Source organism: Amia ocellicauda, chromosome 5, assembly GCF_036373705.1.
Source record: "Amia ocellicauda isolate fAmiCal2 chromosome 5, fAmiCal2.hap1, whole genome shotgun sequence".
Lineage (NCBI taxonomy): Eukaryota > Metazoa > Chordata > Actinopteri > Amiiformes > Amiidae > Amia > Amia ocellicauda.
Genome location: NC_089854.1, coordinates 31998212 through 32124697, shown reverse-complemented (window position 1 = coordinate 32124697; position 126486 = coordinate 31998212). Strand labels below are relative to the sequence as shown.

Sequence of the window (126486 nt, the reverse complement as noted above, 5' to 3'; positions counted from 1 at the left end):
TCTGTAATGCTTTGAAAATGTTGTCAGAGAGAAAGAAAGAATGAAATGGAGAAATAAACTAATATTAGATAACCAGCCCTTGTTGATGAATGGCATCACTCAGCATCGGCTACCAGTAAGTGCGACAAAATAGGGAGGGTGCTGTGGGCTGTGTTGTAATTGTACACAATGTTCTTGTGAAGATAAGGGGGAAACCACAGGCACTTGTGCATACAATGCGCTGCCGGAACAACGACGCAGAGGGGCGAGATATAGAACTGCGGTCACACCCTGTGACCCTTTTCAAGACAGCAGTATTCATGTGATACTAGTTTTGGGTTTAACACACCACATCAAGTCATTAACATTGAGTAGACTCTTTGTAATTTGTTTTGTAATATAGATATTGTGATCCATTTGAGACTTTGTATTATTATTATTATTATAAATGGGTAAGGGTTATTGTTGTTGTGTCATTCTGCGGAGTTCACAGAGAAACCTGATCAAGTTTTCAATCAGAAAACAGTCAGGCTACACAATTGAAATGGATTCAGAGAATAATGAAGTCACCGACACATCAGAGTATACAATAATATTACTAACATTACTAATAGCTCATAATTATGACTTAGTATCTCACAATTACATGTCAGCAGGCTTATTTCATACTCACACTTAGTAGGGTACCTCATGTACATATTTTGTAATTATTAGTTATTATCACAATTGAGGAGCTCATGATCAGAATTCATGATTTCATAAATATTACTTAATTTCCCATAAGACAGTACCTGTAGGCTACTTTTACGTATGTGTTTATTCCAAAATAGCAACATTAACTAACTATTTGCTTATGCCCCAAACTAAATTTAATTGGTAACACTTTATATTACGGTGTCATTAATAAATTATTGGTAAAAAGTTCATGAAGATAGGATCCATTAATTATTCAATTTATAAATGATCAATAAATCTTTATAATTACATTATATATATATATATATATATATATATATATATATATATATATATATATATAGTACTGTGCAGAAGTTTTAGTCAGGTGTGAAAAAAAATAGATTAATAGATAGTTAATAGATTATCAAATAAATAAATGCAAAGTGAGTGAACAGAAGAAAAATCTAAACCAAATCCATATTTGGTGTGACCACCTTTTGCCTTCAAAACAGCATCAATTCTTCTAGGTACACTTGCACACAGTTTCTGAAGGAACTCGGCAGGTAGGTTGGCCCAAACATCTTGGAGAACTAACCACAGTTCTTCTGTGGATTCAGGCAGCCTCAGTTGCTTCTCTCTCTTCATGTAATCCCAGACAGACTCGATGATGTTGAGATCAGGGCTCTGTGGGGACCATACCATCACTTCCAGGACTCCTAGTTCTTCTTTACGCTGAAGATGGTTCTTAATGACTTTCACTGTATGTTCGGGGTTGTTGTTATGCTGCAGAATAAATTTGGGGCCAATCAGATGCCTCCCTGATGGTATTGCATGATGCATAAGCATCTGCCTGTAAATCTCAGCATTGAGGAGACCATTAATTCTGACCAAATCCCCAACTCCATTTGCAGAAATGCAGCCCCAAACTTGCAAGGAACCTCCACCATGCTTCACTGCTGCTTGCAAACACTCATTCATGTACCGCTCTCCAGCCCTTCGGCGAACAAACTGCCTTCTGCTACAGACAAATATTTCACATTTTGACTCATCAGTCCAGAGCACCTGCTGCCATTTTTCTGCACCCCAGTTCCTGTGTTTTTGTGAATAGTTGAGTCGCTTGGCCTTGTTGCCACGTCAGAGGTATGGCTTTTTCCGCAAGTCTTCCATGAAGGCCACCTCTGACCAGACTTCTCCAGACAGTAGATGGGTATATCAGGGTCCCACTGTTTTCTGCCAATTCTGAGCTGATGGCACTGCTGGACGTCTTCCGATTGTGTTTCATCTGCTGCAGTAAGATTCCATGGCCAACCACTGCATCTACGGTCCTCAACGTTTCCCGTTTCTTTGTGCTTCTTCAAAGAGCTTGGACAGCACATCTGGAAACCCCTGTCTGCCTTGAAATGTCTGCCTGGGAGAGACCTTGCTGATGCAGTATAACTAGCTTGTGTCTTGTTGCTGTGCTCAGTCTTGCCATGGTGTATGACTTTTGACAGTAAACTGTCTTCAGCAATCTCACCTTGTTAGCTGAGTTTGGCTGTTCCTCACCCAGTTTTATTCCTCCTACACAGCTGTTTCTGTTTCAGTTAATTAATGTGTTTCAACCTACATATTGAATTGATGATCATTAGCACCTGTTTGCTATAATTGTTTAATCATACACCTGATCACACCAAATATGGATTTGATTTAGATTTTTCTTCTGTTCACTCACTTTGCATTTAGTTAATTGATAAATATAATCTATTACTGTGCAAAAGTTATATATGTATATACACCATAACATTTGTCCAGCACATCCCACAGATGCTCGATTGGATTGAGATCTGGGGAATTCAACACCTTGAACTTGTGATTCATCAGACCAGGCCACCTTCTTCCATTGCTCCGTGGTCCAGTTCTGATGCTCACGTGCCCATTGTAGGTGCTTTCGGCAGTGGACAGGGGTCAGCATGGGCACCCTGACTGGTCTGCGGCTACGCAGCCCCATACGCAACAAACTGCGATGCACCGTGTGTTCTGACACCTTTCTATCAGAACCAGCATTCACTTTTTCAGCAATTTGAACTACAGTAAATCGTCTGTTGGATCGGACCACACGGGCCAGCCTTCGCTCCCCACGTGCATCAGTGAGCCTTGGCCGCTCATGACCCTGTCGCCGGTTCACCGCTTTTCCTTCCTTGGAGCACTTTTGATGGGTACTGACCACTGCAGACCGGGAACACCCCACAAGAGCTGCAGTTTTGGAGGTGCTCTGACGCAGTCATCTAGCCATCACAATCTGGCCCTTGTCAAAGTCGCTCAGATCCTTACGCTTGCCCATTTTTCCTGCTTCTAACACATCAACTTTGAGGACAAAATGTTCACTTGCTGCCTAATATATCCCACCCACTGACAGGTGCCATGATAATGAGATTATCAGTTTTATTCACTTCACCTGTCAGTGGTCATAATGTTATGGCTGATCGGTATATATGGGAGCTTCCAAAACACTATTTTGTTTCAAATCTTTATAAATGAGAAATAGTTTCTTATCTGCTTAAAGTCATTCTGGCAGCACCGATACAAGCTGCTGTTGAGAAGGCAAGACCCCTGTTCTTGTATTGCAACAGTATCCACTGCACCAGAAGAGGATTTCTGTCAGTTATGAAGATGACTGTGTCATAACAAACTCTGGAACAGATACATGAATAATGTGAATGTCTGCAACCTGTTTCATAACCTTTATGCAAAAACAAGAAAGAGGAGCTGCTAGACAATCCCTTTCAAATTGTTAATAGATGATTAAAACACATTTGAGACAGACAGGGTGTGGAAAGCTGAAATAAAAGCTGAGGATTAATTATATTGCCAATAATAATGAGTTTTGGAGGGGAACTGTCTCCTCTGTGAGTGAGTGTTTCTCAGCAAATGAAAAAGTTTGAGTTAGAATTAATGTCGTTATAAACACAACATTTGACTGACTTCTTTTAAGCATTACAGTATCCATATCAATTCAAGCTCCGTACACCATTTTGAGGAAAGTGCTAATTTTCTGCAGCTGGTGTTTACAGCTGATGTTAAATGGTTCAGTCATCTTAACTAAAGCCAAACAAAAGCTTTGCCTAAACACAAATGTAATTTAGTATGATGTGGACGTTTCAGAGAAATATAGGACAGGGAAACCTTAATTTATCTTAACTCTCAGTGAGGAACTGAAAACACAATCTGCAAAAAAACATAGTAAATGACTCTTCAGCTCAGTTGTACTTCATTAGTTCTTTATGTTAAAAATCACAGTCATTTACAACTATAGGCCACAAGCAAAGATGGGCTGTAGAGAAATATAGACATGTGCTTCAGAATTATAGTCACATGAGGTTCACATTGGGCAAGACTCCTGTGCTTCACAGTCAGGTCAACAGAGGTCCCACAGGGATTTTGTCTTCAGCTCCTACTCCCTGACCCCCTCAATATTTGTGGTTGTGTTTTTTATTTTATTTAAGCCACCACTTTCCCCTGCCTCCCCACTGATGTATATATAATACCATTTAGCCAAAGGGTGTTGTGGAGTTTGTTAGACACATTTTAATATGGGCTATGAACAACCCTGTCAGATGAAAGCATGTTGTTCCTGCAGAAAGCCCATGGAATTGTGGGGGCTGGCTGTCTTGTTACATTGCAGAACTGCAAAACCTAGAAGGCTTTAAAAGGTCGACTGAACAGGATTGCTTGAAAAGCCAAAACATTCAATTTCCTTCTTCGAATCTCCTTTTTTGCACTTGTTGGCTTTATTGAAATCTCCACAGCAGACTTGTAGAAGTGTCCCTGAAGACTTGCCCAGTTCACTCTCTGAACTCTTGGTCACCTGACTATTAATTCAATGGGATCCATTTATGGTGATTTCAAGGTTGTGGGCAGTGGCTCTCTGGGTTCAAGGTTGTTTCTCCATTAGTCCACAATGGGGATCTGTGTCTCAGTTCCTGGAGGCTTATGTCTCAGCCTCAGCTCTCAGTGGGTCTATTTTTAAAAAGAGGGGTGAAGGTCCCTTTCAAATAATTGTTTTTCTGTCTTTCCTCCCGAGCTAACAACCTCTCCACCCTTGCCCTTATATGGAGGAACGGCCTACCCAAGGCGGTCAGGACCACACAAACTCTGACCACTGACCCCAGACTGTGAACCCACCTCAGCACTCTTGCTTTTATACTCATTGAACTGGCGTGCTCCCTCCCGCTCCTGATTACTGCTGTTTCTTTAGCACTTTTAAGCATCTAACTGTAACTGCTTCTGTGATATTGATGCCCCCCAGAGATGAAACCGTACTGGAAGTTGGCCTCTTATGTACTCAGATGTTTGTATTTTGCGCTAATTGTATCTACTGTATTCTGCAATGTGTTAAAGAATGTTTCTTGTGACAATTGTAAGTCACCCTGTGTTAAAAATAATAGCTTAGCTTTGGGCTTTTCTGATTTCAGTAATAATCTATGCTAATTGGCACAGTTACTCAGCATATTAACTCTGCTTAAGTTTAAAATGGTTCACATGAAATACACCAATATTTCCCATTGGAAACAGCCCAGATCGAATGAGAAGTATGTTGAATAGGTAATGATGTCTCAGTTCAGCTACTGTTAAAAATGGCTGTTTCCCCTGACAACCACCAGCCCGCTCAATTGGAAATTGCTGTTCCTCATTACCAATCTAATCCTGTAATTAGCCACCGGGATGGGACTGAGGAATGGGCATTGTGTTGTGTGTAGTTTTGCTTGCCATTTCCTTAGCTGTCCTCTTCTAAACATCTGAACCCCCTTTTTTTCTGCCTGTAAACCACTGCCTGTAAAGAACACAAACAAAAACAAGTATCTCCTTGGAAACTGCTAAAGAAAAACCCTCTTCAGATCAAATGTCCAAACGCTCCAGCTACTGGGACAACAGTCTGATTAAGCAGGTAGGACATTTTTTGAATACATGTATATATACTGTGCTTTAGAACAACTTTTTCCTCAGTCACTCCAAGGCCTCCTTGCTGCTGCTGGTCCTTGCCAGTGCAGTTCTGCTGAAGGGGAGAGTGTAGTTTTTGTGTGCACCGTTTATATATATATACACTCACCTAAAGGATTATTAGGAACACCTGTTCAATTTCTCATTAATGCAACCAATCACATGGCAGTTGCTTCAATGCATTTAGGGGTGTGGTCCTGGTCAAGACAATCTCCTGAACGTCAAACTGAATGTCTGAATGGGAAAGAAAGGTGATTTAAGCAATTTTGAGCGTGGCATGGTTGTTGGTGCCAGACGGGCCGGTCTGAGTATTTCACAATCTGCTCAGTTACTGGGATTTTCACGCACAACCATTTCTAGGGTTTACAAAGAATGGTGTGAAAAGGGAAAAACATCCAGTATGCGGCAGTCCTGTGGGCGAAAATGCCTTGTTGATGCTAGAGGTCAGAGGAGAATGGGCCGACTGATTCAAGCTGATAGAAGAGCAACTTTGACTGAAATAACCACTCGTTACAACCGAGGTATGCAGCAAAGCATTTGTGAAGCCACAACACGTACAACCTTGAGGCGGATGGGCTACAACAGCAGAAGACCCCACCGGGTACCACTCATCTCCACTACAAATAGGAAAAAGAGGCTACAATTTTTTTGTTTTCTTGGCACACTTTAGGCCCCTTAGTGCCAATTGGGCATCGTTTAAATGCCACGGCCTACCTGAGCATTGTTTCTGACCATGTCCATCCCTTTATGACCACCATGTACCCATCCTCTGATGGCTACTTCCAGCAGGATAATGCACCATGTCACAAAGGTCGAATCATTTCAAATTGGTTTCTTGAACATGACAATGAGTTCACTGTACTAAACTGGCCCCCACAGTCACCAGATCTCAACCCAATAGAGCATCTTTGGGATGTGGTGGAACGGGAGCTTCGTGCCCTGGATGTGCATCCCACAAATCTCCATCAACTGCAAGATGCTATCCTATCAATATGGGCCAACATTTCTAAAGAATGCTTTCAGCACCTTGTTGAATCAATGCCACGTAGAATTAAGGCAGTTCTGAAGGCGAAAGGGGGTCAAACACAGTATTAGTATGGTGTTCCTAATAATCCTTTAGGTGAGTGTATATTTTATTTTACAGTTATTAATTTTGCCCTCCCCCCTAAAATAAATAAATATATATATACAGTGAGGGAAAAAAGTATTTGATCCCCTGCTGATTTTGTACATTTGCCCACTGACAAAGAAATGATCAGTCTATAATTTTAATGGTAGGTGTATTTTGACAGTGAGAGACAGAATAACAACAACAAAATCCAGAAAAACGCATTTCAAAAAAGTTATCAATTGATTTGCATGTTAATGAGGGAAATAAGTATTTGATCCCCTATCAATCAGCAAGATTTCTGGCTCCCAGGTGTCTTTTATACAGGTAACGAGCTGAGATTAGGAGCACTCTCTTAAAGGGAGTGCTCCTAATCTCAGCTCGTTACCTGTATAAAAGACACCTGTCCACAGAAGCAATCAATCAATCAGATTCCAAACTCTCCACCATGGCCAAGACCAAAGAGCTGTCCAAGGATGTCAGGGACAAGATTGTAGACCTACACAAGGCTGGAATGGGCTACAAGACCATCGCCAAGCAGCTTGGTGAGAAGGTGACAACAGTTGGCGCGATTATTCGCAAATGGAAGAAACACAAAATAACTGTCAGTCTCCCTCGGTCTGGGGCTCCATGCAAGATCTCACCTCGTGGAGTTTCACTGATCATGAGAACGGTGAGGAATCAGCCCAGAACTACACGGGAGGATCTTGTTAATGATCTCAAGGCAGCTGGGACCATAGTCACCAAGAAAACAATTGGTAACACACTACGCCATGAAGGACTGAAATCCTGCAGCGCCTGCAAGGTCCCCCTGCTCAAGAAAGCACATGTACAGGCCCGTCTGAAGTTTGCCAATGAACATCTGAATGATTCAGAGGAGAACTGGGTGAAAGTGTTGTGGTCAGATGAGACCAAAATCGAGCTCTTTGGCATCAACTCAACTCGCCGTGTTTGAAGGAGGAGGAATGACTCCAAGAACACCATCCCCACCGTCAAACATGGAGGTGGAAACATTGTGCTTTGGGGGTGTTTTTCTGCTAAGGGGACAGGACAACTGCACCGCATCAAAGGGACGATGGACGGGGCCATGTACCGTCAAATCTTGGGTGAGAACCTCCTTTCCTCAGCCAGGGCATTGAAAATGGGTCGTGGATGGGGATTCCAGCATGACAATGACCCAAAACACACAGCCAAGGCAACAAAGGAGTGGCTCAAGAAGAAGCGCATTAAGGTCCTGGAGTGGCCTAGCCAGTCTCCAGACCTTCATCCCATACAAAATCTATGGAGGGAGCTGAAGGTTCGAGTTGCCAAACATCAGCCTCGAAACCTTAATGACTTGCAGAGGATCTGCAAAGAGGAGTGGGACAAAATCCCTCCTGAGATGTGTGCAAACCTGGTGGCCAACTACAAGAAACGTCTGACCTCTGTGATTGCCAACAAGGGTTTTGCCACCAAGTACTAAGTCGAAGGGGTCAAATACTTATTTCCCTCATTAACATGCAAATCAATTTATAACTTAATTGAAATGCGTTTTTCTGGATTTTTTTGTTGTTATTCTGTCTCTCACTGTTAAAATACACCGACCATTAAAATTATAGACTGATCATTTCTTTGTCAGTGGGCAAATGTACAAAAACAGCAGGGGATCAAATACTTTTTTCCCTCACTGTATATATATATTTATTTATTTTAGGGGGGGGGCAAAATTAATAACTGTAAAATAATATATATGTATGTATTAGGGCTGTCAAAATTAACGCGTTAATAACGCATTAATGCAAATTCATTTTAATGGCACTCATTTTATTAACGTGCATTTTGACCCATGGCCTACCCCGTAGTTGGAGAAATGGAGATGCAGCCATAGCGAGCCATAAGGCAGGAAAGGATGCAGCAGCAAACAGAAATGGAGAAAGAAAAAGGTCTTCTGAACGGAAAATTCATATACAAAATGATGTCTGAAGTTGTCTGCATTTATTGTCGATGTGAATTAAGTTATCACCGCAGCACGTCGAGTTTAAAATATCACTTTGAAACATGTCTAGTCTTCATGCTCTATGTTGAGTATGGTTTCACTAATAATAACATAGATTTGCATAAAGCATCCATATTTGTCCATGCCCATGTTGATTAGAGTATTAAAAACTTAGTATTAAAGTATTAATTTAAGGTACATTTAGGCAGATAAAAATGTGCGATTAAATTGCGATTAATCATGAGTTAACTCATGACAATCATGCGATTAATCACAATTAAATATTTTAATTGATTGACAGCCCTAGTATGTATATGATGCTATGGAATGCCATGTAAACCTACAGTGTAATATTATCTATTTATGGATTGTGCTCATATGACTGAAGAAATGTTTCTATTGTAAATTGTTCTGGGCTGGATGCTTGTAGGGTAATTCAAGTTTCTCCCTATATCCAGGACACACCGAGACAAGACAGGATTTGAAAGTGGGCTAGACTCAAAGACATCAATGGAACGAAACTGTGAACTTCTGATTCAGCAGAACTGATAATTGACTAAATGTAGTGAAAGTTTAGGTTAGATGTGACAAAACTGAGGATTAAGGGTGATCTTCAGAGCTAGCTGGACTGCAGTAGAAGTAGAAGCAAAGTACAGAAACTTACACACTCTCCTTCCATCCAGTCATTTTAGCTTATATCACTATATGGTGCCAGTTAGACCACAAAAAAAAATGCTAATCATTATTTCTTCTTTAGATTATGGATGCTGCACAATGATTTTATAAATTTGATGATGCTGATACCAAATAGCTTGATAATTAGCAAAGGATTTGCTTCATCCACCAGCTCCCAGCTTGTGTACATGTGTAATACTATCTCTAATACTACAATGCTAAAAATAATAATGTAAATGAAAACAATATTTAATTTGTGTTTTATTACATTTAATGGAAAGCCACAGTGCCTGGCAGTGAAACAGCAGCAATTCAAAGTTAGTGGCAAATGCTACATTGCATTTCTACATTCACTTCTGTTAGCTCAGGGGCAAGTACAAATCTGCAGCAACTCATAGTCTCTCATGAGCACGAATGGCTTCTTTTACACAACCATTGATAATCTGTGCAACGTGATTGCCGCTAGCTGAGCGTTCTCAATGGTATTCTTAAGAACTGTGGCATAGGGCAAGAAACCCATGGATAATACATATTACCGTGACCTAGATAAATGCTTGGATCCTTAAGAAAGCTTGTGGTGAGTCGAATATTGCCTTGAAGACAGTGTCATTCTGAAGTCTAACTCATGGCTGCTCATCCTGTGCAGTGCTGAAATGTGTGACAGATCATTTTGTACTTTTCTGAAACAGCAGCTGGGCTGTAGGTTCCTCTTTCTGAGAAACTGAGAGCGAGAGGGTGTATTTGAAGAGGTTTTTATTTCCTGCTAAGGGCTTTTCCCAGACAAGTTTTTTTTTCTTTCTTTTAAACCTTCAGCACTTTATTTTCTTTCACTTTGTTTTGCGTAAACTCAGCAGTGGCAGGCGGTGAACCATTATAACACCGACAGTAGTTTCCACAAAGCTGTGAATGAATGCCTCCTCATCTCCACCTGCACACTACTACCTCCCTTTCATTTTTCTCTGTGCAAATGTGGATGGCCCCCATTGACCCCCTGCCATGCAACTAGACTACTGAGAAAGATATTAGGATCTTCCTGTGTTTTTCTGTCCCTCATATCTCTGTGTTTGTTCCCACAATGATGCGTCTCCAGAACAAGATGGCACTCTTATGACAATGAGAGCCAGGATGCTCACTTCTCTGTATAGTATTGCAAGAAACTGATCTCACTGTACATAACTGGGATGACTGCATACCTCAGATCTTAAGATGAATGGATACTAATTTAAGTAAGCAATGGCTGTGGATTCAAAATGTAAATAATGTCTTTAAAGACAGAGGGAGAGGTCCGAAATATACACATCAAGTGGCAGCCCTGATCAGAATCATACAATAATCCTTTCCCATTTAGAATGACACTCACACCCACAGCTGTTTAAGTAGGTAGTTGTGGCAGAGAACAGAACATTATTTCCGATTACTTAGGGGATGGGCTATATTTCCTCCTCTTCTCTCACCTCTGAAATGTGCTCAAACCAGTGTCCTATATCAGAGTGTGTGGCTGCAGCTACATCAGTAGCTCCAACCCTCGGTCAACCCTTTTCCCCACCCTTTTCATTCCAACCGATCTCTTAACCGGACAGATTTCAGCCATCAATTGTTGTCAGCTCTTGAACAGGTGGACATTGTTCAGATAAGTAGCTGGCAACTGGGGCTGGAATGAAAACCAGCAAGCTCCAGTAGTCCACCACAACTAAGGGTTGGCAAACACAGGGCGAATCATTTGACCATTACTTTTTTCTTCCTGTGGTTCTCCAAAGCCAACCACAGACAGCTCCCAAGATGTTAGCTTGCATTGGTACACAGGGCTGTGTTGCCACTTTCCAAAACTGTAATGGGATGAAAAAGTTGCCTTAAAGACACAGCCTGAATGCCATCTTTACATAGTGACCAGGGGATTGTGGTATGTCATTGGCTGAGCCAGCTCCATTCATTGCACACCAGTGCCTCTCTGTAGACTTCTCAGTGGGGGTGGGGGGGAGGGCTTCGGGTTCATGTAGTTCAAGCTCGGTAACTCGGCACAGAGTGACTCCTAGAAAGCCCTTGATTTAAACACCTGAATGCTGTTCAACACGAAGAGCACTGAGCCCCTTTAAAAATAGAGACAAAGAATCACTAACTTCTGAATATTTCAGAAGTTACAGAGGTGAGGGTCTTATTGCCATTAATTTCATATGAGGACTATTAGCCATTGATGGTAACACTATACCAGTAGACCATAATGAGTGCTATGCTGCTGTCCACCTCGGTCTGCCCACTGATGAAAAATGCTCAACAGTGCTTAGAGAGACTCGTGAAGAGCAGAACTGAGTGAGCCGATAAACGGACTCTTTCCACTCAGCCACTCAGTCCACACATACATTGATGAGCCATAACATTATGACCACCTGCCTAATATTGTGTAGGTCCCCCTTTTGCCGCTAAAACAGCCCTGACCCGTCGAGACTCCACTAGACCTCTGAAGGTGTGCTGTGGTATCTGGCACCAAGACGTTAGCAGCAGATCCTTTAAGTCCTGTAAGTTGCGAGGTGGGGCCTCCATGGATCGGACTTGTTTGTCCAGCACATCCCACAGATGCTCGATTGGATTGAGATCTGGGGAATTTGGAGGCCAAATCAACACCTTGAACTCGTGATTCATCAGACCAGGCTACCTTCTTCCATTGCTCCGTGGTCCAGTTCTGATGCTCACGTGCCCATTGTAGGTGCTTTCGGCAGTGAACAGGAGTCAGCATGGGCACCCTGACTGGTCTGCGGCTACGCAGCCCCATACGCAACAAACTGCGATGCACTGTGTGTTCTGACACCTTTCTATCAGAACCAGCATTCACTTTTTCAGCAATTTGAGCTTCAGTAGCTCGTCTGTTGGATCGGACCACAGGGGCCAGCTAGTTTCTGATATCGTAGTCATTCAAAGGCACGAGGGAGCAAACCCCCGACCCACTCTCATAATCATAGCTCAACACATTGCTTGGTGTGTTTTCATGAAATATCACTTAGTTGATCTTTAAGCAGAAAATGTAAAAGGGGAGGAGACAAAAAAAAAACACAGGACACAAGATGGTAGCAAATAATACTTTTTTTAAATATATAAATACAAATTTCAACAGGGGAAATAAACGTTCTGCTGTTTTTTCGGTTTGCGGTTGTATAAAAAAAAAAGTTTGGCCTCATGATTATTAAATTTTTCCCCCTACTCATTGTTGTTGTTATTACTATTTTCCTCTGGTTTAGAAACCGTAATAAACTCTACGAACAGTCATCGAATGTCTGGCTAGAGCAGAGGGAGAGAACATCAGTACTGCAATAGGCCGCCCAGGTGTCAATGGCAACAAGTGCTCCAAAATGTTCACACAGCACAGATTTATGATGCTTGATTTAAAGCTGCTGCCTTTCCAATTCACCTCCAATGAAGCCTGTCAGTAGGTAACTACTACACAACACACACAAAAAATAGAGTTTCAATGAGGAAAAAGCTGTTCCTTGCAGACCATGTGTACTGAATCACTCCTATTAGTGGCATGGCCAGACTGTGGGGTGAGTTTCAAGAACGGATTCATTCAATAGGAATGACTGTTAAAATCATAGGAAGTGCTATTGTTTTCTTTTCATTTATCACCTCCAGATTATGGTCGGTACAGGGTCATTTGCACTCAAAACCACTGTCATCCGTCTCTGTAAGCCTAGAACTGTAGTACATGCCAAGGAACAGTTTAGAAAAGCTGTGGATCCCAGCTGGGTACTGGCAATATTTTGCATAGCTGAATGCTTGATGTTCTGCAGTCCTTAAGAGTTGAGAACCACAGCTGGCATTTCTGAACTGATACTCAAAACTATTCACCTGGCCAGTATTGAAAAAAAACAAATCATGGAACTCTCTCGTTTTCCACTACCTCCTTACAACAAACAGGAAAAACTAAAAGGTTGGGCCTTGAGTGACAGTTTTAAATAAAGCACTGTTTATGTATTGGTTCACATTGTCTTGTCTCTGTTTTTTTGCCAGTTCCCATCTGGAATTTTAAAAAGCAGTCGTGCACAGTTGCATTAAAAAACCCCACTGTGGCTTATTATTCATCCAGCGTATGACTTTGAACACAAGCTGTACGAACCAAAATGCCTGCTCTCCCTGCCGTTTCAGCTCACCGGCAGACATGCAAAATGCCATTATTTATAAAACATACCATTACCTAGAAAATCAAGGATAGGTTTTTCCCTTTCCCCCAACCCCTTTCTTTTTCCACACTGAAATGGACCCCCTCAACAAAAAACTGTCCAAATGGTCTCCATGATTAAACTGAGTGATACATTATTGCTGAGACTCTGGAAACCGACACTTGGTTATAACATCAGTGTGATGGCAGGGAATGCAGCACCATCTGAAAAATCCAAGGATGGGGCCAGTTGATCTTTAAGTACGTCATATGCTTTAACATGAGTAACATGGAGGAGGGGGTGGGGGGGGTGGGACTTGACAGGAAAGCCCCAGGGTGCTGGCAGAGCATGGAGTTGAAACAATTTGCAAATCAAACCCTTCAGTAATGAAAAAGATCCAAATAAAAAATGAGCACATACCCCACAAGCTTGTGGAAAATCACAAACCAATCCAGAAAAAAGTAAAGGGTTGTTTTTCTCACCGAATTGCATAAAAATGATATTGTGAAAAGATGCAAATCCTTGTCACTTCTGCAAAATGTTCCAGCAGAGAAGGGAGAAGTGTCCCCAGTAGGATGGGTGGGTGGCCACGATTTCCTGTCGGCAATGTGCTTGGCAGGTCCTGCACTTTAAAGTCCACTTAAATCCTCATGTTCCACAGCGAGCTCCTGGACCAAATCATAACTGGTCCAGGGGATGTCGAACTGCCACAAATACAGAGAGAAAGTCTACACACACATACACACTCGCACACAATAATTAAAAAAAGACAACAACATATCCTCCCCATTACACTGGACTGCAGTCACCAACTTTCAACAAATGTCAGGTAAACCATTTTGTAACTTGAGCAAACTCAACCCAATATACATTTGACAACACATATCCTTAGAAAAGACAAACATGCCTTGAAGGCTGAACTGGAAATCAAAAACATTTTCATTTTGGACATTTTTTTTTTTTGTTTTACATTATGGAAGATACCACAGATCAGCAAACATTTTGACACACCAGGGTCTTTGAGATCACCATTGGGAACTTAAAACCTACCCCTACTGGTACTCATTGTTTCATCTTAAGACTGATGACATTAACTTAATTAGCTGAAAACTAACTGTAAGACTAGGAGAGATGCTGAAGTCTAGAAATGTTTAGGTCACTGAGATAGAGGAGGGTTTCTGCTGCACCTGAGTTCAGAGTCCCAAAAGACTGTTTAAAAAGTGTACCTGGCTTAGTGTCTTTCAATACAACAGCAGTTGAGATTGGTAGAATGCCACCATCTTCAGTGCAAATCCATTTTACAGCCAATCCAAGAGGTAGATGCAGTCTAAGTTTTTGTGCTGATACAAGGTCATTATACATCAAGGTTTGATTTCAAACAAAAATATATAGACATTCAGATGAAGCTCCTGTGAGGAACCCCCCCACCCCACCCCACCCCACCCCACCCAAACAAACAAAAAAACTTAAGATGAAATCAACCCCCTCGGTCAAAATATTTGCAAATCAGGTTTTTATGAATGGCAGTCCCAAAACAGCTTGTGTGATTCAATGAATGCCGCCACCCAATCCCAATCCAGCCGTCGAATCTAAAGTGGATTTGTTTGTTCAAACTCAACAGGCTTGCTAAAGATCTCACAGGCTGCAGCAATTATTCACAATTCATACGATTCTTCCCCCTCCCCCAACCCATAATCCACCAAATTCCTATTCTACAGCCTGTTGCAATGAGTAACAGAAAAGAAAACAAAAAATACAGGAAGAAAAAAAAAAGTATAGTTTCTGTATAGATTGCAATGCTGGTGGGTGAGAAATAACCGATGCATCATTAGAGTGATCCTCAGAGAAAATCTGAAACGTGACTTTATCTGGTCTTTGTTAACATGTGAGAGTTTGGTTTCCTTCCATTCTGGGCACTTGAATCACAACGGTCTACACAGAGCAACAGAGTTCCCCAGATGCTTCAGCTGTCGGTCATAAGCATAACATAGATCTCTACCAGGGAGTCTACATTGTATTTGTGTTATGTTGTTTTTTGCATTTATTGCTTCTGGTGGAGAAAAAGAAAAAAAACAAGACTTCCTTACCAATTTCTATATGCAGATCCTTAGCAGGTCAGATGGCTTGAAATATTACTCCCCCTTGACTCATTGAAACGAGCCTCATTCCCAAGGTAGAGGAAAGTACATTTGACCTACTTTTAGCAATCCCAATTTGCACTGCTTGTCGTCAACACAGTGTGATGGGCCATTCTCGGTTTTCCTGGCAATTGTAGAGGTTTTAGGCCAATCAACAGGCCTTTTTTTTTTTTTTTTTTTTTTTTTAAGACGTGACAGTTTGTGTATGGGATTAAGGGGTGGAGAGTGGGGAGACAAATCACAATATAGTATTTTGTGTGTGTTTGTTTTCTGTTTTTTTGCAACTGCTGGTTTTTAGTTGATTTCCTCTGTAGATTAGATGTCTCTCAATGTCCTGTCAGTGATTTGAAGGAATTCTTACAGCTGACGTGCACAGAACCAGAGGATTAAAAAAACAAACTTACAAATGGAAAAAGAAAACAATCCCATCCCAAGCACTAAGAGTAGTGCGTACATATTCCCCCCACCCCACCCCACCCCACTCCACTCCTTCCTTTAGAGAAGCCATGAAAATGTTACAGCGCTTGCTTACTTGTTTCTAACCAGAAATCGGGTTAGTCCTCAGAACATTCTGTGCCAGCTCTTGCAGACGATATTTTCCAAGTTTTTTTGTGTTTTTTTTTTTTGTTTTTTTTCCTTTTAGTGGTTGTCTCCCCTGGCTGGGACCATTGCAGTACACTGATATGGACGCATGTAGGAAAGATCAAGAAAAGAAAAGAAGTCTTGACCGTTCATTGTTATTTAGGGGAAAAAAAAAAAGGAGAAAATTACCGATTCCCCTAACTCCCTCCCACCCTCTCATTCCCCTCCCGCCCAATTCATGCAGCTTCCTCACACAACCCCCCCCACTCCCCCTCCCAATGTAACTGAGTCTCATCTTTGCCCATGGAGAGCAGGCACCACTGGTTTTTGTTGAGCGTTGCTGGCCTGGGAGACCGGTGGCCACATAGGTGTCTGGTGGTGATGGTGGTGGTGCAGGTGGTGGCTGGTGGGAGAAGAAGGGGGCAGCCAGACAGGCTGGTGGCTGGGGGGCGAAGAGGCCCAGAAGGAGCCGAAGTTGGCGGGGGGGGAGCAGGCCATGGAGCCGGGCACGGGGCTGCTGTTGTTGTGCATGTTGTCGGAGGCGCGCAGCTTGGAGAACATGGTGATGGCGTCTGGGAAGTTGGGAGGTGTGGCTGGTGTGTTGCGTGGGGTGCACATCTGACAGAGATACATGGAGAGGAAAAACCAAAACAGGGGAGTTAATCAGGTGACCCACATCTCTGGTATTTATTACTCTCCTAACAATGACTAAATCAAACAGTATATATATTCCAGCTGGGCCCAGCCCCAGTGCTGGAGAACCACAGTTCAGAAGGGTTATTGTAAACCTCTTGTAGGAATATACAATAAGTTTCTGGCAGTGGTTCCATTCTCCTTCACTTAATGTTTTTGCTACAGACATTTATGCTATACCTCTTCTCTCTTTCTATATAATACACATAATTTTATGTATTTCGTTACACTCCTATGGAACGTTAGGCAAAAAAAACAATGAAGGGGCTGTCGTTTTGAACATGGATGTTCGGATGCAAGAACACTGTGGCAGAAATGAAGAGGTAGATCTTGTAACTTTAAGAGCAGTAGATGAGGAGATCATCATGCTGGAGTCAGAGGTGGACTACGGTAGAGAGAAATTCCCCCGATGTAAAGGAATGTCGAAAATAAATCTGGAGAAACTATACATGGCCTTTGTTCTGTTAGATCTGGAATATTTTCCTAAAGTGTACAGTTCTGGCCTAGACATCAGAATACAGATGGACGCAGGACAGAAAGTTCAGTATAGGGCAAACCACACTCACTCAAAGGGGATGAGGGCGCAGAAAACAAGGACCGAGCAATTAATATCTTCTCGGCTTTAGGAAACCACATCCAAGAGCTAACCCATTCGTATTGTTCTATTCTGAAAGGGATTCATTAAGGCTCGGAATGCAGTATAATCTCGGAACGCGCAAAGGGGACAGAAATGGAAACTGGTTCAAATGGTATTTTTGTTTTACTTTTTTTTTGCCTTGACCTATTTTTAGTTTTCTTTTGCTTTCTTTACACACCATTAATAATCTATGCAATGCATTACCCAAATTGAGGCATTGTTGAATTGAAACTTTGAAAGTTAAGCTTAGTGCAAAGTTCTCCAATCCACCAATCCAGCAGGTTTTAAAGGTCACTCTAAAGGGGTTTACATTAACCTATTAATATCAGATTAAATACCTTTGCCTACTTATTAAGATCCCAGAATGACTGAATAAAATGTGATTGTTTTCCCTAAACATTTCACTTTGGGGGAGATTCTATTTATGACTTTAAAATGTAAATACAGTGCCTTGTAAAAGTAATCATCCCCCTTTGGCGTTTTTCCTATTTTGCTGCAAAACCTGTAATTTAAATGAATTTTTATTTGGATTTCATGTAATGGACATACACAAAATAGTCCAAATTGGTGAAGTGAAATGAAAACTATAACTTGTTTTAAACAATTCTAAAAAATAAAAAACTGAAAAGTGGTGCGTGCATATGTATTCACCCCCTTTGCTATGAAACCCCTAAATAAGATCTGGTGCAACCAATTACCTTCAGAAGTCACATAATTAGTTAAATAAAGTCCACCTGTGTGCAATCTAAGTGTCACATGATCTCAGTATATATACATCTGTTCTGAAAGGCCCTAGAGTCTGCAACACCACTAAGCAAGGGGCACCACAAAGACCAAGGAGCTCTCCAAACAGGTCAGGGACAAAGTTGTGGAGAAGTAAAGATCAGGGTTGGGTTATAAAAAAAATAATATCCGAAACTCTGAACATCCCACGGAGCACCATTAAATCCATGATTAAAAAACTGAAAGAATATGGCACCACAACAAGCCTGCCAAGAGAGGGCCGCCAAAACTCATGGACCAGGCAAGGAGGGCATTAATCAGAGAAGCAACAAAGAGACTAAAGATAACCCTGAAGGAGCTGCAAAGCTCCACAGCAGAGATTGGAGTAGCTGTCCATAGGACCACTTTAAGCCGTACACTCCACAGAGCTGGGCTTTATGGAAGAGTGGCCAGAAAAAAGCCATTGCTTAAAGAAAAAAAAAGCAAACACGTTTGCTGTTCGCCAAAAGGCATGTGGGAGACTCCCCAAACATATGTGTAAGATATTATTTGTTAGAATATATTTTTCTATGGGAAATTCTATACCATCTGGTTTGGTAGAGGAAACAGACCTCCTCCCTTTTATCTTGTAGCCCCTGGTAGCCCTGGTAACCCTATCTTTATGACCAGAGACCAAAAGGGACCTGTCCTCTGATTGGCTCCTAGCCAAATTCGAAATGACCCCCACTTCTAGATTACTTTAGCATAAGACACCCAAGTCATGGTGGTGGCAATATGCTATTGGTTGGAAGGAAACCTTATAAAAGGGAAAACAAAGAGAATTTGAGTTCTCTTAACATTTTCATCCTGCAACGAGACACAAGACAGAGCTGGAGAGGAGAGACAGAGAGAGACACACCGCTTCCTGCCTGACCAGACTGGCCTATAAGCTGTACTGTGAGGAGAAAGAAGAAAATGGGTATTATCTGTTTCTTACTGTAATCCAGCAGAAGCTTAATATCACTTATTTTCAGTAATATAATTGAATGATATTAGTTTCCTATTTTTGTCAAAATAAATGATTATTGCACATCTGTGACTTGACCGCATCTTCCCTCTAAAAAGAATCTTAAAAGAGAAACCAATTGACCTATGAGTTTTCAGTTCAACTATTTATTTAGATTGACTGAAACACCAAGCATTCCAGATTCTCTTACATATGGAAGAAGGTACTCTGGTCAGATGAGACTAAAATTGAGCTTTTTGGCCATCAAGGAAAATGCTATGTCTGGCGCAAACCCAACACTTCTCATCACCCCGAGAACACCATCCCACAGTGAAGCATGGTGGTGGCAGCATCATGCTGTGGGGTTGTTTTTCATTGGCAGGGACTGGGAAACTGGTCAGAATTGAAGGAATGATGGATGGCACTAAATACAGGGAGATTCTTGAGGGAAACCTGTTTCAGTCTTCCAGAGATTTGAGACTGGGACAGAGGTTCACCTTCCAGTAGGACAATGACCCTAAGCAACACTCCAGTGGTTTAAGGGGAAACATTTAAATGTCTTGGAATGGCCTAGTCAAAGCCCAGACCTCAATCCAATTGAGAATCTGTGGTATGACCTAAAGATTGCTGTACACCAGCGGAACCCATCCAACTTGAAGGAGCTGGAGCAGTTTTGCCTTGAAGAATGGGCAAAAATCCCAGTGGCTAGATGTGCCAAGCTTATAGAGACATACCCCAAGACACTTGCAGCTGTAATTGCTGCAAAAGGTGGCTCTACAAAGTATTGACTTGGGGGGGGGGGGGGGCTGAATAGTTATGCACGCTCAAGTTTTCTGTTTTTAGTTCTTATTTCTTGGTAGGCATGTTGTGTAAATCAAATTATACAAACCCCCACAAAATCATTATTAATTCCAGGTTTTAAGGCAACAAAATAGGAAAAATGCCAAGGGGGTGAATACTTTCGCATGGCACTATATGTGCTTGTCATTTCAGTTCGCCACAGAACATGACCTTCTGTCCACTAGTACTGACGGAACCATTCCAATTACACAGAACTATAGAAAAATACATAGATTTGCAATAATGATCGTTATTATGAATATTATGATTTTTGAAAAGTTGATGGAAATGTAACCTGGACCAGGACTTTGAGACCACTGCTTTGGGTATACAGGTCCACAACAATGTCTGTGGAGTGGAACGGGCCTGTTGTTGACATAGAATTCTCTCCTACGTGCTTCTGTCAACACAGAAGTGTGCTCAGGCCATAAACACTGAGCGCACACGGGTAGCAGCTGCGGGGCAAAGAGGGGATTGTATTTCAAGTGGTATCCGGGTGCTTATCTGAGGTACGCGCTATAAATAACGGGGCAGTCAGTGCAAGGCATATGTAGTGTATTTGACAGGGCTTCTTGAGTCTCCAACACATTACAGAAGGGGCTGTGGAGGCCTGCAGTGTGAGATTGGGCCTGGACGCAGTGGTATCCCTCAACACAACGCTGGCAACGTCTGATCTAATATACCCACTGCAAAAAAGGGAAGAATAGCCAGCAATATCCTGCCTAGAAAACGATCACAGCTACCAGTTTATTGTAGAGTCTGCCATTCCTAATCAAATTTCAGGGCTATTAGTTCTCCAAGAGAAAATGTACCCTTTTTTGAACTGAGGGTGGAAACAGGGACTTTTGTATGTAATGTTGCCCAGATAAATACTTTTTACCCCCCCCCCACCAATCATCTGTATTAAAAAACATGATACAAATGTGAAACTGGCAGACATCACATCACCTCCCCCAATACCATTTTTTTTCATTATTTTTATATATAAAAAAGAAACATAAAAAAGACAAAACCCAATGTAGTATGATTTGCCTATTTGATGGAGCAATTTATTTATTTATTTTTTCCAACAGTGAGTATCAAAACAGATGATTTCCTTACCCTCTTAAAAAATTATATTTACATTAAAAACTAAAAGTTTAAAAGCACCAGTCAACTTTTGTAGCACAATTTAGTAAACATTTTCCAACTCCACGTGAATGTTTCACTGAAGAAGAAAATCAAACCAAAAAACAAATAAACTTTTGTCTGCTGTTAGATATGCACACCGATTCTTAAAGCCTACATCTGTTGGAACAAGTTGTCGAGCGTCATTTAATATCTCCTGCAAACAAAACAAAACAAAAGTGTGGTTTTGGACCCCCGCATCAATAGTTAAAAGCTAATGTTCATTCTGTGAATATGCTAGGCTACACTTCCAGAATGAGTGGGTAGATTTCAAAGATATCCAGGCCAGCTTCACTGCAGAGGCATCTTAGCCAACACTACCGTATTTGTCACCGTAGGGTTTTTATGTGTAACCAAGCTGTGATTAATAAGAAGTAGAAGAATGAGTGTGACTCAGATTTGCCCTCCTCTCACATTGGGAATCTCCCCCTTGCCCAGTCTCTCTGCTACCACACTCCCCATTTGTATTGTGTTGAGAGGGGATGGATGGCAAGTGAACCTCATCAGTACTTCACTAAACTTACTTTAGCCAGCGCTGGCAGAAAGAGATCGGTAAGAGAGCAATGAACACTCCCCCACCCGTCCTTCAAATCAAACTTCAAAAATGGTGCAATTTCTGGATCGAAAACGGGTCCATCTCTTGTGGCGCTACAGTGCAGTGTGGCATTTTGGTGTTTAGGTGTGTGCACATGCAATTCAAAGCATCCCTTTCTTACACTGCCTTATTCCACAAAATGGACAGATGTTTATGTACACATTGAGCTGCAAAAGGAAATTATCAGTTTCATGCTTTAGAACAGAATCTATCTGCAAAGGCGTTATACATATACTGAAAGATGATGCACAGATGTTGCAAAGATGCAACACTTTTCCCTGCACACACACACACAAAACCTATATAAGTATGTAACTATATATCTATATTTATATACACAATATATACTTATCTATCAATCTATATACACAAACACACACTCATATTCCAGAAACCAAACACTTTAAAGGAATAGTGTTCCACATTTAAGAATTGAGTTCAAAGGTCATCCATGCTTTCCACACAGACACATGTACTAAAAGGCTGAGAAAAACACAAATCTATTGGTACACTTAGCTAAGGCAAAGGGCATTAAATCTATTGCTATCGTTATGCTTTTGTTTTTCAAGGATGTATTGGCTGAAAAACAAATAGAAACCGAATTAGACCATCAAACTTGGACCTGCGGCTCATAGTATAGTGATAACTGTTTGACAAACACTGCTTGTGGCTACTTCTGTGTCTGTGTTCCTTTCGTTATAACAAACTGTCAAGATAATCCCAGTCGGCAGCCTGAATATCAACCAACCCCCACCCATGCATCACTCTGCTCACTTGCTCCCCCTACTGAAGCTGGGTAGAATTACAAGAGAGGAGGAACTGAGAAGCACAACAGTATTTGTGGTGGTGATATTGAAGGGAGGGGGTTATGAAGGAGGAAGTGTGGCTATTTCACAACAAAGCCGAGTAGTACGTGTCTCCCATTCATTTACAAATTTATCCTGAACTGAACTCTCACACCCTTCCCCGCTCCCACCTAAATTTTAACAGTTATAAAAGTTCTCACACGTGAGTGTTATTCTTTAGGTTTTCAGATCTGGGTTAACTATTGTGGGAGATGGCTTAAGTCATGCAAAAACAGAATGTTACATAACGCAACCAAGGGCTATTCTGAATGAGCAGCATTTATTTATTTACTTTTTTAAATCATTCATTGTGTGTGTGCACATAGGGAAATGTCGGTTGCAGTTAGAGGCTGTTATAAGAAGGAAGTATAAAAATAAATAAAAAACAGCATAAAAAACAAAAAGCCAGATCCCTTGTGGAATTTACTGTGCACATCTGGTAACTGCTGGATTTACAGTGTGTCCACGGAAACTATAACACGGCAACTGCGGTTGTATTCTAAGGTTATAGCCAATTGTCTAGGGTTGAAGATAAAGAAAGAAAAAAACAAGGCCTCATTTTTACCTACCATCATGAAGGCAGATGTTTAAGATAATAAGTTAATTGTAGCTCTTGACAAAGGAGGTCACAAAAAACAGGTGTCTTGTTGAGATTTCAGCATCCAACCAAGACACGTGTAATATATATATACTGTATATACACTCACCTAAAGTATTATTAGGAACACCATACTAATACTGTGTTTGACCCCCTTTCGCCTTCAGAACTGCCTTAATTCTACGTGGCATTGATTGGTGCTGAAAGCATTCTTTAGAAATGTTGGCCCATATTGATAGGATAGCATCTTGCAGTTGATGGAGATTTGTGGGATGCACATCCAGGGCACGAAGCTCCCGTTCCACCACATCCCAAAGATGCTCTATTGGGTTGAGATCTGGTGACTGTGGGGGCCAGTTTAGTACAGTGAACTCATTGTCATGTTCAAGAAACCAATTTGAAATGATTCGACCTTTGTGACATGGTGCATTATCCTGCTGGAAGTAGCCATCAGAGGATGGGTACATGGTGGTCATAAAGGGATGGACATGGTCAGAAACAATGCTCAGGTAGGCCGTGGCATTTAAACGATGCCCAATTGGCACTAAGGGGCCTAAAGTGTACCAAGAAAACATCCCCCACACCATTACACCACCACCACCAGCCTGCACAGTGGTAACAAGGCATGATGGATCCATGTTCTCATTCTGTTTACGCCAAATTCTGACTCCATCTGAATGTCTCAACAGAAATTGAGACTCATCAGACCAGGCAACATTTTTCCAGTCTTCAACTGTCTAATTTTGGTGAGCTTGTGCAAATTGTAGCCTCTTTTTCCTATTTGTAGTGGAGATGAGTGGTACCCGGTGGGGTCTTCTGCTGTTGTAGCCCATCCGCCTCAAGGTTGTACGTGTTGTGGCTTCACAAATGCTTTGCTGCATAGCTCGGTTGTAACGAGTGGTTATTTCAGTCAAAGTTGCTCTTCTATCAGCTTGAATCAGTCGGCCCATTCTCCTCTGACCTCTAGCATCAACAAGGCATTTTCGCCCACAGGACTGCCGCATACTGGATGTTTTTCCCTTTTCACACCATTCTTTGTAAACCCTAGAAATGGTTGTGGGTGAAAATCCCAGTAACTGAGCAGATTGTGAAATACTCAGACCGGCCCGTCTGGCACCAACAACCAAGCCACGCTCAAAATTGCTTAAATCACCTTTCTTTCCCATTCAGACATTCAGTTTGGAGTTCAGGAGATTGTCTTGACCAGGACCACACCCCTAAATGCATTGAAGCAACTGCCATGTGATTGGTTGGTTAGATAATTGCATTAATGAGAAATTGAACAGGTGTTCCTAATAATCCTTTAGGTGAGTGTATATATATACTGTATATATATATATATATATATATATATATATACTGTATATATATATATATATATATATATATATACACACACACACACACACAAATATAGGATGTTGTCAATATCTGATAAGTAGGCCGGTGCACAGGGACTGTTTAATTGAGAAGGAAATGAACACTGTGGATGCAAAGTAGTTGTTACATATTTTTACGAGGTAAGATTAATTTAATGGAGAGGAGAGAGGGAGGGAGATGGAGAAAAAAATAAATGCCTCTGAGCTGGAGATTGCTTCTGTCATGGGGGCGATCTGTTGTAGAGATCGTTTTCTTGTCTAGAGTGCTGCCATTCCTATATAGATGTAATGTATTGTCATACATCAAAGTCAAATAGAGCCTTTCCGCACTCTGAAGATGAATCACTAGCCTTGCCTTTACTCGCACCTGCCCTCCTCCCAACACCGCTTGCCTGAGTCAACCAGTTCCAACACTGCAGCATCCAGTTACCTCCGCAAGAAATGGCCTAGGTTTAAATGTCCCTCCCCCTCCCCTACAGCACCATGTAAAACCACACTGTTTAATTCCCCCCTCACCCCTCTATACAGACAGACAGACACACACACACACACACACAAACACTTTCCCCTGCTGCCATAGAAATGCAGTGTCTATCACAAGACTGTGTTGTGTGGTAGAGAAAGCTGGCAACAGATGCATTCTTCCACTACCCATCCCCCCCTCACACTGCCTCCAGCCAGATGATGTAATGGCTGCACCCAAAACAATAACAAACCAGGCTCTCTCTCTTCCCCACAGTTATAAACACACACTCACTTCTGCGCATTCACACACTCCCCCCTCCGCCCCTACATGCCTGCCTCTGTACACACCACAACATAGCCCTGCACTTAGGTATTCCAATGATCCACACAGCGGGGAGCAGCAAAAACATACGACTGCAAGAGGAACCCAAAACAAAGCCTTGATTTTTCTTGTTTAACCGGTGCTTTAGGGGGGGTCTCAGCCAAAGTCAAAACAAAGGAACAAAAGCATATTCCTGCCACTGCCATTTCACACACAGGCGCGGACAAACAAAGGCACGCACACACTCGCTCACTCCCCTGCACACTTGCAGGCAAACACACACACATACACTCACCTAAAGGATTATTAGGAACACCATACTAATACTGTGTTTGACCCCCTTTCGCCTTCAGAACTGCCTTAATTCTACGTGGCATTGATTCAACAAGGTGCTGAAAGCATTCTTTAGAAATGTTGGCCCATATTGATAGGATAGCATCTTGCAGTTGATGGAGATTTGTGGGATGCACATCCAGGGCACGAAGCTCCCGTTCCACCACATCCCAAAGATGCTCTATTGGGTTGAGATCTGGTGACTGTGGGGGCCAGTTTAGTACAGTGAACTCATTGTCATGTTCAAGAAACCAATTTGAAACGATTCGACCTTTGTGACATGGTGCATTATCCGGCTGGAAGTAGCCATCAGAGGATGGGTACATGGTGGTCATAAAGGGATGGACATGGTCAGAAACAATGCTCAGGTAGGCCGTGGCATTTAAACGATGCCCAATTGGCACTAAGGGGCCTAAAGTGTGCCAAGAAAACATCCCCCACACCATTACACCACCACCACCAGCCTGCACAGTGGTAACAAGGCATGATGGATCCATGTTCTCATTCTGTTTACGCCAAATTCTGACTCTACCATCTGAATGTCTCAACAGAAATCGAGACTCATCAGACCAGGCAACATTTGTCCAGTCTTCAACTGTCCAATTTTGGTGAGCTTGTGCAAATTGTAGCCTCTTTTTCCTATTTGTAGTGGAGATGAGTGGTACCCGGTGGGGTCTTCTGCTGTTGTAGCCCATCCGCCTCAAGGTTGTACGTGTTGTGGCTTCACAAATGCTTTGCTGCATACCTCGGTTGTAACGAGTGGTTGTTTCAGTCAAAGTTGCTCTTCTATCAGCTTGAATCAGTCGGCCCATTCTCCTCTGACCTCTAGCATCAACAAGGCATTTTCGCCCACAGGACTGCCGCATACTGGATGTTTTTCCCTTTTCACACCATTCTTTGTAAACCCTAGAAATGGTTGTGCGTGAAAATCCCAGTAACTGAGCAGATTGTGAAATACTCAGACCGGCCCGTCTGGCACCAACAACCATGCCACGCTCAGAATTGCTTAAATCACCTTTCTTTCCCATTCAGACATTCAGTTTGGAGTTCAGGAGATTTTCTTGACCAGGACCACACCCCTAAATGCATTGAAGCAACTGCCATGTGATTGGTTGGTTAGATAATTGCATTAATAAGAAATTGAACAGGTGTTCCTAATAATCCTTTAGGTGAGTGTAGATTCTGTGATTGATGCAGTTTAAAAGACAAAGTTAAACTATATGTAGGCTTCTGTATCTAGACAGATGATTCACTGATTCAGCCTTGAGAAAACTACAGCTCTGGAAAAAATTAAGAGACCACTGCAAATTAAATCAGCATCTCTACATGTATGGCAGCCATTCCATTCCATTCATATTTTTATTTGGAATTTGGGAGAAATGTTGTCCGTAGTTTATAGAATAAAACAAAAATGTTCATTTTACCCAAACACATACCTATAAATAGTAAAACCAGAGAAACTGATAATTTTGCAGTGGTCTCTTAATTTTTTCCAGAGCTATAAATCACACAAAATCTCATTTAGTGATTGCAATCAAGGTTTGGAACATTGTGTTTGGATTCTGTTAGATTGTAGTTAGATTGTAGTCTGCACTGCAAGGTGATTAACTACACTTTGAACTAACTGGTGACATTAACATTCATTTCAGCATAACAGCATAGTCTTTTCAAGATGACCTGGATCCACTGCATTCTGAAACTCAGTAATAAAATGAACTTACCATCTGATGGTGATGGCTTGGAACATTCGCTTCTTGGAAGAAGGAGCTTAGTGCCGTCTAAATAAAAGGAAAACAAAAAGATATGCATTAGAAAAGAGCATTGAACTCCTGTGTCCCTCTAAAACACCTTCAATAGTGAGAGAATTCTCACATGGTGCCTCTGTAAAAGCTCCTGAAGAGTAAAGCTTGGATCACTCTCAGTCAGACTTTAAGTAGAAAAATCACAGTACTCTAAAATGAAAGCCCGTTTCTGTCAAGACGGTAATAGTCCTGTCCCTGACCACATCTTACTTTGCTTCTTTTAAAACTGGAGCCCATGTGCTTTTCTCAATACACAGTTTCATCTCTGTAACGCAGAGACTGGGGGGAGATCAAGAGGTCAGACTGATCAAAACAAACACAATCCTATCTCAGATCATGTCATTTGCCAATTGGCCATCGCCAGCCGGGCTAGGAAGGGCAGAATCTTTCTATGGTCTCGCCACTAACGAGCATCCCCTGCTGGCTACCTGGGCGCCTGCAGTTTTGCAGTTCCACCGGGAGGGACGTGCCTCTCCTGCAATCAGCACTGAACCTAGTGTGGGCTGTATAGCCTGCAGTGTGTAAAATGACGGGTGGCTCGAGGGTGGCTGGGATTGGATGAGCCCAGTCCTACTTCCTCACCCTCCCCAAGTGTAGTGGCAGGGGGCTAGTGTATTACATTAGCACAACTGGTGATTCTAACACTTAGGTGGAGAAAACAAAAAATGTGATTCCACATTTTATAACAAAAACAAAGAAGAATTAGCTCATGTTTTACTTATGACTACTACACGCTAAAAAAATAAGATGACTACGTTATAAGCACAACATGTTGCTGGCTTTTCACAGACAGAAACAAATGGCAAGTATTCACTGTACAGGATTCACTTTACAGGGCTGGGTGTTTCTGAGCTTTAAATAACAAAACCCTGAAGAAAAGGAACTGGAGTGTGCTAGCAATTCCTCAATTGTTTGGCAACAATGACAGCAGCACCAACAGTAGCAAGACACTGACAAATTCTCCCACACAACATGACACACGCACTGCAGTCCCATTCCCTCTGGAGATCTGCAAGGTTTACACGCATTGTCCTTATCAATGAGAAACACAGTCATGAATGCAAATCGGCTGTTAGCAGGCAAGTCATATATATATTATATATTATATATACACACAATACATTCATTTCCTGTACCACCCACACTTGCACTCCCAGGGAGAGAGAAATTATTATTATTTACCTCTGCCCTGTAGGCCTATCATACACTTGCTTGAAATTACAGAGCTTTCTCAGTGCATAAATCAGGGGCAAAGAGAGCATACTCGCCTCTACAGTACAATAAAGTACAGCCTGCAGACTTCCTCTCTACCACAACACAGTTTTGTTTGCATTGGCAACAGCACTACACCACCAGAGTTATCCTTGTCTTTACTTGTATTTGGATTAACAAGCTTTTGAGGCTCGGATTGGCTTTTGTTTTGTTGCCGACAGGACAGAACACTGAACACTCCAAATTGTTTCCCTTCTTGTATGGGGAAACAAAAGGCAACCAACCAAAATATAATAAAAAAATAAAAACAATATCTGGAGAAGACAAATTGATGTGAGCAGGATATGTAGCTAAGCCAAGGGTAAACAATGGACCCTTATTATTACTATTATTGTTTTTAAACTCTGGGACACAACAACACACACTTGAGTATACACTAAGGACAAGTGCAGTGGCATTGTGTGTCTGTTTGCCCTCTGGAGAAATGATGCAACTAGCAGGCAACAGAGGCTCTTTGTGATGCAAATCAATGGGCAGGGACCTCCTTGGAAAAAGCCTAAAAAGTCTGAAAAATCCAAAAGGTTCTTCCCCCGCCCCTGCCCATACATTTCCAGATCTTTTTCAGTTCCTCTATGCAGAACTGAATTTCAGGAAGAAACGCTTTGATGAGATCACACAAACACAAAATAATGAAATTCAATCAAAATCAAATGGAATCTAAATAGCATCAAGCACATGATCTTAAATTATAGGATAGGGCTCAGTTTGAAAATCACGTGTGGAAGCTATTTTAGTTTTGCATCTAATGATCACTTCCAGCTGTTTAAATGGGAGTCTTCTTTCCATGGGCAAATGTTATACTTGTCACGTATGCCAGTTGGCCAAATTATCAGTTTCAACAATCAATTAGTTGGATATAAGGATATTATGATTCACAAGGTAGGGCAACACTAGCTATTATTAACACAGTATGTATTAACATTATTTGCCCCCAATACTTAGGTCATTATAGGATTTATAGACATAATTCGTGGTGACGGTCAAATTTTCAACTTTCCCTTAGAACAGCAAAAGCAAAACCACTGTAATAGGGCGGTGCAGTGGCAGTGTCATTTCATTTATAGACCTCTCAGAAAGCTGATACAGTGTTAGAGGTGGTGAAGACCACCCCCCTGCCCTGTAGCCTCTTCAATCAATCACAGTTATTATTTGAGTCTTTCAGAATAGCAATGAAACCTGGAGACTCCATTTTCCATTCGTCAAAACTTAATAACTATGTAAATAGATGGCAATATTATAAGTGACACTGCAAAAGATATAAAACCAGGGTGAGAAACTGGACTGAATAACTGATAGAAAATATATTTTATGTTTTCTATCAGTCTACTTCTTAGACATTAAGAGTAGGAATTCAAAGAATCAATATGATTCAAGGTAAAGTGTAAAGATAGCCTGGACTCGGCAAGGAGTATTGCGTTTGCCTGGTTTGAATAAATAATAAGACCGATTGAAAAGTGGACATTTTAGTGGGAATAAATAAAAATACAAATGGAAAAAATGACACTACAGCCTTCTAGGAACTGACTTTGGAGGCTCCTGATATAAATGACAGGATGTAGCTTAATCCAAGGCTGGAGCTGTGGAAAAACCCTGGAAAAAAAAAAAAACGTTCAGCTCTTTTGATGCTGGCAGACAAACTGTACAGCAAAGAAATAAAGATAAACACAGATATTATTACCCCCCTAAACCACCAACTGGTTTCTGAGAAACTTAAATGTTTCTCAATCAACTGCCCCTGCCTGAGGTTTCTATAAAGAAGACATGCACACAGAGTCACACATCCTGGCCTACACAGAAAACACAGCTGGATTCTGGTTTGACCTCTGCACTCACAGCACCAAGAATGGATCCCTTAAATAATTGATTGCCACAAGCTGCACACCACACAGACCCTGGTGTTCCTCCAGAACAGCCTAGCCCCCCCGAGTCCCGGAACATTTACCTCTTATTTATTCAGCAATGGTTTAACATGGAGAACTTGCCCGAGATTAACTAATGAAGGAACTCAGCCAGTCAGTAGAACAACGGATACTCAATGACATTAAAAGTTATGTCTACCTTGGACTACAATTCAGTGAAGATGGATATATTATGGAAGAAATCAAAAGAAGAGTGGAAGTATGGAAGAAATCTACCCATTTTCCTAAAGAGAAAAGTATTCGATCAATGCATACTGCCAGTGCTCACTTATGGCTGTGAAACCTGTTATCTAAATGCAAAAATGACACAGAAAGTGTGAACAACACAAAGAAGCATGAAAAGATGTATGTTTGGAATGACAAGAAGAGAGAAAAATAAATGAATGGATCAGAGTACAAACAAAGAATATGACATATTTGAAAGAGTGAAAATTAAAACGAAAAAATAAATGCCATCTCTTTTCCCCATAAAGATGTATATACAGGTTTCATAAACAGATGATTCCAGAAAACACAATGAGTGCTAACAATATGAAACCTAAAAGTGATTGCGAAAGAATAACAAAGGTTTCATGCGTGTGGTTTGCCACACTGAAAAATATAGTCCATGTTTCTGCTGTACCTGCTATTTGTTTGTAGTGGGGAAATTATTCATAGCCTCCTTTTCAACAGTACAACTTTTTCTATACAGTCCTGTTAACTCTCACCTCCCTCTCCTGGAAATATAATGTGTATTAACTTGCTTCCTTGCTGAATAATAATAATAATAACAACAATAATATTAAAGCGTTATGGCTTTTTCACCCCCTGTGGAAGATGCATGTTAATAAATAAATACATTAATAAATAACTACAAACAAATACAAGGAAATACCATAGGTACCACTCAACTGATACCTTAAAAACCTGATCCCATATTATTAAATGTAGACACTGGTGTCCTATCATACAGTATCTCTGTAAAGATCCCAAAACAGTAATTTACATAAACATACATTTAAATGTATATGCACACACAAATAAAACTAAGCCCCCTACTTTGAATTCTAGGTAGAACAGCTGGAAGATAATTATTCTTAATCAGGTTGGTAGGCGATGTTCTTACTTGCCTGGTTCTAAATATAGAGTCTAACATTCTTCTAGACAAGGCTTCTGCTCTGATGTTGACTGCTTACCAAGGCTCTCCCCTTCACTGACCTTGTATATAGACAGGAGATATCCTCACAGGGGAAAGACCACAATCCATGGCTAATTTAGGTCTTCTTTCAACATGGGCACACAGGTAAAAAGCCATGACCACACTTTGCGTAACAATTTAAGATTACATGGAACTCAAGAGACGAAATAGGCACTGGCACTAGATAAATGGTGTGAAATTGGGTGCTTCTTATCTTTTGGCTCTGTGGATAATGCAGATTGTCATGCAACAACTACAGGGTTAAATTAATAAATTGTTTCACAATGTATTTAGTTCTCTTGGTGGGGGGATTCAAGGAAACAGATTCAAGAGAGCACCACCTCTTGTTTTTTCAAAATAAAATAAAAAATAAAAAATAAAACCATGCATTTTCTTTACCCCATTCAGGAACTTCAATCAGAAGAACCTACACTCAACTACATTACAATCTGAACATGTTGGATAACGCCATAGTTATTTACTGCCAGTGGTTCATGGGTGGTAAAATAACGCAGACAAATGCTATTTATGATAACTGTATTCAGAAACCGTCTAGTAAAATTGGCGACCAAAAGTAACAGTTACATTTAACATACAATTAGCTTCTTAATGGCGGAATGGTCACCTTATTTCAAGGTAAGTTTGACCTATCAAAATTAAATACAGTATTACAGCAGTACTGCCATCCATCCATCCAACTGAAAATTCTTAATAAATACCTAATTGTTCATAACTGGTTATGGTTTATATTATTACATGAGATATATGAGCCAAATGCGGCAGGCCAGGTTCAAGGATTTCTTTCTTTACCACTTTGGATTTTAAGCCTCAAATGCTTGCAGACCTTGATTATTAGAAAGGGGATATATGCCATGAATCCAATAATTTAAGCCTCTTATATAGTGACAGCCCTTATGTAGGTGCTGGAATTTGACAATGGCTTGTCGATTTGTTGAAGTTTCTGCGACCGTGTTGAGATTTGTCCTCTACACACCAAAAAGGCCATACCAGTGACTACAGTGTGAAAGCACACGTCCTCAAAAAACAAAAACGTGGTGTTAAAGGCTGTCATTGAACAAGTCCAGAAATCATTAGACTTGGCAGCCGTTCTCCATGTCTGTGCACAATCACAGACACTAGGCTTGCCCTGCTTCGTCTAGTACAGCAAGGCTGCAATTAAATCTGTACAGACTCATCGTTCGCCCTACAGAAAAAAAGACAAAATAGATACGGTTATGGGGCTTCAATACTGCCTCATGCCATTTTGTTAATAAAAATAGTTTCTCACTAAACGAACGCCGGCGCATACAAAAGCAGCACACGTTAAATAATCTGACTGCTTGTAAAATATCACAAAAAACAAACAAAAACAAAGCAAACACGTGACTCTTCTTCCTTCTGTGTACGGGCCGAAACTGAATTACACATTCGAATCGTGATTTACACACTATCGACAAAACACGCCTTACACCACTGCCACATAATGGCATAATGATCCCATCATTCACGTTTGGAATAACAGAAATCAATGCCACGAAATTAATTATACGTTTGTCTTTCATTTAATTTGCAAAGCCAACGCCAACGACGCTGTCGGTGGCGCTGCAGATGAAACGGGCATTATCCACGGATTTTCTCACGGGGTTAAGGGTGAACAATATCTAACATTAATCTGCCTTGCCTGGAGTTCTTGGTCATTCTAGAACTCGATCCAATTATGGTATGTCCAAACAAATGCGTCTATATTGTATTATACCCAATACACACACACACATATATATATATATTTGTTTTACTTTAACTATACCATGCTGTATTACTTAATTGCACATATTTCTATTCGCCGTACTGCAGTGCGGCCGACGTTTGAGGAAACTGGATACTATTTTGACCAATATAACATTACAATCCATTGTTATGATTGTATCCATTATCATTATTACTGTTAATATTGATAATAATAATAATAATAATAATAATAATAATAATAAGATTGTCTTATCGCTATATTCGTCTTACAAAATAGTATCCCGTTTCCTCAAAAAGCACACGCATTAATAATAATGTATGCAATTCATTAGAATGACATATTTTATTAACCGGAGCTGGTGAATAACCCACGTTAGGGGGAATGGACACAGAGATGCTCGGTTCCGTGTTCTTCGAGCAGAGAGGAGACAATGTCACGCTTGGGTCGCCGATCTCGATGTAAACAAGGAAGCGATAGATCACGATGTTGCAATACGCCAGGCTGCTGCATATCGAAACAAACAGCAACCTCTCCACCCAAACCTGGGCTCTGCTCTGCTTCAGCTCTCCAACTCTGAAAAGCGCACAAGAACCAAGAAACCCCGTGTTTTGTTTTGGTTGGCACTGCCGAAAGAACAGTCATTATAGGGACACATTTCAAAGAGAATCTACATCTCTGCTTCTCCGTGCAGAGGAAGTCATTATATTTTTAAATATCACAAACACGTTGAGTAAAAGTGCCGAGATAAGGCGTGGGGTGTAGATGAAAAAAACGACATATTTAAAAGAAAAGCAGCCTCAACCCAAGACAACTTCAAGACCCCCCCTTCCCCCTCCCGTCTCTTCCGGGCTCGTCGATACTGTGGCATGCCACGATTGATAATGCTACTTGGGGTAGGTGTGAAAACCGGCTGCCTACTTCCATTTCCCTCATGAATCACCTGGTTTTTGTTTTCGGATCGATCCCCTCGATTGTGTCCCGGACCCCCCTCCCACCAAACACACACACACACACCTCAAATTGCCAGTGAGCCGCTTGAAGGAGCTGTTTTGCCTGGTCCGCCGCGCAACCAGCCGTCAAAACAAACTGGTTAATCATCACTTGGTGCCTCAGCTCGTCCATATTCATCGACATCACAACTGTATTTCGAGGAGCAAAACAAAGCCGCGATAATCCTGCCCGAATGCAGCGAAAACAGTCGCGTAAACAGAGCCGTTTGGAGCTGACCCTCCCTGCCACTCCGTCCTGTCTCGCAGCAGCAACACAAATATTTTTCAGCGTCACCACCAACAACACGGCCGGTCCGGCTTCCTGATTGGTGGACGCGGAGAAGGAGCCCGCACGCTGGACGACCCGGTTGGCTACCGAGTGCGATGAGAATCTGTCGGAGTGATGTCACTGGCAGGCGCACACCGACGGGGATTGGCCGCAGAGCTTGCGAGAGGTTCGATCTCATTGGTCGGTGCGAGAGGCAGGTACTCTATCGTGCAGGCTATTGGTCGCGGTCGTATTCATTTGTATTGGCAGATATGTTTTGTTTTGTAAACTCATTGTTGGAATTGGATAATCCACATTTAACAACAGGCGATCGCACTTTTTATTGGCTCCGAAATGGGCTGTCAACGACAATAGCTAGTCTAGTGACCAGATTTTGTTCGTGCTTTGTATTGTATTGTCCACCTGGTGGCGGGTTTAGAGCATTGATTTTTAGTGTATATTATTATTATTATTATTATTATTATTATTATTATTATTATTATTATTATTATTGTTAAAATTCAGTCAGATTTAAAAGTATCCGGTATTTAAAAAGATCTTAATCTTGAATGTCTAGTTCAGGGGAATGTGGCTCAACACCATATTTATTTGCTTTTCTGGACAGTAAGCATATCTGAACTGGCGACAGTAGTAGGCTATATAGGTTGTGTCAAGCGTACATGAGATAGAAAGATCCGTTAAGTCTAAACATGTGTTGTTACAATAACCTACTTCACACATATCAGCGGTGACTGTCTTCAGTTATTGTCATGTCTTCATAAATGCATAAGCAGAAGATAAGTGTACTTCACAGTCATGGTGCTGTTTAAACAGACATCTCTAGCCTCACAATGACCCATAGCTTCATGACAGACTGCAGCACATTGAAGCCAGCTGTCATGTCAGTAACATGGCCCTACCATTTGCGTTTTAGCAGTGAAAGACTACATCGTTTGTTTGGCATGTCACTAAAATATGTGGCTAGGCAAGGTTACGAAAAAAAATCTTTAGATGAAAGCCCACAGGATATGAGTGAGGACAGGCAGAAATAAACAGAGGAGGTAATATTTGTCTCCAATTAAATATCACTGTTCGCTTGCACACAACGCCTTGTTTACTCTTCCCATAGGTGTTCCTGGACTGAGACTAATGCACACAAATACCACATGCTAATACATTGAATAAAGGGACAAGCTAGTGTATTTAAAGCGTATTTAATTGCTGATGTATTGTTTACAATTGACTAAAATACCTTAGTTCTTGCTTTGGTAGGATTTGGGCTGAATTGATATTTTACACATTTACTTTCGTTTATAGCCACCGGGCGGTCCTAACTGGAAACATGATTGAACACCGTGATTCTGGGACGGAGCCAAGAGCAGAGATTACATGAATGCGTTTGCTTGTTACAAATTTAAATGCCAAGAATGGCCATTCCCATTAAATATATATATATATATATTTTTTTTTTTAGAATGTCAGTAATGTTTAATCGAATGTAATCATGCATTTAACTGCATATTAGTGTAATTATGTGTTTGTAGCAATAGAAATATGTATTGCATTAGGACGTTTTAAGTAACAACCTGCCATAATTCTTATTTAATGAGGTGTATTATTATAATTGAATTACCGACATTATATATTTAGCCTATTATTATTATGGTGATTATGATGATGATGATGATGATGATGATGATGATTTATTGTTTGGTTTGGCATTCATACAACTTTTCAAATGTATATGAAAGTAGGCTATATCCTAACTATGATAATTATATCATAATGTTACATTCATTCTCATTCTTTCGGAGACGTAGACCTTATTGGGAGCGTAACACATTCCAGTTGGAAAAGTCTGAAAATAGCAAATAGACAAAACAGCAAATAAACAAACGTGTCCCTATTTTAGCACTGCCTGTATGGCCCTGCCGCAGTGTCCACGTTTCCTCTGTAAACACTAAAAATATGGACAGATACAGACATCATACACAGCAGAAACTGTGATGTATACAAATATATACATATAATTAACTTTGCATCATACAGTGTGTGCATATAGCATACACACACACGTTGACAACTAAAACATGGAGCGCCAGCAGTTTCCCCAGCGCCATTCCCGGATGAATGCGATCCTGCAGTGCAGCAAAACAGTGCAAACGCGGAGCTGGATTATACTGCGCAAACCCGGAGCCAGTCTCCCTTCGGCCGTGTGATGGCTGACGTCACAGGTAGCCATTAGAGCTGTCCTTTGACAGAGTAAGGCTGGGAACAGAGCACCGAGCGATCCTGGCACAGTAATCCCAGCTGCGGAGGGGAGAGGGACTGCGGGATGGTGGAGGCTCTGCTCGCTGTTACAACCTAGCGGTTTGGTTTCCCCCAACAAAGGCCTCCTTCACACCGCACTGGGATATAAAAAAGCGCTTAAAGGACACAGTTGTGTGCGCGGCAGTAAGCCATTGCAGGTACAGTTTTTCAGCGCCCGTATTGCGACCCAATTCAGCGAGATAAAACCGACAGCGGCCCGGCGGGGCTCGGGGTAAATATTAACCAGAAACACCGCACAGCAGCCCCAGCGGAGAAACACACAGACAAACGGACCGGCGATAAGAGGATGCCTGAGGGGATGTTTCAGACAACGGAGCAATAGTACGTGGGGGTTACATTCGTGACTGTGTGGACATTTGGCCTGGAAATGGGAGCTTTAACGAGTCGGCAAAATGCAGGAGTGGAAGAAGTCGACATCCCTTCTAATTCTGTCTACAGATACCCACCGAAATCGGGTAAGTCCTGGACGATGAGCTCAAAGCCGAGGGAGCTCAGGGATACTTTGTAACAGCGCTTGCTTTCACAATGAAGGCTTTAGCTAGTATTTGAATTCTAGTCGTTTAAATCAAATCATCACCCCCTTTTATATGTGTGTTGGGGGGGAGGGGCTCGGGGTCGGATTTATGGACTAGTCACGGTCAGTGAGAAAATTATACATTTGCCGCTTGAACAGGTCAGTTTCCTTTTAACGTTGTAATTGTACTTTTAAAGCGTATGTATTATAAGGATCCTAACACTTATCTCCCCGTGTTACCGCTTACTGAAATACTGCATCAGAGCATCACCTTATCGACACAGATTGATCTCCTGTTTATTACAATCATTACGGTATGGCCTCGATACAGTGCTGAGTCTCGTCAGCCCGGTAAAAATAAGAGGAATTGTGCGGTTGTGTAACAATTTTATTCTTAGTGTTATTAAACATCATCATAATTAAGATAAAGGGAAGAAAAATGCAGTTTAAACCTAATGTCTTGCTTTTGCATTAGCCCATTAGTGCCCGACCAATCCAGTGCTGAGAGAAATGTAACCTCTAGACTCGCAACAATGTAACGCCGTGGATTGTATTTTCGGAACAACTTCGCTCTTGCTGGCTCGCTGCACGTCATTCCTTATGTCAAAGGCAGAAAACGGCATCCTTCTTGAGCAAGCACAGATGCCATTCACGATTCACCGGCATAGAGTTTAATTATGCCATTCATTATAAGGTGAAAGAAAAGATAGGTCAGTCATTCTGAACTAAGCACTGTTTAGTACGGTTACTACATGGTACCACACAGTTCTTGAATGAAAGTCTAGTCCAGATTTAACTTGACATACATATATTATCCGTTCCTTCTGGGTGGTAGGATTGATGCGACGAGCACAAAAATCCAAATCCTTACAAAGACATTCCCATATGCTTCCTGTAGCCCAGTTTTTAAATCCGGATTCAACATGCATTCTTTCTGTTGTAATTTGCCTATTCAGTGGTGCTTTTAGAAGCACCTGGTACCTACAACCGTCTATATTTCCGTGGTAAAATGAACTGACTCAACGTATACCCTACCTTGTTTGTTCAGGGTTAATGATGCACGTTTTAAAACCAGACCTAACCCGATTGTCGATTTAAGTTGTTTTTGAAATCCGCAATGTTTTCAGAGCAGATGACAAGTTGCATTCGTTCCGAACAGCACTGTCACTCTTCATTGGACTAAATGTCATTTTCCGGCACGAAGGTGGGTCGTGACTAATGCCATTTAGAAGCACTTATGTTCTTGTGAGACTTCCAGATTAATTCACTAGAGGAAGATTGTTATGCAGTACATTTCAGATGCATTTCAAAGAGCCAATATAGATTCAATACTTAATATAGTTCATATATTCTCTCTAACCTAAGTCCAAATTGGGTGCATATCACATTTCTGCAGAGATTTAGTAGATATCGGGAACAGAAGGCTTTTTAAAATGTATTTTGTATTCTTATCTATTGCCATGCTATTTATATTCCATAGCTTTTGGGCACCCAGTCTCTGAGAAAACTCTGCTTTCCTTGAAGACTAAATCAGTCACACGACTTGAGCATGTTAGCCCATACAATTTCTTCGTGTACTTATTTCAGCTTTTATTGCAGAGGAGATCCTTATGTTCTGTGGCTGAATTAATATATACATAAACCTGAACCATCCACCTTGTAAAATGTATAGGTGTGTAGGCTTTGACTTTATCAAAGACTTTTCCCTTAGATATATGTTAAACCCTGTCTGAGCATTTGTTTTCTCGTATTTTCAAGTGTGGTTTCATCTCTGATATTCTCCAGTACAATAAATATGAATCCTCCATTTTCAGTGCCTCTCATGTTTGTATAGTTGCTCTATAAATACTTTCAACTCTTAAGTGCAGAACATGCTTGTGTGCTTCTACTTGAGTGGTAAGCAGCAAGACACAACCTGAGCATAAGTGAAACTACTTGATTTATACAAAAGCATTCCAACCACATTTCCAGACAAAACTGGGAGGCTTACAGGCACAGCTAAGATGAACGTTGGAAGAACAAGCAGGCTGAAAAGCTATAGGTGTCTCTTGTAAACTGACAGTGACCTATACTGCAGTAACAGGTAGAAATGCTTCATAATGTGACCCAGGGTTATAAAGCTCAAGTGTATTTGTGATTCACTGTATGTAACGGGTCATTTATTGAATAAACATCACCCCTGGTTTATTCTTAGTTCTTCAACAAAACACAATACATGTGGAATCTTGTGATTTGCTGTCATGATCCAAAGTTTTATAACCTATGTATGTGCTAGAAATATTAATTGATTTCGTTTTTAATGGATTTAATAGTCTATTTTGAAAACAAGATAGCTGAATTTATATGAACATTGTTCCCTGTCTACTTTGTTTTGGCTGAATTTGATAAAGTTTTTTCTTTAACCGCATAGGAATAGGAATTCCTATAAAAATAGCTTGGTTGTTAGTGAATCCAGGGAATGGGGTTACCCTTTTATATATGCATACATACATTGAGATTTAAACAAATATGTGCTGAGTAGAATAACTAGCAGTTGGCTAAATTTATACAGCCCCCCCACTTCATATCCAATGTACTGATTTAGAATTCAAACTTCTGTGGGAACTTCAGATAAGATAGCACTCTCTATCTAGCCTGTCTGAAACCATTGAGCAAGAAATCTGATACTTTCCACACTTGGATGCAAGCAGAGTGTATGACAGCCACACAGAAGATATCTGGGTATTTCATTCAGCCTCAGCAATAGGAATGTCATGAATGAACAACCCCCAGAAACAGAGTGGGAGGAAAGGGCGACTTTTCCGCTGTAGAGAGAAGAACTGTGACCAAAAGGCCTCGCAAGATTGCAGATACTGACTTGCTCAGGATTGCTTGGGCGTTTTTATTTTTTATTTTTATTTTTTTTGATCTCTAATCCATTAACGAATGACTGAGACTGATGGGCCAGATGGCAGTCATTGAAAAGCTGTCTCATTTCATGTGCTTCTCAAGGAAGCTTCGTTAACTTGTGAAGTCTCATAGGTAGGGAAGGCCCTCCTTTAGTGAACCAGACTGGCCTTGTGCTAAAAACCTCAGGGAAGGGAAAGCTAGTGGTGAAGCATTGTTTTGCTTTGCTGCCATAAGGAAGTGGAATTTGTTTATGCCAACAGTGTTTGTTCATGACTAATGCCTTGGTACCACTATGGATGTATACATACCCATGAAATAATGTTGACAGTCTATTATCATGTTTCGTTCTCATCAGTGAAATAGGTATTTTGATCATCCTTTTGTTTGCCCCCTTAGAAAACAGATTTCCCTTCATTGAACAATTTACTTGCATTACTGATTTTAATTATTTAGAAATTGGTGATTTACTAAACAAACTGCATGGTGACTGTACCAGGGCCAGGGAAAGTGACGACTGTTTGCTATAGAAGATCTTGGTGCCCTGCAGACCGTGCATTATTCATTTTACAGCAATTTATTCCGGAAAGGTGTGTAAAAATGGGATTTAATTTAATAAGCCCTTGCGTTAATTTTTCTTTCCCTGTTCTAAGCAGATGCTCCAAGGTATCCCACAGTGAAGTCAGGGACATGGGTTTGTAAGGGTCAGTCCTGGCAGTCACTTGCTATTGGAAAAGACTAGAAAACCTGCCTGTGATACTAGTAATAATATTACAATGACTTAATTTCAGCTGTCTTTAATATCAATCGTTGGGTGACGGGGGTGTGTGTGCTGCCCTGCAATGGACTCATGACCTACCCCGGGTGTACCCTGCCTTGCACTCTGTGTCCAATGAGTTAGGCTACAGCTCACCTCGCTCCTGTACCAGATGAAGTGCTTATTGAAAAATAATGGGTGGGTGATGATGTCAGTTGAAATGTAGCAAGTTCCTATTGAAAGGCATGACCTGTGAAAGGGCTGGATGAATTTGAGTTGGGGGGGGAAGCTATTGACTGTGGGTGGGAGCCACTAAGGTTGATTCCTCTGCCTCTGAACTGAACTCTCATGAACTACCTAAGCCTGCGGTGGTACTGTAGCCCCCATTAGTGTGATTACAGACTGAGCCGACCTGCACAGTGACAGACCTCCTCCAGCGCTGCAGCACTGAGTTATTCGGGTCAAGGGAAGACAACAGCTTGGGGCAGACAGGCATTTATTATGTATGTCGGCGTTACCTGTGTAGAGAATACTGAATGTTTTGGAAATGGATGATCAAGCCCATATGGAAAACTTGCACATTTATAATGTATTGTTTAGCTTCTGTTGTATTCTAAACATATTACAAAAAGGCTGTATGAAAACGTATACATACGAGTTTTCTGTACAGGAGATCTAAGGCCCAGTTGCATAAAACCCCATTAGCAGTGAATAGCTTTCAATATAATATAAAATGCCTCTGAATTCTGAAATGATTGAATCTGATAACATCATAAGAGTACCTCATGATGCATGTCCTTTGAGCCCTCTAGCTCTGAGGCAACAACGGTTTAGATTACAATATCTTTGTTCAGATTTCCTTCAACTTCAATAATAATAATGTAATTGTTGTGGCTGAAGTAATTTCGGAACTTCTGTGCACTACTTATTTCTAGTTCTTTATAGCATAAATGATTATTCATACATTTATTTAAAGCTGTTCTCTAGAACTTCAATAACTCTATAGCCTATATCATATTGAGCCACCCTCCTTAACCTGTACTAATAGTTGCATTACTTATAGATAAAGTGTAAGGCACATTAATTTTTATAACAGGAAAGATAAGACATCGGGCATAAAGTCATTCTTAAAGCTGGATTTATATAACCCACTAACTTAATTTATATTTTCAAAGGTAGAGAAGGAGAGACCATTTTAAGATTGGAGCTTTGATTGGCCTATCAAGTCAAACACCCAGCCTATATATATATATATATATATATATATATATATATATATATAAATCCTCTTGTGTTGTCATTGGGGTAGGGCCTCTTTAGTTTTCTTATTTATCTTCCTATTTTCACCTTGGCAGTGAGGCATTAACTCCAGTCAAGCCACTTCAAGTTTTTATATTGCCCCTGTCTTAAACAAAGGGATTGCCATTTCCAAACTACTTTTTAAAAGTATTTGTCTTGTTTTGATCAGTGGAACACATGGGAATCTCCAGATACATTTTTATTTACCAGTTCTAACAACATTCGCAAAATAAAAAGGAAATCAATCGGAAATCCCAAAAACTTTTTTAAAGGTCTACTAAGTAATATTTTATGAACAAACAATACTGTATTTGCGCTAGCCACTCAAAACAGATTTCCTTATGAATAATTCCTGTATGTGTCATTTGATTGCTTGATCATAATCTGAAGCTCAACTGTTAATGATTAAGAATTATAAAGATCCCAAAGTCTGAAGTCGTCTCATTTGGTTACTTCTGGTTGTCCACGTGAGGAGGTGGTGTGACATCACTCTCTTGTGGTAGTTTCCACCCCTCCCCCTGAAACTCCTGTCTGTCTGTCTGTCTGTCTCTGTGTGCACAGTAGAATTGGGTTTAAAATGTGATGGTGCCTTCTGAAATGGGACTGCTCAAAGCACCTGCTTCAGATATCAGCCACATTCTCATTCTTAGTCATGAGAATCTGAGCTCTTGAATGGGACGCAGCAGTCCAGCTGCAGATCAGGCCATGCAACCCTTTGTTCTTTAAATACTAATAAGAATTTAAAGGGGTTAGTGATAATTAATACCACTCCCTCTGTCTTTAAGGTGTGTGTTGACTACCATAAATATTTGGACAGTGGCACAATTGTCATCATTTTGGCTCTGTATGCCACCACAATGGATTTGAAATGAAAAAAATCAAGATCTGCTAGAAGTGTAGACTTTCATCATTAATTTGAGGGTTACATCCAAATTGGGTGAGTGGTGTAGGAATTACACCCATTTTTATATGTGTTCCCCCCAATTTTAGGGGCTCAAAAGTAATTGGACAAACTAACATAATCATTAATTAATTAAATTGTAAGTTTCAATACTTGGTTGCAAATCCTTTGCAGTCAATGACTGCCTGAAGTCTGGAGCCCATAGACATCACCAGATGCTGGGTTTCTTCCCTGGTGATGCTCTGCCAGGCCTGTACTGCAGCTGTCTTTAGTTCCTGCTTGTTCTTGGGGTGTTTTGCCTTCAGTTTTGCATTAGAAATCAAAACAAACCAATCAGAGAGATAGCAAAAACATTAGGTGTGGTCAAATCAACTGTTTGGTACATTCTGAAAAAGAAAGAATACACTGGTGAGCTCAGGAACACCAAAAGGCCCGGAAGACCACGGAAAACAACTGTGTTGGATGACAGAATAATTATTTCCCTGGTGAAGAAAACCCCCTTCACAACAGTTGGCCAGATCAAGAACACCCTCCAGTAGGTAGGCGTATCTGTATCAAAGTCAACAATCAAGAGAAGACCACCAGAGTAAATACAGAGGGGTTACCACAAGATGTAAACCATTGGTAAGCCCTAAAAACAGGAAGACCAGATTAGAGTTTGCCAAAAAACATCTAAAGAACCCTGTATATTTCTAGAACAACATCCTATGGACAGATGAGATAAAGATCAACTTTGTACCAGAATGATGGGAAGAGAAGAGTATGGAAGAGTCTCCACTCCCCTTCCTCCAGAGCCGCTCCTTCTCATCCCTGGCCCCTGAGTGGTGGAACGACCTTCCCACTGAAGTCAAAACCGCAGAGTCCTTGACCTCCGTCCAGCACATACTCAAAACACATCTTTTCAGACAGTACTTGTAATTTAGTCCTTTAATCTCCTGTAAGATAGCACTTTACAACGTTTTATAATATTTCTTGCCTTGTGTAACTAGTACTTGTATTATTTTGATTTCCTCTATGCTCCCGCTCCCTTTGCCTTTGACTGTGACCTAACATCTTGTCTGCACTCTGCTTTTACAATCCAGGATGTAAGACCTCATATTGTAGGTTGGGTAAATCCAACCTGAAACCCTCAACAGGTTTTGCAGGCTGGATTTCAGCTGCCCTTGCTAACCCGACTACTGTCTCTTTCACAGGCAGCTACTTTGCCAGCCACTTCATCATGGGAGGAGAGAAGTTTGATTCTACTCACCCAGAGGGCTATCTGTTTGGAGAGAACACAGACCTTAACTTCCTGGGCAACAGACCTGTGGCGGTATGTTCTGACCCGTGAAAATGCAGCACACCATTAAACAATATCAATTGTCATCAAATACATTTTTTAGATGACTGTTATTTCTTGCATATGCTGTTGACTGTTTATATATATTATGGTAATTGTTCATACACTGAAAAAAAATAATTAAGAATTACTTAAAATATTTACGTTTGAATAAAACTAGAAAAGCTAGTAAAATTAATAATGATTCTAAATAAGTAATGTTTAATTAATTTATTTTGGTTTGCACAGCTAAATTAGTTAGTTTTGATACCCAGAATCCACTACGTTCATGAACGTTGAATCCATGAAGATTTGTTGAAAAGTAAATGACAAACTCTTGCAGCTGTTCTTCAGTTGCTGCCTAATTAATGCTTACTTAATTATTTAACTAAAACAAACTAATAAAAGTCAAACTTTTAAGAAATGAACACTTTAATGTGTTGTAGAAGTTGAGTAAAAATGTATAATTTAAATTCAGTTATTATAGACGTAATTATAATGTGGCGGTCATAGAAAGCCAGAGCTGCCCAGGGTCATTAATATGCAGGTGCTCCTGCAGGGGATGCTGGGAGATAGACTTAAGGACTTAAAATTGGTCAGTCCAGTTTATTGACCGTTATAAGTTTATTCCTTTGTATCACTGTTGTGTGGTTTACCTGTCTGTCTCCCATTGTGTTATATCTACGCTTGTGTTTGTGTTCCACTGTGACTGTAAGTGTTTGTGCTGAGAATAGCCCCTCTGTTTTATACTGAGTTTGGCAGTTCTATGTGCTGCCTGTTCTAAAAGGTAGTGTAAGTGCATGTGAGAAATAAAAAAATCACACATTCAGTCTATCTTGGTGTATGTGTGTGCCTCCTAACTATAACCTAGAAGGGTTATGGTCAAGCAAACCAATGAAAATAGTAATTAAGTTTGTATATGTTGGAAAAAAAAAATCTAGTTGAAAATACTTAATAAAAATTCGTCAAGTTGTCACACGTATATTTTTTAAGTATTTGAAGCTTGCAGTTATTTTAAGTTGTCAGTACTGAATTTTGTATACATTTTTTAAATTGAAGGTACTTAAATTAATTAAGGTATACAAACTATACAAATAGGGTGAAGCGTAAATGCAGGGGGGTATAAAAAACAAATTACCACTTAAACTAAATTGTCACATCAGAGAATGCTTCACATCATTAGAAATCAGAGAGTCTCAGCTTTCATGGGATACCAAACACTTGGCAAACAACAGTGAAGAGGACACATGAGATTAAAAAGACACACATGGATTTGGTGTTTGTCAGTTTAAGGGGCTAAATTTTGTTAAACAAAAGTATTCCATGATTTTTTTTTTAAATCTCCAAATGTTTATTTATTCTATGATTTAATTTCAGAGTACATTGAGACATTAAACTGAGTACATTTCAATTAGAACTGGAAAAATGTAGGTGTTCTAAAGCTTTTGACCGGTAGTGTATTTTCCTTTCATGCTTTGGACTGGAGATGCATTCAGTAGCTTCTTATTACAAGCAATTATTCAGAAATTTCAAGTTAAGCTCTGAAAGACTTGCATTGGTCTAAGTAATGTGCTCATGTGGTCCAATAATTAAAACAACAACAATAACAAAAATATATGTTGTTGAGTACTGAAAGTAGTAGACCATCTTGTTGACTCAGAGTTGGAGTGGAGCAACAGTAGCTAGGAGTTACAGCAGGTTCTCATATCCTGACTTTGTCTCCCATCATTTACAAGATGAGTAAGCTTGACTTATTGTGAGCAATCCTAAGGTAATGAGACTTCCAGACCTAGAGAATTGTAGAGGAGTGTTTTGTTTTTTGTTCTCAGTTCCTGAATTTAATTTGTACCAGTAATTTGCAGTCTTTCCCAGTAACAGGAAGTTGCACAACGTTTTTTTTTTTTTTTTTTAAGCCATTTGTAATTTAAGTTATAAAGTATGATTTGTATAACTATTGGTAATTTATATATATGACTAGCATTCTGAAACACAGCAGTGTTAACTTACCAGGAAATGTAAATTTAAACATTTGCAGCACAGAGTGGTTTAAAAAAAGTGAGGAGTACAACCTAATGCATTATATCGAACAAAAAAAACACACATTACCCAAATACAGCAGCTGTGATAAATTGGATGAAGAATTACAAAAGGACACGTATAGAAAAAGCGTATGGTTAAACTAAGAATTTAAATATCCAATAATTATCATAAATCAAACAATCAGAGAGTATGACCCCAAAGAAAATTTAAAAAATAAAAATAAAATAAAAAAAGAATTGAAAAAAAACGATTTAACTAATAAAATACAAAATAAGTTTGAAAAACATTCACAAAACAATTAAAGACAAATTAAAGAATTAAAGAAAGGGTCCGTCCTAATATCACTACAATGTTCACTAATTCTTTTTATTTTGTTTTAATTGCCTCCTCGTCTTACCTACATAGGCAAAACCACATAGACATTTAAATAAATCACGTTCTACTAATTACACCCTACACGACTAGAATAGAACACATCGGATGCTTAGTTGGATGCGATAAAAGCTGCACCATTAGACAGACATATCTCCCATTTTAAAGCAATCAGCCTATAGCCGATATAATAATTTTTTTCCATACCATCCCAATACCGATTGGTGGCCGATCGATCGATGCATCCCTAGTCAAAAGGTAATGGAGGAAGAACTGCACTGCCATTCCAGTGTTAGCAGGGACAAAACTTGAAAGGAGAAATTCCCTGCGAAATTTGATGCTTTCTGCTGCTCTCAAGCCAGAAAACATCATTGGTGGCTTTGAGAGCACTGGAATATTCCCTGTATTCCGCATGGACAGACAAGTGTCCACAAATCATGCTCCTTTTTCTGAAGCACCTGTACAGACTTTCACAGACCCAACAGCCCCGGTCCGAATCCCAACAACTAGCACACTAGCAGAGCAAACCGTCTCTACAAATGCAACAATTTCATGTGATGGAAATTAGTCTCAGATAATATAAAAATACAATTTTAAATTGGTTAGGTTGGTTATTTAAGGTCTGAATTTAATAATCTATAAAATAAAACAAGTGCTTAATCAATACAATTTGAAGTATTTACTGTTAAAACTCTTGTGGGCTTCTTTGGGACACGTGGGCTTAAAGGGTACATATGTACCTTATAAGTCCACTCCGGACATATTTATTCTAATTTCGTCAATTTATGACAAAATCTACCACAAGTGTTTAGATGAGAGATTCATCTTTGATTTAATACCCACTTCATTGGGAAGAAATTCACATATTTATAAGAAAACATGTAAAACTTGTGGGCTTAATTGGGTCACTTCCCCTAATTGTTTTAAAATTTAAAATAATATACAGTTAGGTCCATAAATACTTGGACAGTGAGACAGTTGTCATCATTTTGGCTCTTTACGGCACCACACATTTTTATGTGTTCCCCCCAATTTTAGGGGCTCAAAAGTAATTGGACAAACTAACATAATCATTAATGAATTAAATTGTGAGTTTCAATACTTGGTTGCAAATCCTTTGCAGTCAATGACTGCCTGAAGTCTGGAACCCATAGACATCACCAGATGCTGGGTTTCTTCCCTGGTGATGCTCTGCCAGGCCTGCACTGCAGCTGTCTTTAGTTCCTGCTTGTTCTTGGGGCGTTTTGCCTTCAGTTTTGGATTAGAAATCAAAACAAACCAATCAGAGAAATAGCAAAAACATTAGGTGTGGCCAAATCAATTGTTTGGTACATTCTGAAAAAGAAAGAACACACTGGTGAACTCAGGAACACCAAAAGGCCCGGAAGACCACGGAAAACAACTGTGTTGGATGACAGAATAATTATTTCCCTGGTGAAGAAAATCGATGGGTTGCAAATGCAACCTCGGTTACCTGAAAAAGGAAGCACTAACCAAGGGGGAGGGGTTTCTGCGCACTTTCATAGTAAACATTTTTCAGGGCCACGCGAGCCGTCCAGGAGCGAGGACCATAGTCGCGCTGTACTGGAAACTGTCTGTAATCAGCATATATAAAGCAGGGCTACATACAGTGAGGGGAAAAAAGTATTTGATCCCCTGCTGATTTTGTACGTTTGCCCACTGACATAGAAATGATCAGTCTATAATTTTAATGGTAGGTGTATTTTAACAGTGAGAGACAGAATAACAACAAAAAAATCCAGAAAAACGCATTTCAAAAAAGTTATCAGTTGATTTACATGTTAATGAGGGAAATAAGTATTTGATCCCCTATCAATCAGCAAGATTTCTGGCTCCCAGGTGTCTTTTATACAGGTAACGAGCTGAGATTAGGAGCACTCTCTTAAAGGGAGTGCTCCTAATCTCAGCTCGTTACCTGTATAAAAGACACCTGTCCACAGAAGCAATCAATCAATCAGATTCCAAACTCTCCACCATGGCCAAGACCAAAGAGCTGTCCAAGGATGTCAGGGACAAGATTGTAGACCTACACAAGGATGGAATGGGCTACAAGACCATCGCCAAGCAGCTTGGTGAGAAGGTGACAACAGTTGGTGCGATTATTCACAAATGGAAGAAACACAAAATAACTGTCAGTCTCCCTCGGTCTGGGGCTCCATGCAAGATCTCACCTCGTGTAGTTTCAATGATCATGAGAACGGTGAGGAATCGGCCCAGAACTACACGGGAGGATCTTGTTAATGATCTCAAGGCAGCTGGGACCATAGTCACCAAGAAAACAATTGGTAACACACTATGCAGTGAAGGACTGAAATCCTGCAGCGCCTGCAAGGTCCCCCTGCTCAAGAAAGCACATGTACAGGCCCGTCTGAAGTTTGCCAACATCTGAGTGATTCAGAGGAGAACTGGGTGAAAGTGTTGTGGTCAGATGAGTCCAAAATCGAGCTCTTTGGCATCAACTCAACTCGCCGTGTTTGGAGGAGGAGGAATGACCCCAAGAACACCATCCCCACCATCAAACATGGAGGTGGAAACATTATGCTTTGGGGGTGTTTTTCAGGACAGGACAGGACAGGACAGGACAACTGCACCGAATCAAAGGGACGATGGACGGGGCCATGTACCGTCACATCTTGGGTGAGAACCTCCTTCCCTCACCCAGGGCATTGAAAATGGGTCGTGGATGGGTATTCTAGCATGACAATGACCCAAAACACACAGCCAAGGCAACAAAGGAGTGGCTCAAAAAGAAGCACATTAAGGTCCTGGAGTGGCCTAGCCAGTCTCCAGACCTTAATCCCATAGAAAATCTGTGGAGGGAGCTGAAGGTTCCATTTGCCAAACGTCAGCCTCGAAACCTTAATGACTTGGAGAGGATCTGCAAAGAGGAGTGGGACAAAATCCCTCCTGAGATGTGTGCAAACCTGGTGGCCAACTACAAGAAACGTCTGACCTCTGTGATTGCCAACAAGGGTTTTGCCACCAAGAACTTAAGTCAAAGGGGTCAAATACTTATTTCCCTCATTAACATGCAAATCAATTCATAACTTTTTTGAAATGCGTTTTTCTGGATTTTTTTGCTGTTATTCTGTCTCTCACTGTTAAAATACACCTACCATTAAAATTATAGACTGATCATTTCTTTGTCAGTGGGCAAACGTACAAAATCAGCAGGGGATCAAATACTTTTTTCCCTCACTGTAGGTCAGCTCTTACACCCTCCACTTACCATAGCAAGGCCGGCGGCTCTACTAGCACAGCTAGGCGAGCTGAGCCACATACAGGGCCAGCGGGCGCCTCCGTGGCGCAACATTGTCTGTTGGGCCAAGACAGGTTGCGTGCCTCCGCTGACAGCGGGGGTAAGGAGACAAGCGTGGCTATGGTGGAGTTAACCCACAAGAAGTCCACCAAGCCCGCTTCTGCCATGCCCTGGGTCCTGGCATAAGCTTCCCCTGTCCTTGGTAGGGCGGGAGCTGTTGAGAGGTGGTTCCATTTGGACCTGAGCTCTTCCAGGAGGTCAGGCAATAATGGGAGGGCCCATGCTGGCCACCGCGAGCGCTCACCCCTTTCTAACATGGAGAATGGCTGGGCAGGATCAGAGGGCCATGGGAGCTGGAGAGACTGCACTGCCCTATGGATCACTGCCAAGAAATCCCGGTCCTGTTCCGCAGGAGCTGGAGGGATGTCAATACTTGATGGAGGAGGAGGGGTGGTTGAGACAGGTGGCAGGTGCGGTGGCAGCAGGTGCGGGGAGCATGGCTGACTGAGCGGCAGCATGTCTGGATGAGGACGGGCTCAGGAGGAGGCGGAGATCCAGGACCTCAGAACCCCTACCGTCACTTGCCAGAGCGGGTGACCGGTTGGGGGGCGGGACCCCAGTTGCACCGTACCGGAACTGGAAGTCGCGGCCACATCGCGCCCGTTGTTGGTGCCCACACACAAGGGGCAGAGGACCTCCCCTCTCCAGGCGGGCAAGATGCGTTGGCCGCAAGTGGTACAGTGGCGGGGGTGAGAGGAGCTCATTGCCGAGTGCATACACGCATGAGCCTGAGATTGTGCCCCGGGACACGCAACAACTGAAACGCCGCTGCGACAAGTGGAACGCCTAGCGTGACTGGCCGCTGTAAGTGCATCTCCACTGGGCAATGTTAGCGGACACTGGTGCACTGCAACACACAACCGCACACAAACTTGCTTGTTGCTGGACAGAACACTGTGTATACACACACCAGAGTGTAGGATACAAGCGCCGCATAGGCCCATAGGCTTAACCACACCGTGTGTGCCAGGGACACCAGGTGACTCGGGGTCCGGGGTCTGGTGTCCGAGGGGGCAGAGTGTAGTAGACCACCAGCCGCAGCGGGATCTAAAACTGAGGCCCACACACATGGACAAGGAGGCATAGCAGAGCTCTTTCTCAGCGAGCTGAGAGAGCGAGATCTCCTACAGCCGCAGCCATGGGTAGTAGTGCGGGCGCAAGACAGTGGAAGAGCCCCCTCACACGGGCGAGATCTCTTACGACACACTGAGGCTTTAGGCCGGGCAGCCGGGCCTCAGATTTTACTGAGCCGCTGCTAGCGCTCCTGCTGTGAAGGGAGAAGCCCTATGGACAAAAATCCAGCACAGCACACAGTCGGAATATATAAGGCACTATATAGACACGGCTATTTATTTTTAAATGTCCTATTTGTGTTCCGAAACTGAACCCGAAAGTGCAGCTGGAGCTCGGAGCGCGGTGGAACAGAAATCGTATTAGCTATCAGTAATAACTTAAAGAACACGCATATAGAGACACACAGTAATAATATGGTGGTGAATGACACAGCCATGATGCCAACCAACCGCTATTAAGACTCTTAATGCACAATAATGCACAAGACACCAAGAGCTCACGTTAACGGGATGAAATGGCAAAATAAGACGAACCTGCGCTGATGTCACATTTTATGGAACATGAAGTGGGAAGGCACCTGTTCAGAGTGACATGCGCAGGTGCCAATTTCTTGTGTATTGCACTCAAAGCATGAAATCCCAAAATGCTGCTTCCCTCCCTGAAAGGGCAGAGAGAGTTAACATTAGACAAATCCAATTTATCGATATTTGAAAATGCCCATTTGGCACACCCAGCACATTTTACTGCACTTTGAAGTGCTCTTTCTTACATCTGCCTTCCAGTAATTGTATTATGCTGTCTCGGATGTTCCAGTTCTGTCTACCTGGAACAAGCTTTGATCCACGTGATTGGGTCAAAAGGGAGTTAGAAAAAGAGCTTTGGATGTGAAAAGAATGGAGAAATAATTTAATTGCTGAAGGAGGGGGTGGGGGGGATGAAGGTAGATAGTATTCTATTTAAAGCAATGTAGCACCAAACATTATGGACTGAAGTGGATTTTGGAATTATTTTCTGTTGCAAATAATTTGTATACAAATTATTTTAATCTACAGTTATCGCTGTAATTTGCCCCTCTCCTTCCATCCCTGGAATTCTTCCTTATTTTAACAATACACATAATGTGGTTGGAGTATCATTCCCACCCACACTTCTCATTAAAAGTTATTGAACGATTTGCCAAACAACCCGGGAATTTCAATATAGTGTCTCTCCTAATGGATGCTTTATGTTTCTCCACAAGCTTCACTGGCTTATCTGAAACTTGGGTAGTTAGGAACCTTTGACATGGATATATCCCTCGCTCAAGGAATTATAGATACTAGGTTAGCCTCTTCTGTAATAACCCCCACTCATTTTAATTGTCTCTTTGGAGACTTCAGGTCTTGTTCAACAAGGCTTTTACATTTCTTACTCCTTTGCCCTTTGCAATACATTTAAATTTTCCACTTGATTATGAAAAGCTTAGCCTGGGTACAGACTGTGTTCTCTTTTTCTGACCTTGATATGATGTGCCCCTACATACAAACCACAGGTGATGCTGGAATGGAGTGTGCTAGGGAGTGCTGTGAGCACATGTCTTTCAGTGTGAGGAGATGACTGGGGTATTTCTGTGTTTGTGTTGGTCAGAGGCCCTTATCAGCTTAGTAGCTCTGTAAGCAGGCTGGCTCTGTAATACTGTGGATTTCAACATCCGCTTATCAATACAACACATCTCGGCCCTGCAAGCTGTCAGACAGGCTGTGGGCAGGACACAGATGTCAGGGCAGCCTCTCTTTGACGTCATGTTGCCCAGGCCTGTCTCTCTTGCCTGTGTGGTTTCCCAGATTTACAGGCACATGATAATCCCTGAGGTAGCAAGAAGGAGGGCACTGTGGCTATTTCAGAGGTGGGGTGACACCATCCAGCTCTTCACCACATAGTAACACAGTATGTTCACATCTTCTATCAGTCCTTTATTAGCAGGAGTCTCCCTTATTGTAGTGTACTTTTTGGGATAACTGCCTGACCAGCTTGTCTTTCATCTTCTACAGATTTATTATTATACGTTTTATATATATATTTATCTATCTACCTTATATCTTTGTGATAAGAGAATGACCATTCAGGTAATTGCACCTAAAATTTTCCCTGATCCTGAACACTTGTAGTGGACAGGTATGTATGCTGGCTATAGGCTGCTTTACTCTCTATTGGGAGATAAATTGCTACTTAACCCTCAAGACAAAACAGGAGACACTTCTTCACACAGAGAGTTGTCACAATCTCGAAAAGACTCCCCAGCGATGTGGTTGAAGCTGAAAATTTGGGAACATTTAAAAATAGACAAGATAGGATCCTTGGATCATTTCGATACTAATGGACACCAAACAAGCACAATGGGTCAAATGGCCTCCTCTCATTTCTTATGTTCTTAACCTGTTCTGGTCAGCTTGATGAGCTTTGGGTGAAATACGCACCAGCCATGTTTGACATTTCAATTTCACAGATCTATACCTGTATATATCTAATACCTCCATAACTAAATTGTATTCAATGGCAGATGACGAGGTTAATTTCTACAATGTTTTAAACATTAAATTAAATATATGCCTTACAGACTAACTATGTATTTAAAATATATCCCATTTATACAATAGGGCCTATTTCGGTATATGAAACATAAGGATCACACATTTCTACTATATATTTGTTCTGCATGGGTGAGACATGCCTGCTTATATAGAGGAAAACACATTCTTCTTCTTCTTCTGATAATTGTAACGATGATAATCCTACATTTGGCTGTGTAATTATTTGTACTAGACATACTTGTTAAAATCCCTTTCTTGTGTTTTTATATATTTATTTTAATGATGGAGCTATTAAATAGTACCAGTAACACTGACACTGTGCTTTTCAATGAACAGCACCACACAGTAGCTCTAAAAACATCTGGCCCCAGGCTGAGCGCAATCAACAAACCGCAAACTTATTTGCCAGCCCACATCCTCTGCATTAGAACTATCAACACAATTAATGTGTTGAGGCCTACAGCTAAAGAAGAGGTGTTTTGACAATCAAGAAAATGCCCCCCCCCCCAAAAAAAAAAAAAAAAAACTAAACATATGTTACAGGACAACTTTCAATTATTTTACAAACATTCAGAAAAGCTCAAGAAGATGAAAATAATCTTTTATAAAGAAATGGAAAATTATTTGTTGTAGAGCAATGCTAATTTATATAATAACATGGTTAGATATATGTATTAATATTTCCCATTATCCCCTTATCCCTGGTACAGAAGACAGTCCTACATTCAGTCTTTTGCCTGTGCTGTTGACAATGTTGACCTATTTCAGCTGTAATTAAACCCTGTGAAAGTTATTGACTGCATATGAGTTTGTTGTGGGTGCTTGTTTATAAGTGCATCTGGAAAAGGTTTCCCGTAAGAATGTGGTGATTTTAAACTTTGAACTGCCCCCATTTGAGGCATAGGGTGGTAGAAGTTCCTAAATGTCTCTGAAGTGTATACTAAAATGAGTGTGGGGTTTCATGAGCTAAATGGTACAGTTGTTGATTGCCCACTTCAGTACAGGAAGGAATGGTTCATTATGTAGGAAACCTGAATCCAAAAATTAAGCGCAACCTTAATTACATAGAGAACAGGGGCCAGATACATAAAACTCCTTAAGTGTTGAATAATGTATTACATCTAGCAGCTTTCAACTTAACTAAGCATGTTTAACACGTTAACATGTTGTTGTAGTTTGTTGCAATGCCTTTAAACTCAAGAAATTTATGACGGCTTTATTGAAGTTCTATGCAACGGACCACACGACTTCAGCTTGAAATCCAAGATATTTCTTGAGATTTTTACATTATGTAGGCATCCTAATAATGTCTCATTTAGCCGATACTTTTATTCAAAACAGATGGCAGGATGCTGAAGAAGGACTAGGCTGTAAAAAGCTCTGCTGCAGTTACGTACCTTAAGATTTTAGTTAACATGCAAGTCAGGCAGAACAAAGGCCTTCATCTTAAGGCAACCTGGTAACAAATCCTTGATCATAACCGCTGGACCACCTAACAGACTGACTAACCTGAAATGTTTTGGAGAAAAGTTTAGAAATTAATAATAACTATGCCGAACATTGAAATTAAACAACATGTTAAGTGCCATACCAAAAGCAAGCAGAGCCCTCGTACAGATTCCTGATGCCTACAACAGAAATGACAAGACAGATACACTGTTACAGATAAATTACTTCCAGAACGGCAACAGTATCACAGAACCGACAGATCCTGTGAAAGTGTGGTGATCTGAGGTTTGATTTTGTTAGATTTCCATAGCTGCTGCAAAACTCCTCTGTAGGTACTCAAAACTTCCCCAGGGTGCTTGATAGGAGTATTTTTAGCCTGGCTTTTTGGTGGTTTGCATGTGGAATCGCTGAACTGTACTGAGGAAAGCGCACAGCTGTCATACTCTGGCTGTGTGCATGTTTCTGTCTTTTATGTACATCAATTAACTCAGTCAGAATAGAGTAGAGATGAATTTTTCTGGAACACTTTGTCACATTACTACAAAAAGGGAAGAAGTTGTTTAAACCCAAGCCTGGCACTTGCTTAAAAAATATTGAATCTGCAGGAGTCTTAACCCCTCAGTGACAGGGCTACTTGTTTTCAGCATGTGGGAAACAAATTGCACTTTTGATAAGGGCTCGGATGCACTGGAGAGCTGACAGGTTTAAATGAACAACTTAAGATTTATGCTTTCGTTTCCAAGCCTCACTGGGATAATGCATGCCTGTCAAATGTATTTGCATGAAAGGATCAAAACAATTTCCCATTATGCCAACTTCAAAAGGCAATATCCCAGCCTGTAAAAGAATGATCGAGCTCTCCGCTTATTGATGACTTGCTTCAAACCCCCCTAACAAGATCGTGCAGTGCAATCACATGGGATTTATTTATTTATTTATTTTTAGAGGACTTGGTGCTTTGTGGCCTGCATATGAAAGCAATTGCGATAATGTAGCAGGAAGTACAAAAGTGAGTAATACATTTTACACACATGCTCGTAAATTCGACGCAGCACTTTCCAAAACCAAAAAAAGTCTAAACTGAGCAATCTGGTAATTTTTGTTGATTTTGTTACCTCTATAGTTCCCCTATGCTGCCCCCCCGCCTCAGGAGCCAGTGAAGACCTTACGGAGCCTGATTAACATTCGCAAGGACACCCTTAGACTAGTCCGGTAAGTTTCCCCATTGGTGGCATAATAAGGAATGGCAGCCTAAAGATATTGAATCATGTTTTTGCTTAAGGCATGTCATTAATTTTTTATGCCACTTTGCTCTATTGTTTGTACAAACTGCATGTCACGCCACTTAACATTATGTTCAATATGCCCACTTAGGCTTTCACTATCATTGTTATTTCAAAACATTACAAAGGGCAGTAGTACAAAATATAATAATCATATATCCATGTACAATGAGCTAACAAGTGCAGACAATAATACAGTTAAGTCCTAAGTATGTGCTACAGGGAGGGGTCATGGGAGAAGTTGCAGTAAAAGGATATAAGCATTACCCTAGGCTTTGATCTGGTTTGATACAGTGTAGGATATTATCAACTGACATAATAAATGGTTTTGAGGACATTCCTAGACCTCCTGAGGTAAAGACTCTTGGAATATTGGCAAGTGACATAGAAAAATGGGTCATCCTCAACTGTCATGGAGGATTTAAGAAGTGTGTATGTGTGTGTGCACAGGTGTGGTGAGGAGGTGAAGACGCCCAGGGAGGAAGTGGGTGGAAAGAGCAGGGCCTGCTACAATGTGGAGTTCACCTTTGACGCTGACACCCAGGTTGCTATCACGATCTACTACCAGGCCACGGAGGAGTTCCACAATGGAGTTCCCATGTAAGTTGTCCCAGTCCCAGCTTTCTGTGGGCTCTGCTACAAAACATGCTTTATTTTTCCCTCAAAACTATGATTAAGAAAGGTACCCACCTGTCTAGTGACACCTTTTGAAATGTTAGCTGTCAACAGTGTATCCGTATAGCAGGACAAATGTGCAACTTTGATCTTTTATATCTGTGTCATTTTAATTTTTTATTAATTTCAAGATGCACGTGGGGTTCAGTAAGCATTAACGGCATATATTTCTTGGCCGTAGGAATACATACTGTACATTTTACACATCAGTATTTTATTATTATTATTTATATTCTTCTTATTAGGGATTTTTCTTTTAAATTATATCACCATCATCATCATCAACAAAATAAACAGCAAGATAGCAACGTCAAATAAAATCAATCAATATTGTATCAATCAATTTCAATTTAGTATATCTCTCTGCTGGGTAGCCACAGAAGGGGCATCTTTTACATAGGCTGGAAAAGCATTCCACAGTTTCAGGGCCCTATAAATAAATGCTCTGCCATTTGTGGTTTTCTTTTGTATTTTTGGGATCACCAGATAACTGGCTTCCTGGGATCGCAATGGCCAACCTGAAGTGTATTTGATAAGATGATGTTTTAAATAGAATGGTGCCAGTCCCTTGAGTCCTTGAAATGCTAATGGCTAGGAGGACTTTGAAATCTATCCTGTAGGACACTGGAACCCAGTGAATAGAAGCTAATACCAGAGTGATATTTTGATGTTTCTTTGTTTTGGTTAAGATCCTTGCAGCAGCATTTTGAATTAATTGAAGTGCAGAACTAGAACATAAGAAGAAGGACATAAGAAAGTTTACAAATGAGAGGAGACCATTCGACCCATCATGCTTGTTTGGTGTCCATTAATAACTAAGTGATCCAATGATACTGTCCTGTCTATTTTTGACTGTACCCAAATTGTCGCTTCAACCACATCACTGGGGAGTTTGTTCCAGATTGTGACGACTCTCTGTGTGAAGAAGTGTCTCCTGTTTTCCATCTTGAATGCCTTGAAGCCCAATTTCAATTTGTGTCCCCGGGTGCGTGCGTGCCTGCTAAAAAGCTCCTCTGGTTTGATGTGATCGATGCCTTTCATGATTTTGAGCACTTGAATCAAGTCCCCACGTAGTCTCCTCTGTTCCAGGGTGAAAAGGTTCAGTTCCTCAGTCTCTCAGTAGGACATTCCCTTCAGACCTGGAAGAAGTCTGGTTGCTCTCCTCTGAACTGCCTCTAGAGCAGCGATATCTTTCTTGAAGTGTGGAGCCCAGAACTGTCCACAGTATCCAGATGAGCTCTAACTAGTGCATTGTACAGTCTGAACATTACTGCCCTTGTTTTAAATTCTACACTTTTGACAATATACCCTAACGTCCTGTTTGCCTTTTTTATTGCTTCCCCACTTTGTTTGGATGGAGAAAGTGAGGAGTCCACATAGACTCCTAGGTCTTTCTCATGCATTACTTCATCTAGTTCTACTACTATTACTCCCATAGTGTAATTATAGTGGACATTTTTGTTAATTGCATGTAATACTTTGCACTTGTCCACATTGAATTTCATCTGCCAGGTGTCGGCCCACAACTGAATATTATCCAAGTCCCTTTGAATAACCTGTGCTGCCAAGATTGTATCTGCTGAGCCACCTATTTTAGTATCATCTGCAAATTTGACAAGTTTGCTAACTATCCCTGAGTTCAGATCATTCATATAGATTAGAAAAAGCAAAGGCCCTAGTACTGATCCCTGTGGAACTCCACTAACAACCTCACTCCAGTTAGAAGCGACTCCTCTAATCGACACCCTCTGTATCCTATACATCAACCAGTTCATTCAGTTCTACTTACATTACCCTGAATGCCTACAGCTTCCAATTTGAGGATCAGTCTTTGGTGTGGAACCTTATCAAAAGCTTTTTGAATATAGATCTATTTGTGCTACTTGAGAGAAAGGCATTACAGTAATACCAATCTAGATGTAACAAACACCTGTATCAATTTCTCAGTGTCATGTAATGAAAGAAATTGCCTTAATTTTGCAATGTTTCTATCTTGGAGGTTCCACGTCATCTCCTTAAGGGTAAAGTTAAAGTGGTCATTATTCAGTCCAAGATGAACATTTAGATTTTTGTCCCCTAGAATCAAGACTAATTAGAGTTTAGCATGAGGACATTTTTTGCTATCCAGGGTTTAAACTTAGACAGACAACAGAGTAGTGTTTGTATAGCTCTGGTATTGTTTGTGTTTCTGACATATATAATTGTGTCGTTGGCGTAGCTGTGAAAATTAACAGTTTGGGAGTGTGTGAATGTCTTTGTGTGTGTGTGAGAGAGAGATAGAGATGCATCTCCTCACCCTTGTGTCCAATTTCATTTAAATTTCTAAAACCACTCTCATCCTGTTTAGAGCATGACTTTTTCCTCTGTCCTCTGGTGGAAAGTGTGTTTTCTGGGTCAGTGTAGAGGCCTCCAGAAGCAGTACTGACAGGGCTCTTGGTGTTTCTGCAGGTACATCCCCCAGGACAACTCCCTGCAGTCTGAGACGGTGCATTTCAAGAGAGGCGTCTGCCAGCAGTTCTGCCTGCCCTCCCATTCCATCAACCTGTCTGAGTGGAATGATGAAGAGGTACCCAGGGATAGAGGGATTGGAGGGGAAAGGGGGACCCAGGAAAAAAACAGCTGCTGGATTTGCTGTTCATGTATTTCATGTTGTCTATACACAGTCACCATTGTAGAGCCAATCATTGACATTAGCAGTCATAAGGGTTGGCATTACAAAGGAACTTGGTAGAGAGAGAGAGAGAATCGTATATCTATGAGAGATTGCAGGTTTAGAGAGTGAGATACAGACATTGTCAGTCCCATAGACTTTGCAATAGCACAGAATGCTTCTTAGGTAGGATCTTAATCCCTGCTTTCAGAGCTTGGGTATTGTGCAATACTTTAAAACAGATTATATTTCAATTTCCTCTTTAAGGGGTTATTATCTCCTTTTTATTTTAATCATGCACATGTTAGATGCTCTTGCAAATACATTTCAAGGAAATTAAGTGAAAGCTCTGTGTGTAGGCTACACATTGCTGTAAGCCTTAATTAGTCTATTCACACAAATCAAGAATTCAGTTAGGAGCTTAGGTGGAATGAAATGCAGACTCAATAGCTAAGTCGGTAAATTATGTGTCAGGACCAATCAGTATATCCTACAATCTTTTAACTATGGAGCGCTCTGTGGTTTTATGAAGCTCTTAATGATTTTTCTCTGTCTCCTTGCAGTTGCTGTTCGATATGGATAGGGACACCTACCCCATGGTTGTGCAGGCCGTAGTGGACGAGGGAGAGGGTAGGATGGCACCTCTTGCTCACTGTTTCATATTGATCCATGAGTAAAATAAGGCAGGCAGAAACAATGATGGGTGTTGGATCTGTGAAAAGAATCCACCTTTTTCACTAAAACTATTGTTTAATCCTCAAATAGTGCTAAGATGGTATTCTCTTTCTTATTAGAAGTTTGTTTGTGTGTGATTTGATTTCTGTCATGTTATACCCCTATCAAATATCATGCTAACTGACTGGCCGTGACTTCAGTAAGTGTGTACAGAGCTTTGGCCAAACTTTTCTCTCTGAAAACATCAAACGAGCACAAAAAATACGATGAGGGACACTTAACAATAGTTCCTGGGATTCCTCCAAAAAAATAAAGAAAAAAACAATTGCAACATTTATATATTAACTCTTTCATAATGTTAACCAAAATTTGCCATTACAGAATAGCCAGTACTAGGTAATTCAATTAGAAATCTTTTTAAAATAGAAGTAATTAGTAGAAAAAGCTTTCCGTTGTTCAGTTTCAAAAGCCCCTGTAGTAAATCTGGTGAAAGAATGGCACCGTTCTTCATAAATGCAGAACACTATCAATCTGGACAACAGCCCATTAATTTTGAGTCAGAATATACACTCACCTAAAGGATTATTAGGAACACCATACTAATACTGTGTTTGACCCCCTTTCGCCTTCAGAACTGCCTTAATTCTACGTGGCATTGATTCAACAAGGTGCTGAAAGCATTCTTTAGAAATGTTGGCCCATATTGATAGGATAGCATCTTGCAGTTGATGGAGATTTGTGGGATGCACATCCAGGGCACGAAGCTCCCATTCCACCACATCCCAAAGATGCTCTATTGGGTTGAGATCTGGTGACTGTGGGGGCCAGTTTAGTACAGTGAACTCATTGTCATGTTCAAGAAACCAATTTGAAATGATTCGACCTTTGTGACATGGTGCATTATCCTGCTGGAAGTAGCCATCAGAAGATGGGTACATGGTGGTCATAAGGGGATGGACATGGTCAGAAACAATGCTCAGGTAGGCCGTGGCATTTAAACGATGCCCAATTGGCACTATGGGGCCTAAAGTGTGCCAAGAAAACATCCCCCACACCATTACACCACCACCACCAGCCTGCACAGTGGTAACAAGGCATGATGGATCCATGTTCTCATTCTGTTTACGCCAAATTCTGACTCTACCATCTGAATGTCTCAACAGAAATCGAGACTCATCAGACCAGGCAACATTTGTCCAGTCTTCAACTGTCCAATTTTGGTGAGCTTGTGCAAATTGTAGCCTCTTTTTCCTATTTGTAGTGGAGATGAGTGGTACCCGGTGGGGTCTTCTGCTGTTGTAGCCCATCCGCCTCAAGGTTGTACGTGTTGTGGCTTCACAAATGCTTTGCTGCATACCTCGGTTGTAACGAGTGGTTATTTCAGTCAAAGTTGCTCTTCTATCAGCTTGAATCAGTCGGCCCATTCTCCTCTGACCTCTAGCATCAACAAGGCATTTTCGCCCACAGGACTGCCGCATACTGGATGTTTTTCCCTTTTCACACCATTCTTTGTAAACCCTAGAAATGGTTGTGCGTGAAAATCCCAGTAACTGAGCAGATTGTGAAATACTCAGACCGGCCCGTCTGGCACCAACAACCATGCCACGCTCAAAATTGCTTAAATCACCTTTCTTTCCCATTCAGACATTCAGTTTGGAGTTCAGGAGATTGTCTTGACCAGGACCACACCCCTAAATGCATTGAAGCAACTGCCATGTGATTGGTTGGTTAGATAATTGCATTAATGAGAAATTGAACAGGTGTTCCTAATAATCCTTTAGGTGAGTGTAGAACATGTACAAATCATATAAGAAGCAAACCATCGCTCAGTGCTTTGTAAAACGTTATTTAAAAAAAAACATAATTTTACTAGTTACCCATGTAGGTTATAATGGATTAAATATAGCCATGGGAACTGGTTCTTTTAATTTCAAATACATATTAATACATGCAATTTGCAGCTGCTGATCTAGTGTTACCATTACATATTCTTGATAAGGGAAGCCATGCTGGTTGATTTTTGTCACAGTTTTTTGTTTACTTTTTTTCCCGGTTCTTAGAACATTTAGGTCATTCCCATGTGCTTCTGGCCACCTTTGAGAAGGTAAGTGGAAGAGCCTTTGAGCATTGGTTGGTGATGGTGGGAGATCTATAGATTATTATTTTTTGATTTCTTGGCAGACGCCCTTATCCAGGGCGACTTACAACATAAGTGAAATGCAAAGTGCAAGAATATTTCTTGTACTGTCATACAGAGGAAGCAATCATGTAGAAAAGACATCTCCACTCCAGGACAGTTGGGCAGAGAATCGTAAAATAAATCAATGTCTGTATGAATTGACTCCATTAGAAAAAAGAGGGTATGCATTCCTCTAGAGTGTTTCCCCAGGAAGCTAAAGGCAAAGCAACATGGGGTGGGACTGTTGAATTAGCTTGGCGTCTGGAAGATGTCTGGAGCATTCTGGAACGTCCTTGAGAGTAGCAGACACTGCCATGGTGTTAAACTAGTGGTGCCTATATGTGTAGCTAAGCTAAGGTGTAGCAAAACCTGGCATGCTTAAGACTAAAACATCAGCTCATGTCATTGCAGCATATGGATGGAAGTTACTGTGTGAAGCCACTGAAACAAAAGCAAGTGGTGAGTATCTTACTTTCAGTTTATAACTACTGGCAGCCATCCCTTTGCACCTAACAGAATAGATCTGAAAGGATTGCTTTTCCTCTACCCATGTTCAGGCCACTCTGTCCATCCTGCTTGTTTGGTGTCATGTAGTTAATAGATACCAGAAATTAATCGGATGATAATGACGAGTGTGAGGCTTGGTTCTGACATCTGTGTCTGTCTTGCATAGGTGGATGGAGTCAGTTACCTCCTCCAGGAGATCTACGGCATCGAGAACAAGTACAACACACAGGAGTCTAAGGTACTGGACAGTGAGACTGGTAAATATCAGGGTTTAGGTAGGGTCAGAGGTCAGGGACTAAAAAGCAGGAAGTTATGTCTCAGGTGGATGCCTTTGGGCTTGATATGCTTCAATCTATATACATTCAACACAAGAATCTAGCCACCAGGGCCTGGACTCCCCAGTGCCTGTGTTGCACTGTGCTGAAAGTGACACTACATACAGGTTTGCAATATATTCAATACATAATTAATAGCAATCACTTGCTTCACAGTGGAAGGGAGAACACAGGGGGAAATAAGAGGCAGTGTGGTTGAGAGATTAGACTGAGAGGGTTTGTTATTTGAGCTAAAGGCCTACTAGGCATTTTACCTTATTAGCTGTGAAGGGGGGCAGCTCAGCAGCACATTGCCTCTGTCTGGACCCAGCACTAGGACTACACAAGTTACAAAGAGAGAGCCACTGTAGAAAAAATAGTCTGCCCAATTTAGACAAAACTTCTCCTAGAGAAGACATGAATGTATACACTTCAGCCACTCAGAGCTCAATTGATGCAGCCCTTGAGCATAATACATTCTTAATTATTATTGTAGTGTAGTGTCCTGTCAGTCAGTCAATATTAATGTTTTGTAGTGTCCTCTCAGTCAGTGTCGGTGTGGCAATTTGTAAGAGTAGCCTCTATGTTTCTTAGTGCTGTCCTTGCCCTGTTTTAGGTAGCAGATGATGAAATCAGCGACAACAGCGCAGAGTGCGTGGTTTGCCTGTCAGATGTCCGAGACACCCTCATTCTGCCCTGCCGCCACCTCTGCCTCTGCAATGCCTGTGCAGACACCCTGCGTTACCAGGCCAACTGCTGCCCCATCTGCAGACTGCGTAAGACTACGGCCACATACCTTCGCCAACGCCTCCTGTTTCATCACTAATAGCAGTGAAAGGGTCGGGTCACCAGGCTCTGAAAACAGCACGGTGCTCAGGGGCCTTTCCAAAGCACTAGCCATGCTGAGAGCTCTCATTCGCAACAATGAAATGGTTTTAATCGTCCGTGCCAAAGTCTCACTTCACTCAGTTTGATTAAATACAAAGCACAGTTTAACTGAAATTCCTCCTTTTGTGAGGACTGATGAGAAAATTCTTGGTCTGCTTAGCTTTAGAACCACACACAATTCTCCAGCTGAAGTACTTATCTATTAGTTCTTCCAGAAGCATTTTTTTGTTCTAAATTATTTCTAAGTGGTTTCTCACAGATAATGTGCACTTCCTTTCCTGGTTTTGTTGAGATCAGAAGAAAATGTATGAAGGAATTCGAGGGACTGCAAAGATTCGCACTGATGCACTGAAATGCCAGACATTTGCAGGGATCGCAGTTAAAACCCTGATACAGGTCAAGGCCATATATAAATATAAACCCAACCTGTGGGGTTTTAATAATTAATGTTAGTTTGGTTAACACTGAGTTTAAAATCACTGTCCTTAAGAAAATGTAATGGGGGAAATTGGGAATTTTCAGACATTGTTTGAATTCAGTGATCCAAACAAATGCTACATTTACTTTTTGTTTTTCCTTCAATTACATTTTTTTTTTTACATTGCAAATAAAATCACAATATAAGAAGGCTACCCAGTGATGGTTAAAGGGTATATACACATTTTATTGTTTTCCACAGGAACTGTATCTGTTGTTAATTTGGAGATAAAAAACAAAACCAAACATTTGAGCATTGAAGCAAGACAGTTTAAAAGTCATCCTGTTAACTGATTCCAAAAGGCTTGGGAAAAGTCTATTTTGACTTATAATAAATCATATGGAGGCAAGCATTTAGCATTTTGTCACCCATGGCAACGGCAGTAATCAGAAACACCTGATTATAGTGTATGTTTTGAATGTCAGATCCAGATGAATAGAAAGTGTTGCAGAGAGTATCTGTTTAATAACAGGTTACCCCCTCTCTCCAGCCTTCAGAGCCTTGCTGCAGATTCGTGCGATGAGGAAGAAGATGAGCCCTCTTTCTCCCACAGGATTTAACCCCGTCATCACCTCCCAAACCTCTGATTCTGAAGAGCACTCGGTAAGACTGCAGGCGGTGACGCTGAAGACTAGAGGAATATCAAAAACATTAAAACATGAAAAGAATTATAAAAAATGAGCTGCCTCCCGATAGTGTCTAAAAAGGTGGTCACACCTTGCAATAGACAATTTGCTTATGGAAAAGAGAATTTCCAAACATAAATAGGCCGGTGAATAAAGGTTGTAGCTGGAACATCATCATCAAAGGGCAGCTTTATTATAACCTTCCCTGTGCCTGCTGAAGAACTCTTAAGTCATTAGTCAGGCACAGTTATCTCAGGGTAGGCTAATGTTATTATATGGGTAGGATAGAGATTTTTATAATTTTTCTTTATTTTTTCTTCACCAATAAGGGGAGCACTGGGATGGTTTATGTTTATGCCAAAACGTATTGGAAGGCACACTTTTCTTATTCTCTGACAACTTGATTTAGATGAAAAGTTTTCATAGTAATATACATCAATTAATGCTGTTTGTTTTTGTTTGGAGTCTTCAGTGTTCTCCAACAACAGGTTCTATAGACCCATATTTGTGTATTATTAATAATAATATTAATAATAATAATAATATTTCCATGCCTATTCTGATTAATTAAAAAGGTGGAACAGATTCATACATATATTTATCTACACATATACACACAAAATGGCAGGAATAGATATTACATTCTAGGAAAAAAAAAAGCATGAATATTAGGGACATTAAGTATATTTGACTGTGCAGCGCTCTTGGATAAGTCTTTTGTGAAAGCTGCTATGTCAAATAATTGACTGGTTGGTTGCCATTTTAATTTGGGTGCCGCTGTGTGGTTCGTGCCAGTGCGTGTGAGTGCTGACTCCATGTGCGTTTTGTTTCAGGCCTCGGAGCACATCCCTCCTGGGTACGAGGCCGTATCCCTGCTGGAGGCCCTCAATGGCCCCCTGAGCACATCGCCATCTGCACCCCCATTGCACAGCCTGACTGGGGGGCACGTCTCCGGCCCCCTGCCCTCCTACACCAGTGAGGGCCACGGCTTGCCCGCACGCAGCCTCTCCCCCCTGGATCGCTCCATCGACTCTGGCCAGGGGCTCAAACTGAAAAAAAGTGGCTCCAAGTGAGTACCCTGAACTCCCCGCCTGCTAAAAATACACCCTGCTGGAACTAGTCAGGAAGGCAGGAAGTCCAGCTTTGGTTCTGGAGAGTGCCCCAATCCAGCGGGCTGTTCAGGCCACTCTTAAATCATAATTTTCTAACCTTTCATTCTCATCACTTCAGCAGGCTTTTCTGTAAATTCAGTGATTTTATACATAATTTGTGGCAAATGCTTGAAATCCCTTTAGCCAGATTAGAGTTTCCCTTCATTGAACTAGTCATCTACTTAATTGATTAACACCTAACATGTATTCCCAGTTTTTCCAAATTAGGGCCTAAGGACCACCTATTAAACTGGACTGTGGCTAAGACCAATGCTTTAAGAGATTGTGAAGCATCAAATTAATAGAACAAAACAAAAAAAACAGCGGATTATTTGCATAATTTCAATACTTCTGGTTGTTTATGCCACTGAAAGCCCTCCTTATGGATAATATTGCTAAATGGGTTCCAATGATAATCAATAACTAGTCTTTACCAATCTGTCCTCTTTCTATCAAAGTGTCTCTAAAATGAGCTACAGTTCAACCTCAGTGTTAGTTATTTAACATTGCTGTTCTGAAACCCCCCTCCAGGTCTTTGTCCCAGAACTCCTCTGTTCTGCCCGAGGAGGACGACGAGAAGTCCTGCGGTGAATCAGATATCCGCTTGTGCCAGAGGAAGGTCCTGGATGACCAACCAGAGGTAAGACCTTCTGAACAAGATGCAAACGACCTTGTGAGCTTCAGAACAGACCAAACATTCTGTATCATCTTCATGTTCCATCAACGCTCAGATTGGAAATCACTGGTCACACCTTCCACTCATCACCTGCACTCCCTTGAAAAGACATGGTGCTGAATTTGGAGCGAATGCCTTTATTTTTCACAGGCGATTGACATTTAAAGCTGAAGCTTTAGAAGACAAAAACTAAAATGGTACAAATTTGTCCCCTTTCTGTTTGTGCTTTTGATCGTAAATCTCAAGTCATCTCTTTTGACCACCTGGAGAACCATTAATATGCTCTGGGAAAAGTCATGTAGAGCAGAACACCATGATGAATCCAGTCAGGTTGAGCACTCTGTTTCATTCTGTCCATCTGATAGAATGGAGTGACTCCTGAGAGCGAGAACTTGACCCTGTCTTCTTCCGGAGCCATCGACCAGTCCTCCTGCACCGGCACCCCTCTGTCCTCCACCATCACCTCTCCTGAAGGTAGGCATTGTGTGCATTTGTGTTTGTATTGTGTGTGTGCTGTCATGTGCGTGTGTGCAAAACTGCAAATACGTCATTGTGCACACCAAATGGGCCTGTACGTAATACACCCCATGTACTGCACCATTTTTAGTTTGAGAAACTGGCTGTGTTAGACCAGAGAGAGATCCACTATACCCTACTTTGCCAAACTGGTGGCTATTTTTGGATAACAGTAGTCTCCCAAAATAAATTATATATATATATATATATATATATATATATATATATATATATATATATATATATATATATATATATATATATATATATATATATATATATTATATACTACAGTAGGATATTCACAAAGTTATTGGATACATAAGTGTATTAGTGTGGAGAAACATATGGTAGGGGGGCACACAGTCCAATATAACATTAATGGTAATGCCAATTGTAACATATGTCCTCTTGATGCACATGAAGCCTAATTCATGGTTCAGAGCTACACTGATCATCTGTCAGTACTCTCTGATAGAGTGCTCATATACACAATAAGGATCTAGACTTCTTCAATTAGTCTGTGTAGTCTTAAATGAGGGCAGCTTCCAGTATGGAAGGAAAAAAAATTACGGAGCAGACAGGCTTCAATAGAAATGAAAAACACACAGCTGCGGGATCTGAGAATTCTCTATACAGGTGGCTGAGGCCTCAACACATCTCACCGGCAGTGCTAACCGGTAGTGAGGAGAAGCCTGGACTATTATTATGGTCTGTAATTGCTCCAGTCCCCATCTCCATCATGTTTAAAATGCATCCCCAGCTGCTATATCTGTTCCTCTAGGGTTCTGATGTTGATCACTTACATTTCCTAGTTACAGTTACCGACCAGGAATAGGTTGAAGGTTTGTACATGTGAGCTCAGAGGAAGTTTATAAGGTATTCAGGTGTTATTCCTTTGGTATTCGTATGCTGATTCATTAGGAACTTGCGTACGCTATTGTAAAATGTTACTGAATGATTTGTATTCAGTGGGAGGGTTGTCTTGAATGTCCAGCAAACGGCTTCGTCTTAACAATAGTCCGGAAAAAGTAAGGGAATGTTACCCCTGGTGCTGATGGCACTTTCTGTCTCCCTCTACAGACCCAGTGAGCAGCAGCCTGGCCCAGTCTGTGATGTCCATGGCCTCCTCTCAGAGCCAGCACTCCCAGCTCAGCACTGACACCATCTCCTCTATGTCAGGCTCCTACATGGCCGGCGCGGAGGGGGAGCCCCCAGAGACCCCCGTGGAGAGCCGCGGAACCTCGCAGGAAGGGGAGGTAAAGGCTGAGTTGACTCTCTATGTTTGGAGGGAACTTAACCAACATTAACCAATTCCTGTATGTTAGGCCTTAGCTCGATGGTTGCTTCTACAGTTCCCCATAAAACGAATGCTGTGAATAATTATATAAACACACACATACACACATGTATAGGTATATATATTTAGTCTAGTCTATATGTTTTCCTGCAGCATAGTAAACCACAACTCTTGTCTAATCATTCCACAACTACAATTGGCTCTAATTTAAATAAAATCATCTTTATTTTGAAATGTTTACAATCACACATGTGCTTGTGCTTGTGTGTTTCAACCACTTTATTTCCTCCATGTGCCTGATTTTGGTTGTGGGCTAACTGCTTCTCCCATTTGTTTCACCAGCCAGCACTGCTTTCTGGCCTGAATGTAGCTGCATGAAACCTGTGTTGTATATACATACACTCACTCTTGCACATATATTTCTTAACTAGCAAAATGCGATCTACCTGGGCCTCTGTCCATGAAGCTACATGTGATCTGTCTGTAGTCTACTGGCTTTCACTTGCACTCCCTCGGCATATTGGAGAGGAGTGTGGACGCAGTTTCTGTGACTTGTGTGTGTGTCAAATGGGAGTTGGTTTGGCAGCCATGTTCCTGTGCTTAAACCATGCAACCTGTGCAGGATATCCGAGTTGCAATACTGAAGAAATTAAGACCAATGTTTGTGTCCTAGGAGACACCAGTGGAAACCAAGGAAAACAACTTCATGGCCATCGTTGCAGAGGAGCAGGATTCGGAGGTAACAGCCCAGGCCTCTGCCTTCAGCAACTGTACACTGTACTGTACACTCTGCCTATCTCATTCCCAATTACCCTGGCTTCTGTTTTGCTTTTCAAACACATCTCAGGGGAGCACATTAGTCTGTCTTCATTATTATAGCTCATACCCAGGGTGGCTTCCAATTTTCACAAAATGTAGAGAAGCAGGCCATTAAAACAGCAGGGAAAGATTATCAAAGTACAAATTAAAGTTCGAGTGCCAGATTGTTCTGAAAAGTGGGGGACTGAGTTATTACAGGTAAAGTCCGAACAGGTGCGATTTGAGCAGATGCCTGAAGGTGGTCAGCAACTGACCAGGTCTGACCTCCTTCCACTACTCTGGGGACAAGGGTGCCCAAGTACTGAGCTCCGGTCACAAAGGGAGTCTTTCATTAGAACATGAAAAGGCTGTGAACTAGGTCAATGTGAACCATGAATGCATTAAGAAAAGGGAAAATCTATGGCATTTTGAACCAATGGATTAATAGGTTGTTTCCCCCTAGCATGGTACATTGCCCAGTCATTTGCCAGTATTCCCTATCTCTTTACCATGCATAAGCTATGCTTTGCTCGGTTTCTTTCATGGTTTTGATCATGGTTTACTACACCTCTCCATGTGTGACTATGATTCTTTCTTTTCCTTCCTACACCTGCACTGTTTTTCACAATAATATTCTACAGTAAATGTTTGGGTTGAGAGACCAACATGTGATTGTCATCTCCTTCTCGGTCTCCTCCTCATAAACCATGGCAACAGTCATGACAAGAGCTCTTCTGCTACCTTTGTATTAATGTGTGTTGACTACACATCATGTCCTGCAGGTTTATGGCCAGTGATAACTGCTGAAGTCGTTACACAACGTATGGCAAGTTAGAAATGTGCTGTGTGTTAAAATTGTATTCTTTCGTTCTTCACAGGGGAATGATGTGACCGAAGAGGAGAGCCCTTCACCGACTCAGGAGCAGGGTAACTATAAACCTGTGATGCTTAAGGGAGAAACAAATCCTCCTTAAGATTAGATTGAAGGCTACTGAGCTGAACCTATCATGGTGTAATTCTTTATAGTAAAATGACTATGGGGATCTTGAGTCCTTACAGTAATCCAGGCTCCTCTCTGACAGTGGTCCAGAGAGATTTCCTGAACTTGGTTGCTGGTATGATATTGTTTTGATAGCATCACATTTGTGGCAGTCATTGACCAGACAGGTACAATCTAGAACGTTTTCTGGATGCACACATGAAAGCCCAGTTTACTGCCACACTATGTTGATTTGTCCTTTTTTCATTTGTTTATGGTGATCTTTTAATATACAGTCTGTGCACTTCTATTTTTGCCTGTGGTAAGAATTGAGACATCAGCCAGTAGAGGGCGCCACCGCCTCAGAAATGTGCCCTGCAACATGGCAGAGCTGAAATGAGAAAAACGCAAATTACCTCCCTTTGTGCTTATGCGGGAAATTATATAAATGCTCCAAAATGCTTAGCAGCCTCGCTTATTCACCGCTGAAACTTGTGCTTAGCAATCACAGATATTTGCAATGCTCAGCTCACATTTTTTCAGGTCTGAGTTCATGACTCCAAGGCCAGGTAAAAAGGCCAGCATCTCTGTATGCCCTTTTTTGAGGTGGGGTGGCAGGGGGTAGTAGTCTTTGTGCATCTTAAAGAATCTGAAACATGTATTGATGCACATATTTTTGTTTATTTCCAGAGTTGTGTTATCAACTGGCATAGGTAGCATGGTGCTGAAAAGACATTCATGTTGGTTTTGGTTTCTGTTCACAAGAGATGTGAAAAACAGGCTGCAATGGTCCCTTTGCAGTGGTTATGTATTGGGAAAATGCTTGGTTTAGGAAGATACCAGGCCATCTAGTTTAAATCCATATATACATGCATATAAATCAACGTCACGATGTCTGATTAGGAGATTTTTTTTTAGGAATCCTATGTAAACAAAGCAAAAATCACAATGGCAACATCATCTTTTCTTATTTTGGTGGAATTGCATGGTAATTAATTTACCTTGCTGTCTTTCAATTGTGTTTTTGCTCTGCTTTTGCATGATCTTGACTGTTTTGATGTCTGTCTGTGCTGCAGTGTACTTTCTCCCCAAGCTGGAATACTAACACTTACGTTTGAGTCTTAACTCTGGGCAGGGGGAAGGTTTCAAGGTAAAGAGGTTTAAAGTGAGGAATATAACTACACACACACACACACACACACACACACACACAGACCTTTACACAGACCTGGGGCAATTCTCAGTGACAACCTCTGTAGTTTTTTTGTTTTTTTTTTTTTTTTTTTTTTTTTTTTTTTACTCATCTTGCTAATATAGATATACATTATAGATGCCCAACAACCATGAGTGGCTAAGATGAAAGTGTTTTTTTTTTTTTTTTTTTCTTTCTTTGCTTTTTTTAATGGATTTAGTATTTTTAAGTTTAATGAAAACTAAAAACATATAATTATAAACATTAGATGCCACCCTTCCATTTCAGCCTATATTACAAAGTGTGAAAATTGTTTTTTTAAAACATCCCATTTGCAACAATCTCTTCAGTCCCCAAGATAATACAAAATATAAGAGTAGAATAGTAATCATCTACTGACTAGACAGCACTAGAATGCATTGTCAAATCAAAATACAAATCTGTGCAAATGATTCTAACAGACACTTAATAAGGGCAATGATTGGGTGGGGGCTGTGTCTGTGTAGTCTACAGGCGCACACTGTGTTCCCCACTCTTAAATGGAGATTCTGGCAATGTAATGGCTTTGGTAATGGAATGGTTATTTGGAGCAAGGCTCTTGTCAGGTTTAAAGTCCCCAGGCTGGTATACTAGACATAAATTCACAGAACAGCAGCTTTACTTTTAATTCAGTCCCATTCCCACAATTCACAAGCACATATTTTTTTCAGTGTGAGTTGTGATATATACCAACCTGTTCATCATTGTGGCCCAGTTTGTGAGCTCACTATCACACTTGTTCATGGAGTGTGTACATGAAGACGTGGGATACACAACCATCTTGCCCCGTATTTGCCACAGATGCCATATTCCAATGAAAAATATATCTTCCCAATATCAAAAACCCTTTTAAAGAAGCTTCCCTTGTATTTATTTTTTTAAGTTTCACCAGGGCTAAAATCAATGTTTTCTTGGATGGGTAATATTCATTTTGCAAGGATTTTGTGGGGTCAGATACTGGCTCCAGATTATTTTTATGAGCAACTATATGAACCTGGCTCCTTTCACAAACTGGGTAACAACACTGAAACAAGCTGTAGTCAGAGACTAAATTCAATCTAATTGCCATACCGATCAATTATGCAACAAAGAGACATGCTGTACCAAACCAAAGATGGGAGATGTTAGTATAACAGTTACATATACCCACACACAAAATTTCAACTGCAAATTCCACACATGTCTCTTGAAGGCAGTTTTGTGCTGTGCTTCTTTAAGGAAAGCCCCCAATCAAGTATTGTGTATGTGCAGTTTGCAGTAGTTTTCCATTAAATCCAGTGTCCAGAGTCATAAAACAATTTCAGTCTCCCATAAAATGGTTGTTGAGTTTAAGTTTTTTTTTGCCCAAAAGTACTTTAATACATTTAAGATCATGCACTATGTAAGGGAAAAGCTGCTGTATTTTAAAACGTTCACTAGTTCAGTAGTTTTCTGCAACTTGCTACAGGCATTTAGATCAGGGATAGACAACCCTGGACCTGGAGTGCAGGAGACATTGTGGACTTTTGTTTACCCCAAGTGCCTTAATCAATTAATTGAATCAGTGATTGGCTTTATTGTTCAGAAATGCATTTAGCAGTTGATGAGTCGGAGATGCTTACAAAACCCGCAGGATTGTAGCACTAAAGGACCAGGGTTTCCTACCCCTGCTTTTGACAGTGCTGCATAAAATGATTATTCAGATATTTTTGGACGGTGCTTTCTGGGAGGGGGTTTACAACAACACTGACTGAGGTGACTGACACTCACAAGTGAACAGCTGCAAGGGAACGGGTCGAATTATCAGCAAAGTGGGAAACATTGAAAGGGAAGCGGATTCAACTGGCAAGAGAGAGAGAGGAACAAATAAACCCTTAAAAAAAAAAAAAGTGCTTGTGTGAAGAATTACACTCCTCTCTCACCAGATGAATCATACGGTTTCTTCCCCTCTGCCGCTGATGAATTGCCACAGACTAACAGAGCTGATGTAACATTTTTGGGCATCTGTCTCTTTTTCTTTTTTCTTGATTGGTGACTGACACATTTTATGAGGGAACATAATTTATTTTTTACTTTTAAAAAGTCATATCTATTTTTTTTTTAATGTTTTTAAAGAGATAAATATTAAAAAAAACTTGTAAAAGTAAAATACCATTATAAGATATTTGGACGTCCATCTCTCCTCAGTCAGTGTCGATCTTTCCCCTCCACTGTTTTGTGCAGTGCTAGCTTAGATCTTTATCAGAGAGGACACTCGCACCAAGCACAAGCTACAGCCTTACAAGCAGAGCTCTCCAGGCAAGGAGACGTCTGTTTGCGTCCCGGCCTCCCGTTGCCAGATTCCTTGTCTGCTCGGCTGCCTGACCGCTCTTGTTTGACCTCTGAACTCGCTTGCAGGTGGGAGGAGGACGAGCGAGGTGCCTTGTCCTGAGTTTGACAATAACAATCAGGGCGTGACCCCCTGCTTGACAGGGCTGGACAATGAGCTGTGCCCTGACGCCTGCATCGCTGGTGAGTGGCAATCTGTTGAACATGGACTTTCTTCCAAGTCTCCGTAAAAAATTTATCAAATCCAAAAAAAAAAAACATGGATGGATGAGGAGGAGAAAGGAGGAAGGGGGAGGGATGAAAAGATCAAGGTCACAGAACAAAACCTTCTTATTGTGTAGCATGTGCCTCTATCTATCCATATGCAAGAGCAGAATCACTCTCAGCTAGACTCTTTCTGTCTGTAGAAAGTCATGCAATCCTTAACCAGCCTCAGGCAATGCAGCACAGTTTCACACACTTAAGGAAACGGGGTTGTAGTCAAGCCAGGGAATACTGTAGCAAAATCCATAGTGCCAGACTTTGTCGTTTCACTATACTGTAGTTGAAGTCCAGAGCCTATGTTTTGGGTTTTTCTGGGTCGCAGGGGGAGGGGCTGAGAAGCAGAAAAATACAGTACACTTTATTCCACATTAGTCCTACTAGTGCCATATTTTTCTAGTTCCATCCCCCTCCCTTTTTAAGGGGATATTAGATGCCATACGTCTGGAAAAGTAGAGGAATACTGCTACTCTTCAAAGAAGAAAAAAAAGACAGAAAGAGAAATTGAGTCACCCTTTGAAAATTGACAAGATGTTCTATACACAGCTGACTTTACCAATAAGGAGAAGGGAAGCCACCGTTTCTCAATTCATACTTTTCATTCCAATCCTTTTTTGTCTTTTCTTTACTGTCTTCCCCCCTGCCCCTACAGAAGTCGTGTTTTCAGTTGGAAATGTCTTGTGTCCAGTCCATCCAAGTGTGAAGTTCATGTTCAGTGTATGCCAGCTCCCGTTTGCTTTGCTATGCCTTGAGTTGTCCATTTAGTTTTAGTTTTATGCGCCTCCCCCCGCCTCACCTCCCTCTCCATTCCAGTTCAGTCCCATTAAATATGGAGGCTGTTCCTGGAATGGAGTACGGTACAAAAAATGATTTCCCCTCTGCTTGTGTCCGAACAAGTCCGAGGGGCAGACATTTTCTTTTTATTGTAGTTATTAATGTATTTATTTCCGCAGGACTGTCAAATTCCTGCCACCGATCTGAAGGAAAAGTTTTCCTGGATGATTAAGTAACAATGCAATTGGTTACAGCTTCTTTCCCCACAGCTGACCTCAAGATTCATAACTATGTTTTTCTTCTGGGAGTCTTGAAGGCTCTTAGCTATTGTTTTGGTCCCTATCAAATACTGTTACTTTACACACTGGGCAGACTTGGACTACATGTTTCACCTTTCAAATCCCTAAAGCACAAGATTCTGTCATTTTTATATTGCTTTTGCATGTTGCTGGCAAAGCTGTGTTTTTTTTTTTTTTTTTTTTTTTTTATGTTTAAAAATGTTATTTGACATTTGTGTTTGGGTATACTTATGATTATATGTTTTTGTTTGTGTGTGTGTGTGTGGGGGTGAGGGGAGTACATTTTATCTCTATCGTGATACCAAGCATGTTTAATATGGTCCAGTCTTTACAAAACATGAATGTGTTGGATTTAGAATAATTTGAAACACCAGCTTATTCAATAGAGGTTATTTATTATTTATGCATTGTACCTGGGTTGGTCTATACTAGAATACCTGTTTTTACAGCATAAGGACAGCACTGACAGAATTACTTCCTTTCACTTGGCCAGTTTTGATCCTTTCTATTAATTCGGCATGAAGCTGGTGAAGATGCTCTGAATTCATTCCAACTTCCCGTGTTTTCATGCAATTTCCCCTCATTCTTGTTTCTTGTTGTGTTTTGTACGACAGATTATTTTTGTGTGCTGTAAATGTTTTTTTTGTTCTTTCTCTGTTTTTCTCTTTCCCCATCGCGCTCTCTCTTTCTTACCCCCCACCCTCTCTGCGTGTGCTTTCAATGGTGTGGACAGCTTTGGATTCTTGCCCTGTTAACATTGAGGAATAGGTATGGTACCTTAGCTGTAACAAAGTATTTGCCAAAAGCCATAAACCAAACCTCTACACTGAGTCCATTTGAGTCCATTTTTTTTTATATTACATTTTCTTAAACAATTTTTCCTTGAATTGAGTGATTCTACTAAACATTTCAGATGGAAACCTGTTAAGTTGTTTTGAAGGTGACTTTCAATGTTTCAGTCAATTTAATTTAAACTGTTTTGATCTGTACCTCTATGCAAGGTTGTTATTTCACAGTAGGTACAGACGAGGCAATCGGTGAGATTTGTAGTTGCTTTCTGGTAAAGGCTACAATTTAGTCGTCATTTGCCTCTTGAAACATGATTTCTGTAGAAAGGCCTGATTTTGAAATTTGTTATTCAATCTTTTAAATGCAGCATTCAAAAACACGTTTTACTTCACAAAAGTAAAAATGTATCTATCACACTTCAAAGAAAACCAAGAAGGCATTCAATTTCAAATGTTTATGTATTTTAAAAATCGTCAATGTATACAATTGATGTTTCGGCTTCCGTTACCTTCATGAAGTATAATTTTGTTAACAAAGGAACATACATATAGGGAAATATAACACCCACACATACTTTAAATTAGTTCAAACATTTCTCATGTGCACAGTGATCGTCAGTGAAACGCACGTTAAATATCACGTTAATTGAAAAGTTTTGGTAAAACACAACTTTGTTGTGAAATAGATGCTTAATCATTACAAATCTATTAAATCTAAACAAATTCAGAGTTCAGTGATCCCAGAAAGGATCAAAATGACAGGATGCTAATTGCCCAGTTCCAGTTCCCACTTCAGTTGGGAGCCACTTTCTACTACCTGTAAATAAAAAACGCAACTGGATACAAGTTTGTAATGTCCACATTTGATTGGGTCTGGCCCATAACTGGTTTACGAATGAAATTGAAATTAAAAACTTTTCATTTAGATCAATTTTTTCTGATCCAGTGTCTCTCTCCTTCCCTCTCTTTCTCTGTCCCCTCAGAGCTGGTATTCAGAGGGGGCCACAGGCTGGGGCGAGGGCTCCTACAACACCACGCCTCCACTAGCAACATTGCCCTGGAGGAGGAGGGGGAGGAAGAGGGTGTCTCCCCCCAACCACGACACTGTGGACCTCTTGCTGTTTAACAACTAATACCCCCCACACACGTACACCCTACTTTCTCGATGCCCCAAATCTCACTGGGGTCCACCCCCGAACCTTGGCATCACTTACAAGACCCCTGCCTCCCACAATTCCAAGTTTCTGGAGGACAACTACAGCTGCAACCATCTCCCTTGTTTCCTAATGGACAGTAGCTCTCGGGGGCAAGTTTGCCAAGTCTCCCCAAAATAAGCAGGTCTAAGACCTGCAGGTCTAAGTGATGCACCTTGCCTGACTAAAGTGATTTGAAACCCCTAACCACCTGCCTCAACTCCCCCCACCCAGCTTTCGGTGAAAAGGTGACTTTCCCTTCCTTATCTTTTTTGTATGGGGGGGATCTTCACCAAATCCACAGCTGAACTTTCCTAAAAACTTTGCCCGCGCAGGCCAATCTTTCATCGTGAGACTCTCCCTGAAGCCAAGCACGCTGCCCACAGCCTTGATGAAAGCAGTGAATGTATTACAGCTAAGCCACATGGGAAGAGACTACAGAATGCTACACTACTACATTTTTTTTTCCGTTTCCTCAGTCAACCCATTAGGTTTCAATCTTCCTTGTAGACTTTGTATTTTGGGTGAATGAATTACCTTGATGGAATTCCAACACTGGACAGCAGCAGCATTGAGTTCCCTAGGTGTGCTGTGGGAGTTCTGAGTCACAACTTAGGTATGTAGGGTTTCTGTGCATGATGCACAAAATAAATTGGTTAATTTGCAAGTAGAAAGATACATGGTTGAGCATTTGCAGTGTCACTAGCCTGGGGTCCAAATAAATGGAAAACAATTTAAAAAATAATAATTTAAAGGGTTATATGGCATTTGGTTTTAGAAATCCCTACAGACTCTGGGATAAAAGCAGTAAGGTGCACTGCTGTGACAACATACAAGGCTTCTTGAAGCCTTGTACAAGGCTTCATGCAGCTGATTTTCTTGGTAGTGCTTGGTAGTTTTTTCAAGGTCTCCAGAACACGGGGAAGTGGTTTTAAGGGATGTAGGGCTCACTTTAACATATACACTGTGAGGACCAGCTTGGCCTGGCAAGGTGTGCGTCTCAGAGAAGCAGCCTACCCATTCCTGCCAAGGTCAGCAGAAGCAGTGCATTCTCAAAAGATCCCTGCCCACTTTCTGGAGCAAAACCATGAGATCTTTATTTTTATTTGTTTGTTTGCTCTTGTGCTAGTCTGTAGACTCTCTTGATTTTCTTGAATTGTGAATGCACTTAGTTGTACTAGTACTTGATTTTGAGTTTACCAGGGAGATTTCTGTTTCGTTACACTCAGGCCAATTTGTTTCCAATGGGCCAATTTTGCTGCATTGCTTTTTTAATTTAAATGTATCTTTGTTATAGCTTAGCATATGTAGTTTAATTTCTCATTCATTTGGAGTAATACAGTTGATTTAACACTATAACATGTACATTCTTCAGTTTCTTAAAAAGTCCATCAGTTGTAAATGAAGGAAGATGAGCTCGATAAGGATGCTGCTTTTGTAAATTGTTACTTTGTGAGGCTATTTACTGTTAGCTAATTAATGTCAATGAAATAATAGTTGAATAAATGAAAGGAAGAAACTCATCTAGCCCCCATGCTAGTGACACATTTTGAAAATATTTTTGCTTGTAGTCCACACTTCCACTCTTTGTTGAGATGGAACTGACAAGCAACAGTGATGGCATTCTGATTATGTAAACCCCTTGTAGTTTCAAACAGGCCCTCTTCAGAAGCAATGAGGTTGTGTAAGGCATACACCGAAAAACATTCCATAATAAACAAAAGCATAATTTGTCCGAAGCCCTGGAATGTAACTTAAGTCTTTAAAACAAGGATGAGAATGTATGTTGCCTAGAGAACTTAAAAGGTTGTCATTTATTTAAGATAAATAACACACACACATACACACACACAAACTACAATGTCTTTACTTGAACTGGGCTCACTTTAACTTTGCAATGGTCAATTCCTCCTCGACACCTCACAGTTTTTGCGTTCTGTCCAAGTGATTGAGGGCTTCCTTGTGCTCTTTGGGTGTCCACTTTTTTTTATACCAGGCCGTTGCTGGTGAGATTCCAAAAGCGCTTCACAAAGGAAAACACTAAAGCAATAAAATGTCTGTCTCTCCACCATTCAATTTTGTCTGTGCTGACCTGTCTGGAGGGTTGTATCTGCCCCATTAAAACCCACAGACTTCCCCTCCTAATGAGCTGCAACTATACAGCCCTGCATGCCATGTATATATCTATCTATATATGTATATAAAAGAAACAACCTTATTTCTCATATCTCTGTCAATCACAATAAAATGATGCATGTCATCTAGTGACACTGGAATGATTTTAACAGGAAAACCATATATATCCTCAACAAATAACTAAACCCACTCTGACATACAAGCACATTATCCAAATCTGCATTCTCACTCACTTGCATTTGGTTAATAATTTCACATTTTTGTAGTGAGTGTTTTTTTGTTTTTGTTTTTTTTAGGTCTTTGTGTAAGGCAATTAAGTTTGATGCAGACTATGCTAGTATGGAGCTACTTAAAACGAGAATTCCAGTTTTCTGATGGAAAACCTGTGACTATTTTCAAATTCTCCTGCATTGTGTATGTCTTTCTACTTGCTTGTTTGGCTGTACAGCGGCATTTTGAAGTCCTGCAGTGATCCTGTTGCATTTTCACAGGTAGTGAAATAGGGGGCATATTCAGAGATAATATTGTATAATAATCAATTTATATAAGTTGCAGGGACCAAGCAACGGAAAATCAAGTAGGCTCTTGTTTATTCAAATTTGGCGCTTGTGTGAACAGGGAGTGTTATCTGACAGTCAATCCACCACAAGTAGCAAGAATTATTACTGATCAGTTAAATGAAACGGGAGTTACTTGGGTTGGTTGTAGTGAATCTAATGCACTGGACAAGATATGTACCCATTTCTTATTGGCATAATCTGAGCTTTATATACTGTTTCTGCAAAAGGTGAAATCTTCAAACTGCTTTTTTGCAGAAGTGCAGCTCATATGCAGTGTGCTGAGGGTGGTGGGGTGGTTTGTTAAACCCAAAATGCACCTGGCAAAATGCTTTGGGCAAGAGCAAAAATAATGTCGATATGCCAGACAAAATGTTAAACCCTTTAAATGCCTCTGTACAACACAAAGGAATGCAGATACCTTATTTCAAGCAGAGCTCAGTATGAATCATGTTTAGGACAGGCAAATTAATTGACAAAATCACAGTTAAATTCCAATTAACATTTTCTTTCTATATTTCTTAATGAATATGTAAATTGTTTCTGTCATCATTCGGATGCTTCATTCAACACACATCTCAAAAACACTTGTCCAAGTGGAATTTGAACCCCAGAACTTCTTGGAAATCGTAAATGTTTTTGGTGTGCATTGGGGTTATTTCGCGACCTGGGGAATTTGCCTCTCACATGAGTGTGCACTGTTCATTGTACAGGGTGATACAAAGTGACTTATTTTGTTGAAAGTGTTACTAAAGTATTACTAAAATATCGAATCCTCAGCCTTATGTGAGCAGTGTTTAACTGTTTTGTTTTGGGGACCACAAACAATCCACTCCACACATGGACCTCATTCCAAACCCCTGGTACTTCTACCTGCTTAAATACCATAAAACAGGTTAGCAACGGTTACCTCTACTATAATCAAGGGATTCCCAAAACGGTCCTGGTGGACCCGCTTTCCTGCGTTTTTTTTTTTTTTTTTTGTTCCAATTGAGGTCTTTATTGCTTAATTGAATCCTTAATCGAACTAGCAATGCAATATAAGGCTCAATTATTTAAGCTCGGTTGGAATAAAAACTGACAGGGCAGGGTTTTTTCCAGGACTGGTTTGGGAATCCCCACTCAAATTCATTTCCCTTCAGCTCAGTCCTGTAACCACAAATCAGTGGCACAATCTTTCCGTGCCGCTCCATGTCAAATGTCCTTCCTTTCTCTGTAACTACCCATGGAAAATAATCCATATTCATAATAAAATACTAGGATTTTTTTTTTTTTTTTTTTTTTGCATAACTGTGGGTATTTGGTGTTACATGTACGTGTTATCTGTTTAAGCTGTTATATTGGGAAATATGTAAAATAATGAAAACCTAAAAAGGGATAATGAATGCACTGTTTAGAAGCTGGACCTGCTGGACCACGAAACAAAAGGGTGCATGTTTGAAAGTCTCTTGTAGCGAGCACCTTAGAGTAGCGAAGTTCAGACATGTCAATACCTCCACTTCGGACTTTTCTTGTGTACATTTGCACTACGGATTTATTTAACCCTTTCTTTACCGGCAGGACTCCTTTGTAACCCCTTGTTCTGCATTACTCCAAAGCTAAAGACAGCATACATAAAAATGGGCAAACAAAAATGAACAAAATGAACATCTGTGGATGTAAGGAAAGGGTTAAACCTCTGTAATGAGGACTTTAACGGAGTTCTGTTTTTTAAAAAACAAAAACAAACAAACAACAATAAACAACTTTTTAAAAATTCCAATCTGTCTCTGCTTATTTACTAGTTTTTTTACATTTTGGGGATACTGCAATTTGTTTTATTTTTTATCCATAATTGTGATCATATTTGTTCTTTTCCTACACTCCCATTTGGCGAGTCTAGATATTTCAAAATTGTTGCTGTTGCTTCACTGCAGGTTAGTGTTCCATTCAACCTTACTATAGTAGCCTACAAATGAAATAGGCATTCACCAAGCATCCTGTATGTGCATCTGTTCAACTCTCCCTTTCAACCAGCAACAACTAGAAGTATGTTATCAAAGCTACGCAAGGCTTTCAATAAGAATCAAATTGTATTTTTCCAAGTTCTATTATGATGTTCCCACACAGTGATTTTGAAGGTTGGATCTTTTAGCAAATGCTTGGTATTAGAATAATACAGCTGCTGCTGAGACGTTATTTCAGGAATCCACATTGTAGTTAATAAATAACACGGGAGCCGTTGAAGTGAGTGAGGAAAAAATGGTCTTTAAAAGCTACTACTTAAAAGCCTTAAGAAGAGAGGAAAGATATTCAAGGCCAGTCATAGTTTATTGTGCCAGCCCTCGGTAAACTTAGAGAACATATGTTTAATCAAGCATCATTTGTAAAGTGTGTATTTCTTTAGGTTGTAGTAAATTTTCACCAATACCCATGTATGAGGAGATATAAAAAAGTGTGGGTTCTGCAATTAATAAATACAACTTTTTATTTCCCTGATAAAGTGTTTATTAATAATTGGGCTTACAGTGAGGGGAAAAAAGTATTTGATCCCCTGCTGATTTTGTACATTTGCCCACTGACAAAGAAATGATCAGTCTATAATTTTAATGGTCGGTGTATTTTAACAGTGAGAGACAGAATAACAACAAAAAAATCCAGAAAAACGCATTTCAAAAAAGTTATGAATTGATTTGCATGTTAATGAGGGAAATAAGTATTTGACCCCTTCGACTTAGTACTTGGTGGCAAAACCCTTTTGGCAATCACAGAGCTCAGACGTTTCTTGTAGTTGGCCACCAGGTTTGCACACATCTCAGGAGGGATTTTGTCCCACTCCTCTTTGCAGATCCTCTCCAAGTCATTAAGGTTTCGAGGCTGACGTTTGGCAACTCGAACCTTCAGCTCCCTCCACAGATTTTCTATGGGATTAAGGTCTGGAGACTGGCTAGGCCACTCCAGGACCTTAATGTGCTTCTTCTTGAGCCACTCCTTTGTTGCCTTGGCTGTGTGTTTTGGGTCATTGTCATGCTAGAATACCCATCCACGACCCATTTTCAATGCCCTGGGTGAGGGAAGGAGGTTCTCACCCAAGATTTGATGGTACATGGCCCCGTCCATCGTCCCTTTGATGCGGTGCAGTTGTCCTGTCCCCTTAGCAGAAAAACACCCCCAAAGCATAATGTTTCCACCTCCATGTTTGACGATGGGGATGGTGTTCTTGGGGTCATTCCTCCTCCTCCAAACACGGCGAGTTGAGTTGATGCCAAAGAGCTCAATTTTGGTCTCATCTGACCACAACACTTTCACCCAGTTCTCCTCTGAATCATTCAGATGTTCATTGGCAAACTTCAGACGGGTCTGTACATGTGCTTTCTTGAGCAAGGGGACCTTGCGGGCGCTGCAGGATTTCAGTCCTTCACGGCGTAGTGTGTTACCAATTGTTTTCTTGGTGACTATGGTTCCAGCTGCCTTGAGATCATTAACAAGATCCTCCCGTGTAGTTCTGGGCTGATTCCTCACCGTTCTCATGATCATTGAAACTCCACGAGGTGAGATCTTGCATGGAGCCCCAGACCGAGGGAGACTGACAGTTATTTTGTGTTTCTTCCATTTGCGAATAATCGCACCAACTGTTGTCACCTTCTCAACAAGCTGCTTGGCGATGGTCTTGTAGCCCATTCCAGCCTTGTGTAGGTCTACAATCTTGTCCCTGACATCCTTGGACAGCTCTTTGGTCTTGGCCATGGTGGAGAGTTTGGAATCTGATTGATTGATTGCTTCTGTGGACAGGTGTCTTTTATACAGGTCCCTTTAAGAGAGTGCTCCTAATCTCAGCTCGTTACCTGTATAAAAGACACCTGGGAGCCAGAAATCTTGCTGATTGATAGGGGATCAAATACTTATTTCCCTCATTAACATGCAAATCAATTGATAACTTTTTTGAAATGCGTTTTTCTGGATTTTTTTGTTGTTATTCTGTCTCTCACTGTTAAAATACACCTACCATTAAAATTATAGACTGATCATTTCTTTGTCAGTGGGCAAACGTACAAAATCAGAAGGGGATCAAATACTTTTTTTCACACACTGTAACTGTAGCTCAATTGCCATTACAATGCAAGACAGAAATTGTGAGGTTGAAAAGTAGCATTGAACCGCCTCTTGAATCTTGACTCTTATTTAAAGTCTGTTCCAAAAGCCACAAGTCTTTTCATTATTTTCTATCGTTTTATTTATTTATTTATTTATTTTATTGTAGACGGGTAAACCTTCTCTGTAAAGTGGGTTGTATTGGCAGTTTGCAATTCAGTTTTACATAGCTTAACATTTCACTTCCAGGTGAAAATAATGTATACTGAAGCAGGACACTGATAGTTTCTCAACATTTACACCCTTATCTCCCTGTTTTCTGAAAGCAAATGTAAACACTGATTCTAGATTGATTTCTTTTTTTCCCTTGTGCATAAGAGTGTGTTAGGTATTTTTCCAGGAAGGGTCAAATATCCTTGATCTCAGGAGTGCCACTAGATTTTATTATTATTATTATTATTATTATTATTATTATTATTATTATTATTATTATTATTACATATACATTCTTGTGAAATGGAGTTGTAGTTTGGCCAATCAGAGGTCACCTGTTCAGTCAAGGTTGTCAGTTTCAGGCCAGGCTGTAAGCTGGTTAACCAAGGAGAGAGTCATGTGTTGGCTGATAGTGGTGAATGTAACTCAACAACCACAAAAGACCGAAAGTACTCCCCTAATAAGGTCATTTCAAACTGACCTTAGATGGTGTATTACAGTTGCCACAGGGCATTGAGCAGATGATTGGATGATGTGCAGCCAACTACGTGGTCTTATTCACTATGGTCTTCAAACATGTAAGTTCAAGCAGATATTTAGTTTAGTTTAGTGTGAATAACTCACTCAGGCAATTCAATTATTATACGTGTACAAGTCTATGGATATGTTTGGTTGCTGTTGGTACTTTGAAATCTTAAAGCTTATTGCAGATAGTGGCAGTGCTCCTGTTTGTAGTTTAGTTCCAGAATATGATCATGGACCACAAATTCACATCATTAGTGAACATCTGGGAAAGATCTACTGTCCACAATGCAAGTTAACATTTCACCACAGCAACAGGCATGGAGGAAATAACTTGTGTATATATATACAGTGTGGGAAAAAAGTATTTGATCCCCTGCTGATTTTGTACGTTTGCCCACTGACAAAGAAATGATCAGTCTATAATTTTAATGGTAGGTGTATTTTAACAGTGAGAGACAGAATAACAACAAAAAAATCCAGAAAAACGCATTTCAAAAAAGTTATAAATTGATTTGCATGTTAATGAGGGAAATAAGTATTTGACCCCTTCGACTTAGTACTTGGTGGCAAAACCCTTGTTGGCAATCACAGAGGTCAGACGTTTCTTGTAGTTGGCCACCAGGTTTGCACACATCTCAGGAGGGATTTTGTCCCACTCCTCTTTGCAGATCCTCTCCAAGTCATTAAGGTTTCGAGGCTGACGTTTGGCAACTCGAACCTTCAGCTCCCTCCACAGATTTTCTATGGGATTAAGGTCTGGAGACTGGCTAGGCCACTCCAGGACCTTAATGTGCTTCTTCTTGAGCCACTCCTTTGTTGCCTTGGCTGTGTGTTTTGGGTCATTGTCATGCTAGAATACCCATCCACGACCCATTTTCAATGCCCTGGCTGAGGGAAGGAGGTTCTCACCCAAGATTTGACAGTACATGGCCCCGTCCATCGTCCCTTTGATGCGGTGCAGTTGTCCTGTCCCCTTAGCAGAAAATCACGCCCAAAGCATAATGTTTCCACCTTCATGTTTGACGGTGGGGATGATGTTCTTGGGGTCATTCCTCCTCCTCCAAACAGGGCGAGTTAAGTTGATGCCAAAGATCTCGATTTTGGTCTCATCTGACCACAACACTTTCACCCAGTTCTCCTCTGAATCATTCAGATGTTCATTGGCAAACTTCAGACGGGCCTGTACATGTGCTTTCTTGAGCAGGGGGGCCTTGCGGGCGCTGCAGGATTTCAGTCCTTCACGGCGTAGTGTGTTACCAATTGTTTTCTTGGTCACTATGGTCCCAGCTGCGTTGAGATCATTAACAAGATCCTCCCGTGTAGTTCTGGGCTGATTCCTCACCGTTCTCATGATCATTGAAACTCCACGAGGTGAGATCTTGCATGGAGCCCCAGACCGAGGGAGACTGACAGTTATTTTGTGTTTCTTCCATTTGTGAATAATCGCACCAACTGTTGTCACCTTCTCACCAAGCTGCTTGGCGATGGTCTTGTAGCCCATTCCAGCCTTGTGTAGGTCTACAATCTTGTCCCTGACATCCTTGGACAGCTCTTTGGTCTTGGCCATGGTGGAGAGTTTGGAATCTGATTGATTGATTGCTTCTGTGGACAGGTGTCTTTTATACAGGTAACGAGCTGAGATTAGGAGCACTCCCTTTAAGAGAGTGCTCCTAATCTCAGCTCGTTACCTGTATAAAAGACACCTGGGAGCCAGAAATCTTGCTGATTGATAGGGGATCAAATACTTATTTCCCTCATTAACATGCAAATCAATTGATAACTTTTTTGAAATGCGTTTTTCTGGATTTTTCTGTTGTTATTCTGTCTCTCACTGTTAAAATACACCTACCATTAAAATTATAGACTGATCATTTCTTTGTCAGTGGGCAAACGTACAAAATCAGCAGGGGATCAAAAACTTTTTTCCCCCACTGTATGTATATGCAGTTATTGTTTAGATTTTGTATTTAATGATGTGTTATGTATGTCAAAAGGGTAGCCCTTTTGGTATAAGCAGATAGAAATGAGTAAGACCAATCAGTCTCACCTGCATCACTTGTAAAATTTTGGAAAAAATGATTAGATAGAAAATAGAGGAGCATCTCAATGAAAACCATATTCTTGGAGATAGTCAACATGGATTTAGATGAGGCAGATCGTGTTTTACTAATTTATTAGAATTTTTTGAACATGCAACTGCAGCTGTAGATCAGGTGAAAGCATATGATATGATATACTTAGATTTCCAAAAAGCTTTTCACACCAAGGACTGATCCTCAGATTGGAAGCTGTAGGCATTCAGGGTAATGTAAGTAGATGGATTATGAACTGGTTGATGTATAGGAAACAGAGGGTGTTGATTAGAGGAGTTGCTTCTAACTGGAGTGAGGTTGTTAGTGGAGTTCCACAGGGATCAGTACTAGGGCCTTTGCTTTTTCTAATCTATATTAATGATCTGGACTCTGGGATAGTTAGCAAACTTGTCAAATTTGCAGATGATACTAAAATAGGTGGCTCAGCAGATACAATCTTGGCAGCACAGGTTATTCAAATGGACTTAGATAATATTCAGTTGTGGGCCGACACCTGGCAGATGAAATTCAATGTGGACAAGTACAAGGTATTACATGCAGGTAACAAAAATATCCATTATAATTACACTATGGGAGGAATAGAACTAGATGAAGTAACGCATGAGAAAGACCTAGGAGTCTATGTGGACTCCTCACTTTCTCCATCCAAGCAATGTGGGGAAGCAATAAAAAAGGCAAACAGAATGTTTGGGTATATTGTCAAAAGTGTAGAATTGAGAACAAGGGCAGTGATGTTCAGACTGTACAATGCACTAGTTAGAGCTCATCTGGATACTGTGGACAGTTCTGGGCTCCACACTTCAAGAAGGATATCGCTGCTCTAGAGGCAGTTCAGAGGAGAGCAACCAGACTTATTCCAGGTCTGAAGGGAATGTCCTACTGAGAGACTGAGGGAACTGAACCTTTTCACCCTGGAACAGAGGAGACTACGTGGGGACTTGATCCAAGTCTTCAAAATCATGAAAGGCATCGACCACATCAAACCAGAGGAGCTTTTCCAGATCAGCAGGGACACACGCACCCGGGGACACAAATGGAAATTGGGCTTCAAGGAAAACAGGAGACACTTCTTTACACAGAGAGTCGTCACAATCTGGAATAAACTACCCAGCGATGTGACTGAAGCTGAAAGTGTGGGAACATTTAAAAATAGTCTGGATAGGATCCTTGGATCACTTAGTTATTAATGGACACGATGGGTCGAATGGCCTCTCGTTTATAAACTTTCTTATGTTTCAATGTAAGCGGCAAGCAGCCATTCCTTTTAACGGGCTTGAATGAGAGGCAGCAATAGCAGGCGGAACATTGCAAACTCCCATCCATTTTTACACTTTCTGTCCCGTCTGGGTGGCTGAATATCCGCCTGATTTGCATGAAAACAAGTAAAAGTTCAACAAGTTCCTCCCTTCGATAGAAACGGCTTCAAGGGCTCAACTAAAGTGAGAAAGTGATTAAAAGCTGCACTATAGCAACGAGGCAGCCAATGGGCGGCCGGCGCGCTGTGTACGGGGGGCGTGCTGTTCCCATGGCGCGCCGCGGGCCTCCGCGCAGGTATAACTGTCCGCAGCCGCGCCGCCGCAGCAGCACCGGGGCAGCGCAGCCAGGCCGGCAGGGTGACAGCCACCCAGAGAGCACTTCCAGAAGTTTCTGTTGGGGATTATTATTATTATTATTTTAATTGTATTTTTACACATTACAAATAGGGTGAGTTTACTACTGTATTATTATTATTATTATTATTATTATTGTTGTTGTTGTTGTTACCCTTTACATTGCTCCAAGACTAACATTACATTAACTTTATAGTTTAAAATAGTCCCACTGTGCAATTTAATGTCAGTAAAATGCATTTATTTTTATATGGAAGACGCTTTTATCTATCAGTTTATTATTATTATTATTATCATCATTACTATTATTATTCGTATTATTATAGTTATTATGTTGCACTGGGAAAGGAAGGTGAAAGCTTTGTTGCATGCTTCGTGTTGTCAGTATCATTAGCCGCACACGTCTTGTTGTTTTGGTACATTCAGGTAACAGACCGTTAATTGCTATGTATTTTGCAAAACAAGCGCTGCAGATGCCGTTGCGAGTTTTAATTGGCTTCGTATGAACTGCTGCTTTTCAATTTAAAGCCGGCGCTGCACAGCCCGTCAATAGGCTTTTCAAGGACCGTCTGTGGACACAACGCTCAACAGCAACCACCGCATTTGTTTATAAAAACCATAGATTATAGTAGAGCACTTTAGTTTTTTTTTTATGTTTTAAAATATTAATTTGCTCTATTAAAAATATATTGGTTTCACATGACCGTGTTGGTGTAACATAATAACTCGGGCTTGGCACAGCGCTGTGCTCTGCGCCGGCGAGGAGCTCCATTGCCTGCTCTTGTGGGGACCAGATGCAGACAGGTGCCTTCTAACCCAAGAACAAGCCCCCAGTCTCCTAATTTAATTTAATTTCTACTGCCACGAACGCACTGTTTTTTTACATTTTATTCATGAATATTAAATCCATCTGACAATCACATGTTGGTTTTATGACCTTATAAAACAACATGTAGCCTACACTGAGCCGACAGTTAACTTTAATGAAAAATAACAGGTGAACGCTTAGAACAGGTGTTTATTATTATTATTATTATTATTATTATTATTATTATTATCTCTTCTTCTTTCCAAACCTGCATAAGCTTTACCAGAGTGTCATATTAAAATAAGCTCTGATTAAAAACAGTTGCACACTTTGCTCGCTGTATTCTGCATCTGGATAGATGTGGGATACAAGGCCAGGCTACCAGATAAGGTGCTTGTGTCTGCTCTGTTTTGTGCCTGCATTTCATTTCCAGTTGAATAATACTGATGTTTACAGTATATTCAACAACATCCGTCAGATTGTTACTCAGTCCACACTGCTACCACCCTGCTGCAGAGCTAAGCCAGTAATTGCTACACAGTCAACTTTCTTCCCCCTTAACACCTCCCTTAGTAGCCTCAGAGCACAACTTGTGTGAAAGTGCAAGTCACGGACACTTCGATTCATCGCTTTAATTCTTTTTTTTTTTTTCTTTCCCCATCTCATCAGGAGAAGTTGCTGGGGACTTTGTTCAAGTGACTTTGGGCAAGGAGAGGTGGCCATGATGTCCCTGAACTGTTCAGAGGGCTGGCTGGAGGGCTGCGTGGAAGGGGAGGAGGAGCAGGTGGTGGTGGTGGAGCAGGAGGAGGAGGAGGAGGAAGTGGACAGCAGGGCAGTGGGAAGTTCGACTGTCAGTCTGGATGACAGCCTGACCAGCCTGCAGTGGCTCCAGGAGTTCTCCATCATCAACGCCAACAGCAGCCAGGCCGCCCCCTCCGCCCAGCTGCTGCAGGCCCACCTCTATGCCCACCAGGGATTGGTGGACTCCGAGGCGCCTGCTTCCCCGTTGGCTGCCGACCCCGCCTCCATGGGCATGCCCCACACCCCCGGGAAGCCCACCGCCGCTGCCTTCAGCCGCCTGCCTCAGTGCCCCGGATTGGGTGCCCAGGGCCACTCCCCAGAAGATGTCGACTACAAGACCAATCCTAACGTCAAGCCGCCCTACTCCTATGCCACCCTCATCTGTATGGCCATGCAGGCCAGCAAGAAGACCAAGATCACCCTCTCCTGCATCTACAAATGGATCACAGACAATTTCTGCTATTTCAGGCATGCTGACCCCACATGGCAGGTGAGCAGCAGTGTGTAGTCCAGCCCTGGGCATAGAGATCCGGAGCATCTTCTGCTTGTCTTTCCATGCCTGCTCTCGCTAACATAATCCAACCAATCAGAGATGGGCAACTCCCGTCCCCCAAGATCCATTGGTATCCAATCCACCTCAGATCATATCATTAAAAACAAATAGTGCAGAGAAGGGCATGATAAGTATGCTGCAATATACTTGATGTAGGCTATATGTATAGTGTACAGGAGGATACTTAAAATGTATAACTGTTTTTAAAGGACTTTTCGTACTTCAGGGAATTAATCATTTAATCATTTAATTAATCAGTAGCCACTCCCTGAAGACCTGAGAGATTGCCTCTCCCCAGGACTATAGTTGGAGACCTCTTCTGCAAAGCCCCTTTCTACCTAAGAAGTCTAGTCAACACTGGCTTTGCATCTGTTATCGGTGCTGCTCACTCCTGGCCTTGGACAGCCACAGTACTGCAGGTGTTACAGGTGACTTAAAATGTGCTACAGACAGGGAAATGGGGAATTAAGATCAATTAAGTCAATACTGGATTCAGTCTCTAAGAGTTCAGGTGCCATGAAAACCAGATAATGAATCCTATGGCTCTGTAGGGGCCACGGTGATTACACTTGGACTTTACTTTTGTTTGCATTGCTCTCCACACTGGGTGAGCTGTTGGAGAATCTGTGGTCTATCAGTCTTGTTTGAATTTTAGCTTTGCAGGCGATTAGATGTTGTGACACTTATTTAAAATGGCAGGAAGTTCTCATTGGGGCCATAAAAGGCTGATAGGGCCTGAGTGGACTGTTATGATGATGCGTTTATTGCAGAGGCAGTGTGACAGAAACGGCTCATTGGTTGTCAGGAGGCTAGAACAACAGGAAGCTGCCTGAAAGAAGAAAGAAAAGTCAATTAAGTATTGACAGAGTAGAAAGCAAAATCTAAAAGCACTCAAAGACAGGCACAGGTGAGATTGCAGTTCTAAAAATAGACTGACTTCCTGTCGACGCACACAGTAGGTTACCAACATGGAAACAGTGCGCTCCATGTCCAAAGCCTCTGTCTTAGATTTGCATGTGCTTAAAAGAAGCAACTGGAAATGTATCTAAACCAGTTCAACCCATGTCTGTGTACCAGCCCAGTAACTAGTCAACTAAATACAAGTACTTGTAATGTGTTAGGATGGGAAACATGACAATTTATTGTGATCTTTGGTTCATACATCGGGGCTCTATAGTATAGTTTAAAAATGTGTTTTCAGTAAAACCAATCAAAATAGCAGTTACAAGGAAGTGAAAATGGTAACAACTGGTACACATTAACTGTATAAATTAATTGAAGATTATTATTTATTTATTTTAGCTCAGGCCAAAAACATGGCAAATAAAATCTTGAGTTTCCCCTGCATTAGCGATGTGCTTCAAACCTGAGCAAAACCATGTCAGTGAACTTCCCCTCTAAACATTAATAGGGGCTCATTAATGATTAGTGGATCCGGCGATCCTATGCGCCTGACAACATGGGACAAACATGTTCGTGATCCATGCCTCAGAGCTCTCGTTTACAGGTGTGCAGTTCACGTCTGTGGCCTGCTCCTCTGTGGCTGTGGGAGATGTGCAGCAGAGATGCGCACACAAGACTTATCTGCGGCATTACATTCAGGCTTCAGCAAGGTCTGTGTGTTTTGGAGGAAGGCCAAGCTGCAGACTGTGTGCTTTTTTATTTTTATTTTTAATTCAGAGGTGGGGGCCTAGGAGGGCTCTGTGTGGGAGGCTTGATATTTTGAGAGCTCTGGGCTGCCTGCCATGCTTGAGTTGCATTAGGGCAAGGTACGTGTGCGTAATGAAGCATAGTGGTATCGTGGCAACAGCCAGGAGTTGCGTGCTTTTCCCCATGCCCAGTCCTCCTACTGGGGCCTTCGTACTCCTGCAGAATTCTGATGTTAGACTTTCAATACCCATCCAATCATGCAAAGGGGAATGTATCCACACACATAGCAGACCTAATCTTATTTGAGAATGCTTTTCTGTCTTGACTGACCACAGGATTCACAGGGAAACGGGTGCAAAATGCGTAGTTTAGTAAATGGTTCATTACCTCGGATTTAAGATTAACCCCTTGGCTTCCTTGAGTGTCTGCTTGTAGTGAGATGATGTAAGTGTATTTCCCACGTGTTATTATTACAGATGCCAACTGCAGCATAACGTCTGTAATATTTAACCCAGATTCCCGAGTAAGCTGTTGTTTTTACTTTAAGTGTTTCAATGGGTAGATAAGGTAAAATGCCCCCAAAGCCGCGATATGCGAGACACTTCTTAGTCTATTTTTCAAATCACTGTACTCCAGATTAATTAATGTAGAAGTTTCTTGTACATTTTCACTTCCATGACCAAAGTAATTTTGAGACAATTTCTCAATATGTTACCCTTAAACTTAAGGAAAAAAAAAAAAGGTCAGTAAATGCTTCACCATTTAAAAGCTGCATTTTTAAAACAATTACTGTATGGTGGGGATTTTTCAGAAACATATTAAATCATGACATTTAAGTGTGCATAGGCTTTAAGAGGCCCACATTGACACATGCAGAAAATGTTAAGTGTCTGAAGATCAAGGAGAATTACGAGAGAGAGATTCATGTTGTGTTTGCATGGGAGAAATGGATTGTATTGGGGAAGTATGTCTTAGGAGGGGATCTCCTGGAAAGGAGAGCTTAGTGACTGAAACAATTGTTTCGGATTTTTGTTTGTGTTGCAGAACTCCATCCGACACAACCTCTCTCTCAACAAGTGCTTTATCAAGGTGCCCAGAGAGAAGGACGAGCCGGGCAAGGGGGGGTTCTGGAAGATTGATCCGCAGTATGCTGAACGCCTTCTTAGCGGTGCCTTCAAGAAACGAAGGATGCCACCGGTCCAGATTAACCCTGCCTTCCAAGCCAGGGTGCGCTCGGGACCCCACCCATCAGGGACCTTTCCCTCGTCAGGCGGAGGGAGAAGCGAGCCGTACATCAGCCTGGAGTCCCAACAGTTGCTGCGGGAGTTCGAGGAGGCCACGGCCGACCAGAACTGGGACCCGTCTGAGCAAGGGAAGAGCGGCCATAAGCGGAAGCAGCCCCTGCCCAAGAGGATGGCTGCCAAGCTTCCCAGACGATCCAGCTCGCCCCTGCTATCACTGGAGGAGCAGAAGGAGCTGGGCTCCCTCAAGGGCGACTTTGACTGGGACGCCATCCTCAACTCGGCCCTGAGCGCAGATCTGAGTGACGACCTGGAGAGTACCCCCTCTTTGAGCCCCATCGCGTCGGAAATGGACTTTACCGTGCGGGGCAAACACATCAACCGGCCCCAGGAGTGGAGCCGCCTGGAAGGTGGAGGGCACGTCCTCTCCGAGACCCAGCAGAGCAGTCTGGACTTCGATGAGGAGACCTTCTTGGCCACCGCTTTCCTTCAGAACCCCTGGGAGGAAGAGGAGGCACGCACCGACTTCCTGTCCAGCTCGGCGGTCAACCTGGATCAGCTGTTCGACCTGGGAGACTCTTTCCCGGGGGACCTCAATGACTGCAGCCAGATAGAGTCCTTCCTTTGAAGGAACCTTCCCTCCTCCGCACAATATGTCAAGTCAAGCCTAAAGAGACAAACTTTCCCCCCACCTTCCCCATCTCATTGCACCTTGAGCTTCCATTAAAAACATTCCTCTACTGTCTTGATGTGAAGGAAACAGATGTCTCTTTTTCCAGTATGCTCTGTGATATTTTTGATTCAGTGGAACCACAGAAAACCTGTTGATCAACACTAAGATTTGGTGATTTTGTATTTTAAAATCAGCAAATGCCTTACCAAACTTGCTTACACTGGAATGCTGTTTCCAAATATTTCCTGAACAAATACTTTGTTTCCCCCGGAGATGGCTCTTGAATTATATATTGTTTTTGTGTATGCATATCATTATTATTATTATTATTATTATTATTATTATTATTATTATTATTATTATTATTATTATTATTTTTGTTATTTTTACAGTTAATCTAGGGGTGATGCCAAGAAAATGTATTTTGCTCCTATTGCCTAATTATGTAAAATGACTCCTGAGGTCTAATGCAACCCTATCTGTTTTTTGTGGAGTTCAAACAGATGATATTTCTCTTAATATGGATAGCTTATTATAGGAGCTAATCATATCAGCATTCCCTCTTACACTGTCTAACCTGCTGTATTAGAGAGTTGTTGATTCATTTGCAGCTGCTATGAGTTGAGGTAGCGATGTGTAGAGCCAGGTGCCCACTGAAGTACATGAGAATGAATTAAGCTGTATGGATTTGATGAATGAGAATTGGTGTGGAGTTTGAAGACCCATTTGGAATTGCAGGGCCATCAATCTGCAAGGCATTAAGGAGAAGTCATTCATGATTGGTGAATAAAACAAATAAGTTACAAATTTGACAGGAAGTTTTTGCTCTTCACTTCCTCGGGACTATTGCTTTTGGGTCTTATCATACCATTCCCTGTCAACAGCCTGTGTTAAATGACAAATCCAAGCCACTACAGTTTTCCATTCACAAGGCACCACTTAGTATTGGAGTTCAGATCTTGCTAGGGAAAAGGTTTTTATTTAATCTGGGCCTAACTGGTTTTCCCATCCCGAATTACTGCTAGCAATACCCACCGACAACAGTTGCAAGAAGATAATCCCAAACGTTATCTTATCCTGTTCTAAACTTGATGATTTATTACAAGCATATTTGTAAAAGTTTTCAGGAGTGTAATTAGTTAGATGTTTACATGACAAATACCCTTTCTGGCTATCTGTATTTCAAGCAATTGCTTACTGTTTTAAACCAGATCATTCGTCTGTTAGCTGTATTTGCAGTTTTTAAAAAGGTATCAACGTTTTTAACCACCATGAATTTTCCAAATGGGAGCTGTATAGTGATGCTAGTGAACAAACAATGCTAATTTGCTCCAAAACCAGACATCAAAAAGATAAAGAATTGGATTGCCCTCCCTATGGTTTATTCTTTGGTACTGATTAACTTGAAAGGTCTTAGGTCATAAATACATTTTTAAATTTTATTTAAAAAGTGAAATAGTCGATATATACTGCTATGACAATTTGTGCCAAATTATAACAGCAGTCGAAACATGCCCCAACAATGTATCATGAAATAAATGTTTGATATTGTATGTCTGTCTGTAGATTAGATAGGATTGTTTCACCTGGTGTTTAATTATACTCTGTTGACTACCGTGTCACTGTGTTAGCAAAAGCTAAACTAGGGAATCTTCTCCAACGAAAACACTGGTTTATTCTTGCAGGATCTTTGACCTTGTTATCTTCTTGGCTGAAGAACGCAGGTCACAGTGACAGCGTCTTCATTTAATACCTGACTCTGAATCTGCTTGGTGCTTCATTATGATTAATGTTCAAGCAAACATTTTGAAAAAAGTAAAAGGACGACTCTGAATTGTAATTAATGCTGAAGAAAGTTTACAAACGCAGGCTCAGACTCAAGCTTTCAAATAGAAATATATTTCTGCTGATACGGAGGGGGACAAAATGGCATTGAGTTTAACAAAACATGTTATAGGCCAGTATGTAACTGATACTGAACAAAGACAAGCAACAAAATCCCCAAATCCTTATTATCAGACAAACCAGAAACCATTTGAGGAATTTGTGAGCTGGTGCCTATTTGAGTTTTGTAATATATTGAATGCCAAGCTTGGGGAAAGGCATAGAGGCTTATAACATGAAGAGGTTCAATAGCAATTTAGAACAAAGAAAAGATTTAGTGATTCAACAGTTTCACTTTGGCCCATTTTAGCCTGTGATGTTTGCAGGGTACTATTTTACATCCATTAACAATTACAACTAAAGTTGAATGAATTGCCATGTTTATGGGAATAGAAGTGCCCCTATAAACTGCTTTAAATGTGGTCAGTACAGTCTAACATTTGTCCATCGAATTGTGCTTAAAATATTGGAATAATCATCTCTACCTTCGTCTTCCACTCTTTTTGGACTTCCAGATGCATTCAAACTGATGCAAAGAGTTTAATCCATATTAATCACAGATATGGAGCAGTGCAGTGCTCAGTTTCCATTTGCAAGGCTTTGGATTTGGCATTCAGTTATCTCAATAGTGATCTGGCAGTGGATTGGTTATCATGCTGTTTGAGAAATTGTATTGAGAGAGAGTGTGTTGGGTACCATCAAACTGTGATCCAAGTGTGCTGCAAAGGTACTACGTCTTTGCTGATGCTAAGAAAAAATCATCAGGACAACTTTAGCTGCTGCTGATACCTTCACACTGAGCATACTTTCTGAATCCAATCTTTTTTCAGTGGTTAAAATGAAAAAAAAAAAACAATGAAAATGACACTTCCATTGGCAACCTTGAAATCCTGTAGCTTGAATGTAAATAAACCTTTAAATCGGAAACTTTAATTACAAATATAGAAGCATATCATTCAGGTCTATTTGTGACAAAAACCCAGCATTTAAAAACTCAGGTTGGAACAAAAAACAGAACAGTGCAAGATATTTAAGGATGGGATTTTTGGCCCTACTGCAGTGTGTCAGCCAGACAGGCCATAACCTGTGGACTGCAATGAATCTTTGTATTTTAACCAGCTTCATCCATCACTGCAAAGGACTCACCATTGGTTAACATTACTGTGGGAATACTCTGAATGGTCAAGTGATTTCCTGTGTCAATTCCCTTCACTATATCCCTGGAAAGCTCAAACTCGAAGGTGCCAGGAACAAAGTTGAGAGTTTTGGAGGAGAGTGTGGAGTTATTTTCACCCCAGAAGATTTGGATTTAACTACCAGAACAATTTATCACATCTCTGAAGAGACTTCGATCTTTCTATCCTAGCTGGAGCAAACCTTGCTTGTGAATGTTGTCTTTTTGTGTGTATGTAAAAGAGTTTTGTATTCTTTGCTTTTGCCCAATATACCATTATGCTGTGCGATTGTGGCCTACATCCCTGTTATCTCCTGGGATCTTCCTTAAAAAAAACTATATGTTGCACCTTATGTGAGAAGACTTGTGATCTTATAATACGTGAAGGAATAAAATAAGGATTAGGCCACATGCACTAGATGGCTTTGTGTCATCATAGGCAAACAGTGCTAGACACAGTATCAAGTTGCCTAGGTGAATTAAAAGAGAAAACAATGTGCATCTGCAAATGATAAGCCTCCAGGAAAGGAGTCTGTTACTAGGAGATTCCTGCTTTGTGTCCTGGCTATAACTACAAAGTCATTTTGTATTGCTCTGAGTCAGTTACTTGACCTTCTTGTGCTCTAACCCAGACATATAACTGAAGTCCTATTAGAAGTAAAATCTGCAGGAAAAGTCATAGAAGCATAGATTCGCTTTTTGGATTTAAGAGTCTAGTAAATTAATTCTCCTTCTTCCACAAAAACACCCGTTTGCCTTTTCTCCTTTTCCATTTTTGTATGTATGTATGTATGTATGTATGTATGTATGTATGTATGTATGTATCTGACTTTCTGATTTGTTTTCCAATTATGTATTTTCCTGATGCTGAAGGACTGCAAATGAAGTGTGCAATTATAACATTTTTTGGAAGATGTATTTACAATAAAGAATATAAGTTCTTTGATTTTTGGTGAATTTGTTTCCTTTTATTTAGTTAATCAATCGACCAATTAATTAATTAGGAATGTGCACCACCATTTCTGAAGTTCCAAAGGCTTAAAGGTTCAAATCCCACAACATGAAGCCCCATAGTGTAAGCATTTAAAGACTGAATGTTCTCCTATGAGGGTCTGAGTGACTGTAAAAGGGCGTATTGTGTGTGCAGCTGTTTCAGTGAGGTCACCCCAATGGATTCTTAAGAGTGAATTAACACAGTGGCCTTAATTTGTGTTTTTCATTTGGCTTAAGGTAGCAAATTATTTCCTTTTTGGGGGGTATAATTAATCCTTGGAGCTGGCATCGGTCACTGTTTCAATTCGGCTGTGGCTGTGGCAGCATATGACATTGTGTAACCCCATTGTCATTTATTGTCAATAGGAAGGAACTGTAAAGGCAACTACTATGTGTTATAGACCATTAAAGACAAGTGCTCCACAGCCTTCACATCTCAAAGTCAGATAGTTAAAAAATTGATGATACGTGCTGACTTGGTGTCAGTGTTTCGTCTTGGTTGCAGCATTCATTTGTCTTCATTTTTTTTACACATTGAAGGCTAAGACACTACCATACTACTACAACTCCATAGCCTTCCAACACTATGGTTGGACTATCCTGGTCCCTTAATTCACATTCGATGCATCATTTGTGAAGGCACAAATGCATAGGGAAATGTGTCTGATGAGAAAGGCAATTATTGCATAAGAAAAAGAAATCAAGGCCTCTCAATTCATGTCTTCTGACTTTTGATTGGCAGGTTAAATAACCCTGTTTCAGCCCTATGCCCTGAAGTACACCCCAGTCTGCTTTCCTTCCCCCATCGTGGTCTCTATTGCTTAATGGAACCCTTAATTAAACAAACAAGTGGATCTCCTTAAGCGTTTCTAATGTCTTTACCAGATAGAGATTTCAAGGTACCAGGGAGGTTTTTGTTAGCAACATGAATTCCCCAATGTTTGCTGTCATTTCCTGCTGGGTTGTTTCTTTCTCGCCCACATTGAGCAGTTAAAGAGAGAAGTTTCGGGATGCCTTTGTCTGTGCTGAATGAGATTGTCTTGCCTCTTTGGGGCACTTTTTGTGGAACATCCCTGTGTTTGTGAGGTCTGGGAAAGCTTTGTGGGCAATGCCTTGTCATCTGTAATTGTTCTTCATTGCTCAACCTTAACGTCTTTTCTTTCTTTCTTTTCTTTTTTGTGGTCTGTTTCTGTGCTGTGTCTCCACTGTCTCCGTCTTAAAGAAAGGTTTGCCAATGAAAAGGATGAAAAAGAACACAGAAGACATGATTCAACTCTCGTCCTCTGCCTCTGCCTTTACAACCCACTGGTGTTTGACTCTGATGATAAGTCTAAGACGCCATCTTGTTTTGTTTGTTCTATCCCCCCTCTAAACCTGGAATATCAAATCGGTTCCTTGGGGTCATGGTGTCTTCTGGATATTGTTCTCATTACTAAACCCATGTAATTATTTGCCCAATTAGGCTTTTTTCCTTTCAGGCTGTTTTGTAGTCAACAGCAGAGATGGGCAACTTCAGTTTCAGGAATGGATACCAGAACTCTCAAGGATTATAGTTGCCTATCTCTGGTCAAAAACAAGTATAAAAGTAGTAACTTAATCCACCTAATCATGTAATTGGAGCATTTTCTAATAGTTTTACTGTGGGTTCCCATGGTGTAGCATGCCTTTACTGTGCTTAACTGTACCATGAGTTAACTCTGTTCTACCATAGTAAAAAAGCCTGAGAAAAATCTTGGTAAACCTTGGTATTCCCATGACCCAGTGTAGTAAACCACAGTGAAGGCATGTTGGACCCATAGGAAACCACTGAAAAACTAGTGTACAACCACAGTAAAATCCATGTTAAAAGTGCATTCATTCATATGGTAAACTGACAAGGTATAAGGGTGCATAAGGGTGAGTATGACATTCTGTCCTCTGAAGAAATATTTAAGTTAACACAGAAGGGTGCTATCGGCTTAGAATCTTCTTCTGTGTTGTGTCTTGTCCTCCTCTGTAACTCGTATTGTGCAGCAAATAAATACCTATTGTGACCTTCTATGTTGCAAAGTGGAAATCACTATAGACAACTCAATACACCCCCTGGAAACTCATTATTCTTTGAAAGAAGGGTCCCCCGTGCACTGCAAGGACTATAATTATAGCGCTGGTTTTGTTAAGTGACCGGTTGCTGTTACTTGATACTGCTGTTATTTTTTAAGGTTTTTTTAATTCTCTCACTTGCATGACAGTCCATAACCTTGATGACAGGCATGTGTAAGCAGATATATCTTCCCTGCAGTGTTCATTCAGCCCATGTCTCACTCCAGGAACAGCAAATACTATGTCAAGCTTTTTGAATAGCATTACCTAATAGCACTATGCAGGCCTGAACTCTGAGGTCTTTCATTTATAAAGCAGTAAATGTATTTTTCAGTGGTTTGAAATGGAAATACGCTGCATTGGAATGGAATACAATGTTTAACTAATTCCCCTTCTCTCTCAATTGAGAACACAGATTCAAGAAAATTTCAATATTTGGATTTTATTGAAGTTCACTGGTTGCCTGCAACTGTTTTGTGTTTTTCCTATTGCAACCAGAACCAAGAATCAGTTATTAGCTGTTACAAAGTTGCCTCACTCAATGCCCAGTGAACAGGGCTGAAGTTTATACTAACTTATTTTGTTGTGTCATCATATCTTGATGGTTTACTCTGCTCAAGGCAGCTGTCAGAAAAGGGCACCTTATCAGAAATAAGGGGGAGACACAATCTCAAACGACCAGTGCCTCACACGTTCGCCCTCACAGAGACAACGCACCAAAAACTCACTTTGGATGATGTGCTCGGCCAGCTGTGACCAGTCTGATACTGACCCTGTGCTTTTCTCTTTTTTCTTGGCCTTGTGAAAATATTAGCCCAGAGCGTAACCCGAATGGAAAAAACAGAGCCCCTGAAGCCATTATTTTCTGCTGTTGCCCGACAACTGGATTGGTATTCCGTAGCTGGTGGTAAGCAAGTTCAGCTAGTGTGGGGTGGGGGGTGGGAATCCATCTTTTTTATCACAGGGGCTCTGAAAGACTGTTTCCCTGGGCAACACTGGTCCCTTTGTCATGCAGACGAGTCAGTGAGAGGCGAGAGGGAGCTTCTCTGGTGATACAGGGGAGAGATGAAGGCAGGGAGAGGAGCTTGCGAGATTAATTACAGTGACGGTGCAAGTCTTTGTAAAAGTGCATTTGGCCCACCATATTGAACTTTTAATAACCTCAGTGATAGAGGGAACTTTAAAGTGCTGTGGGCCTGTTTCTCATTTTCCCTTTATTTTTTAGTATTATGATTATTTTTTTAATACTGTGGTATTCCGTCAATACATGTCAAATCATGTAAAGTTGCAGGCAAGCTGTAAAGCCTGTTTCAGGTTCCCATCATGATGGAGATGATGTGACGGCAGGATAAACAAAAAAAGGCCTGTTGGACAGTGAGTGTGTTGAAGAGCCATACATTTTCTCAATTTGCGAAGTCATTTGGCAGCCATCACATTGCTTCCCCACGCATTCACTAGGCTTTGCTGTTGCTCTCCATGGCTTGTGTCAGGGTTTCACTGTGTCTCTTCCTGCTTTACCATTTCATATCTTTAATATTATTATTAATAATGTACAATATATAACTCTCATATTACATTGAGAGCTATATATTGTAATGTCTTCAGCATCACTGTCCAGGCCAAGCTACTCAAGTTGCTGGGCTGCTGTTGACCGGTCTCCGACTGATGTGTTTCAGTACTGACAGTGCAGGCAGGCTGACAGATTTGCTTAATCTCTGAGAGACTCTGCTTTCCTGTCACACCCTGCTCTATGGGGGGCTGTCTGTCAGAAGGCAGGAATGAAAGAGTGAGCTGATATGTAACATTTAAACAGAGCAAACAAATAAGCTGCCATGGCATAGCTGCATTATAAGTGCCCTGTTTGCCATAAGGAGGGAAGCTTTGCCTGTTCTGTACACAAAGCTGTTTGGAGACATGCTGTGTACCACGGCGGTTTAAAGAGAGAAAGGCAAGGGAGTGAGTGTAAACAAAACCCCGTTTGTCCTGTCGGCAAATGCTGCAAAGTGGTAGCGTAGCATGTTTGCAATTTTCAATGTCAAATAAATAAAAAATACATACATAAACAACTTTTCCACTTGGAGAATTATGCACAAGTAGATCAATATGCAGTTGCTGTTGAAAGTATACCCGTCCTTCATTTGAAACTGAGTTGCTCTGGATCTATTCAGTTTCAAAAATATTGTTCATTAAACTATACTTGTTCACCAATGGTAGACCATCCGAGGTGGCTGACCACGAAGAGAGGAACAAGTCCTTCTGATTGAACTGAGTTAAGACATGGTGTGTGTGAACATGTGACTCCCACTCTTACTTTCAGTTTGGCATCTTTTACTTTACTGTCTTCTCTAGGCAGAATCCGATTTCAACCAGTGCTGAAAAGAAAGCAGTACAGTTTAGTGAGCAATACTTATTAAAGACAATAAATCACTGAATACCATTGTTTTAAATGCAGAGGAATATATACTTTAAACTACAACTGTATCTGTAGTTTTTTGTTGTTGTTGCAGCGCAAGGGAAGAGGAGTTGATGCATTTCCTCCCATATGCTGGAAAGTTCCTATGGAGTGAGACAGGAGGGAGTGACACTAAGATTTTAAAAGGGGTGGTTGCCTTCCATCAGGGCAAATTAGAGGTTCAAATCAGTGATCACTTGAAGGAGGGATAGGTCATTTACAGGGCTGTAAACGTCAAAGGCTTCCATTATCTGTCACTGATAGCAGTTCCCCCCCTGTGTTTATTGCATAGCCCATTTGAATCCCAGGTAACCAGCGATGCTTATGAGAAGACAACAGTCCCCTGGAGGTGGAGCTATCAGGGAGCTCTCCCTGGCAAAATAGAAATAGTTGTAAAAGTGCAGCATTAGTGAATTCTCACCTTGGCTATGGCTAATCAGTCTCATCTTGCACATTGTAAAATTATTTTCTCACCAGTTATGTTTTAAAACAGCAGATTATCTGTACAAACCTAGAGAGAGAGTGGTACAATTTTTCTTCTTCTTCTTCTTTTTGTCTCCTGTAAAAAGTAATAAAGGCATAAACAAGAGGTTCACGAAATAGCACTCATTGCCTGGAACCTTTTATGAACACTGGACTAAATTGACAGACTTCAAGAACCATAGTCCAGTTGGTCTGGTTTTGTGTTTCCAATTTAATTGTACTTAAAATAAAATCTAGCAGACCTTCTGCTGGAAGGAACTCTAGCATTTAAAGAAAACATATACCAACATTTGAAGGCAGTTAATGAGTAAACTAAAGGTTATCCATACACTAGGATATTGCTGTTCCATACCAGTCAAGGGTTTAGTTACTTGCGGTGAAACGTTATGTATTCTGTAAGGCCCAAGGGGGGGCATTGTTTTTCTCTGTTGCTTTTGTGTCACTGTCCATTGTATCTAATTACCTTGTATAACAATTCTAAGTATCCATGTCACCTAAAGAAATAAAAGCTACTGCGATTGCTCCAGTGTTGCTGACACTACATTTGTCACAGTATTTGCTGGCACTGTTAATACTAAGGCAGGCTAACTCAAAACACATTATGCACAGTTATGGTCTGTCGATTTATATTGGACTATCCTCCCAAAGCTAGTTAGCCATAATTAACCCCAAAATCACCTCACTGACTACACTGTTTCCTATGGATCTGATGACTACAGCTATAGCAAATGTAGAAAAGTAATCAGTTATATGAGAAAGCTAGTTGATTGTACACACCTCTCAAGATGCATCAGGAAGAATCTGCCCCCTCCACTCAATAATCATGTATTTTATTCTTCATTGCTGTGCAGGTCATTGCTATAGCACAGTTGGGAGGAAATGAATTGTCACATGCAAGTTAGCTAAAACGATATCAACACATCATTGAGTATAACTACTAAGTCATGAGACTGTAATGAATCTGTTACTTTTTAACTGGACTAATTAGCTGAAGCTCAAAGTGTTCTCCTGATAGATGTGTTGTATTAATTTGTGTAACAGTGAAGGCTTAGTCTCTAGGGTATATGGGTTAAAGAACCCTGTTTCTGTGCCCTTGAGCAAGGCACCTTACTCAGATTATTCCAGGAAAAAAGACCTAACTGTATATGTAACAGAGTTCATATTGAATGAGCTCATTCCTGTGATGCCATCCCTCTCTGAAATTGCAGGGTGTTCAAACCACCCCCTTCAGGGCACCTGTCTTTAAGCATAGCAGGTCTGTCGTTTGGCTGGTGAGTCTGGTGTGGACCAAGAGCACTCGGAGGTGTGCCTGAGAGGATTGTTTGAATCCGTGCGGGGGGCTCTGACCACATGTGCTACCATATGAAAGGACTCCCTTGTAAATTGCTTTGGATTAAAGTGTCATCCAAATAAATTAACAATAATAAGTCTCTTTTCTTTTGTCTTGAAAGAAATGTAGCTGGTAGAGAGTTGTAGGAATCGGTGTGGAGGCTGTACACATTAAACCTTGCCTCAATGGTTGAATGTTCAGATTGGAGTTTGAAGACAACTCATTTTCGTCACTGGATACGGTCGTAGAGAAGTCACGCCACTGTAACAGTGCTGTGTGAACGCTGTTAAATTATTTGTCTGGTAATAAACTGTTTGTGGCTTCTGAAATGTGGCTGCCAGGAAGAGACAAGAGAAATAGTTGAGAGCTGTGACTTTTTGACCAATGCTAAACAGAATCTTTATGGTGGAGAAACACAGTGCCACACAGATATAGTTCCTCATGTCACTCTTCCTCTGTCTAATGTTTCCTTCTCTTCCCCACCCCAGAATAGTACAATTTATTTATGTATTTATTGATAAATTGTAGCCTAGCAAGGCAAGAGCTATACCTAAACAACAACCAATTAGTCTTGTATACTTGATACCGAAAAAAGTGCATAGTGAAAAATGCCAATGACCTCAAGTTCTCCTTGGAATAAGATGCATTTTTGTTGCTGCTGGACTCCTTTTCAGAAGGAGTCAGAATCGATCAGCTGGAGATTCTGGGAAAGACACACGAACAGGCCGAGCAGTGACACTGGAAACCTTTGCACCTGGAAACAACGGCTGATTATCTAGATGACCCCACCATGTCATGACTCAGAAACAAGCGATGCTGCAGAACACGGAGGTGAAGCCACCTTTGCAGAGTAACAAAGGGGTAAGTTGATACCCGGTCATTTGTGTTTTAGATTCTTCCTCAGGTAAACCATATTGGAGGCTTCTGTTTAACTACATCACAAAACAAATGTAGAGGAGGAGGAGGGGGGTGGTGAGAGAAAAAATGAAACAAGAATAAACAAACATAAACAACTGCCATAGCGTCAGGTCACTATTGCTGTGTGCATTCCTGTGGAGCACAGAGAAGCGTCATGTACTGTGTACTCTGTGTCCTGGGACAAGCCTGGGCCTGCCCTTGAATGGGTGGGGGGGGGGTGTTAGAAACAAAGCAAATCCCAGTACCAAGGAACTAGAAATACACTGGGCCCGGCTTGGCTCAATCGAAATGACAGGCTGAGCATGTTGTAAAGGGCTTTAGTTCTCTCTCTCTCTCTGGCAATGTTGTTGTTGTTGCTGGCTCTCAATGACAACCTGGCAGACAGCGATTTTTCATTAGTCACGTTTCTGCTCTGCATTTTTCCCTTTCAATTTACTTGGGTTCGAATTGGGTTTTCATCACAGTGGGTGGGGGGGGGGGATAATTTTGGAAGCTCTTCTCTGCATATCTTAAAGCTGCTCTCAATAGGTGCGCCAAAGCAAGAGAAAAACAAAAGATAAAGAAAGAAATAGGAACAACGCTATTTTCTAGCTTCATATGCCGCCCCCTCACAATGCCGGTTGTAGGAGAGGCTTGATAGTGGCCCAGCACTTGCCCGTTTTGTTTAGTTTTTCTTCATTTCCACCTCAGTGCTGCACACAGGGCTGTCCCTCTGCATGGCATTAAGGACCCTTTCTGAAATTGCTCAATGGGAAACAAAGACAAGGCTGACAAAATATTGTGGCCTTCTCCTTTTCCCACAGTTACACAGCTGCCCTGACAGTGGAGCTTAAGTGGCTGGATGTCAGTCTTAGCTACACATCCACTGTACAGCCTCACACGTCTTTGAGGGAGAAACAGAAGATTTTGTAAAAACAACACCGGCCTTAAATTGGAAAGCCATCCTGAGAACTATTTTGCATCTCATTTTCAGTGAGGAGTCATCGCTGACTGAGAGATTTAGTTCAAGTACGAGTAATGGCAACACTATATCAATATAAAATATACAATATACAAAAAAAAGGTAGGCATGCTATTAACTTGTTTTATAATCCATAGTTTGTATCCCAGTACCTCCAGTAAGACATGAAGGAGGAAATGCAGTAAACCCAAATGTAATGCTGTACTATCTCTGTTGACCACAATTTTAAATCTGACATGAAATGAGACGTGTATGTCCCAAAAATAATACTACGGCATTTGTGTATTTAGGAGTGAATCCCCCAACGGCAATTCCACAATACTGGCTGAACCAGGAGAGCATATTTTATTGAGTTTCAAGGGCAGCTGAGGTTAAAGGATCTCTTGGTGCGTACGCCTCTTGCAGAATGTACTGCAGGCTGCTCTGTCAAAGGTAAACCTGCTGGAAGGCAAACAAATCCGTCAACAGTGCAGTTTTGTATGGTCATTGATGTCGTTGGCTTGTTTTTGCTATCTTGGGGGTTCTTTGTTGAGGAATTTGGATGAGAAACGGGGCTTACTTTTCAAGACTGGCAGCAGTGGGAGGCCTTTTGAGGGACCCCCACCTTGGGGCCTGTTCTCCGTGGCAATCAAAGCGCATCTAGTGGGCGTGCTGTGTGTTTGCGTGCTGTAATCTTCGGCCGCAGCCAGGCTTCCACAAATACTTATTAACTGAGAGGAATGCAAACATGCAAAAGGTCAGCTTGGGGCCTGCCAGGTAAACAGAGAGGCAATAAAAGGACAGCCGTGCTCTCCAGCCGGGCAGTGATATTGCTGTCCCAGGGGAACAGTCGGCACTGTTCTCTCATATGACTCTAGCGACAGCCTGTCATACCAGCCAGTAGGCTCTTACCAGAGGGAGCTGACTGTCCTTTGAGCTATAGGCCTTGTCTGACCTCTGTGCTGCCTCCTTAATGGAGAACTCTGAATGCTCAACGGATTCCCCAAAACAGGAAATGAAGCAAAGTGCTAGTGTGTATTCCAGCTTGTCTTGCTTTTGTTTTTCCAGAGTCCTGCCAAAATGAAGCTAGCATGCACACACATTTACACACATGCACACGCGTACACATGTACAATTCTCTCAAGTGAGACTGACTCATTCTTTTAGAAAAATAGTAATGTTTCAGTTGCTCTTTAGCAGACTACATCAATTGCAAAAATCCAGTTTCAGAGTGCCCCAGTTAAATAGTAAAATTGAAAAACTCGAAAATCGATTCAAGTTTGTATTAGAGTGATATTTTTCTTAACGACCTATTGTTCAATGTTAGGAAGTACACTATATAGATGACATACTAAACTCGTTCGTTTTTACTCTGTCCAGACCTTTGAAAATTGACATTGTTGTAATTACACTGCAAAATAATTTCTGATTCTAATCTGATTCACACATAACATCTGCAAAGTATTAAAAAATATATAAAGACAAATAAATAAACAAATAAATCATAATATTTATAACTACAGGTTTGACCCAATCGTAATTGGGCATACTTAGAATTTTAGGAAACGGAAAAGGAGAGTTTGTGAATGCGCCCCAGCATCAATTCCATTCTCAATGATACTTTATGGGAAAAGGCAGTAAGCTAGTGTGAAAGTTGAAAATGAGTTTGCATTACCTGGCTATGTTGGGCTGTGACAAGGTGTGAATTTATTTCCTGGGCTTGTGTTTACTCTGAGGTGTGTTTCAGATCCTAACATTACCTAACGTGCAAATGTTCTAGTAATGGCTGCTTCCTTGGCTTCAATAGCACTCGGCTAGCTTCAAAACAACACCTGCTAAGATAAAGACAGGTACATCCTCCTCTGAGAAGGGCTGAGGTTTACCGATATCTTACTATGAAGCATTCCCAGGTGTAATTCTAGTACACCTTCCAGCTACGTAAAAAAATAACTTCCCTTCTTCTCAATTTCTTCTTCCTCAGGATGTTTTCATCTTGCTTAGTTAGAAGACACTTTTCTTGTTTAAAGGTAAAGCAGATTCCCAGTATTGTAAAGGAACAAGTCGTCTGTGTTCCTGTCATGACTGTAAAATAAGAAATGATTTATATTATAAATTAGAACATGACCCTAGAGTTGTGTTGCCAGCTTCCATCAACTAATTTTCCATTCCTAAGCTCAAGTTTCTTTGAAAGCCAATCAGTTGATTGAGTTTTCAGAGTGCCTTCAAAATCTGACATACTAATCCCATAATAACATCCCCTTAATTGGAATTTAACATTCAACAAGTTCTAAACTTCCAGCCTCTCTTTGTTAGGGAACATTGACTTGCAAAGCACTCCATATTGGTAAACTATCATCTCTTTACGGGACAAGCAGGTGGCTGAGAAAAGCAGGGATGCTTCTAGAATAGATTGTCTATAATGCTAATATTCTGAGAAATGCTTTTCACTCTTTTATTAAACACCCTGTTGAAATCTGAGAGTTATTAGACCCCTTTTTGAATCTCTGTGAAAGGTTTTGTGGGTCTTGACTCGATATCCTGCTGATGTGAAGGTCAAAGTTCAGTTGATTTGAACTCTCAGTGACGCGACCAGAGACTGTCGTTCTTGAGCTGGGTGACTGTTGCCAGAAAGAATAAACTGCACAGCGACATGGCAACGATGATCGCCAGTAGCTTTGCTCTTGAGCGACGGTCGGGCAATGGAGTGTAATCGGCCTTAACTCTTTATACAATATTCTAGAACTTAGAAATCTTTGAATAGATTATTTTTTCTGTGGCATTTTATTGGCATAAACAGCCAGCAATAATATTAAGATTTGTCTTTTATATATAGGAGTTTTATATGTGTTTTCTTATTTTTCTTTTTAACAGTGTTCTATATTAAGCAACATGATAAAGTGAGCGCAGAACATAATAAAATCATTTATATAACTGCATTCCATAGAAAACAATATGCACACATGCCTAGAACAATGTTAATGTCAAGTAAATTGAACAATAAAGTTATATACAGATGCAAAATAAAATAAATGTGTCCCTGATTTATATATATATATATATATATATTTTTTTTTTTCTTCAGAAACAGGTAGGGTGGCTGTAATAAGTATCACCAGAGTGCAACAGGTTTTTTCTAAAGTGCAAATCTTTTGTGTCAGGTGTTTTTTGTTTCCTTCTCAATTGGCAGCTTGGCTCTTCCTTCCCAGTACACATTCCGACAGAGCTGTGACACTGTGACAATGACAGACACCCACCCAGCCACGGCTGAATACAGGGTAGCCTGACAACAGTGACAATGGACAACACAGCCCGGGCACCTGTGTGCTGTTTACAGGGTGTGCAGCACTTGTCACATACTCAGTCTTCACGCCTCAAGTGAGAGAAGCTGCTGGCCTCTCTGTTACAGAAGGCATGGGAAATGTACTCCTTTTTTAACAGAATCCCTTCAAAAATTCACCGGAATATTATTTTGTTCAGTGATTCACAGTAAAAACGTTTAGAAGGTAAAAAAACCACACTAATAAACAAACAAAAACATAAAACTGGATACACATCATTACTCAAGGAGTGGTGGGGGGTTGTAACAATCTACCCAGCCAGGTTAATAGAAACTGGCTTAACTTGTCAAGAGTTAATGAAAGGACAGGGCAACAAGGGGTGGCTGCCCAGTAAAAGCTATGGACAGTCTGTCATGTGGTGTGTGATTGACAGAGAGTGATTAAGATGTGTGGCACATTTTTGGGCTCTGGCTTTGCAGGGTTCATTGCAAAAAGCAGAACATCATCTGCCTATGGAAGGCTTTTTGAATTAACCTGCATTTTCATTAACATTATGACATGTCCTCATAATCACCTATACAAAGCTAGATGTGTCAGTCTTTATTGTAAACAAGCTGATTACAACCACAGAAATCAGCGTTGTTATTACCTGCCCCAGGACTGACTGTACATTAAGTCTGCCCTGGAGTGGATTATAGCAATTTGGTTGGGTTTTAGAAGTTGCAGTACTTTCAGACAACTTAGAAAACAGTAGCCAAACAGAATTTGCTGTAGATACAACTTCTGCATCACACTGGAACAGATAAGATTTGAGATTTGTCTTGGTTGGCTTTCTATTTCTCTGTGTAATTAGCTATTAAAGTTAAAGGCAGGTTTCTTGTACCTCCGTTTTCTTCCTGCCAACCCCCCCACCCCAAACCCTCCCCCCTGGGCAGTCCGATATAAACACGATTACAGCCTGAGCCCTAGACCTAAACTCATTATTTGCTCTGTAAAGGTGATTAAAGGCTGATTAAACATTGACGCCTCGCAGCAAAACCACTTCACCTGACAACAGCGAGGGGCCAGAGCCGACACATACCGGCGGCAGAGTGTTACTCCACTGCCATGTTAATCATTATGTCTCAGGTTAAAGGAAATCCCAGGGCTGCAGCACGTTTGGGATACTATGACTTCATTTAGTTCAAATGAAGGCTTTAGATAACAGATTGTACAAACAAATACATTTTACAAACCGCTTGATGGATTTGTGGGCTTCGCTCGTTTAAACTCTTGGATGTGAGTGTGCTAATCCTGCTTCAGGTAAAGCGGGAATGGTTGGGGTGCTGGCACAGATTAACTGCACTACAATATCAGTTTATTATGACAGTTGGCTAACGTAGTAAGTCTGTAGCTCCCACTTAGTATCTTAAAACCTAATGCAGGTATCTTGTTTTCTTGCTCCTCTACACACAAAGGAATCCCTCACCATCTCTACTCTACTAGCCTTCAAATAATTAAAATAAATTACCTGAAAAATAATGTATGCAATCTTAGGACTAGAAAAACACTTTGATCCCACCTGCTAATCAAAACTTATAGAACTGTATCTCATGGTAGTTTAATTTTGTGTTAGAAGGGTCTGTCTTCTGTCCTTAAAAACACCTGGCCATAAAGCCCTGCTCTATAATTTGCTATTAGCGAGCGGGTCAAAGTTTTGATTTGGTGTAGGCCTTAATCTAAAATTGAAGTCCAGAAACTTAAAATGTGAATAAAGATGCTATGACTAGGCTACAGCAATTTGTGTGACTAATAGCACAGCACCCACGGGAGACGTCAGCCTCCCACATTATCCCAGCCCTAACGACAGCTCTAAACATAATATGAACTCAACTTACTGCTTTGAGACAATCTTTATTTTTATATAGTAGTCTTTGCTGCCCTCTAGCGGTATACGTTGTTGTCTGCACTTGGTCTACATTTTACTTTTGATTAACGAATAGGGCATAATAATAATAATAATAATAATAATAATAATAATAATAATAATAATAATAAAAAACTCAAAATGCTTCTTCTATAAAACTGACATGCAGGCAAGTTATATTACTACCAAACGTGTGGAATACATCTGTTTATCAACTTGGGCACTCCTTATTAAAAATAAATGCAAATGTATTTCAATATCACTCAGTATGCACAAAAGCACTCCTTTAATTTGCGTGCAAGTGAGGAGTTGTTCACCTTACATGCATGTTAAAACGCGTTGTATACTGGCGATATTGCTCAGAGCGGCATTAGGACCCAGAAGCGCGCAGACGGTGGGCTTCCTGCAACATGGCAGACTCTACAGAGGCGGCGGAAAGCACGACTGCAGGTTTCTGTGCTGAATTACTCAGGTAATGGATACACAGTCGTGCTCAGGTGGATCGGGGGGTTGGAGTTATTTACTTGTTTAATTTGAAAGCTGAGGCTCCTCTGTTCGTGCTGGGCGGACGGTCTGTGAGACACGTGTGTCAGACACCAGTGCAGTGTCAACAGCACGACACTGCAGTTTCACGGAGTTTGATAAACACTTTATTTTGGGGGTAACTGTCGCTGTTATGTTCATGTATGCACACTCATTTAATAACACGCTGTATCGACACCGTTTCTGTGCTTGTGTGAACTTCACAGCGGGAAAGAAAGCATCATGTTATGGTAAATAAAGAGTATGATTCGTAGTAATAGACCTGCACAACGTTTCAGATCATTTAAAATCAGCAATTAGGCAAACATCATTGTACTTTATAGTAATAGAATAATATTATTTATAGAAACCCAATTGACTTCCTGTTTGTTTGTACTAAAATAATGCTCTACAAACCTATTGTCTGGTAAGTAAATTGAACCAGGAACTATGTTTTTGTACTTGGGTGGAAAGCCAGTAAAGCTGGTTAATTATGATCATGACTCATCTTCAAAACCTGTTCTTAATTACATACTGCTTAAGGGATTATGTTTCCCTTAATTGGTTGTCTAGTTTATCAATGCATTGATAAATAGTAATACAGCTTTGCTCTGAGACTTTTATAGGCGACTGAAGTCCACACCTATAGAAATGCCTGGTAGTTTGGTTAACAGTTAGGGATCAGGAGCTGGGGGGGTAAATCAGAGAGCTCTGGCTTGAACCTGCTTTCTTATTGTTCAGTCCCTCAGAGTTGTTTGCTGCTCGATCGCGATGCCACAAGATCCCAGTGCGCGGCCAGAAAGACTTTCTCCCCAACTCCTCTCACAAGCAAAAGGAGCGTCTGGAGAGGAGCCTGGAAGAGCACTGGAGCCTGATCTCAGAGGAGAGGGTGGAGAGGCTGTGAGTAGAGCATGGGCAGCGTTTGAGTAAGGGGTTCCCAGCAGATGTAGCCTCCACTGCATGGGTCGTGTTCAGCGGAGGCCAAGTCTCTGTTCCTGGAGAACCCCAGTCCTGCCGGTTTTATAATTCTCCAATCACTTCTTTATGCATTCAGTGTTGTGTGTGTAAAAGACATCAAGGTATTCCATAAGACCAACTGACCACATTTGGACATAGTAGTTAGTACTCCAACCCACCCCAGTGGATGCTGGGAATAAGCTGTTGTTATACAGAGGCAGGAAAGGTGGCCCATGGCTGAAGCTGAGTGGTTTTCTGTTTGTAAACTTTTGTTTTGCATGTGTCCCTAGTGGAAGCTTGGTGAAAGCAGAATGGATTCCCTCTGACAATGTTGTGGAACTTAAAGCTCCAGCTGTAAGTATCTGACAGAGTAAACGCTATAGGCCTGTTCAAATTCTGTCCGAAGTTTCCCAACTTAGACAGGGGAAACATGTTGTGTGGATATTGAATGCAATATTAAAAGGACACCAAGACAGCTAATTCAGTTTTATAGCTGTTAAAATGACTGCACTTGTATTTCATTTCCAAGGCATCATAACAGAAGCCTACAAGCAAACATGACTAAGCTTTATCAATGAACTGAACTAAAACTCCAAATAGCTGCAGATTTTAGATTCTGACAGGAGTATTGAAGTCATTCTCATAGCAGTTTTGGTTAATCGAATATGTCATAGGCTGTCTAATTTATCTTCCACTTTACTTCAGGGCATATGAATGCTTGTCAGGGAATCAGACTCGCATGTGAATTTGTGATTTACTTTCTAGGGGAAGTTCTGGCAAACCATGGGGTTTTCAGACCAGGGGAAGCAGTTCCTCCTTCCTGAAGAGGCATTATATCTACTGGAGTGTGTGAGTGTGTAGCTATTGCAACCTTCCACATCCGATTTCCCTGTAGCTGATGTGCATTATGGCAATATTTTCACAGGAGATTCATGTTTATATTTGCCTGAAGAATTTGCTCCCGTTGTTTTGTTTGCTTCTCAATGACCGGACTTTACAAAGCATGAGTCATTTTAACAATCTTCTATGATATTTCTTTAAAAATACATATAATATATAATTTAATGCATACACAAAGTTATTGTTTCCTGTTTTTCTCAGGGGACCGTGCAGGTGTTTTACCGCGATCTACCTCTCTCTGTTCAGGAAGGGTATGAACTACTACTCGGCAAAGACACTGTCAATTTGCAGCAGTACCAGGTATGGCACAAGAGTCTGAAAGACAGTTTTTATTCAAGGTGCACTATACATCTAAATGGTATCATGCAGCTCTGTTTGTGGTTAACTGTATAATGTATTTGTTTTCTTTTGTTTTTCAGGTGTTCAGTCATTTGAAAAGACTGGGGTACATTGTTAACAGATTTGACCCAAGGTAATGGAATATATAATTACTTTACAATACAAGTGGTCACAAAAAACCATTCCACTGATTTTTCTGAGAGAAAAATACAAACCTTTTTCCTTTCTAAGTCTAGTTGATGTTACTGGGAAGTTATATGTCTGTGGTCCATTTTAAAGGGTTTAAGCCTTGAAAGACATGTGTGCAGAGCTGGTTATTATATACTACTCTTTCACACCAAATGGTTAATTCCAAACCTCTTTAACCTGAAATGTGCAAAATGGTTCATTGCATTTGAATCATGAGATGTTTGAAATGACTCTGCTTTTAAAAGCTTTCATTCAAAGAGTATACCAGCATAAGCCTAGTTCATTTCACGATTCGGAAGTTTGAACTAAACATAATTATAGATTCTAAATTATCGTCATGATTGTATTTAACCTGACATAACTAAATCAAACTGCTGATCTGATTTTATTTGGATCTCCTATTTGCGTCCAATTTGTTTCTGAAAATGTTATTTTCTCAAAGCCCACCAGTTTGCTTTCCAAGCTGTTGCCCCCTCAATTTTAACAGAGTGCCCTGCTTTATAGTTGTGTCCCCTCGCTGTACGAGAGACAGCTGAACTTGCAGCCACAGCGAGACAAGCCTGGCCGACATCAGCTCAAGAGGAAACGCAGCCCCAGCCCTAATCCTAACCCTAGCCCCAGCTTCTGGTGAGTACAACACCAATCTGACAGACACAGCAAGAAAAAAAAACTGGTGACAACTGGTTAAATCAACCACCACCGCAATATTAAATGACATTGCCTGATTTTCAAAGAATGAATATTCATTATATGATATGATCTCAAGGCTGTATATGCTTAACTGGATTGTTTGCTAGACTTTTACAATCGGTTTAATAGACTTCAATTAGCACTACCCTACCTAAAATAACATTTGGAAAGTTCAAGTCCAGTGCTAATCTGAGACTGTGACACCAGCCAATGTTGTACTATTGAATAATATGTTGTACTTTTAAAATTAAATTACAGGCAGATGATTCACTTTAGAATAGACAGCCCCACCCACAGGAATTAAAAACACACTGCTATTGTAGAATCAATTAATAGTGCATAAGGAAGAAATGGATTCATGAAATGAAATGCATTCTCGAATAAGTGAAGTAAATTAGCTAGTCTTTTTTTTTTTTAAGAAAAACATTGGAGCAGGTTGTGATGGCCTATGCATTAACAGATGGGGTTTAATATGGGGGCTTTGGCAGGCTGAAAGAAGAACAGGAAGTGGGGCCAGGATTGCAGGAAGAAGCGTGGAAAGGAGGCCAGGGTGTAAACGAAAGCAGGCCAAATGAGGAGTTGAAAAGTATTGTCCAGCCAGGACAGCAGGAGGGCGGTATGTCTGGAGAGCATACTGCAGAAATGCCAATCGGGGAGGAGCCAAGCCCCAGTGCCTTGGGGAGAAGCTGGTGGCCAGGGCGCCCCCTACAGGGCACAGCAAGGAATCGGCGCCACTCTTCCCAGCAGCCCGGGCCAAAGTGGGACTTTGATCAAATCGCCTTCCCAGATCTGGGCTCTTCCAGGCCGCTCACCAGCCTGGCCGCCCCACACACGAACCTGCTCCCTCCGGGCATTTTGGTCAGGGCCTGTGACATCACCCCCTGGCTGCGAAAAGTCAACCTGAAGGAGGAGCGTCTCTCCCGGCGGGAGCAGGAGCGTGAGAGGAAGAGGCAATACAGGAGGAGCGTAAACGCAGACCAGGAGGTGCGGCGCTGCAGGAGCTGGGCGGAGTACGAGGATCTGCTGAAGAGGCGGAGCCAGAGGAGCCGCAGAGATCGGCCCGCACATCTGTGGAAGGAGGCAGTCACTCCCCTCGTTGCTCCTGGACAAGCCACTTCCACTGGTAGGGCTCAGTAACTCGCGGTTTGTTTAATCGTGTGTCTCAATGATCATTAGAGGTTAAAGTGCTCCTGACAACCTGAACTTTCCAATTGAGCTGTCCACCAGCACCCTTAAATCACAACATTGATCACAACATCACAACATCCTTGATTTACAAGGATGGAAAAATTGAATACAAAATATATAAAGAAAACAGTCGGAATTATATGCTACTGGAAAATGTTATGAAATAGTTTATAATAATTAAAATATTTTTGAAAGTGGAACTGAAAGTACATATTTTTGAATATATTGTTTATACATGGTTGGTTTCGAAACCAACTTAGGTCACTGATTTAGTTTTCAGTCCTTCTCCAAAGCAGCCATTACTTCTCCATGTGTGTTTTTTTTTTTTTCTCCCCTTTTCAGCGGTTGAGCTCCCAAATGCAGTCGAACAAACAAATGCTGCAGGATATTAATGCTAACAGGGAAACTGAGTTTAACATGGATATCTCAGTTGGAAATCTTAGAGCCACTTAAGTGACTTAATTTTCTATCGATTTTCATCTCTGTGAATTAGTTGTAATTTGGAACAGGACAAACATTAGGCTCTTAAGTGTCGCAGCCAGTTAAAGCCCTGCCTGGCATCCGATAGCCTGGATGTGCTCTCTGATCCTGCCCACATTAGCTCACTGGCTGGTGGGGTAGAAATCAGCTGGAGACTGCCCATCACACCCCAGCGCTGCTCTGTGGCTTCTCAGGTGCCAGCAGCAAGGTCACCTGGTTATGGATTTCATCCATCATCAATAACCACTTCACCCCCTACAGGGACATGGTGAGACGGAGACTAACACAGCAGACACGTGGTGCAAGGCAGTCCATCACAGTGCAACACACACACATGCCTTCAGGGAAATTTAGAGTAACCAGTCAGTATTAGCAGCATATCTTGGGTATATGAGAGTCGCCTGTTATCAGTTCTTGCTGCATCAAATCATCTGATTGGCACAGTACTTGGGACTGTGGGACTTCCTCACCTCCTTCCTCTTTCTGATAAAGCACTGGGCTGCTGGGCTCAATATTTGCAGATTCCAAATTGAGTGAAAAATAGGAAAAGTAGTTGTAGATCCTAAATAAAAAAAAACAGTGAATCAAATAAAAGTGAAATTGCAATCACGCTTAACATGTTTTCTCTGCTTTCAAATGCAGGTGAGCTGCTGGAGAAGATCAGTGTGGTAAAGCCCTCGCGCTTGCTTGATGGAGTATCACAGTAAGTTAGCTGCCCTGTTCGTGTTAATGCTTTTCATGTGCTAAAGTCTGGTTAAAAACATGTTGACGGCACACTTAGTAATTAGAGCTTGTACTGTAATTAAGTTCATGGGTTAAAAACTGTCCATCAAAGCCGACCATTACCATGATAGAGTAACATTCTGGAAGGTGTATTTGTTAATTGCCCATAGAACAATAATTTACTGGAGTAAGTTCTCCAAATGTATCTTAAATCATTGGGAGCTCACAAGGGAAAATAAATACATTTGTAGTGGTCACATGCATGCCAACGTCTCCTCTTTAAATACATTGCAATTCCTATACAATTCCTTTTGTTTAAAATAATGTAGTGTTTGATAATATGCTACACTTATATAACACGATTGCTCACTTTATTACTTTTTGTATTGCATTCTGTTTCATGACTTAGCTTTGTACACAGCTCACCAAGTTATAAAACTTGAACAAACGCATTATAGTTACCTGTGTCTGTTGAACAGAAACACTATTAAACATTAAAAAGCCATATTAAATGAAAAACCTCCCTGGCTAGTCATGAATTTTGTTAAACTGTCATTGCACTATTTCTATTGATTTTGTTGTATACATGTGGAGATCATTGTATTAACGTGTCTGCAGGCTGGTGGACCCCTTGGGCCAATGGAAAATCTCCTTCGATATTTACCAAGCAGATACAGTGGCAGAATTTAAGAAAAGGAATCCAGGGAAACCTTATTCTCGTATGTGTGTCTGCAGGTAAGCTCTCATCAGCTTGAATCGCAGCCCAAATGCTGGCTTGCTAATATGCAAATGAATGCACATGCTTTGTGAAAGGCTGTAAGGGACTACATATTGCATAATTCAGTTTTATCAGAGTGGCTTTGAATATTTTTCCCCTTGATACTGAGCTAGGAATTAAATCCAAGTTGTGTTTGTATGCCATATCTTAATGTCTCTTCTTTACATTCAAAAATACGGAAATGTATTGCTGCCGCCCGAAAAAAAAAAAAAAAAAGGATCATATTTGGGGCTTGTTGCTGCCAGAGGATTTTTTTTTTTTGGGGAGTGCTTGTTGTTGCCACAAAAGAAAAATGTAGTCCAAGACCATTCATATTTCTACAGAACTGGATAGGAACTGAAACTATATTGGTCCTGCGAATCGTTCTACAAATGCGTCTCTTTAGTGAAAAGCCTGATATGTGTCATTGTGTTGTGTTGTCTTGTCATGAAACAAAAACAAAATGTATATTTTGTGGCAGCAAATTAGAAACGCGTACCAGACAACCTGCTAATAGCGACTGTATTAAACCCGCTACACCGAAAAACCTGCTTCCACAACATGACTTGACACTGTACTGACTTTTCTGATGAGTGGTTAAGTCACTTGTAACGTACTCATATACCATATGAGCCCAGTTTCACTAGCTAAACAGGAATTGCAAGTGTGTCAGACATTGTCCACTTTTACTTTAACCTTGGTCTTCAGCATAAACATATATTATAATGTTTGAGTCACATAAACGGAACCGTGCTCAGTATGAGAACATTCAGAAGGGTTTTAATAGAAAAACATGTCCGCTTTACTTAAGTAGCATTGCTTGTGATGGCAGAAAACACGGAAGCTACATGGTATAAAATGATGCACCTTAAATGCAGTCAACATAGCTTCGTGGAAACTCAAGCTACCAGACGCCACCTTCACATACTGGATCCTGAAGGAGTCGTGTTACAATGTCTCGCACAAGTAGTATGTTAGTTTAAGTTTCTATCCTTCCTATCCAGTTCTGTCGAGATTACCCATAAAACTACAAATGGTCTTGGACTACACTTTGTTTTCGTGGCAACAACATGCCAAAAAATAAAAAATAAAAATAAAAATCCCCTGGCAGCAACATGCTCCCATAATATAAAAAACAAAAAAACTTTTTTTTCAGGTGACAGCAATACACTTCCTTACAAAACAATCGCCATGTCCAGGGCAACAAATTAACAATATAAAATAATGAGTCACGTGAATAAAACTGAAATTTTGACTCGTATATTTACTCAGCTTTCCCACCACATGGTGCTGAAGATCCAGGTGTGTGTTTTATGAAATAGTGAGATAAATCCAAGTCTTAATGGTAAATTTCTGTGGAAATGTATTTTTCTACAGGATGGCATTTGAGGTGATCTTATTGTGCTCACTGTGAATGCAGTAACCACAAATGATAGAAGTTAGAAGTTCAGAGAGCGACATGTTACAAACTCCCTAGACTATACGCAATCCCACGTTCAACATTGATGCAGCTGTAAAGGACAGTGGTCGTTTGCGAAACATACAGGTATCTATCAAGTCTGTTCCCTACTGTTACCCATTTACATGACTAAGGTTCTAGTCTTAACTAATCTCAGCCTGGTAAAAAGATTGTGTGGTGAATACTTGCTTAAGAAGATGCATCTTTGATATCGGCCTTCCACAGCCTAGATGTAATGGAATGAGAGGGAGTCATGTCCAAAAAAGAGAGCATAGAAGTCAAACAAAATCTTCTCTGCTGACTGTGCACTGCATTGTTGTTTTTGCAGTTTTGAGGGACCAGTTCCAGACTTGCGGACATTAAAGCAGTTGGCCTACCAGAGTGGAGACATCCCAGTGACCTTTGCAGTGGTCGACAGTGGAGACATTTCCTTCTACTGCTTCAAGGACTTTCAGCTGCCCACAGATGTCTGTCACTGAGGGAGAGGCAGGTTATTAGAAGATCAGCAGCCAGCTTGGAAGTGCAATTTTGCAGGACACTACAATAATGCAGTCTAAGGGGACAATCTGTCACTTTAGCAAAGGAAAAACTGCTTCATTTGCCATAGTTACCATTTGCTATTTTTTTCCCCAGTACTCAAGAAGCCAGTTAACATAGGCATAGCAGCAAACAAATCAACTCCTGTCTCCAGTTTAATCACAATAAATATTTACATTCCTTGTGCAGAAAGGGGTTACAACATCATAGCAGAAAAGTCCAAATGCAATATGTGAGATTTTATTTCCTTGGCTGTCATTTCTGGCTCATAGTTTCTCTTTTACTTTGGTTGTTAAATGAAATTTCCTTGCTTTGTTATTGCATAATGGGAGAATTTATCAACCATTGAAAGGTTCTTAAGTGTCCTATTATATGATGTGTAAGTTGGTGGCTATTTCAGTTAAATGCTAAATTCCTTATTAAGGACATCTCAGCCTCCACAGAACTACTAAACAAGTAGATGTGTTGCTTAAAGCCTGTTCAGCTTATGATTTATAGGGAATTTGAAAACTCATAAAAAATAAATAAAACAAAAACACCTCCTACCATGTTACTCTGATTGTATGTAATCATTATATTATCACAGAATGACCCACACCTTCTTTATAATGCCACAGTACCATTCTGATACATGTCAGTGTGTCGGTGCAGTCTGAGAAGAACCATTCAAGCTTGTCTTCCTGGTACTGATCCAATGTACTGTTGTATGCTGTGGACTTGTACTGACTCCCCCCCACCCCAAAGCAGAGTCATGTGCCCACTGTTACTGTTTGTGTGGAAAGCTTCTGGTTCTGTATATCTTCAGACTTTTTCCAATTCCAGCAATGTATGAGTCTGAACTAGGGCAGGCCGCCCCGTGAGGCACCAGCCATTCCCTGGACCCAGATGGAGGCAGCAGCAGCTGACCGGGATGCTGCTCGATCACTGGCTCCTTTCCGCGATAATACAGGCATGTGTTCCGTTTCCTGGTGTGGAGAGGCAGGAGGAGAGTAGGAGCAGCGAGTATTATTGTTATTGTTTGAGTGTGAGCGAAGAAGGATTTGATCACTGTGCACAGTATAAAAAAAAAAAAACATGTTTTGCATCGTAACCTGCCTTTGTGTCTCCTTAGTCCCCACCTGAGATCCCATATAATGTTTTTGGAAGTCATAACAGAAGGTTATAGATTGTATATACACCGATCAGCCATAACATTATGAGCACCTGCCTAATATTGTGTAGGTCCCCCTTTTGCCGCCAAAACAGCCCTGACCTGTCGAGGCATGGACTCCACTAGACCTCTGAAGGTGTGCTGTGGTATCTGGCACCAAGACGTTAGCAGCAGATCCTTTAAGTCCTGTAAGTTGCGAGGTGGAGCCTCCATGGATCGGACTTGTTTGTCCAGCACATCCCACAGATGCTCCATTGGATTGAGATTTGGGGAATTTGGAGGCCAAGTCAACACCTTGAACTCATGATTCATCACGAGCTGGTTATTCACTGATCGGTGTATATGTTATTATTATACATTTATATAATCTAAACATTGACTTTGCTGTAAATAAAAGGAGAAGGATCACAAAGTCAGTAGTGTAAAACATGATAGTGATACAAATGTGTTATCAGCCATTATTTATTATTTTTATCATGGCGTTATTGAGTTTATCAAGGCTAATGCTGCACTTAGATGGTAATGTCTTTCGGTTTAAAATTAACTTAAATAGTCTAATCTCGCTTCCTGCCTCAAAGTGTCCTGATGACTGTGCTCACCCTGCAATTATCAATATTAGGCGTTGATGTAATGTTTTGTGAATTATTCAGCACACAAGTAAGGCTAAACATTCTGACAGTAATACACAGTAATAGTTGCATTTTATATAGCTTTTTCTGATGTACATACAGTTTTGAAACAATAATGAGAACTGTACAGAGTTTTTGATTATAAAATTAAATTGTCACCTTGTCAGTATATACAGTGGGGGAAAAAAGTATTTGATCCCCTGCTGATTTTGTACGTTTGCCCACTGACAAAGAAATGATCAGTCTATAATTTTAATGGTAGGTGTATTTTAACAGTGAGAGACAGAATAACAACAAAAAAATCCAGAAAAACGCATTTCAAAAAAGTTATAAATTGATTTGCATGTTAATGAGGGAAATAAGTATTTGACCCCTTCGACTTAGTACTTGGTGGCAAAACCCTTGTTGGCAATCACAGAGGTCAGACGTTTCTTGTAGTTGGCCACCAGGTTTGCACACATCTCAGGAGGGATTTTGTCCCACTCCTCTTTGCATATCCTCTCCAAGTCATTAAGGTTTCGAGGCTGACGATTGGCAACTCGAACCTTCAGCTCCCTCCACAGATTTTCTATGGGATTAAGGTCTGGAGACTGGCTAGGCCACTCCAGGACCTTAATGTGCTTCTTCTTGAGCCACTCCTTTGTTGCCTTGGCTGTGTGTTTTGGGTCATTGTCATGCTGGAATACCCATCCACGACCCATTTTCAATGCCCTGGCTGAGGGAAGGAGGTTCTCACCCAAGATTTGACGGTACATGGCCCCGTCCATCGTCCCTTTGATGCGGTGCAGTTGTCCTGTCCCCTTAGCAGAAAAACACCCCCAAAGCATAATGTTTCCACCTCCATGTGTGACGGTGGGGATGGTGTTCTTGGGGTCATTCCTCCTCCTCCAAACACGGCGAGTTGAGTTGATGCCAAAGAGCTCGATTTTGGTCTCATCTGACCACAACACTTTCACCCAGTTCTCCTCTGAATCATTCAGATGTTCGTTGGCAAACTTCAGACGGGCCTGTACATGTGCTTTCTTGAGCAGGGGGACCTTGCGGGCGCTGCAGGATTTCAGTCCTTCACGGCGTAGTGTGTTACCAATTGTTTTCTTGGTGACTATGGTCCCAGCTGCCTTGAGATCATTAACAAGATCCTCCCGTGTAGTTCTGGGTTGATTCCTCACCGTTCTCATGATCATTGAAACTCCACGAGGTGAGATCTTGCATGGAGCCCCAGACCGAGGGAGACTGACAGTTATTTTGTGTTTCTTCCATTTGTGAATAATCGCACCAACTGTTGTCACCTTCTCACCAAGCTGCTTGGCGATGGTCTTGTAGCCCATTCCAGCCTTGTGTAGGTCTACAATCTTGTCCCTGACATCCTTGGACAGCTCTTTGGTCTTGGCCATGGTGGAGAGTTTGGAATCTGATTGATTGATTGCTTCTGTGGACAGGTGTCTTTTATACAGGTATCGAGCTGAGATTAGGAGCACTCCCTTTAAGAGAGTGCTCCTAATCTCAGCTCGTTACCTGTATAAAAGACACCTGGGAGCCAGAAATCTTGCGGATTGATAGGGGATCAAATACTTATTTCACTCATTACCACGCAAATCAATTTATAACTTTTCTGAAATGCGTTTTTCTGGATTTTTTTGCTGTTATTCTGTCTCTCACTGTTAAAATACACCTACCATGAAAATTATAAACTGATCATTTCTTTGTCAGTGGGCAAACGTACAAAATCAGCAGGGGATCAAATACTTTTTTCCCTCACTGTATATATACGCGATTCTGTACGGGTAGTATAATGGGTACATGACATGATTTAGGGTGTGGGTCAGTACTTCAAAACTGGATGTCAGTACATGCTCTTGGTACATCCAAAACATGTTAGATTGCACTTAGAAAGCAGCCCAAGCAGGACAATTTTGTAGATTGGCATTAAGGCATTGTGAAGCTATATTTGAATACAATATTATTATGTAATGATTAAATACAACAAAATCAGCAAGATCAATGTTTTTGCTTCTTTATTTTTTTTTACCACAGATTTACCCTTTGCAATATGCTCCAATTTTGTCCATCAGGCCTCAGAATTCTTCTTCTTAGTATTTTTCTCTTCCCAAAGATAGAGGATTTATAAGTTCTGCCATTTTAAGAAGTAAAATCATTGTCAAAAATATTCAAGTTTGTGTTATATAACTACAACTTGAAAAGAACATACATTGCAGTGTATTAATTCATATGCATCAAGGGTACAAATTACCCCATAAAATGTACTTTCAACTTAATAGATGTCTAACTAAGTCTACTTTTTTTTTTTGTCATATTGAGAAAACGCATCATAGAATTGATAACCATTGTTTAAAATTGTTCAAAGTGAGGCAGCATCACATTGGTGAAAACATCAAGGCAAGCCGGTTCAAAAAGGGTTTGGAAAACTAGTTTTACTTCATAGTTACTAAAAAACAGCACTGCTCTTGCAAAGTGATTTTGATCAATTTAGTGTCCGCCACACCATGGTGTTATAGTGTAACCTTTGCTCTTATTTATTGCACACAGCACAGAATTATATCAGCAGCTTTTAACAGATACGTAGCCACAGCAGCAGACCCTGCTATCGGGCACCTCACAGTGCACACACACACACACACACAGTCAGCTCCCTGTAGAACCCCTTCCATGGGCTGGGCCCCTTGTATTTAAGCCATTAGCTAGTCATAAAGAGCACCAGTATAATCTTGGGAGCCCTGGCCTTGTAACTTGGAATCTGCGCTCTTCAACCTGATGATCCACTTCAGTGACTTCCTAGTAGAAAATGAAAAAACAGCCCCTTTCAACTTGGGATGTTCTGCTAATCTTTTCTTTTAGTTCTAGGACTGTAAAGCTGTGGACAGTCTATTCTAGCCATTTTCATCAGACCTGGGACAAATATATTCCTATTTATATATTTGTAATTATAATCTGTAATCACATTATAATATTTGAAGATTAGTTATTTGTTGATTTATTTTAGAATCAACAACAGCAAGTGTATTTTGTAGGTAATTAAATACTTAATCTGTTTTGCATCTCCCTGGAATCTGGTCTTAAAGTGCTGGAAGTGCTCAAAAGTGCTCAAGTGAAGAAAATAGTAGCAAAAGTTTCAGCTATTATGCTTTCATTAGTGCTTGAAAGCTGTAAGGATTTTTA

At 40.9% G+C, this 126486-nt stretch overlaps 4 protein-coding genes across 10 annotated transcripts; 3 read left to right on the top strand and 1 right to left on the bottom strand.

Annotated features, from left to right (window-relative positions):
- Window positions 1-12449: 12449 nt before the first annotated feature.
- ubald2 (UBA-like domain containing 2) lies at window positions 12450-35045 on the bottom strand. Its single transcript, XM_066704799.1, has 3 exons — window positions 34777-35045; window positions 27564-27620; window positions 12450-16878 (listed from the first exon to the last, which is right to left on the bottom strand). Exons 1-3 carry the CDS (start codon window positions 34894-34896, stop codon window positions 16552-16554), a joined length of 504 nt encoding a protein of 167 aa, XP_066560896.1. The 5' UTR covers window positions 34897-35045; the 3' UTR covers window positions 12450-16551.
- Window positions 35046-37260: 2215 nt separating this feature from the next.
- Window positions 37261-82873, top strand: rnf157 (ring finger protein 157). 5 transcript variants are annotated; one of them, XM_066704795.1, is made up of 21 exons: window positions 37261-37805; window positions 44901-45019; window positions 56994-57082; window positions 57604-57753; window positions 60277-60394; window positions 61042-61108; window positions 62317-62373; window positions 63214-63257; window positions 63744-63791; window positions 64006-64077; window positions 64770-64929; window positions 66010-66122; window positions 66979-67214; window positions 67828-67936; window positions 68338-68446; window positions 69572-69747; window positions 70462-70527; window positions 71465-71513; window positions 75173-75286; window positions 77171-77205; window positions 78209-78306. In XM_066704795.1, the coding sequence occupies exons 1-20, from the start codon at window positions 37718-37720 to the stop codon at window positions 77203-77205; spliced, it is 2019 nt and encodes a 672-aa protein (XP_066560892.1). In that variant the 5' UTR covers window positions 37261-37717; the 3' UTR covers window positions 78209-78306. The 5 variants fall into 5 exon arrangements, with proteins under 5 accessions (XP_066560892.1, XP_066560890.1, XP_066560895.1 ...); XM_066704793.1 differs by lacking the exon at window positions 77171-77205 and having other exon boundaries at window positions 78209-82873; XM_066704798.1 differs by lacking the exon at window positions 75173-75286 and having other exon boundaries at window positions 78209-78291.
- Window positions 82874-89613: 6740 nt separating this feature from the next.
- On the top strand, window positions 89614-96161 carry foxj1a (forkhead box J1a). The gene is made up of 3 exons (XM_066704792.1): window positions 89614-89717; window positions 91101-91722; window positions 94480-96161. The coding sequence occupies exons 2-3, from the start codon at window positions 91153-91155 to the stop codon at window positions 95302-95304; spliced, it is 1395 nt and encodes a 464-aa protein (XP_066560889.1). The 5' UTR covers window positions 89614-89717; window positions 91101-91152; the 3' UTR covers window positions 95305-96161.
- A 17004-nt stretch (window positions 96162-113165) lies between these two features.
- Window positions 113166-122075, top strand: tsen54 (TSEN54 tRNA splicing endonuclease subunit). 3 transcript variants are annotated; one of them, XR_010816820.1, is made up of 12 exons: window positions 113166-113261; window positions 114053-114211; window positions 114559-114622; window positions 115034-115117; window positions 115370-115468; window positions 115588-115640; window positions 116201-116323; window positions 116875-117509; window positions 118697-118757; window positions 119396-119512; window positions 120912-121080; window positions 121322-121408. XR_010816820.1 is itself a non-coding variant. In XM_066704790.1 (11 exons), exons 1-11 carry the CDS (start codon window positions 113200-113202, stop codon window positions 121470-121472), a joined length of 1608 nt encoding a protein of 535 aa, XP_066560887.1. In that variant the 5' UTR covers window positions 113166-113199; the 3' UTR covers window positions 121473-122075. The 3 variants fall into 3 exon arrangements, 2 of the variants coding, with proteins under 2 accessions (XP_066560887.1, XP_066560888.1); XM_066704790.1 differs by lacking the exon at window positions 120912-121080 and having other exon boundaries at window positions 121322-122075; XM_066704791.1 differs by lacking the exons at window positions 113166-113261; window positions 120912-121080 and adding an exon at window positions 113284-113562 and having other exon boundaries at window positions 121322-122075.
- The last annotated feature ends 4411 nt before the right edge of the window (window positions 122076-126486 follow it).

Excerpts from the sequence above, each read along its gene's own strand:
- ubald2 (XM_066704799.1), bottom strand. The coding sequence starts at position 34,896 with ATGTCGATGAATATGGACGAGCTGAGGCACCAAGTGATGATTAACCAG. Across the intron at positions 27,621-34,776 it reads CGGCTCACTGGCAATTTGAG|ACGGCACTAAGCTCCTTCTT; the intron begins GTGTGTGTGTGT and ends CCTTTTATTTAG. Across the intron at positions 16,879-27,563 it reads CAAGCCATCACCATCAGATG|ATGTGCACCCCACGCAACAC; the intron begins GTAAGTTCATTT and ends TATCTCTGTCAG.
- rnf157 (XM_066704793.1), top strand. The coding sequence starts at position 37,718 with ATGGGAGCTTTAACGAGTCGGCAAAATGCAGGAGTGGAAGAAGTCGAC. Across the intron at positions 67,215-67,827 it reads CTGAAAAAAAGTGGCTCCAA|GTCTTTGTCCCAGAACTCCT; the intron begins GTGAGTACCCTG and ends ACCCCCCTCCAG. Across the intron at positions 67,937-68,337 it reads TCCTGGATGACCAACCAGAG|AATGGAGTGACTCCTGAGAG; the intron begins GTAAGACCTTCT and ends TCCATCTGATAG.
- foxj1a (XM_066704792.1), top strand. The coding sequence starts at position 91,153 with ATGATGTCCCTGAACTGTTCAGAGGGCTGGCTGGAGGGCTGCGTGGAA. Across the intron at positions 91,723-94,479 it reads ATGCTGACCCCACATGGCAG|AACTCCATCCGACACAACCT; the intron begins GTGAGCAGCAGT and ends TTTGTGTTGCAG.
- tsen54 (XM_066704790.1), top strand. The coding sequence starts at position 113,200 with ATGGCAGACTCTACAGAGGCGGCGGAAAGCACGACTGCAGGTTTCTGT. Across the intron at positions 115,469-115,587 it reads TCAATTTGCAGCAGTACCAG|GTGTTCAGTCATTTGAAAAG; the intron begins GTATGGCACAAG and ends TTTGTTTTTCAG. Across the intron at positions 118,758-119,395 it reads TTGCTTGATGGAGTATCACA|GCTGGTGGACCCCTTGGGCC; the intron begins GTAAGTTAGCTG and ends ACGTGTCTGCAG.